This window comes from Megascapheus bottae, chromosome 25 (genome assembly GCF_031878675.1).
Source record: "Megascapheus bottae isolate mThoBot1 chromosome 25, mThoBot2.hap1, whole genome shotgun sequence".
NCBI classification, from domain to species: domain Eukaryota; kingdom Metazoa; phylum Chordata; class Mammalia; order Rodentia; family Geomyidae; genus Megascapheus; species Megascapheus bottae.
This window is the reverse complement of record NC_143533.1, coordinates 12,386,565-12,530,743: the sequence shown is the minus strand read 5'-3', so window position 1 is coordinate 12,530,743 and position 144,179 is coordinate 12,386,565. Positions and strand designations below refer to the sequence as shown.

The following is a 144,179-nucleotide window of genomic DNA, read 5'->3' as shown; positions in this document are numbered from 1 at the left end:
AAAAAAGAGTTTCGTATCATGAACTCCAAGACAACTGGAATTATCTGGAAGACATTATTTCTAGTTGATTTTATATCTGAGGAGACAGGCTAGGAGGATTCCGAAAGGTTCAGACTTTCCCCAGTCTCACTCTGAGGGAGGGTAGAGCTGGGTCTAAACTCTAGCACCCACAATCTTGCCTCCTAAGGCCAAAAAATCTTTAAAAGTCTTACTCCTATCATTTCTTAACATTATTTTTATGCCAGCCTAAATTTCCTCAGCAAAAGAGGCAGAGAAGAGAGTGTTGGTTTTTAAATGAACATAGATTTGTATCTTTGGAGTTGCCCAGCAGAGGCTTCATCATTAGGACTTAATGCTTTCATCCCCCAATTGCTCAAATTCAGTCCTCCCAAACAAAACGAGCTTCTTCATCAGCCATGGTCAAATGGGCTTTGAGTGGATGAAAGCTACAGCTGCTGGTTGTGCAGTTCTCCAAATCACTAAGTTTGGATCATTTCGAATGTCAAACTGGCACTTAACAGGCAACAGCTGAGAATCTGACTTGATTTTATTTTGGAGTAAAATCCTTTCCAAGCTAAGGTATTATTCTATAATTCCTCACATTACCTAGAAGTGTCATCAAATAGAAAATAAAGATATTTTTCACATCCTTAAGTAATTCAAAAAAATTGGGGCTGATCCTTTTAATGTAGAAGGCTCAGGAATAAAGTTGCTCACTTTCAATGGGGGCATTAAGTGCCTAGGACCCCAGGGCCATCAGGGAAGACTGAAGTAGGTAATTTAACAAATGGATCCTAAGAGGTAGAAAGAGTTAATGTATCTAACACATTCACCAAAGTCTTTCAAAACTTTAAAATAAAGCCATAGAGACTTATGTGGACATGAATTAAGCTAATCAAAAGTAATTATTAAACATATCTTATTCTTTATACAACACACACACACACACATACATACATACACATACACATGCACATACACACACACAAACACACACCAGCAGCAGCAGCAGCAGCAGCAGCAGCAAAGCTGCTACATTCCAGTGAAGGAGTGGAAGCTCCAAAGAATGTCACCTGACACCCTTATATTCAAAGCAATTGAAAACCAGCTCATTTGTTTAATATTTCAGATCCATTTATTAAAAGTGTTTCTGTGAGGGGCCAAAAAAGAAACTGAAGGAATGAAGTATGGCTTTCTTAAAGAGGGCTGCCTGGTACTAGTAGAACAAAAAGCCCTATTGCTTATTCATTTAATTTTTAGGGAGAGATTTTGGGGGTTTGAACTCAGGACTTCACACTTGCTAGGCAGGTGTTGTGTTGTGTGAGCCACACCTCTAGCCTTCCAGATAAGGTCTTGCCTTCATCGCTGGACCATGAGCCTTCTATGTGTGCGTTTTCCTATTTATGGCAGGAATGTACCACCACAACCAGCCTTTTCTGAGGTCTCAGGAACTTTTTTTTTTTTTTTGCCAGTCCTGGGCTTGGGCTCAGGGCCTGAGCACTGTCCTTGGACTTTCTCAAGGCTAGAGCTCTACCACTTGAGCCTCAGCACCAATTCTGGCTTTTTTCTATGTATGTGGTACCGAGGAATCGAACCCGGGTCTTCATGCATGCTAGGCAAGCACTTTAACCACTAGGCCAAACTCCCGGCCACTCAGGAACTTTTTTTTGGGGCTGGCATGGCCTCAATCTTAGTCTCCCAGGTAGGTGGAGTATTAGTACACGTAATGTTACCTAGCTATTGTCTTGAGGGTCTTGAGAACTTTTGCCCAAGCTAGCCTTGAGCTACAATCTTCCTCATCTGCATCACCAGGGTATAGCTAAGATGTCTTTCCTAGAACAGACTTTGTAGTTTGGGACTAGCAATGTACTCCATGTAATATTGTTACACCCCAAAGAGAAGGCCAAGTGAAGCGAAACACATCCAGAAACTCAAAGAGTGCTTGGGTTGGATTGGCCCTAAGTGAAATGGACTTTCAAAGCATGTCACTCAGCAAAAAGCTAGATTTGGGGTGAGTTGGTTGATTGAATATAAAATAACATTATTTTCAACAGTCCAAAAGATCTCAAAAGGTTACTTAAACTTTCTGTGTGCCCTTTGTTGTACCATTTGAATATCTACTACATGAGGTCAGAGTTCATGTGGACTCTAATCTGTGACTCATTTCATTTGTCCTTTTGGTCCCAGAACCTGATGCAGTATCTGTCACATAGCAGATGGCTTACTAACTGATGTTATCTTATCATCATTAGCATCATCACCAGCACTTTCCTTTATTAGCTTATTAGTTCAGAGGTGACATTTTTCAGAGATTTGTCTTATAAAGGTTCGTGGAACCTGTAAGTCCTGCTTTTGGTGGCCATCAGTTAGCAAAAGTGATGGTTGGCAGAGATAGGACAAAGACAGGACAGAATGGCTATAATGACCCAGACCTTCCTCTTCTCATTTCTAATAAACACATCATCAGTCTCCTTATCTTGAAGAAATCTAGAGCTAAATTTTAAAACAAAGCTATTTCTATGGTTGCAACAAAAAGAGGAATGTGGGCAGATCCCAAAGAAATTTTTGAAAGCTAGAAAATAAACTGTATGGCTGTGAGTGTGGCCTAGTGGTATGTAAAATGCACAAAGCCCTGGGTTCACTTCTTCAGTACTATATATACAGAAGAAGCTAGAAATGGTGCTATGGCTCAAGTGGTAGAGCACTAGCTCAAGGATAGTGCCTAGGCACTGAGTTCAAGCCCCAGGATTGAAAAAAAAAAGAAACTGCATGTTTAATAAGACATTGTTTAGCTGTGATAATAAGTCTCCATAGTTGTTAAAATTTTTACACATTTATGTCATTTAAAAAGACACCCGAGTTCAGTAGCTCAGGCTGGTAATTCTGAGTTATTTGGGAGATAGAAATTAGAAGATCCAGATTTGAAGCCAGCCTAGGCATAAAAGCTTTTGAGACTTCATCTCACCCAGTGGTTGGGTATGGAGTACAAATAGGAGGACTACTTGGTGTATTATATATACATTCATTTGTTTATTTGAAATAGAGAAAGGAAGGGAGGGGAACAAGATGATTGGGAGGGGGTAGGGGAAGAGAAACAGGGACAGAGACATGAGAAAGGGTATCAATGTATAAGAAGTAATGCACATACTACCTGGCGAATGTAACTGTAGCCCCTCTATACATTATCCTGACAGTAAAATAAAAATAGGAGGGGGACCAGGAGTTTGGCCTAGTGGTAGAGGGCTTGCCTAGCATGTACAAAGAACTGGGTTTGATTTCTCGGTACCACATACATAGAAAAAAAAAGCTGGAAGTGGTGCTCAGGCTCAAGTGGTAGAGATCTAGCTTTGAGAAAGTCCAAAGGCAGTGCTCAGGCCCTGAGCTCAAGCCCAGGACTGGCAAAAAAAAAAAAAAAGGAGATGGAGATATAGTAAAGTGGTAGAGTGCCTGTCAAGAAAGCACAACGCTCTGAATTCAATCCCCAGCACCACTAAGGAAAGCAAAAAAGGAAACAGATCTGGCCAACAGTGAACTAAAAGCTTATGCTACCAACAGCTTCTGTATTCTACACAAATCAGAACCCACAACCTCCATGGCTGTTCCTTCACTTCTAGGAGCTATGCCTAGAAGAATAAAATAGAACTTGTTTGACACAAATGACCATGACATTGTAGAAACTCAAGCCCTGATAACTGAGGACTGATTTAAGTCAATTATAATATTTAGGGTAAAATATATTGTGAAAGCTACTAGGAGTCAAGGAGAGAGAAGAGGTGATATAGCTGTTGTTATGTAAAAGGCTTCTGGGTAGAAGAATTGATTTTGGTTATACAACTCCAAAAAGTAGAACAAGAACCAATAGAAATGATTATGGAAGCAGTTACTCTATATTTTGTCATTTCTCTGTTTCACACATGATGCTAGGTATATAATACTCATTGCCCCCAATTGCTACAACAACCCTCCTGTTAGTGAGTGATAGTCATCAAGAAATATATCTCTTGTACACAGAAGAATTTATTACAATTAGAGTCACTCAGAGATAACATGGGGAAAATATTCTGGTTCAGAAATAGTATCATGTGCTCTAGAAGGACTTACTAAAATTATCAGCATCAAGGAAAGCTTTAAAAAAAATAAATTGGTACTCTTAAATATAGTACTGTGGGGTGGACACTGGCGACTCGCTCCTCTAATCCCAGCTGAGAACTGAGATCTGAGAATTGTAATTCAAAGCCAGCCCAAGCGGGAAAGTCCATGGAGCTCTTTATCTCCAATTAACCACCAAAAGGTGGAGATGGAGCTGTGGCTCAAGGAGTAGAATGCTAACTTTGAGCACAAAAGCTCAGGGATAGCACTCAAGTCCTGAATCCAAGCACCCAGATTTGCCCACATAAAAAATAATATTGACAACATTTTTTATAGATAGGACAAGATGTGTGCTTGTGGTCAAGTCTTTGAAAACTGTTTTCAGTGCTCATCTTTATTCATCTTTCTGCTGTTTATTAGTGTTTTCCTTAGACTAGAGTATTGAATATATTCTTTAATAAGTATTCCAACAGAAAGGGGGAAAGAAGAGGAGGAGATAAAAAAAGAGGGAAGGACAAGATGCAGATGGAAAGGGAAGAGGAACTAGAACATGGCAATGAAGAAGGGAAAAAAAGAGAAGGAAGATGCATTCCCAGGCAGATGCAAAGGGTGTTGGGCTGGTGAAATGGTTCTGGCTGAAGAGGAGCAGTGTGGACGCCAGTACCACATTCGCAGGTGGACCAAGCGAATGCAGATCATCACCAGACATTGCGTCCTACATTTTGATAAGCAACATTAAGGAGGCAGGGAGTTAATATAAAAAACGAACATCTCCTTAGAACAGTTTTTCCCCCACAAACACTATACCTGACGTCAGCTATTACCTCTACACTGGGGAATGTGCCATCCTTGCCTTTGGTGTTTTCCTGGAACCGCAAAGACAGGACTCCCCTTTGCTAAGTTGATTGTTTGCTGTTGAGCAGCAGTTAAAGATGCATGAAAATCCAACACCAGCAAGAGTCCTCTCCCCAAGCATTTCCCCCCCAAATTCCCTTGCAAAAGGCAGGTTTTCCCCTCCACTTAAACAATAACGATTTGTTTTACTTTGATAGGCCCTCTTGAATAATGATTTTGTCATTAAACATCTGGCTTCTTCTTAGCAGATCAGGCTCCGATGAGGAAAGTGGGTTTATAATTCTAATTTGAAACACAGCACATTAATATGCTGATTCTCATAATGTTTGCCTTAACCTGTTTGGAGAAATTATGACTACAAATATCTTGTACACAACACCTCTAACTACCAGCTTGTACAAACAACATAAGAGCCGGAGCCACGTCATCTAGAAGATTGGAACCACTTCAGAGGCTATCATGATTAGCGCTTTGGCTGGAAGCCATATTTCGCACATACATTCAGCATCTGTCTCTAAGATGCTTTCCTGGGCTAACAGACCCACCTCTGCTGTTACTAATAAGCGCATTCAAGAGGACCAGATGGTCTGCAGTGTAGGGCCCTGCCTTTTCCTGAGCTAGGCACACTGGAGGGAGTCAGCCTGAGCCAGCTCCAAGTCCTATTTCCTCAGGCTCCAGGTTCCAGCAATGTTGTGTACAAACAGGCACCACTAGAAAAGAATGTAAATGAGGGTGCTATTCATTATTTAAGACTGGCACCTTGCCATCCCCTCTTCCTCTGAGCCATGCCTGCCTGCGGGAGCAGGGAGCGCATCTGATGGGAGCCGGGCCATCCTGGAGGAATCAGGCCATAGAGAAACAGTTTCGCACGTTCTGCTGGGGGATCCTGCAAGTCTCAGCATTCCTGGCCTGCAGAAGAGCTGAGTTTTCACTTCCTGCCTAACAACACGCTAGAGTTCTTTGGCCTCATGTTTCTACTGAAGTTCTTTATTCATGACCCAACCTAGAGAAGCAGATTTGTGGCTGTACTTCCATTCAGAGCTGAAACCCTTTGCCCTGTGGCTAGGTCAAGTTGGAGAGAAAAGAGAGGTGAGGGGTGAGGAGATGACTGGTCTGTCCTAGCAGAGAGACTGACAAGCTAGTTCTAAGCTAAACTGTCCAGGAGAGAGAGAGAAAGAGAGAGGGAGAGGGAGAGAGGAGGGGAAGAATAGGAAGAGGAGAGAGATACTTCTTGTTTTTTGTTGAACTCCCATAAATTTTATGCTACAATACTTAAAACTATTTCACAGATTTGTATCATCTTACCTCTGTGGAATAGAAATTGGATAATGCAGCATTTAGAATGAATCAAGTTTACCTTAGCACAGACAGCGAACATCTGATATGCTTGATGGTTAACACAAGGACACAAAGTTCTGTTTGCTCATTATCAAACTCGAATTCCTTCTCAAAGCCATCTTAGAATCTTTTCCTTTCCCAATGCACTGCCACTGTTGAAAAATGTGTGGCTGGGGAGTTTGAGCTCAGGGTCTCCATGCTTACTAGGTCAGTACCATTCCACTGAGCTATGCCTCCAACCCTGCTTTTCACTGGTTATTTTTAGAATAGGGTCTTTTCTTCCTTCCCAGTGTGTAGCTATGCCACAATCAGCCTACTTTTAGGCTCCCCATCAGTACTGGAATCCAGGCATGCACCACCATATCCAGCTTCCCTCTGTGCAAATGGAGTTTCTTAGAGTTTTCTGCCCAGGCTGGCAGTGATCCTCCCATTCTCAGCCTCAAGTAGCTAGGATTATCCATCAATGCCTGGCTTGCAAAACACTTTTCACAGAGTAATAGACATAGGCACACTCGTGTGCTCTCTTTTCTGAATATAGAAAACTTTTCTTAATTCCCTAATGGTATAAAATGTGCTAGCTACCATTATTCTGGACTCTCATGGGAAGTTATTGAACTCCAATGAGGGGAGAAAGGAAGACCTTCCTGGCTTCTGAACTCAAACTGTAAAGGGCAGAGGTAGAGATAGCTTCAGAGTGTCCTTGATCCAGTATTGCAGAAGTCATTTCCACAACCCCATACATCATTTTTGCATTTATATTTTATATTGTTTCACCAGAAAACTAACCTCAGACATTGAAAATAAGGCTACTGGAAGTCTAGGCTGTTACCCTACTAACCACATGGACAAGAGGAGGAAAGAAAACAATTGCTCTTTCTCTACCTATTTCAAGGGGAATATAAAAGATTCCTATTATAAATCGTTTGACCAGAGGCACAGTACTTGATAATTCATTGAGACTTGGTTATGTGCTCACCTACCTCTGTGTCCCAGGAAAAGGAATCATGAAGTATCCACCTGAATTGGCCGAAGTCAAGGTAAAGCTGTTCTACGGAAAGATAAAGGCAGATGAAAAGTACTGGTCAGACTAAAGATGTATCTTCTGTATATCTTGGAGGATAGGAATCTATGCAAGCTCATTATTTTTTATTATTTCATATAATTGTAACAACAATCAAATTTACTTCCATCTTAAAAAAATGCAGATTTAGGCTGGGAATGTGGCTAGTGGTAGAGTGCTTGCCTAGCATGCATGAGACCCTGGGTTCAATTCCTGGTACCACATAAAAAAGATTTTTTAAAAAGAAAAATGCAGACTAGAAGTTTTTCAGAAAGTGATTTTTCCCTCTGAAACGTTTCCAGAGTTGAAGAAGTTCCGCTTAATCACATACTGTGTTCAATCCATCCTTTACTGTAATTATTGGGTTTAATCTTATTAGCATCAATTAGTTGTACGAAGAGGTTTTTATTGTAATATTTCCATACATGCATAGAGTGGAGCTTGATTAGATTTACTCCTTCTGTTACTCTTCCTCATTGTGCAGAGTTTTCAAGGGCAAGTAATGATACAATGGCTTTTTTGTTGTGGAAGACAGTTGCTTTCCCACAGGATGGTAGTTTCCCCTACCATGCAATAAAGTAGTTTTAGCTATTTATTTCAGTTCATGGTGTCCAAGGTTTGGTACTGATGGTCCCAGCCATTATGAGTGCTGAGAAAGGCATAATGATATTAGGATAAATGCAAAAATGAAGTGTGGGGTTGTGGAAATGGCTTTTGCAACACTGGATCAAGAAGACTCTGAGGCTATCTCTACCTCTGCCCTTTACAGTTTGAATTCAGAAGCCAACAAGGTCTTCCTTCCTCTCCTCATTGGAGTTGCACATGACCCAACAATCTAACTTTCTTTTACCTTGTCCTACTTTCTAGAAGTTCTACTCCCTTGGGGCTATCAGCAGATGAGCCTTCAGCACATGAGCCTTTGGAAAAAATATTTAAGGCCCAGGCTGTAACATTATTCATTATTTACATTAAAATTATGTGAATGCTATTCACTGCTCAGCCATGTGGCATAATTTTTCTTTCTCATGTTTTATTTTCTCTAGAAGTAATACTTACTGGGAGCATTTGTTTCGCTACTGTTCCTCCTCTTCCTTCTCTTCCTCCTCTTCTTGCTCCTCCTCCTCTTCCTCCTCCTTGGTAATACATCTAAACACCACCAGTTTTCTGGTTTTGAATTATCTTTTTCTGAACTTTCTGACCTGCTGTAGTCTTCTGCTTGCTCTCTTAGCTTGTTACATGGGTTGGTCTGGGAATTGTCCTTTACCATTATCCTGACATTGTCTTTATGTTATTTCCCTTTTTCTTAGATTTCATATTGTTATCATCATCTGCTTTTAGTTGCCTTATAACAAGCTGCTGGATAGGTAAAATGTTAGAGGCAGTACAGATCTGAAAAGTCCATTTATTCAACCGTTAGCTTAATTAATATTTTGGTTGGATCTATAATTCTAGGTTGGAGAACAATATCCATAATGATTGATTTCATAGTGATATATAATATATAATATCTGCATGTATTTTTTTTTGGCCAGTCCTGGGCTTCAGCTCAGGGCCTGAGCACTGTCCTTGGACTTTCTGAAAGTCAGAGCTCTACCACTTGAGCCACAGCACCACTTCTGGCTTTTTTCTATGTATGTGGGACTGAGGAATCGAACCTGGGTCTTTGTGCATGCTAGGCAAGCACTCTACCGCTAGGCCAAACTCCCGGCCCCTGCATGTATTATTATATTCCAGCTTTTTGATAGTTTATTGGAAATAAGAGTCTCACAGACTTTTCTGCACATCTGTGACTACTTTTGAAAGAAAATGGTTCTCAATCTTTATTGAGAACCAAACTAGTTCTTCACTAGTTTGTTAAATAAAGCTTGGGTGAAAAGAGAATTCCCTGAGATACTGGTCTGTGTTTCAAGGAACACAAATTTATGCTTTGTCCAAATTGACTACCTACATTTGAAGCAGACTGTGTAACATTATGCTACACAGAAAGCCCACTCATGCCTTTCTCTTTGTAGCAGTGTCCGTTTCTGACAGTGTAGAGCCATCCTAGTAGAATTACTCACTCTGTTATAGAGCTGTATACCCCACACAATGACCACATTCTAAGACATGTTAGCCCCCCCGCCCAAGTCCAGCCCCCGTTTTACTATAGTTTAGAGTGAAATTCATTCGAGATTAGATGATTGTCAGAATGTAGGTAAAACTGTCTTGCTCTTACAGTTCTTTATAGTGGTATGAGACATTACAGAAATAAGTTGTCAGAAATAGTTTCAGTAAATCAACTGTGATATATTCACAGAGTGGGTTTTATGCAGCCTTGAAAAAAAGTGAGCCATCTCAATGGAACAAATCTCATTATGATACTAGAATAAGAGAGAAGCCAGCAGGGGGTGGCGGTTCATGCCTATGACTCCAGCTATTTGGCAAATAGAGATCAGGAAGATTGTAGTTCGAAGCCAGCCCAGGAACCATGTATGCAAGACCTTATCTCAATCAGTAGCTGGTTGTAATGATGGGCATCTGTCATCCCAGCAGAGGGGATGTAGTTTGGGGCAGCCTGGGAATGAAGGTGAGGCCTTACCTCAAAATAACCAAAGCATCTGAACATTGGTTGCTCTTACTTGTAATTCTAACTACTCAGAAGGCTGAGGTCTGGAAGATCAAGGCTTGAAGCCAGCCCAGGCATTAAAGTTGGAAAGATTCTATCTCTAATTAATCAGCCAAAAAAAAAAAAAAAAGCTGCAGAGAAAGAGAAGGAAAGCCTTTAGGTACCAGACTCTCATGAACACAGGGTAGATTTGAGGAACCATTTGACCTCAAAACTAAAGAACACACAGGCATTGAAATAGACCGAGACTCAATTACGTTATTATTGGGATCAATCCTAAGCCTCAGAGCTCAAACATAGAAGCCAATAGAAATTAATGAACTTACCCATTATGCTTTCTTTAGTGATGGGGAATAGAAATAATGTACAACAACAATTTAGAATATTGGATTGAAATTCCTAGTTATCTGTTAGCGCTATAGCTACACCTCTCTGAAAGGTATATTTTAGTGTATTAAAATATTAATTTCCTGGGGCTGGGAGTTTGGCCTAGTGGTAGAGTGCTACCCTAGCATGCACGAAGACCCGGGTTCAATTCCTCGGTACCACATACATAGAAAAAAGCCGGAAATGGTGCTGAGGCTCAAGTGGTAGAGCTCTAGCCTTGAGAAAGTCCAAGGACAGTGCTCAGACCTTGAGCTCAGGCCCAGGACTGGCAAAAATTATGTGAAAATAAAATAAAATATTCTTTTGGGAGGGGGTGAGGGGAGGGAACAAAGCATGGTAACAAAAACATGAGGAGTATCAATGTGTGAGAAATAATGCACCTACTACCTGATGAGTATAACTGTAACCCCTCTATACATTATCCCAACAATAAAATATATTAAATTCTTGGGTGAACACAGTGTTTTATGCCTGTAATCCCAGCTCCATGGGAGGAAGAGATGGAAGGATCACAGTTTGAGGCCAGCCTGGGCAATAATTGCAGTCCTCACACCTACTACCTGGAAATGACTTGAGTGATTGCTAGAAATGCAAATCTTTTCAAAATACGAATTGTCAGCCAGAAGCAGTGGCTCAAACCTGGCAAGTCTAGCTATTTAGAAGGCTGAGAATCAAAGGATGGCAGTTCAAAAGCCAGCCTGCTCAGAAAAGCACTATCTCTAATAACTAGCACAATTCTGTAATGGAAGCATGGTGCAAGTGGTAGAATGTCATCCATGAGCAAGAAAGCTAAACAAGAATATGAGATCCTAAGTTCAAAAGAAGAAAAAAAAATGCAAACTCAGCCCACACAGACTTGCATCAGAAATGCTATGTATTTTAACAAGCATTGTAAGAGATCCTGATGCACCAAAATCCTGGATTCACTGGCCTAGATGACCACATTTAATTACATGGAAAGCTGTTGAATTTCTTTTCTTTCCTATCCCCACCATACCTCCACTGAGGAAAATGTATGGCATAGAGGCCGGCAGGGCTGGCCTTCTCTAGACCTTCCTCCATACCACAATCGCAGCAGTTTCCAAAGACCAGGGTCTCTTTGTGAGCCTCTTAGGAAATTCAGTTTAACTCAGCGCACTTTGTTTTTGCCTGTTCATTCAACACCATGTAGCCTCGGAGTCCCCTGTGAGCAAACACCCCTCGTGTACGGTCAGCTATTGGATTCATTTGGACTTAGCCCAGTTGCTTAACATATGCAGCACAAGCCTCGTGATATTCTTGATCTAAACAGCTGACCTCTGAGTTAATACCTTTGGACAAAGGAGGTCTGGAGTTTGGGTGGGCTCCCCGTGGGTCTGACAGCCACAAAGAAAAGCTTATTGAATGCACACACAAGAAAAGAGGGAGAGATAGGAGGCAGTTACTCTGATCTTTATGGCCTTTTGGTTGTTCTGTCAGTTAGTTAAAGCATAAATCCACCCTGGACCTAACAAAATACTATTTTACCTCCTTTTACTCCATATTTTATCTTTTATAGGCAATAAAACATTTTTTTAAAAAAAACCTTCAGAAGGTTATGTTCTCATCAAGTTTTGCACTAAACGGCAGTAAATTAAGCCCAGGTCAGTGAAGCTGCAACAGCTTAAAACTTTCTTGAAAGACAACCTCCCACTTTCAGAGCTCAGCACTGCTAATCAAAGGCTTCTTGATTGAAATTAAAGGCTGATTTTAGAATGGTATTTACATTTTTTTAGATTGGTTAGATGTTCTCTGGTCTTTTCCCTTGTTAGCAAAACTGTCTGGAAGGACCAAGAAATTGAAAAAATAATAATGTAAAAAAATAATAAAAGGCATAAAAATACTTTTAGGAACAAAATGAAAAGTCACCAGATCTTGTAAAGTTGATGTCTTCCAGCCTTCCTTGTAGTAAACAGTCCCCCAAACTTCTGCAATTCTAAATAATTCCAAGATGCATAAACTCAGTATTGATTTTTTATTTATATGTTATTCATCCAGTACTTGTTGAAATATGACATTAAATGAGTAACAAGCGCTTAGAATAACCTGGCACTCGCTTGTGTGTGTGTGTGTGTGTGTGTGTGTGTGTGTGTGTGTGCGCGCGCGCACATTGTGGGACTGTTTATTGGGGATGAAGTAGAAGCCAAAGGAATAAAGAAAGAAGAAAGGTGACTAATTTTGAAATACATTGCATCTATGTATGAAAATGGCATATGAAATCCCAGTGAATGCTGTTGATAGAGGATTGGTGGAGATAGGGAAAGAAAGCAGTAGAAAATGTTGCTTAATCAAAAGGTAGGATATGCACATGTGATATATCATGGTGAAATTAATGTACACTTTAAAAATGACAGGAAAGGGCTGAAAATGTGGCTTATTGGTAGAGTGCTTGCCTAACATGCATGCAGTCCTGGGTTGGACTCCTTGGGACCACATACACAGAAAAAGCCAGAAGTGGTATTGTGGTTCAAATGGTAGAGGGCTACCCTGGAGCAAAACAGTGCCCAGGCCCTGAGTTCAAACCTCAGGACTGGCAAAAAAAAAAAGACAGGATCCATGACATGAAAAAGGGTATCAATGTTTGTGAAGTAATGCACGTTCTGTCTGGTGAATATAATGTAACCCTTCTATTAATTACAATAAAAAAATATATGGAAAAAAATTCCCGATGGGCCGGAAGTTTGGCCTAGTAGTTAAAGTGCTTGCCTATCATGCATGAAGACCCGGGTTCCATTCCTCGGTACCACATACATAGATAAAAGCCAGAAGTGGTGCTGAGGCTCAAGTGGTAGAGCTCTAGCCTTGAGAAAGTCCAAGGACAGTGCTCAGGCCCTGAGCTCAAGCCCAGGACTGGCAAAAAAAAAAAAAAAAAAAAAAAAAAAAAAAAAAAAAATTCCTGAATTTCCTTTGACTTTGTTTTAATGGTTCCCTCACTGGCAAATAATTACCAAAGACCTCTTCTCCTATGGGACATTACTTTAAACTCTTTAATTCATGGCTATAAAACATATTCCCAAATCCTCTTTATTGATATTTGAAAACATAATAATTAAAAATAACCTGTAAAATTATTCCTGGTTGGGTTTGTGTGCTTTTAGAGGTGAAATAAATATATTATGTAATCAATTAAGAAAAAAAAAGACAGGAAAGTAAAACAGGCTCTGGTGGGGGAGGGCAGGTAGCTAAGTCTGGGGATGAATGAGGATGAATGTGGTTGAAGTTGTTCCTTTGTACATATGAGATTAGAACAATGAAACCTATGGAAATTGCTTTAAGAAGCAGGGAGGGGATAAGGGAGAAAAGTGGAGGGGATGAGTCTGATCAGAAATCATGTATGAAAATGTCTTAGTAAAGCATCCTTTTTTTTTTTTTTTTTGGCCAGTCCTGGGGCTTGTACTCGGAGCCTTTGCACTGTCCTTGGGCTTTCTCAAGGCTAGCACTCTATCACTTGAGCACAGCTCCACTTCTGGCTTTTTCTGTGTATGTGGTACCGAGGAATCAAATCCAGGTCTTCGTACATGCTAGGCAAGCACTCTACCACTAGGCCAAACTCCTGCCCTGAAGCATCCTTTTTTTGAACTAGTCTGTGCTAATACAAATACATAGATAATAGTCATTTAACCAATACTTGAGAGGTTACATTAAATGAGTTTGTAAACATAAAGCACTTAGAATAATACTTAGCACATGTCAAAAGCTCCAGTGTATTAGTTCTGTGTATGTGTGTGTGTGTGTGTGTGTGTGTGTGTGTGTGTGCGTGCGTGTGTGCATGTATGCCAGTCCTAGGGCTTGCACTCTGGTCTAGGAGCTGTCTTTGAGCTTTATTTTTCCTCAGATCTTGCACTCTACCACTTGAAACACAGCTCCATTCTGGCTTTTTTTTTTTTGGTTGTTTATTGGAGGTAAGAGTCTCTTGGACTTTGCTACCTAGGCTGGGTTTAAACCATGATCCTCAGATCTCAGGCTCCTGAATAGAGTGGCAGGGATTTCAGGGCTAAATCACTGGCACCTGTCTAGTTCTCATTCTTTTTTGGGGGTGTGTCATGGGGCTTGAACTCTGGGCTTGGGCCCTGGCCTTGAGCTCTTCAGTTCAAGGCTATCTCCCTACCCCTGGAGCTACAATGCCACTTCTGGTTATTCTAGCAGTTAATTGGAGATAAGTCTCATGAGCTTTGTAGTAGCCAGGATGGCTTTGAACCACAATCATCAGATCTCAGCCTCCTGAGTAGCCAGAATTACAAGTATGAGCCACCATGCCCGGCTTGCTAGTTTCTTTCTAGTTATTGTGGTGATTGTTGCTATTGTTTGTGGTCTGTGTTGCCAAATACCATTAGCTGTCAAGCATTAGGAATATAATCATAATAGAGTGGCTCTCCTGGCTATCATGAAGCTTCTGGTCTACTTGTGGGAACAGATGTCAATCAAATAATCAGGCAACTAACTGGAAACATCTTAGTTGTCTTATCACAGTCCCTTCTCAAATCTCTCCTTCCTTCTCCAGCAGCTTCCTTCCCAGAAGCAACTGAACCACTCACTGAGCTGCACAAGGGCCTTTCTTCCCCATGTGTACCTAGTGTCGAGCAGCTGGTCTCAAGTCCCTTCCCCTTGCCACCAGTAAAGGAAATTGTCTTGTATCCACATACAATTTAGGCATACCCTAAGTTTTCTTGTCACTGGGACAGTTTTCACCCTACAGTCTAACACTCAGATGCACAACAAGGAAAATAATTGTAGGATTAACCAAGGAGCTGACAGTGTAGTGTTGGGTGAACGTCACATATGTCCCTAGGAAGACGTTTCCGCTCCAGTGGACATGTTGCTATGAGGTGGATGGTGGTCACTAACTTCCTTTTCTCTTCCTGAAAAGAATCCCTTCAAAAAAAATGCTAGGGCTAATTCAAAAAGGAACAAGAAGGGGACTAAGTAAGAAAACTGACTGACAAGGATGCCCCTGTAAATCCCTAGTCAGCTGGGGACTGGGAGGCCCAGAGTTTGATTTTACTTGTTTCTGTCCCCATTTCATTCTTCTGCAACACCCCAATGTGGGCAGAAGCACACCTAGCCTGCAAAGACATTGAACAGGAGATAGATCACAATGCTCTCCACTTCAGTGAAGTTAGTAAATAAAATCTTGAGTGGGTATTGTTTGAATTCTCTGTTTTTGAAAGACTGGCTTATGGTGATGTATTTTTCACCCATCCATCCTACACCAAACAACAGAGATGGGTATTTATTTAGAAAGCTCTTCCTCCTATTATCATTTGTTAACTTCTTTTAAATAAGTTGTAGTGTGTGTGTGTGTGTGTGTGTGTGTGTGTGTGTGTGTGTCCCCGTCCGTCTAGGAGGTGGGGACATTACTGGGGCTTGAATTCATGGCCTCCCACTCTTGTTTCTGCTCAAGTCTGGTGCTCTACCCCTTGAGCCACAACTCTACTTTTTGCTTTTTTGCTGGCTAATTGGGCATAAGAGTCTCTGGAATTTGTCTGCCTCATGTGGCTTCAAACCTCAAGCCTCAGATCTCAGCTTTCTGACCAGGGGGGATTACAGACAGCTACTAGCATCATCTGGCTTTATGTTTTCATTTTGAAGTGAACTCTAATAAGTGTTTTTATTTTCTACTGGTGACAAGTTAATCTTCCTCAAATTTCCCCCCATAAACTTGAAAGTCTTTGATTTTTCAAATTGGATTGGAACTAGGCATTGCTGTTTCTCTCTAAACAAGGACATCCACTCACCTGTCAGGACCTCATAAACATTTTTTTTAAAGGTAACATCTTCCACTTTCAGTGATTATTCTGAATTCCAGGAGCCCCTGTCAGTTCTGCCAGCTCCTGAGCCCCTTTTTAGCTGTTAGCAATTCCTACGTTCCAGTGCCAAGGTGGAGAGCTACTGTCCAAATATCTCTCACATTATTAGATCTTGTTCGTTCTTAAAACTACATCATCCATGACTTGAGCTACATCATGCTGATTAGCCAAGAAGACAGCAGGTTCCTTAGAAAAATAAATTACATAAGCACACAGGAGAAAAAGAAAACAATATGCAATGACTAAAACCTTCCTAACATTATAACCTGCTAAGAAAAGTCCAATATATTTCCTCTTTGTCATCTTCAGACTTTTATTGTCTACTTTTCATTCTCCCTGCATCAAATACTTTTTTCTTCTTACAAATATTTTAAGATGTGACTTTTTAGTCAGGGGCAGCTTTATTTTCTTTGTAGTGCTTGACTTTTGGATTTCTGGGTAAGAAAAGGTAGAGTAAGCAGAGCGGAGGAAGTCTTCAGAGTAGCTTGCTGCTATCCATCAGCTAGGATAATATCAAGATGAATACATTGTCAGGAATCTGTGCCGAGCTTCTCGTTTATCCCCCCTCCCATGCTAAAAGAGGCTCCGCTGGGGATTACATTATTATTCAGGCTTCCTGGCCTTTCTCCAAATGCAGATTACAAGTACAATTCAAAGGGAAACTTATAAAAGGTGATAGGAAATAGACCTTCCACAGAACAGGTTTAAAAAAAATTAACCTTTTCAGATGTTAATTCCATCTTAGAAACCCATAAATAGACCTGCTTTCAGGAACGCAAAACTAATCCTATAGTAATAACACAAAGCTCCGTGTTTCATTCCATACGGCCATTCGTATTGCTTTTAAAACACACAAACGCACGCACACACACACGAAATCTCTTCGACTCCTTAAGCTTTGTAATTCATTACTGTACAGCAATTCAAGAAATGTCATTAATTTAGGTAGCTTTTTTTGAATTGTTTCATTCGGCATTCCTCTAAGGCACACAAATATTTGGGATTTTTACCTTAGGTCAGAGTGTAAGGAAGAAAAACAACTCCTTTTCAGAATGGATTAATGAATTGAATGTGCTTTTTCACAGTAACCTGTGCACATTATGAAAATGGACAGAACAAAACCCAAAACCCAAAACGGGTTTTACACAAATGGTAGAGTGGTTAATTGTTCTTGTCTCTTTTTTTTTTTTTTAAGAAAAAAAATTTACACCCCTATTTCAATATTCCAACCAAATGCAAGATAGGAGAGCTTTGATTTGGGAGGGAAAAAAAATCCTTTGAACATTGATCGACATGTGATTTGTGCAATTATTTTACCTGGATTTAACTCTCTGTACTCTACCCTCAACTGTTTCCATTCAGCTGGGTTTACAATTACCACTAAACAAGCGTAACTTCAAAGGCTGCTCAATGGGTATTTTCCGTTCTTCATTAGAACTCGTAAATGTATAACCTGCACATAAACAAGTCACTCTACCTAATTAAATGGAATCTCTTCCTCTCTATTAAAAATTTAGAAGTACTGCCTGGGTATAAACCTGTCATGTGAGAAGGTGGAAGGGAAGACCTCTTAATATCCGTGAACAACCAGCTGAGTCTTCTTTAAGCAAAGCCATGTTAATAATAGCACAGATGCACATAAATTATTCTAATTATTTTATTATCAATAAAAATTGTTTAAATGTAAAGGGTGTTTGTTGTTGACAGTTATGTCCACTAGCATGATCTGACTGCAAGGAAATACAATCTGGGTGTTTTCATTTCCTTTGTAGACTGTCTTAAAGCTTATGGCACCCTTTCTTTTCTCAGTTATCTGTATTCTGGAAGAGATTGACATAGATTTTCTCCAATGGTTTTGTCTCTAATGGAGAACAGTTTTTTTCATATATTTTTATTGTAATTAATAGAAGGGTTACATTATATTTGCCAGGTAGAAGGTACGTTAATTCACATACATTGATACCCTTTCTCATGTCTTGGTCAGGCCCTGAGCTTAAGCCCAGGACTGGCAAAAATAAAACAAAACAAAACAAAAAACCTGTTTGTTTGTTTTTTTAATTCATCAATTCTTATTTCTAGACTTCAAGATTCTTAGGAAGAAAATCTATAAATATTCTAAATTATTCTTCATGTGCCTTGAGTTTGTGTTGCTTTGTTCTGTTGCTATATTAAGAAAGGGTTTTACAGCCCTCGTTTCTTTACCCTTCTTTTAGGAAGAGGAATTATAAGGTACTTGTACTTTCATCCAATCAAAACTAGTTTAACTTTTGTTCAAGATTCATCTACCCTGTTTCTAATCTTCTAAAAGAAATTTCACATCATCTGAAACAATATTTGTGACATTAAACTTGATACCATAAAACCAGCCAAGAGCTGAGGCATGTAAATGTTTGTGGAGGAAGATGTAGATTTTTGAGCTGAGAGGTGTTTTGTTGGAGCGCCCTCTTGTGGTCCACACAATTTCTGTTTCATTTTTAAAGGGTACAGATTTGACGAAGCCACACCTGTGGTGGAGTTTTGATAAGACAAGTTGCAATTCAAGTTTGAAGTTTCTGGTATCCTGCCTGTTTGATTTTGGATCTCCATTCTTCTCCAGAACATCTCAAGATGCATTTAGTCAAGCAAACATAAATGTATGAGAGTTCTTAAAAAGTAAGCAGTCTCCTAAAATTCACATACAAAAACTACAGTCTCTCCCATGGGAGGGATGGTTTCTAGCGTCAGTATTGACAATGTGATATTGAAGTAGTAACTGCAGGAAGGCTTGACAGTGTCACCTACAGCCGCCTAAGAATTAACACTGTGTGACAATTCATTCACCTATCTGTAAAGAGAACACACACCCCTCCTGGAGAACTTATATTGCCCAAGTCTTTGAGAAAAAGTGTCTTTTCTCTGAGACCTTTCCACAGATATGTGGGAATTTACAACAAGGAGGAGTTCATTATGTTGTAGTGTTTCCATAGTTAGGAGGAGGAGGAGAAGGAGGAGGAGGAGGAGGAGGAGGAGGAGGAGGAGGAGGAGGAGGAGGAAGAAGAAGAGGAAATATCCTAAGCAGAGTCTTTCAGAGCCCTGTTTATGCTGAAGAGAGTTCTGCCTGGAATATCTACTATAAAAAATGGGCAGGGGATAGATTGGGGTAAAGAATGATTGATAAAGAAGGACCTTGAAGTTTAGGTCTTGTGGATGATTCAGGAGGCTGAGATTCAGAGAGTCACAGTTCAAAGCCCGAGCCAGGAGAAAAGTTTACAAGTCTTCAGTTCAAGTAGTAGGGCACCTGCTGAGCAAGCAAGCCAGACAGGTTCAAGATCCTAAGTTCAATCCCAGGTAAAAATACACAAGTTGTGTGTTCAATGCTCCTAAGATTTTTCACTCCCAAATCAAAGTTCTTCCATCAAATTGAAGCTGGATAATAGAAAAATTGCTAAAGATGTGATTTTTTTTCTTTCTTAAAAATTACTACAGGGGCCGGGAGTTTGGCCTAGTGGTACAGTGCTTGCCTAGCATGCACCAAGACACAGGTTTGATTCCTCGGTACCACATACATAGAAAAAAGGCAAAAGTGGTGCTGTGGCTCAAGCAGTAGAGCACTAGCCTTGAGAAAAAAAAAGCCAATGACAATGCTCAGGCCCTGAGTCTAAGCCCAGGATTGGCAAAAAACAAACAAACAAACAAACAAACAAACTACAGTCTGTACTATTTGTAGATACTACTCTAAGCTATTCAGGAGGTGCTGATAGGAGGATCATGTGTGGTCTAAGACTTTCCAGACAAGAGCATGGGACCCTACTGAAAGGATAAAAGGACTAAAGAGACCAGCTGAGAAGCCCCACCAGCCTGTAGCTCACCGTCTGGTTCAGTTGTCCCCATTGCTGCTATCAAACCTTCTGTCCTGCTGCTGATTAGTTTCTCTTGGTTCTTTCTAAGGATAAATGGTATAGTTAAAGCTAAGACTAGAAGCATTCAAAAAACAGCAGTAACCTCAATACAAAACTGAATATAAAGCATCCTCACTGGAAATTTCTCTGTGTTTCATCCCTATATCTCAGGAAGCATAGTTCTGTCAGCCTGAATTTTATACACATGAAATTATATCATGCAAAGGAATGAGTTATGTGCAATTTTCTGTAATGACTGCTGGCTTTAGTACCCTTAATGGCTTTATGGTTATTAGAAATAAGTTGTAGTCATGAATGAAAATAAAACCCCACAGATTTATTCACTGTAGGCTTTTTGTTTTAAAAAATCTTAAAGAAAGGCCCTTGATGCCTGGAAATCTTCAGCTGATACATTATCTAAAACTATGTACAATACATCTCCATTACAGTGTGGGGCTGGTAGACTTTCCAGAGATGATGAGACTGTAGACATTGTCAAGATCCCCACAAGATGGCGCTCTGGTTTATTTTTAATACATCTTTACCTTTAAAAATGAATAAAGCCTTAGAATAAATAGGATTGTGAAAGATGTGGGTGATTTCACATACCATCATGTTTAATGTTCTAAAGGCTCACAGTTGACAGGAAAATGTGCTGCATCTTCCTGAGCATGAGGTGTGTGACAAAAGAGGGCTTCCAGCCTGGCTCCTCCAAACTTCTGTCGAAGGGAGTTGGTAGAGCTCTTCGAGAATACTAATTCTTGAGAGAAAAGTGAGCATGTAGGTGATGGTGTGTGTGTGTGTGTGTGTGTGTGTGTGTATGTATGTATGTATGTGTGCACGTGCGTGTGTGCGCATGCATGTGCACTATTAAAACATAAGTCTAGAAGGCAAACAGAAATTCTGAATTACTTGCAATTTTTTGAATTTTATAGTTGATTTTTGTTTTATTTTGTTTCTTGTTCAAAACAGGATGTAGCTATGTTACCTGGGCTGGTCTCAAACTCCTGCACTCAGGCAATCCTTCTGTCCAACTCCTGAATAGAATAGTTAGGATGACAGGCATGTGTCACCCCCTTTGACTTACAATTAATTTTTTTTTGAAATTTACTTAAAAGTGTAATAGTTTCAGGTTACAATGGATTAAAACTAGGAAAATTATAATTTTCCCTTACCTACTAAAAAGTAATAGCTACCCCATTAATATATTATGTTCCACTAACATAATGTGTTCTTTCTGGTTAGTTTCTTGTTATTAAGCTGGTGGTTCAACTCTAGATCTGGAAAGGAGGGGAAGTATTTTTGAAGATGGTGGGAATGATCCTGAATGCAATCACGTACTCCACTCACACTCCATAATATATTTTCATCTTTCAAACAATGCATACATGTACAGTTGTGGTCCCATCCTATATGATTACATTACCTAGTGACATCACAGCTGTCCTAGTTTGTGCCGGCATGTTCTGAGATGTTTGCGAGACAAGAAAATCTCCTAATAATACCTTCCTTTCTCAGGACATGTCCCCATCATCAAGTGATGTGTTTCTGTATTTGGCTCATTTCTTCACTTTGGTGAAGAAGATAGTATAGAGTTAAACTCCATCTCCTCACCAACTCCTCTCATTCCAGGAAGTGGAGGTCGAAGCTATCCAGGATAGAAGAGGAGGCTGAGCTTGTAACCTCGCCTCTAGGAAAAGTACATGGAGATCAGCAGTCAGACCAAGGAGTGAGCCACTCCTGCAGAGGAGGAAATGGACAAGAATATTTGTCCATTCTTGACCATATCCTAGTTTTGCCCAGAGCTTGCCTGGCTTTCAGACTAGAAGTCAGCTATTTAAACTGGGAAAGTTGGGTTTGGATTTCTACAAAGCCTCAGTAAAATAGCTTCTGGTTCTTTCCCCACCCCCCTCATACTCCACTAGAAAGATCCAGGCTAAGCAGCTGACTAGAACCCCAACACTGAGAACAGCACACTGCAGAAGAGGATGTGTGAGTGTGGAGAACATGTTTCTTTGGTCCCAGAAACCTGCTGACACAGGAAATGCTTCTGTGTCTCTGCAGAAATGCTGCCTTTAGTGGACAAAATTCAGCCACAATCAAGCTAATTGAATGCACAAATGTAATATTTTCCCAGGGCACCTCCAATTTAACGCTTGACGAAATTATGTCTTTCGCATATATTTACAAAAGCTTTTCTTCATCCAGAAATGTCTGTTAAAATTGCTTATAGATGCTGAGATAGCAAATCACTCTCCTAATGTAATGAGATAAGTCATCTCTATAAACTTTACTTGCTCCAATGTACTTGCATAAAAAAAAAATCAGGCTACAGGCTCTTTTCAATAAATAGAATGAACAACTAGAACTTGATGGCTGTAGCACGTTCTGCCTCATTGCTAAGGGATGTTGAAAATTGCTCCCTCTCTCTCTCTCTTCTCTTTTGCAGTGCAGTTTTCATTTGGTAGTTGATGGAAAAAGGAGGTCAAATAAATGGATGTGGATAAGAAGCCAAAGTCATTTGTCAAAACATAGGAAGATTGGAGCCATTTAAAGACTAAAAATTGATTTAAAAGATTTCTATCTTCAAATCATTTTTCTTGCTCAGTGTAGTTAGTTTGTGAGCCTGGGTTTTTCCCCCTTGCTTTATCTATCTTTTCTAATAACTCACACCCTGGAAACGTTATGTTCTGGGGAAGATTTACACATATAGTCATGTGCCCAACGGACCAGTAAAATCGACTGAAGAATCCAAAGGCCATAGAAAATTAGGGACTCAAAGAAAAAAAAAGGCACTTTCAGGGCTCATCTGTCTGTTTCCAGTCCTTGTCTTCTTTCTCCTTCTCCTCCTCTTCTTCCTTCTTCTTCTTTGTCCTTCTTTGTCCCTGTCGCTCTTTTTTTCTCTTGCTTCTTCCTTCTTTGCAGATACTAAGGTCTGAACTTGGGACCTGTGCTTTTGCTTGGCTTTTTCTCTCAAGGCTGGCATTCTGCCACTTGAGCCACAGCTCCACTTCCGGCTTTCTGCTATGTAATGAGACAAAAGAGTTCCTTGGATTTGTCTGACTAGGCTGGCTTCAAACCTAGATCCTCAGATCTCAGCTTCCTGAACAGCTTAGATGAACCACCAGCCCCAGAGTGGAATAGCATATGTGGCGTTATAATTCAGTAAGTTTCCATGGCTACACTGCCCATTTCTGACCTTTTATCCCTCAAAGAACAACATCATCTCACAAACTAAAAGCCTGCCCAACACCTTTTCTCTTCTCTTTGCAAAGTAAAATGGTATGGGAAAGTATTCCAATCTCCAGATGGTGGGCTTTGCACAGCTTGACAGAGGACACACTGGAATCCAGAAGAAAAATGACAGCAAACTCCAAGTGCCTTTGCTGTTTATTTTGGAAAGCATTAGACAACCATGGCTCCATAGAACATTGTGAGCGGCTACTTCACTTGTCCAGAGATCCCCTGTGCCTTTTGGACTTTTCCTCACACTTGCTGTGGGTTTGGGATAGTCAGACTAGATAAGAAGTTTGGCCCACCGAGCTGGAACCATTCCATGCTCCCATGCAGTTTTGCTTTCTCTTCTCCCTAAAGTTCCCTTTGCAGCCTGAAACCAGTCTTAGAGCAGAGAGGAAAGAAAGCCTAAATATGTCCTGATTTGAAACATTGCTCTTGGGGGCCATGGCCCAGCACTGTCAATTCTCAGTTCAGCATGATAATTTGGGGTTAAACAGAAAGGTCCAGCTTCTTGTGCAGCTCTGTGAACTCTGCTGCAAGCACAAGGCAGAGCGTATTTTGGGATTTAGGTCATCAGTTGTAATATGCACAGGAGGTCATATTTGATAAAGAAAAAAAAACATCCTGTTTGCATAACTTGGTTTTGAGCAACTATCTCTGAGGCATTTCATGGGTCACAAATGACCCAAGAGCTATGCTCCTTCCCAACTTCCCTCCAAAGTTGGCCAAGGGGTCACAGTAGCAAACCAGTCAGCTCACAGAAGTAGTTGGTAGGGTCAACACTGTTGCTGCTGTTGTTTTAACAGAATTTGAATGGCTAAAACAGAGCAAGTGGCCTCCACCTTCTCTGGACTCACCACTTCTGTTTAGCCAGACACTTGCATCCAGCCAGTGTCTGAAGATACTGAGGTTATTCTGTCACGGGGGAGGCTTTCACAATGATGTAGCATCCTCTTATGTGGAGGAAATGTAGCAAAGGTCTTCAGGCATATTACTCACTTCCCCTGTCTCTGGCATTTGAGTATAACTAGGACCTTCACGTTTCTGAGCTGAAGTGGTAAGGTAAATGTACATGGATCTTCAGTACACACAGTCTAGTTTGTACAGAGATGTACCAGAAACCACATAGCTCTAGGGAGGGACACCAGTTGGCTGAGCAGAGGAGCAGGAAGCTCACATAATTTTCACTGTATATAGTCATTATGTTATGGATGAAAATCTTTAAACCTTCTAACATTATTTGCTTTCAGTTACTTAGAAACCATTAAATTTGGAGGCCACATAGCTGGACAATGAATCATACTAGCTGTGATGCTGGGAACACCTTTGCTGCCTGGGTGACAGTAACAGTTGCCTAGGTTACTTTTCAGGGACTGGAAGACAACTTTTTTTTACATTGTTGTAATTAATAGAAGGGTTACATTATATTTGCCAGGTAGAAGATGCATTACTTCACAAACATTGATACCCTTTCTCATGTTTTGGTCCCCATTTCCCTCCACCATACCCCTGCCCCTCATCTTGTTTTCCCCCTTCCCTATCCTATTTCAAACGGCCAAATAAACATATGTACAGTATATCAGATAACAAGGTAAAATACTGTAACAATATGAGACAACCAAGGGACAGCGAAAGAGATGAGAGATAACATAGTACATTCAGGACAACAATCACACATTATATGGCTTTTGTTTCTATATCCTGAAGGTCCTTTCATTTAGCATCTGGAAGACGACTTTTGCTGAAAATAGTGAGTACTTACACTTAGATCTGCAGATGTCCAGTAGGGTTACTGGAATAAGATAGAAAGGCTTGGCATCTATCTGTGTATGTTATCTCTGTTCCTACCAGCTGCTGTGACAAGAAATAACAAACCATAAAAGGAGCAAAGAGAAGAAGCATTCAGGTTCCTGGGAAAGACATAATGAGCCTTCTTCATTAGCTTCTTTCTCCTTCATCATTCCTGTCCTATAGCTGTAACTCTTGAACCTCCTGGAATCATGGAGCTGATATGAGAGTAGAATGTACCACTCCTCCCTTCTTAGGCCACTGAATAAAACTTCTTTATCTCTTAAACCACTGGCTTTAAAAAACAAACATTTAATTAATAGAAGGGTTACATGATATTTGCCAGATAGAAGGTGCATTAATTCACATATATTGATACCCTTTCACATGTCTTGGTCCCCATTACCCTCCCCTCCACCCCCCCTCGCCCCCCATCTTGGTTTTCCCCCCTTCCCTGTCCAATTTCAAATAACCAACTACAAATAAATCCAATATATCAGATAACAAAGTGAGATACTGTAACAATATGAGATAACCAAGGGACAGCAAAAGAGATGAGAGATAACATAGTACATTAAGGACAACAATCATTCGTTATATGGCTTTTGTTTCTATATCCTGGGGGTCCTTTCATTTAGAGTCATTCTATATGGCCTTATGTATCAAGGTTTTGCTCTATTGCAGATCTCTGCTAGTAGAGCCCAAGGTTTCTACTGATTATGACAAATGAGGGATACCATTGAGCCTAAGTTCCTTTGTGTCTGGCTTACTTCACTTAATATGATTTTTTCTAAGACTTTCCATTTCCTAACAAATGGGGCGATGTCGTTTTTTCTGACAGCAGCATAGAATTCCATTGTGTACAAATACCACAACTTGTTGATCCACTCATCAACTGAGGGACATCTAGGTTGGTTCCATATCTTTGCTATGGTGAATAGTGCTGCAATGAACATTGTTGTGCTAGTGGATTTAGTATGCCCTTGTTTCTGGATGGTTGGGTAAATGCCAAGTAGTGGAATTGCTGGGTCATAGGGGAGCTCTATGTTTAGCCTTTTGAGGCACTGCCATACTGCTTTCCATAGTGGTTGAGTTTGCACTCCCACCAACAGTGTAGTAGTGATCCCTCCTGGCCACATCCCCTCCAGCATCTGTTGTTATTCGTTTTCCTGATCCTGGCCATTCTAACTGGAGTGAGGTGGAATCTTAAGAGTTGTTTTGATTTGCATTTCTTTTATGACCAGAGATGTTGAGCATTTCTTCATGTGTCTGTAGGCCATTTTTGTTTCTTCTTCAGAGAAGACACTCTTTAAGTCTTTGGCCCATTTTTTAAGGGGATGGTTGTTACTTTGGGGATTAGTTTTGGAGTGATTAAATTTTTTGAGCTGTTGATATATTTTAGATATGAGGCCTTTGTCCGTTGTTTGGTTGGTGAAGATCTTCTCCCACTCTGTGGGCCTCCTAATTAATTTACTAGCTATATCCTTTGCCATACAAAAGCTCTGCAGTTTAATGCAGTCCCACTTATCCAGCCTTTCTCTTATTTGCTGTGATTGTTGGTCTTTATTAAGAAAGTTTCGACCTGTGCCAAGGAGGCCTATTCCTTCCTGTAAAGTTTTCAGTGTGTCAGTTTTTACCTCCAGGTCTTTGATCCATTTGGAGTTAATTCTAGTGCAGGGTGACAAAGAAGGATCCAACTTTAGTTTTCTGCAGGTGCTTAACCAGTTCTGCCAGCACAACTTGTTGAAGAGGCTGTCTTTCTTCCAGTCTATTTTTTTGGCTCCCTTGTCAAAGATTAGGTGGCCATAGGTCTGTTTAAACCACTGGCTTTATCTGAGATTTCCCTCCTATTGGTCCTCACATCCCCTGGCCATGGGATGCTACTCAACAGAACATTCTATTACTGTGGAAATGTTCCTCCCCTATGCTGTCCGAGGCACTAGCTACTAACCACATATGGATTCTGGGTATTTGAAATATGGGTGGTATGACTGGAGAACTGAATGTGTGTGTATGTGTTTGTGCACTGCTAGGGATAGAACCTAGGACCTCATGCATGCCAGGCAAGTGTTCTACCACCAAGCTGCACATCTTGGCCAAGAGTTGAATCTTGAGTTCAAGTTTAGCATAATTTAAATCTATTTACATTTAGTCACATCTGATAGTGGCTACTATGTAGTTTGTTCTTCTAAGGACTATCTCAGTGCTAGTTTGAATAACACAATCCACAGCACATTTATTTATTTATTAATTTATTTAGCCAATCCTGAGGCTTGAACTCTGGGCCTGGGTGCTATCCCCAAGCTTCTTTTTGCTCAAGTCTAGCACTCTGTACCTCTATAGTACCACTTCTGGCTTTTTCTGTAGATATGAGTTTTACAGCTTTTCCTGTCCAGACTGGTTTCAAATCATGATCTTCTGATCTCAGTCTTCTCAATAGCTAGGGTTACAGGCATGAGCTGCCACATGAGCTAGCACAAGTAATTTTTAAACCATGGAATGCCAAGAGCAAGACCACCAGAATTCTTGTTTCTAAAGTAAAAACTTAGTTTATTCATGACATAATACACAGGAGGCAAAGTGTTTCACATCATAGGCTTCACTTCCAACTCTGGAATGTTCATTTCTTTGGCTTAAAGGAGAGATGAAGGGAATGCCAGGCATTGCTTAATGCTGCTAAAATAGTGGGGGAGGGGCAATGCTAATGTAGACTTCACAGGGAGGGGCTCTGGGGTTGGTTAGTTGCAAGCTGTTTCTCTAAAATGTTAGGTGAGTGCACTGGCAGCTCAGGGTCAGGATGCTCTAGCCACGTAGTGATTCAGTCATCTCCACCACACAGGTACAGAAGTGCCTTCTGGTAGTCACCTTTGGTATCTTGCTGTAAATAGGCATGGAGAAAAGAGAAACATAGAATCAGGAAACAGACCAAACTCCATGTGAAGCAGTCTCCACCCACTGCAGAGACTCTACAAGGCCTTGTCACCCCCAGCAGTAGAAGCCCATGTTCACAGTGCGGCCCCTGCAGACCTTCTGGAAGTGTGGTAGGAGAAGATGCCAGGTAGTTGGTGCATTACTTCTCACACATTGATACCCTCCCTTTCTCATGTTTTTGTCCGTATTTTCCTTCCCCCATTTCCTCCCAATCACCTTGTTTCACCTCCCCCCTTCCCTTTCCTATTCAGAGAGACTTTCAAGATACCTTCTCCCCTTCTGCAGGGCAGTCCCACACATTGCTTCCCCCCTTCCCCCCTCGCCCTTTCACAGAGGACTGAGTATGGGCCCTATTCACTTTACTCTTTCATGGATTCTTAAACTGGTGAGGTGAGGAATTGGTGACTCAGAGTCAAACTGGTCTCTCAATCTGGCTATACCAGAGCTACCTCTGAATTTATCCTTGATGAGCAAGGTATAACTGTGCTTATGCTTTGAGCAGCATCTCTTCCCAGAGAGAAGAAAAAGAAGGAGGAGAAGGAGGAGGAAGGGAGAAAGGAAAGAAAAAAGAAAAGGAGGAAAGTAGGGAGAGAGAGAAGCAAAAGGAAAGGAGGAAAAGAGAGAAAAGAAGGAAAAAGCCTGGCTGAATTATACACAGTAGTATAATTGCCAATATAGTCAGTTTTTATATGCCAGTGTTCTATCACTCCCAAGTGACCAGAGGCTGACTGAAGAGATGGGATTTATGGGTAACTACACAGTACTAGGCCTTTCTGAGGATTTTTCAAGAAATAAGTATACTAGATTATAAAATTTAATTCGTCTTCAAAGTCCAGGATATCACTACATCATGCAGGATCATCATCCTGAATACCAACCACCATCACAGACCAACACTTGTGGGAAATACAAAATACTGGCCCTATCTCCAAATCTAGGATAGCTAGTCAACAGTGATTTCAGTAGTGCTTACATTTACACTCTTTTTATGTAGTGACCAGCATCTCTTCCCAGACAGGTACAAAAGGTAGTGGTTTTCTTCACCATTCTATTTCTGTGAGCAGCCAACCTGCCCAGGAATCTAGGCCCTCTGCCCAGCCAGGCAGAGCCAACCTAGCATCCCAGGCCTTACCTGGATGTAGTAGTACAGAGATTTGCCGTACTTCCTCTTGAATTCAGACCTAATTTTCAACATGTCCACTTCACTACGGGAGACCATGATTCTAATCAGAACCTTATCTCGAGTCCCCTTGCCCTGAAAGGCAAGTTAAGTTAAGTTACTCAACAACAGCATTTTTTTTGTCAGTCCTAGGGCTTGAACTCAGGACCTGGGCACTGTCCTTTTGCTCAAGGCTAGCAGTCTGCTACCTGAGCCACAGTGCCACTTCCAACTTTTTCTGTGTATAAACACCAATTTTAAAAAAAAAGCATATAATACATTTCCTAGAGCATAACTGATTCTTGGAGCTGCCTTCTCGAAAGGTTAAAACCAAGTTGGGGGTGGCATTGTATGCCTATAATCTCAGCACTGAGACCCTGTCTCCAAATATTTTTTACAAAAAGATTGAAAAATAGCAATGAAATTATTCATTGGGAAAAATGAATATTTTGTAGTTTAACACACGTCCAAAGTTAATTAGCACATGTACCTGCTCTGTACATCCAATAAATATATACTGAGCACCTATTACTATAAGACTTGGCTCAAGAAATATATGTTAATCTGCAAAAGGTGGCTGCCTCCCAAGTGCTTAGAGAAGATACATTTTGTTTCATGGCTGTGTGCCAATGCGAATAGTACAGAAAAGCTAGGACCCAAGTCTACTTTGAGAGCCAAGGGGAGACAGCAGAGTCACTGTAGACAAGGGAAGAGCTCAGGTGAGGTGCCATGGTCCTGGAAGCCAGAGCATAATAGGTATGTTGGCCATGTGGTAGATGGGAATGGGTTTGTGGGAAGAGATGGTTCACACAGAGTTGAGTGTGGAGCAGGTTTGAAGGGAACAGAAGGAACATGAGGGCCACTGCACAGTGGATGTTCACGTCTCTGTCCTTCCTCACTCATCTCCACTCTGGGAGAAACAGGAAGAAATTCCCCAGCAGGTACCAGACACCACCATCACCCAGCACTCAGTCTTCTGGTGGCACTAAATGTTCTACCTGTTCCCAAACATGCATTTGAGAAGATGAATTTGTGAATGAATACAGCTACAGATGACTAGTGAGCTCACTGGGATCTGCTTCTTTCTCCATCCATGAGTCAAACAGACTCAGTGTGGAGCCCACTGTAGAAACCCAGGCCTCTCAGCTGACTGTTCCTACCTTCATGGAGTCGTACAGCCGATCAGCAAAATACAGAGGCTTGTTCTGAATGCACTGGACTGTGGAGAAAGAGAGATTGTCAAGGATACAGGTATCCATCACACCTGAACCAGGGGTAGATGCTGCTCTGGCCCTGATTCCACAGAATGTGAAGGACTAAGGGCAATCAGGTATCTCCACTGTGGCTTTCAAACAGGGGATTCTGCGGACTGTAGAAATCTATGTGCATCTCCCAAGTCTCCCTAGCATAGCCCCATTATTGTTTTACTCCTTCCTAGAAACCTACCAACCTAAGCCTTTCTTCAGTTTGCCTGTCCTTAATCTATAATTATCCTTATAAAACTATTTAAATGAAGAGTAGAAGCCATTCCCTATCCCAAACCCCATGGGGAGTAAGAGGCTAGCCATTCATTTCTTCTGCTTCTGTCCTATCCCTTGACAATGGTACCCACTAGGAATGAGGAGGAAACATTTGCTTACCGAGATTCAGGAAAGCATTTTCCAGGTCTCCTTTGACTTCTTTCTTGATGCTTTCCAACATGTCATATGGGCTGTAGCTCTTGTATCTCTCAAACACTAAGGCAAAGAAACCAATAAGTCTTGGATCAAAACATTCATCAAAGCTGCACTGATTACTCACATAATTATGTACCATTATTTATTTTTTTAAAATACCAAGATGATCTTAACTAGCTCCTTAGGAAGCTAGAGGTTGCCATGATGGACCAGAACTACCATGGTACCAAGTGTCCTGGAGGAGTAAGGTGATTCACTTATCCCAAATGGCACTATCCAGGCCAAAGTTCTCCTCTAAATGGGACTTACTACATCTGGAAGCCATGAGAAATAATGTGAAGCACCTAGCCAAGTCCTTACCTCAACATACATGGCAAGATCAAACGAAATTAGAAATGAAAGCAAGCTAACACAGCAGATACAAAATTGTGTGTATGGGCGCACTGGTCCAACGGCTTGAATTCTGGGCCTGGGCACTCTCACTAAGCTTCTTTTGCTCAAGGCTAAATGCTCTACCACTTCAAACCACAGTGCCAATTCCAGCCTTTTCTGAGTAGTCTATTGGATAAGAGTCTCACAGACTTTCCTGCCCTGGCTGGCTCTAACTGCAATCCTCAGATCTCAGCTAGGCATGAGCCACCAGTGCCTAGATCATAGAAGTATTTAAGAGAAGGCTCCAGAATAAGAATGGTGGGCAAATGGATAGGGTGAAAGAACCTAGAGGCATGTCTAATGGAGAGTGAGCCTCAGAACAGACATCCAGCCAGCCTGCCCAAGAACCCTTAGGTACTAAGCCCTCCTCAGCTCAGCACCCACCTTTCTGCAAGTGGCACACGCTTCTTTCAGTCATGATGCTGATCCACTTGGGAACATCAGTTCCTTTCCTCTTCACTCCAGCATCATAAAGATCCTGCAAATGGAGGAAAAGTTAGGCACACAGTCCAGAGCAAGGGCAGAAATGTCAAGCTACTCCCCATCCCAAAGGTTATAGGTTCAAAAAGCCAAATAGCGAAAGATAACACTGCAGACATGGCCAAAATAGTTCATTTGGGAGAAGATTTTCATCACTAACATCTTCCCTATGCAATTACTAAGACTTTCATTGATCATGAGGTTGAAGCTACAGGAGAGCTTCTATAAGAAACTGGACCAAAAGGTTTTATCCATACAAAGAAGGATAAGCAAATGTTCTGTGATATGTTTACTCTCCTTTCTTGGCATATTTAATAGCAGATAAGTTATTAAAGATAGTGTTAGGTCAGGCACCCTACTCAAGCTTCCTAGAAACTCAGGGAATGATGAAGCAGGAAAAGCAACTAGTCCAACCTCCTTTTTTTTCTGGAAAACTTAGGGATTGTAAGTAATGCAAGGAATGGCAAGAAGGTGCACCGAAAGAACAGATATTCATTCAGAGGGCTTCGTCATCTGAGAGTTGTTAAACTCAATGCCTATTACTATATTTAAATCCTTCTATATCTCTTACTAAAAGTATCATGCAGAATGATTGGAATTATATTTTATCTTCTTATTTTTATTCATTTTTTATGTTGGTACTGAGGAACTTGGGGCCTCAACACTGTGGCATAGTTCTCACAAGGCTAATAATGCTCTTACCATTTGGGCCACACCTCCACTTCTGGATTTTTACTGGTTATCTAAGATAAGAGTTTATTGGATTTGTCTGTCTAGGCTGGCTTTGTACCTTGATCCTCAGATCTCAGCCTTCTGTGTAGCTGTGATTATAGGCGTGAAACTCTCTAGCACCTGGCTGAATTTTAAAACTAATACATTTGAATTCTTTCTTTTCTGCAGCTTCATGACAGGCTTTGAGGTAACTATTGAGCCTCGGGATAAGATGCATCGTTCATAGCTGTCTCAATCAGCTTTACAAATAGTTCTCACTGATTATGATAAACTTCTATTCAGCAATCACAATGAGCAAGAAAGCCTTCTTCCCTGGCTGTACCTACACTACCTTTTCCAGTTTCCTCACTTGTTCTTTCCATTTCCACATTCCTCCCAACAGGAACTTCCTTTCTTTTCATTTTGTTTTATTATCTTTAAGTAGTTGGGAACTGGTACTTTCATACAAGCAAAGTCTGAATGAGTGTGCATGAGTCAGGAGCTAATCTGATCACTATTCCAAGAACACTGTAAGGGATAGATTCTAATAAATGATCACTCTCAGAAAGGGAAAAAGGAAGCTTGTATTCAAAATCTGTTGTGGGTTTAAAGTATGACTGCAAGTTCCTTTGATTGTCTTCTCTTCCAAAGACAAAGCCTAATTTTATCTTTTTCCACTGACCCTAGGCTAGATAATAAATATTTGTTGGTTTGTGCTGCTAAGTTTGGGGGCAATTTGTTACACAGAAATAGGTGGTTCTACAAACTATTCAGAGATTTACCAGAGAACAGAAAGTAAAGCTCAAAACCTTGCCACTTACCCGAGCATCCTGGTCAATCAGTTCATAATCAATGACAGAGCCATCCTCTGCTCTTCTGCCCTATAGCAAGAAAAACAAAGATTTAAGAACATCAGTCTTTTGCTTCATGTATTTTAAAACTGAAAATGTTTCCTCCTCAAGTCAAGTAAGATACTCTTTAATTTCCTGAATCAAACACTCACTAATCCATTTACTTCATTCTGAGACAAGAGCAGGAAGCGGGGAAGTTGTCACAGCGGTGAAGTGGGGGAGGGCTGTACCCCCCTTTGGTGTCCCTTACTACCTAAGCACCTGACAGAAGCCCCTCCTCATCATTTCCTTCAGCTCAGAGTGTTTACAGTCTAAGTAGAGAACGTGTTAATGGTCAAAGGATCTCCAGAGAGACCAAGAAGATGTCATATGTATAAAAAGGAAGTCCTTTTACAGAGCAGAGGGCTGGGGGGTTAACAGTGGGGCTGCGGGGAGGGTGCAGGGACAGGACTGTCTGCACAAGTCAGATCACGCTCCCATGTGAGTGAGGTGATGTGCAGTCAGAGCACAGTTGAGAAGGAGGGAATCCCAGCAAAGAGCTGGAGGCAGGGAGGCCAAAGGGTGAAGGCAGCTGGGGGCCTGGAGTTGACGCAGCTGAGATGGCTGTTGATCAGGGGAACAAAATAGTGGACATGGATTAGAAAAAGATCTGTGGTTGGTGATAGCTAGAGGGTAGTAAGTAAAGGGAGGAGAGCTGGGGCATAGCTGAGTGAGGGAGATGTGCTGCCAGGAGGGAACACGTTCCATCAGTCGTTTGCCATCAGGTTGGTTCTGGAGAAATTCTCCTCTCTCCCCTGATAGGCAGGCTTTCAGTGGCACACAGGCCAGAATTCCAGCTTCCCGGGGAATGCTTGTCATCTAAGTTTCTGTGCCAACATTAGCAATCAGCTCCACAAAGACTTCCACCCCAAAGGACTGCCTGTCCCTGGGTAAATGCTGTCATTACGCAGAGAAGTGAAAGAAACAGGAGCATCCTGTACAGCCACAGATAGCGGCAAAGTGACCTTCCCTAAGTCATGAGGTGATGCTGGGCACCAAAATCCAGGCCAGAACTTGAGAACTGCCTGTTCCCCTCTCTGGTCCCTACAGTCCAGTTGTCCATGCGGTTTTGCAGGATAAGAAATCCTATTATACAAAAAAAAAAAAAATGACAACTCTGCAGTTGACAGTGCAAATGCACTGTCAGAAATGCAACCGAATTTCTAGTCTGGTGCAGAGGATTTTAATTTGTTTCCAGGTATAAAATGAAGAATGTGACTTGCTTTGGAGAAGAAGCAAGTGCAAAGAAATAAAAGGGAGAGACCAACCTTAGCAAGGGCGACCATCAGCTTGCGGAAGTCTCCAGATGTATCGGAAATAATGTCCTTCTCCAGGTCAGTCTTGTACACTTGAGAAACAATACATCCAATGTGATGTTTCTTGGGAACCACCACCCCAAACAGCCCTTGTCCGCTAAGGCTCAAAGGGCCTTAGCGGAAGTGTGCCAGACACTCTCCTTTGCCCCAAACTGAAGGTTAGTATAATTTTTAACTCATAAAATCAGAACAGGATTTATTATCAATGACAATGGACAGATGGCTCCAAATCAACTCATAGGTCCTCAAGGTCACCTTGATCAATAAAGTATATTGTTTCCCAAACTTCTTCACTAGGAGTGCTCATTTGAAACAACCATCAAACAATTGGGAGGTGAAACCAGTCATGGGAATACAGCCTATAATTCCAGCACTCAGGAGGCTGAGTGAAGTAGGAGGATCACAAGTTTAGGCAACATAGTAAGATATATCCCCCAGCCAGGCATCTGTCCATAGCACTGACCCAGACAGGAGCCACTCACAGTCATAGGCTCTGGGCTACTCACTTTCCTTGTAGACTCTGTTAATTTCCTGAAGTTCTTGGTTGGTTCTGGAGCAGATGATTTCAATGAGGGAGTCCTCATCAGTTCCCAGCCCCTGAGAACCAGGAAGCACAGACATAAGCCACCTTTCTCAACATTGGCCTTCTTTTCTGAAGTCCACTAGGTGAACTGCAAATGTGGAAAGGAGGCTGTTGACCTTCTTTCTTCCCATTCCTTCTGAGCAATCTGTACTGTGGTTTTCAGCATAAAATAAGTGCCTTTCTATTTCTGTGTGTGTGTGCAAGTGTGCACGTACTTGTGTGCACTCTGGTGCTGGTGCTTGCACTCAGGAACTTCACCTTTTTACTCAAGGCTGGCACTCTACCACTTGAGCCATACCTCCATTTCTAGCTCTTTGCCAGTTAATTAGAGATAAGAGTCTCGTGGACTTTTTTGGGGGAGGGGCCTGGGTTAGCTTCAAATCACAATCCTCAGAACTCAGCCTTCCTGATGAGTTAGGATTACAGGCATGAGCCACTAGTATCCAACTCCTGTTGCTTTAATAGAGCACAAAATAGTATTTAAGTGGTATGATTAAGTTGAGCAATAGAATGTAGTCACCTTTTGAGGGTTTATTAAGTATATTTCCCTCTGATTTTATTTCTTCATTAAATAATTTGTCTTAGAAATCTGATAAAGATAGAAATGTTATAGTGCCACAGCTAGCATCAGTAGACTAGAAAGTCTTATGACCAAAGCCAAGCATAGTCAAGATAAAAATTTTAGTTTCTTTTCTTTGAAATGTAAAATTGGGTTAATATTAAAATTTTCATTCTCGTACCTCTATTTTTGCTTCATTATTATGCAGTCTTCGGGCATTTTAGGAAAGCAAAAGGAAACAGTGAAGTACTCAATAAACCTAGACACCACCACCTTATTAAGGAATAAGAATTTGATGAGTGATGTATTCAAATTTAATATGTACACTTTGGAGCATGCTGGATAGCTTGAAAGGACTCAATGAAACATATATTTCAAAGCTAGCTTCATGATCAAAGTTGAGATTTTTAATAATCGGGACTTTCTAATACATGAGAAAGCCCAATATGGAAATATCGCTTTGAACTAAGCAGAATTACAACTGTTTAAAATGTAAATCAATTATAAGGTGTTAATATAATAAGAAACTTACTTATCCACATGAAAAGTGTGTCAGACATTAATTAAACTTATTAGAGTTTATATGTCCCTGAAAAAGTAGCTTGTAGAATCCTAGCTAAGCCTCTGCATAATGGTTAATTTTGCATTTTATCCTTAATCTAATCTGAGCCACTGGCTCTTCTTCCAGAGTTTTTATCATGATGTATAGAAGTCCCAGCAAAGCCCTGAGTTCTCCTGTAAGCAAAAGATTCACACAGCACATAGATGTTACAAAATGACTGTTGAACATCTTTGAATACATTAGGGAGGGCTAGGTTTTCAATCTCAGGGATGATAGAAATGCAGTTGAAAAGTAGCTCATGCACTGGAAGAAATGCTACATTCTGACATCTTAGCAATACAAAAAGGACATAGTAATAAAAAGTCTACTGCCTTCTATTCCCCATGTTGCAGTTTTAATCGTTACAGTGGGTTTATCTCTGCGGGTTTATCTCTGCACTCCAAGGTGACCTTGGCACTAGTCCATGCTTTCTGTAGATTACCCAGTATTCCATGGACAGCTTCTCCTGTGCCATATGATAGATGCTGCCACTAGAATTGCTGAAAGTCAAAACACCCATTTTTAAACACATAGTTCAGTTAATGTTATGCCAAACTTCATGGATTTTAGAAGAGTACTTGATTGTGAGAGCTAATGGAAGAGCTGGCACAAGGTAAAAGATGTAATAGAACATCTTTCACTAGGTCCAGTTACACAGATTACAGCCTTGACTGACAGCTCAAACTGGTCTGTCTCAGCTCAGTAATACGTAGTAATAGATAGTGGAAAAACCACCTGGATCATGACTAGATGGACTCTTGATGAAAGTAAGATCAACTGATCAGATGAGTTAATGGTCTGAAGAAACCAAGGAGGGACTGACTCATGCAGGGCTCCAGAGGGTCAAAAATGTGGTATATAGGAATGCTACCTCCATCAAGCAGCTCATGAACAGTTGTTGACATACATGGCCTGCTTAGGAAACTCAGAGCCAATCCCATGAATGGACCTGAGTACAACTTCAACTAAGGTGAAGAATCCAGAGCCCCAGCCTTGTCCTGGGTGTGTGATGTAGTGTTCTCTTGAGTAAAACTGTGGTAATAGCTCTGGGGACAGGAGGATACAGTTAAATCTGTTCATAATTCAAAAAATTAAGTAGCATGACAGAAAACCATATTGACCTGGAATATCTATATTAAAAAAAAGGTTTTACCCTGTTCTGTCAGGAGAGGGCAGCATCAGACTAATCAAAATGTGGCAAACACTCTGGGAAGAGGGGCTGTATATTTTGTGTTAGTAAGCATTTATATATCCATAACACTTAAATCATATTTGGTATTTTCAAGAGGGGACTCCCCCAAACAAGAGGGGGTTCCAACCTAGAGTTCTTATTAATCCAACCCGAAATTGATTATTAAAGTTGACTTTTCACAGGAAATGCATATTAGATATATGTGTGCAGTCAAGGCTTTGAACAAAAAACAGACACTATTCACAATCTGATGTCCCTTCTTACTGCTCTATGCTGTTCTAATTTGGGCCCAAACAACAGGACATGGCAGGAAGCTGGCTGGAGAAAGAAACACTCATGAACATGAGCAGAATTTGCAAGCTTCTCTTAACAAAAGCTATGAGTGTTTCCTTCTTCATGTCACAACATATCCTACAGAGGAAATGCAATCAGGGAAGTAGTTTTCCCAAACGACATTGCAATCGCCCAGGTGCCAAGTAGTCGCAGCTGGTGAGTGACTTTTCACTATCACGAAATTTCTCTGCAATCTTAAAAGAAAGAGGCAATTGAAATATTTTTGGTAAAAAATCCCTAAACTTACAGCTTCAGGGTATTTGAAAAGGAAAAAAATCCCAAATGAGAATTCAACAAAAACGGTAAATCACCTAAATTACACTAAAATAAGCTGAAATTGTGAAATATTAACAGCACGTTAATGACATGTCATCCATGCTTACCTTCATGGAAGCTTTTAGCTCGGAAGCATCATACTGAGCAGGCGTCTTCAACAAGCCCAGAATCACTGTCTCCAGGTGGCCAGATAAAGCAGACTTCAGTGCGGATGGAAGTTCCTTCAGGAAGATAGGCAATCAGACATACAGAAAATGGGGTTAGTGACCAACATTCGCTCTAAAAACCAGTGAGTTAAATTCAAGGTGAAGCAGGTTGTAAGCTTCTCAGCCCTCGGGGGTCATCGGTCACTCTCCCCAGCACACATTTCACAAGCCCCAGATCACCACATCACATCAAATTTGCCTTCTCCCCTAGTCATTAAAAGAAATTGAAGCATCCTGGAATTCTTCAGGAAAGCCTGAGTGGGAAGACCCTCTGGTGATACACACGGGGCAGTGGAAGACCTGTGGAAGACAGGGTGCTTTCCAGAGTTGTGTTAGCCCAGAGTTTCAGTGCCTGCAGAGATCTCTCAAGAGGTCTTTGTGTGGCTGCTCTAGGACTATGGCCTTGGAGTTTCCAGGGAACCAGGGCAGACCCCAACATGGCTGGAAGTGGGCTTCATAAGGTTTCCCTATTCAAGATGCATCATGTAATATTAAAGAGATATTTACTCATATTTCCTAAACTGGCATGGGGTTAATGGAGATGATGGGGGAAGTAAAGGTCTCTTTTTGACTTTTCTATAATTTACTTTTTTTGTCGAACATGGGGATTGAACTCACAGCTTGGGTACTGTCCCCAAACTCTTCTGCTCAAGATCAGTGTTTTACCACTTTAAGCCACAGAGCCACTTCAGATTTTCTGGTAGTTTATTGGAGATAAGCATCTCCCAGGCCGGGAGTTTGGCCTAGTGGTAGAGTGCTTGCTGAGCATGCACAAAGACCGGGGTCCGATTCCTCAGTACCACATACATAGAAAAAAGCCAGAAGCAGTGCTGTGGCTCAAATGGTAGAGTTCTAGCCTTGAGAAAGGCCAAGGACAATGCTCAGGCCCTGAGTTTAAGCCCTAGGACTGGCAAAAAAAAAAAAAAAAAGGCTCCCAGACTTTATGCCTGGGCTGGCTTTGAACTGCAATCTTCAGATATCAGCCTCCTGAGTAGCTAGGGTTACAGGTGTGAGCCACTGGTGACCACCTTGTAAGTTACTTCACCATGAACACAAGTTTTTAGGTTTGAAGCAACACCCATGTAGATAAATAACCCTAATTCGATGTTACTTTCAACTTGGGATCCAACTTCCTACCATTCACGTGCCTTGAATTCACATAGCTGAACTCTTCCTTCTGCAATGATTTTCTTTTCAGTGCTTTCCTTTTCACTCCTTTCTTTCCCCCCTGTTTTCTAACAGCCCCTGTGTATCTACAATGTTAAACTCTCAAGGAACCTGCAGACTCATAAGAGATAGTTTGCAACCTGCTTCAGGGATAATCTCTGATCCTTTATAGGTGTCATGAAGGTTAGAACTGGCATGGCTCTGAGAAATCATCAGGACAAACCCTTTCCCTCCCTACTTTTCCTGCTTCCCTTAGTTCTGAGAACACATGGCCCTTGACAGAATGTTTTTTCAAAGCAAGATTTTCCAATTTGGAACTCTGAGGTTAGATGATTCCAGACTTAGTCCACCCCTTGACATTCCCATTCTAGGCTCAAACCCCAAATGGCATCTAGACACCTACTGACTTCTACTTTTACTCTCAATTCTGTCTGTGTTCCACTTCCTGTTTCTCAGAATATCCAGCACAGGAGTTAGCGTTTAGCAACAATCCCAGATATAGCTGACAAATCCAACATAACCATTCCCTACAGAGGGCAGTCTCATACCGGCTAACTGCCAGAACATGGAAGGAACATAAAATCTGAAAGCTCTCAGCCTGCTCTCCTTCTCCTGTGTTGGATGCACTGAGGTCAAGTTCACTACTGGGGCAGCCTGGTCCTCATCCCTATGGTGCTAGGCAAGCAACCCATCTCAAATGATAAGCCTCTGTGTCCAGGATTCCCTTCAAACACTGCATCTAGAAGCTTACAAACCTTTCTGTAAAAGACGACTCTCCCTGATCAAGGCTGGCAGTCATCAAGAATCAGTGAAGAGTGAGTTGTCTCGAACACCCAGCAAAGATTGTGTTGTTGCTGACCCCACCATGACTCTGGCTCTATCATCCTTTCCACAGGATCTGTGAGCACTTTGCTCTCCACTTATCTAATGTGAAATTAAGATCTGGGCCTTTGTGTTTGTAAGTACACACAGTTCTAAGACCACACTCGGTGACAACTGAGTGAGCAAGTATTTCCTTACCAAACCAGTTGGAATGTCTGCTCCTACTTGGCTGTACTAACTCCAGGGAAGCAAGAGAAATAAAACATTCCCCTCTGTGCTTCACCATGGCAGATTAATGGAAATCTAGTGGAAGGAGAATTTTAATGCACCTGGGATGAAAGAGCTGCTTTCCTACTTCTGTCCTTGCCAGCTGATAGGAAGGGTGGAGGTGGAACCAATAACAAGGCTTGACCTGCAGCTCCCCCACTGGCCATGTCAACCCCAAGAACAGAGGGGCTCCAGCGTCCTGTCAGCTCACCTCTGCTGTAACTCTCAATGAAAGCCTAAGCCAAACAGGAGCCATAGGAAGCCGCTCCTACGCTCCTCTCATGGCGCCAAGAACAAATCAAAACCTTTTAATAGCAGGAAGTTAAAAATAAAGCAGCCCATCCTTCAAAATAAAATGTCCTCACACAGTGACAAAATAAAAATGAACAAATATGGGTTTCTCTTTAACCACTAGTGGACAGGCGAAGGAAAAAAAAGAACATCAAGACTTTAAATAGTAGAAGTATGGTGGGTCAAAAATAGCCCACCATACTAAGAGACTAAAGACACTATACAACCAGCTAAGCCCATTCACTGCACAACGGTCAGAATTCAAGGATTTGTTTGTTTTAGCATAAGAGGGACATGGTAGGTTCAATTTTCAGAGGAGGTTACAGTGCTAAGATTAAATTAGAAACTGCTTTCTATTCTCTGTTCCAGGGCTTGAACTCAGGGTCTCACCCTCACACTTGTTTGCTCATGGCTGATACTGTATCATTTGAGCTAACCAGCTTTTTAGTGGTTAATTGCTGAGTTTCCTAGACTGTTTTTCAGCCTGTACTGGCTTTGAACCATGATCCTCCAGATCTCAGCCTCCTGAGTAGCTAGAGTTATAAGTATGAGCCACTGGTACCACTATAAACTTATCAAGTGTTAACAAAAGTCGTAGCAATGGAGTAAATTGCTACATGTCAAGAATGAGCATAAGGGCCAGGAGTTTGACCTAGTGGTAGAGTGCTTGCCAGCATGCACAAAGACTCAGGTTCGATTCCTCAGTACCACATACAAAGAAAAGCTGGAAGTGGTGCTGTGGTTCAAGTGGTAGAGTGCTAGCCTCAAGGAAAGCTGAAGAACAGTGCCCAAGCACTGAATTCAAGCCCCCGGACTGGCACAAAAAAAAAAAATTAGCATAAAATGCCTAGCATAAATAAGAACTCAGTAAGTGGGGCCAATTATTGCTATTGTTTCTCTCTCTGGTATTCCTTTCTATTTCCAGAACCTCTCCTTCCTTATGTGCCAGATTGGAACAACAGGGTATTAGAATAAAGACTGCTGTCTTTGTTTATGAACCTCCACGTATGTGGAAGTAGTAACTGATACCAGGAAGTTAGAGGAAGTTGCATACCCAAGGCTTTTAGAAGGCTTTTGCTGGTGAGAACAGAAACAACAACTCACCCAAAGAAAAAGACAGAGGTTTCGGAAAGTTAAGTCCCACAAGGCATGCCCTCCATGCCAGAAATTACCCGTACCTTTTTGGTCCTTCTATGGTAGGCAAAGGCAATGTCCTGCCTCTGTTCATTACTGCGATTTGTCAAAATGTTCACGATGGTGACCTCATCCACACCTGTGGGGATTTAAGTTACAAGTAGTTAACTGTATATTCTAGAACTTTGGGTTTTTATAGAAGGTTTTAGACAGAGTTGTTTGTTTGTTTGTTTGTTTGGGGTTTTTTTTTTGCCAGTCCTGGGCTTGAGCTCAGGGCCTGAGGAATGTTCTTGGATTTTTCTCAAGGCTAGACCTCTACCATTTGAGCCTCAGCACCACTTCTGGCTTTTTCTAAGTATGTGGTACCAAGGAATCGAACCTGGGTCTTCGTGCATGTTAGGCAAGCACTCTACCACTAGGCCAAACTCCCGGCCCTAGACAGAGTTTTGAATGCGGAAATTTATACATGCTGTCTTCCAAAGTAAATTGCCAGAGCATCAAGATTAGTTCTTGTTTCATTTTGTTGGCTAAACTTGGGTTTGAACTCAAAACCTCACATTTTCTGGCCATTCTACCATCCCCTTTCTGTGTGTGTGTGGCGGGGGAGGGAGTTGGTTATTCTCAAGATCATGTCTTGCTTTGGCTATCTTAGACTGTAAGCCTCCTATTTGAGCCTCTCCCTTAGCTGGAGTGACAACCTAGCCATTGATCTAGACAAGAGTCTTGAGAACCTTTTCTACCTGGCCCAGCCTCTATTTCTTTTATCAAAACGTTCTATTCAACATGTACATACACCCTCTTTTTCTTATTTCCCCTCCTCTGAGATCCTTAAACGTCAAACCTAGGTGGACCTTTTTCAGTATTTGTATTTAAAAGACTATTTTGTTCATCAATTGGCTTCTGGAATCAACAGCAGGAGATGTGTTTGCTAAGCTTTGGCAGTCAGATGGAACAACAAAGACTTAGGGGATTTTAAATGAAAGTCTCCAAATTGCACCTTAACTGGGGATTTAATAGACAGTAACTGCAAACTGATTTAATAGAGACAATTATTTATATTTATTGCAGTATTATAGCTATATAAGCAGCTAGGTATAATTTCTATAATTATACAAACTGTCATGACAAATGAGTAGTTTTAATATGGCAGTTGTATTTTAATAGCATAATTGATTAACACAATCATGCTTATTGAAGACTAAATTGCTTTGGAAGGAAAATAAATGTTCCACTGCTTTTAATCTTCAATAGGCAATTTTAATAATCAATTTTATAACTTTATTAAAAAAGAATAAGTGTTTTAATCTAAATTAAATCTAAATTGGGAGGTTTGAAGTGCCACCAAAATATTTTAGTACCTATTTTAATTGGAACATGTGTATTTACAAAGATAAGCAATGCTTTCTGGTATCAGGAAGTTTCCAATTTTATATCAGAAATCCTCCTAACCTGCCACTTAAGCTAAGGAAAAATGATTTGGGGGGGGGTTCAAAATATGAAAGTTCTCTCCCCCTCCCACTGATTAAGAACTTTGCTTCATAAGAGGGAAAAAATCTTTATCATAACTGAATAGGTAATTTTGAGGTAAGAGAGTAGAGTCTCCATCCTTACAAAGTCACTCACAAACTTCAGGCAGCTTGGTTTAAGGAAAATCAATCATGTTTAAAAAACAAAACAAAACAAAAACACAGAAAGGCCAGAACTCTTGTGATTGAAGCCAATCAAGAAATAGACTGAAAGAGGAGGGATCTTGACTGCTCCCAAGTGTGTTAGATTCAAAAGGCACACAAAGTTTCTGGGTATAAAAATGAGTAACATCTTTAAAACTTGTATACATGTTTCAAAGTGAATTTATACCAACACACATTGGTTATCATGACTGAAGTTTCTAGGACTTCAACTTTGATTTTTTTTTTTTTAGGGTTGTCATTGTAAACCCAGAGCCCCAGCTGCTGTACAGGGAAATCTATATCAAAGATGTTTATTTCAGGCTTGTATATAATATCAAAAACTAAAAGCTGGGCACTGGCCGTTCACATCTGTAATCCTAGCTATTTAGGAGGCTGAGACCTGGAAGGTCACAATTTTAAGCCATGCCAGGAAGAAAGATTCCATCACTAATTAACCAACAAGAACCAGGGCTGGAGGTGTGGGTCAATCCAGAGGGTGAGTCTAGTACCAGCAAGCAACAGCTAAGCTCTGTTAGAAAAGCTAAAACGACTGATTTCATGAATGGAAACTAACCTTGTATTTAACTTTCTTGCTGTATCTCCAGAGGCTGAATTCTTACAACATAGTACAATTTTCTCCTCTCACCTTAATCCTATTTCCTAAACTAACCGATGGACCACTGACTTCATCACACACCAAGAATCTAGGGGAAAAAATGCTCAGAAACAAATGCATAACATGTGTACACATAATAATGTGATTCTTGGTTTGAAATCACAGGGAACACTTGAACACACACACACACGCACACACACACACACACACACACACACACACACACACACACAGTGCCATTGCTGGGCACCGGTGGGTCACACCTGTTATCCTAACTACTCAGGAGGCTGATATCTGAAGATTGAGGTTTGAAGCCAGCCTAGGCAGGAAAGTCCCTAAGAATCTCATCTCCAATTAACTTTTTCCCCTTTTCCCCCCCTTCACCCCCCACCAAAATAAACTGGACGTAGAGCTGTGGCTCAAGTGGTAAAATACTAGCCTTGAATGCATGAGCGCTCAGGGATAATGCCAGGCAACTGAATTTAAGCCCTAGAACTGGCACAAAGAAGAAGAAAAAAAAAGTCTCCTGGGCCCTTGGTGAGCTCAGCAGATTAAGACTCTCTGGGAACAGCATTTCAACAGACCCCTGACAATTCCTAACATGAGAATCATGACAGAGGTGGATAACCACCTCTTAAGTTGCTGGGATGCTGGTGTCTCATGCTTGTAAGCATAGCTACTCAGGAGGCTGAGATCTGAGGATCACAATTTGAAGCCATCCCTGGCAGGAAATTCTGTGAGACTCTCAACTTCAGTCAATCACCAAAAGGCCAGAAATGGAGCTGTGGCTCAAGTGGTTGAGCATTCACCTTGAGTACAAAAGCTAAGGGACAGCACCCAGGCTCAGATTTCAAGCCCTAAGACCAGCATGAGGAAGAGAAAGAGAGGAAGAAGAGGAGGAGGAGGAGGAAAAGGAAAAGAAACTTGTTCATCGCACCTAGAAAAGTGGAAGGGGTCAATGGTTGCTTTCCCTTGCTGCCTGGATTCAGGTGAAGGAGGTGCCGGAAGGGAACTCTCAGCTACCTGGGCCAGCATAGTCATCATGGACCAGACTCAGCCAGCACCAGGACACCGGAAAAGCTTTACATTGAACTCCTTTCAGTCACTGGGGTTGTGGAGTCTGTCTCTCTCTGGCCCTGACTTCCTGACTTCTCACCTGCTAGTACTTTGAGAAGGATTTTGCAAGGCAGAAAGGTCTTAGGCATAAAAGAAGACTGGAGGGAGATAAAAAAGCTTCCTGAAAAAGCAACTTCAGATAACTGCCTGTTCCTTCCCGTTCCTCTTGTGGGCTCACCCAAGGAAGCAGTGATGTTTATAGGGACCCAAAGAAGGTAAAGAAGACTGTGGTAAATTCTGGGATCGAGGCACACCTTTGAAATCTTCTAAAATGACTACAAACAGCTGGCACCAGTGGCTCATGCCTGTTATCCTAGCTATTCAGGAGGCTGACATCTGAGGATCGTGGTGGTTCCAAGCCAAGAGCCTGTAAGACTCTTATCTCCAGATAACCAGCAAAAAGCCAGAAGTGGAGTATGGCTCAAGTGGCAGAACACCAGCTTTGAGTGAAAAGGTCAAGGGAAAGCACCTTGGCTCTGAGTTCAAGCCCCACTGCTCGTGTGTGTTACAAATTAAGGTTTCCCAAGGTTGGCAAGGAGCCAAGGCACACACACATGCATTTGGCTCCTGATGGTAATAGCAAACGCAAGTTTGTAAACATTTACTCTTTGAATACACTCAGTCATCTAATTCAATAGATCACAGCAACATCAGCAACACTTCAGTTCTGATGACAGATTGGTGACAGTCCTAAGTGCCAGTCAGCCTGAAGCTACACCTTTGCTGAATGACCTGGGAAAGTGTCACTGATAGCAGATGACAAACAGCAGATTTGGGGTCCTGGGTTCCTTAAATCATCTACCGTATTTTTCAAGCATGAAGACTTAAGTCTAAAGTGATGGCCCAGTGCAAATCCACAAAGTCCTCCTTTCTGTGAGAGGAACCCCAAGTCAGCCCACAGCCGGGCATTCCATGGAAAATGTGTGTCTATTGTGGATGGCAAGGAACCAACAGGATGCTGACTCATACTGCACAGACACCCTGACTGCACGAAGATAATGGGTTTGCTTTGTGTTTTGAAGAGAGCTCAGGAGCCCTTAGGACCAAGAGGTTAACAGGCTGGAAAAAAAGGGAAATTTGCCAGCTCTAGACTTACCTAGATCATGGGAAAACAAAAAACAAAAAAACAAAAAAACAAACCTGGGCTCAGATGACTGGATATACTGATAGTATAGATGAAAGAAATAATTTTTGAAAATTAAGAGGTATGCCACAGAAAGAGGACAGAGCCACTGATATATGGGTACATACACATTTTATTTGTTATGATAGCAGCCTTATAATTAGCATCTACTATGAGCCAGGACTTTCATTCTGTCATGTGACTTTCACCCCATCCTCATAAGATGTGTGGAATCGTGATCCTCTTGTTCCTGTTGTATTGAAGAGGAAAACAATACAAGCCAGGGCATCTGTGGCTCATGCCTCTAATCCTAGATATGCAGGAGGCTGAGATCCAAGGCTCAATGTTCAAAGGTAGCCTGGACAGATCAGTGAGGGTCTCATCTCCAATGAACCATCAAAAAGCTGGAAGTAGAGCTGTGGCTTCAGTGATTGAGTGGCAGATTTGAACAGAAAAGCCAAATGAGAGTGTGCATATGAGAGCCCAAATTCAAGCCCCTGTACCCTATGTTTGGGGGGAGGCAGAGAAGAGGGAGAGAGAATATAAATTACCCCCCTATTTTCTGTGCACTCTCAGCTGAATGAATTTGCCTCCAGGTGTGCAGATGAAACCAAAAATAAACATCCTGGCTCACTTTCCAGTGGCCTAGGGTATTAATCTTTTGGCCATGTTGGAAATCTTCAGTGGTTTCTATTTTTAAAAATATAAAAGAAAGGAAGAAATGCACAAACTTGCTGCATTGAAGCTTCTATACTTGTGCTTCTGTAAAGGGGGAGACTCACCCACTTTTGCACCCCTTCCGGGGAGCACAAATAACTGCTAAGAATCAAAACTGGCAGTAATAATAGAGCCACACATCGCCTGCCTCTTCCAGAGAGAGACCAAAGCTGTTCCGACTTATTGGCACTCACACTAACTCTAGGGTTGTGCTGTTGCTAATTACAATCTATTTTACATAGTCTAGATTCATCCTTTTCTAATTTAGCTGACTTTCCTTTCTAGTTATTTGGCCCCATATGGTACACCAGTCACAGCTGTGTTGTGCACTCCCCACTATATATTTAACCCAAGGCCAATCTAGACCAAGAGACTCCTACGGAGTCTCAGAAAACTCTGGTTAATTAAGCAATATCACTACTTAACATAAGTAGTCGAGTAGTCAGCCTCAAGCTAGCCACAGCACACATACATGCACACACATGCATGCACATACACACACACACACACGCCAAGCATTTGGTTTAGATAACCAAAGACATATTGATATATCTTCTAAGCAGATGCAGAGCTGAGCATGAGCAGTGATTAAACTCACTAAGAGCTCAGGTGAAAGCTTGCTGCAGACTCTTCTTTTTTGATAACATCTAGATTTTGGAATGATCCTTTGGGGCCTTAGGTCCCACTCCTCTGTATACTTTGGTGTCTGTTTTTGCTTTTTGTTTGTTTGTTTCAGTCTTGGGGCTTGGGCCTGGATGCTGTCCCTGAGCTTATTTGCTCAAGGCTAGTGCTCTCTCACTTTCAGCCACAGCTCTGCTTCAGGAATCTCACAGACTTTCCTGCCTAGGGCTGGCTTTGACCCCTGATTCTCAGATCTCAATCTCTTGAATAGCTAGGCTTGTAGGCATGAGCCACCAGTGCCCAGCTTCTGTGTGCTTTTGACTATTACTTGAATTCGAGCCCCATGGACTAGGGCACTATAAACAGTTAATGAAATCAAGCCCTTGGTCAGACAGAGGTAATGGGGACAGGATCTATAAACACAACAAATGGGGACTGGCTTTGCTGCCTTCTCAGCAAGCCCCAGAAAAGCCTGGGAGACTGGGACTGAGTGACAATGGTTAGAGGGCCTGAGGGGTAAGACATGCTACACTTCTGTAGACACAAAGGTAGAGGCACCTGGAGGGGGTGTGGGGGGAGAGAAGAGTGAGTGGATGGAGACAGTGATGAAGCGAGAAAGAGAATCTGCAGTTCACTCAGCAGGTGCCACCTCTCCCCACCTCCACTACCCACCTCTAGGAGAGGGCAGATAGTCATCTTTTGGTCCTTGGCTGCAGTTCCTATGACCTTTGTTGTTTATTCTTTGTGTCTTTGGAAGTCAAGGAAACACCAGCTCCAGATAAAGTATGAGGTAGGAGCCCATCAAGGTGTGGCGGGAGCTTCTTAACTACCCTCAAGCTTACAACTAGCTCTCTATCATTAGTCTTGGTTATCTTTAGGAGAAAAATGAAGAGAAATGAGAAAGGAACAGAAGGGTTGTTACTGTACTTAAAGAATAACCTCATTTTTGTTTTTAATTAACTTTACTGCCTTTTACTGTGAAAATAAAACTTATTTCCATAGGCTATAAACAGAAATGCAGGATAGACTGAAAGCAGAAGAAAAGGCTGAATTACCTATAACTGCATAAATCACTTAATTCCTTTTATTTTTGCCTTTTTTGATTAAAAAAATTGTTGCTGTCAGCAGACAGTAGAGTATACACGATTTTATATCCGTTTTTCTGCAGAACTGACAAGTTTAAGGATGTTTAAATGAGTGCATGGAATTGACTCTGATAATGGTTACACAGCTCTCTAAATACACTAAAAATATTCCAGTAGTGCTTTTAAATGGGTGAGTTGTATGACATATGAGTTCAATCTCAATAAAGTTGTCAAAAATGCTTCATAAACTTAATTTTCCACTTCTATATGACATCCTTCAGTCTAGTTTTTTACTTGATCATTTGCATAATCATTCCCTAGCCAAAAGACATATCTGTGATAGCCAAAGAAAAGATATTCACATTTAACAATACACTGAACAGTCATGGATGCTATCTCCTCTCTTCTCAACACTGCTTTCCTAAGATTTAAGGGTCTTAAGAAATTTGTGCTTGACAGCAGTGGGATTCACGCTTATAACCACCTAATTCCGTGACAGGCTGAGATCAGGATTACAGCCCAGGAATACACATGAGACCCCTTCACAACCCCTGGGTATGGTATGAGACTCCATTAAGCACCTGTCCTTCCAGCTACTTTGGCAAGCTTTAAATAGGTGGATCACAGTTCAGGAACCTACCTTAAAAATAATCGTCCACAAAAGGGCTGGAAGCATGCCTCAGCAGTAGAGCCATCAAACGCAAAACAACACAACAACAACAAAAAATACCCAGACAATATAGAAGTTATCCTAAAGGACAATAGGCTTAATTCAAGAAAATGGTTTATCTCTAGAATTGCTAGCCAACAAAAAGAAATAAACGCGAGTCATAAGTGGATAGCATTGAACATTAAGTCTTGGGAGGAGGGGAAGGGACACAGATTCTAACCACAAATGTGAGGCCTATCAGATGACAACGGGACAATAGTTATCATTCCTGAACACAGTAAAAGGAGGAAACAATCCAGTCCTAACAGCTGGCTGCTTTTATGTATAGTGTCAGTATCTAAGAAACTGTGTCGAGGCTGAACAAAGCTGTGTTTGAATCCCAGTATAAAACAAGGCCACAGACATGGAAACTCCAATCCAGAATCTTTTATAAACTGGGAATGAGAGAACTTTGTAGCAGAGATTAATCAATCTGAAGCTAGCCTGAGCTGGAGGTTCCAGAAGTGCTCGATCTGCCTATGGTCGAGAGCATTCACTTCATAGGTACAGTTGGGAAGGGCAGCTGCTTTTGACCAAACTGGAATGCAGCTTTAGTCCAACAGATGGTCCTACTAGGAAACGGGAGCCTTTTGCTAATTCAGAAAGGGCCTGGAGGTATTTCTATTAGTCTGGTTTCAGTTGTGTCCAGAGCTCATTTGCGCAATCTTTGCATTCCAGTATACTAAAAGCTTTCTCACACAGTAATAAAAGCACCCTTTGTCCCAGGCTTGTAAAAGGCTCCATCTTTGTCAGATGAGTTAACTGCTAGACTTTTCAACAGTTGTGTGTTGAAAAGCCACAAGAATTCAGGCACACCCAGTTGAGAAAGGATAAGTTAGGAGAGCATGTCATGTAAGCCTATGTATGTGTGAGGGTGTGTGTACTTGAATGTGCATGTTCAGGCACATGTATGTGTCTTTTTTGGTGGTGGTGGTGTTCGTTGAGGGGCTTGAACTCAGGGCACTGTCCCTGAGCCTCTTTGTGCTCAAGGTAGGTGCTCTACCACTTGAGCCACAGCGCCACTTTTGGTTTTTGAGTGGTTAATTGGATGTAAAAGTTTCACAGGGGCATTTTCCACCCCAGCTACCTTGGAACCATGATCCTCAGATCTCAGCCTCCTGAATAGCTAGGATTATAGACTCCAGGTGTGAGCCATGGCACCAGGCTGTGTGTGTCTCGTTTAAGGTGATATGTTTGGAATATATTTGCTAAATGCCTTAATAACAATGCCTATGAGGCAGCAACTTTGCTAGCCAGCTGCATAGATAGGATGGGAGATTTGACTACATCCAGGGTCTGCTCCCAGTCAGCTGGCAAGTGAGGAGCAGAAGGAGGAATTTGAACTTGGGTTCCTCTATGTCCTGCTGACTAGAACTGACCATGCTGAGATAATAAGTCATGCAGATTCTGAATGAATGGTCTGATTAATGACTTTGGATAAGAATGGGGGGAGGTAAGAAGATTTGATGGGCACCTGGAGCTCATGTCTATAATCCTAGCTACTCAGAAATCTGAAGATCATGGTTTGAAGCCAGCCTAGGCAAAAAAAAAAAAAAAAGTCTATGAGACTCTTATCCGCAACTCATCTGCAAAAAGCCAGAAGTGAATGATTGGTTCAAGCAGTAAAGTGCCAGCCTTAAGTGAAAAAGCTACTGGGCAGTGCCCAGACCCTGAGTTCAAGCCCCAGCATCAGCATGCACACACACACACACACACACACACACACACACACACACACACACACACACACACACGTTTGCACATGCACAGGACCATTAATTTTGATCCTCAGCACCACTTCCAGCTTTTTTTTAGGTATATGGTACTGAGGAATTGAATCCGGGTCTTTGTGCACGCTAGGCAAGCACTCTACCACTAGGCCAAACTCCTGGCCCTGGAACTCTAAAGATCTAATTAGGATACATTACTACTCTCAGTTGTCTCAGTCCTTATGGGGTGGCAAACAGGGTTGCCATGGGGTAGCATGTAAGGCCGCTTGCAGGCAGATAGGGCAAGCCCATAAATGTTAGCAATATTGGTCATGAATGAATGTCTCTGCTGTCTTTCCTGACACTGAGTCACTGGCCAGGAATGTGCATGCAGAAAGTGGCACATGTGTCACATGGGTTCTAGGTTCACAGATTTTTCTCCAGGGCATTAGTGCCTCATTCCTATTATTCCTAAATATTCAAGAGAATAAGACCAGGAGAACTGAAGTTCAAAGCCAGTCTGGGCAGAAATGTCTGAGAGACTTCATCTCCATGTAATCAGCAAAAAACTAGGCTGGAGGCATGGCTCAAGGGGTAGAACATCAACTGAGCAAGCAGGCAAGCTGAGCAAAAAGCATGTGGCATTGAGTTCAAACCCCAGAACCAGAAAACATTGGTAATTATAATGCTTCTCAAGGATTCAGGGGATGGGGCAATCCCCTAAAGCTCTTTCCTGAACATAAGCCAAAATGTCTGAACACCCACTTTTGTAGCTCCAGAAAACAATTTGATGACTCCTGGCTAGTTGTTGTACCATTTGAGCCAATTAACACCTTTATTTGCTTTGTTTTGAAAGGGAGGCTATTACCTGTCCTGTGCCCTACCACTCACCCTCTTGGTCATGTAGTCCTTACTTGATCCGCAGGCCCAGGGATAAGCACCCCTTCTTGAGTGAAAAAGAAGTCTAGATTGTCCATATCACCCCAAACAAAGAGCAAAGCTACAGAAATCTTTCCAGCATGTTCCAACATGTCCATCTCATGCCATATATGTGGCAAAGGGTGCGGAACAAGAAAGGCCCTTAGGGTCCAGGACTAACTCCTTTGATTGTGAAAGACAGACTGGCATATAAAGCGAAGAGCCCAGAGGCTGGTGGCTCCCACCTGTAATCCTAAGCTGCTCAGGAGGTTGAGATCTGAAGAATGCAGTTCAATGCTAGCAGGGACAGGAAAGTCCATGAAACTTTTATCTCCACTTATACAACCCTCCCTTTCCCCCAAAGAAAAGCTGAAAGAGGTGCTGTGGTTCAAGTGGTAAAGTGCTAACCTTGAGCAAGCAGCAGTATTGGCACAGAAAAAAAAAAAATGTTTCGCATGGGTCGGGAGGTTGGCCTAGTGGTAGAGTGCTTGCCTAGCATGCACGAAGACCTGGGTTCGATTCCTTGGTACCACATGCATAGAAAAAAAGCTGGAAGTGGTGCTGAGGCTCAAGTGGTAGAGTTCTAACCTTGAGAAAATCCAAGGACAGTGCTCAGGCCTTGAGCTCAAGCCCAGGACTAGCAAAAAAAAAAAAAAAAAGGTTTCGCATCACTTACCTTTGGTCTTGATGGCTGTTTCGATGTTCAAGGCATCTCGCTCAGCATCGAAGTTGGTGTAGGCCTTGACTGAGCCATAGGCACTTGAGGGTGTGGAGTGCTGAGATTAAAACACAAACAAACTCAAAAATGACATTTTAAATCCCCTTCCTAAATGAACATTTCCCAAGACAGAGTTTTTATTACCATTCATTTGAACTGTGCAGGTCATTCTTATTATTTTATTACATATCATCACATACCGGGTTTTTAAATATGAAAGTCTATTCTTTTAAGTCAACAATGGAAGCTTGTACCTGGACTCCCAGCCACTTGAGAGTTAGAAGAATAGTTCAAAGTTAGCCCAGGCAAAAGTGAACAACACTGATCCCAGTGAGTAAGGTGTGAGTAGTGGTTCACAGCTCTCATCTCAGCTATGTGGAGGCAGAAGTAGGAAGATCCAGTTTAGGGCCATCCAGAAAAAATGCAAGATTATATCTGAAAAGGATATGAAACTCAAAAGGGATGGAGGGAGTGGTTCAAGTGGTAAAGTGCTTACCTAGCAAGCAAAAGCCCCTACGTTCAAATCTCAGTAAGATTTCCCCCCTCAAAAAATATGGAATAAGGGGCCTGGGAATGTGGCTTAGTGGTAGAGTGCTTGCCTAGCGTGCAAGAGGCCCTGGGTTAGAGAAAAAAAATTAAGTACGAGTTCATTTTTTCCCTAGAATATGCTATTTGTGTTTCTACTCTTTGTCTTCCAGTCTTCATTTAATTCAGGATATTGTTGAAAAACAGGATTAAAAAGAAACAGGTCTAGCAACAAACTGAAACAAACTAAAATATGGGGATGCCTGTGAGACAAGTGTGCTTTCCCAAAGTTTGGATATGGGTGTGAATGTCCGCCAGGCCTGTCACCCAGATCTCAGTTCTTCATAAAGAGTGAATTCACAGTGCTCAGAACTTGTTTCAGTCAACTGTGGAAGGAGAATCTTGGCAGCGCTGCTACACAAGCTCTGGCACAGGGCTTTTCTGGCAAGCCAGCCCACATCCTCTTTCCTCTTGCTAGGCTCCTGCTGTTTTCTTTTCTTCTGCCTCTGCCTCACTCCTCACTATCCCCTTTGCCTGCAGTCCTGCCTGGTATGCTATCTTCATTAACCCCTTCCTTTTCTGGTGCTTTACTTTAAAAAAAAAAAAAGTTTAGATAACTAAAAAGTAGTTGTATGAAGGGTTTTAGTCCAACATGTCAGTATATGAGTACAGTGCATCTTGATCAATATCAACCCTCGCATCTCTCCCAGTCCCCACCCATGCCAAGTTACCTGGTTGTGTTTTTTACATCTGGACATGAATATTGTAACTCTTTTCTCATCCTTCCTCTCTCTATTCATCTGCTCTTTCTCCCTCCCTTTGACACTCCCCTCTTAACAGTATGTTTCACCTCTCTGGCATTCATTTTGCTAAACTGTAAGTTGTTAGAGAAGGAATTATACCATAGCAATCTCCCCATGAGTATACCATTCTTTAGTATGTGTGTGTGAATGTGCAGGTGCATATAAACATGTGTTCTCATATGTTTATCATTTAGAGCGCTGTCTCCTGGAGCTTGACTTACTTCACTAAAGCACCGGATCCGATGGTCTAGTATCTCTACTCACCTTCACCCCATCCCAGACTGAGGTAAGGCAACGACTTCCTTCTCTATCACTCCTCCTTTCCAGGAGAACTTCCCCCCTCTTTATCCAGTCCCAGAGCCAGGAGCAGACAAGAGATGGACGTTTTGGTTTGCGTTGGTTAGTGGCTACAGAGCCACCTGCCACCACTCTACCCCTATATGGCTCTCCATCCACAGGGCCCCATCCCTTCCCCAGCACCGACAGCATCCCTCTTCCTTAACAGGGGGGTTAAAAGCAAGTAAAATGCACCCCCCCCCACATGTCCCCTAGAATGAGCTTGAGCTCTGAGATCAGGACTGGGTATGTGTCTCAAACAGTAGTGAAGAGGACCATCTTGGCCAAATGGTAAATCTTACTAATATTTATAAGTCTGAAACACAAATGAGTTGCTAAAGTACGCTCTTCTCATTTTACTGCTTAAACTTCTCAGTAAGGTGTGGGTGTGCGTGTGTTCGTGCCCAGGGCATGTCAGTACTAGAGCTTAAACTCACTTGGCTTTTTCTGCTCAAGGCTGCTGCTCTACCACTTGAGCCACACCTCCATTTCCAGTTTTTAGCAATTGGTGGTAGATAAAAGACTCACAAAATGTTCTGCCCAGGCTGGCTTTGAAAGTCGACCCTCAGATGTTAAGTCTCCCCAGTAGCTAGGATTACAGGCATGAACACCATGGAAAGGGTTCCCCAGTAACTTGATGAAGTCAGGAGGCAGACAGTCAAGGGAATGCAAAGGCAAAGTGTGTTTCGAAGTTGCTGGCGCTGCTGTGATAACATGTGTTTGAAGCTATTCCAGTGATGAATAGCAGTACTGTCCGTGACTCATTTGCAAAGGCAGGCAGGCTGAGGAGCCACTCTACCCAGGACGTCACCGCTGGGTGATATGTGGTCTTACTCTGCATCAGCAGTGATTGGGGAGAAGTTTGGTATGCTATATAGTATCTCCAGAAACAAAATTAAATGGATAAATGAGCCTATTGCCTATAAAATCTACTTGCATGAAAATGAACTTATTGTGGCAGAAGTGATCTTCTCTTACAGTATCAGAGAATATGTAGCATTTTCTATTTCATCCTCATCCCTCCACTCAGGGAAATGTCGCAGATTGGAGTAGGGTAACTGAAGGTACCTACCTGAAGAGCTTTCATGTGCAACTTGATTCCAAAAACAATTTAATGATCAACCCATTAGAGAAACACATTGTGCAACAACTGGGCTTGTCAAAGCCTTAACTTGGAGTTTATATTCTTGCCAGCAGCAGGTGGCCCAAGTGCCAAGAAGTGCAAACATTTGAATAACCAACAAACCACAGGTATAATCTTATCTATCTGGGTTGGCACACACTCATTCATTTAATATAGAGGTGGTGCTGGGCGCTGGAGACTCCCACCTCTACTTCTAACTACTCAAGAGACAGATCTGAGGATCCTGGCTCAAAGCCTGCCTAGGCAAGAAAGTCTAAATCTTATCTCCAATTAACCACCAGAAAACCAGAAGTGGTGCTGTGGCTCAAAGTGGTAGAGCACTGGCCTTGAGCAGAAGAGCTCATGGACAGTGTTAAGGCCCTGAGTTCAAGCTGGATGACTGACCAAAAAAAAAAAAAAAAGGATTTTCCAAGTGCCATAAATCATAAATAATAATGAAAATCTTGGTTCATGTGACACACATTGTTGTCATCCTCCCCTAGAATGCTTCTTTGAAAGACAAATTCAATTCTGAGCAGCCTGATGGCCAAAGCAAAAAATGAAATATGATGTAATCTGTTATGTACATTATTATATGATTTCATTCTTTTTTTTTTTTTTTTGCCAGTCCTGGGCTTGAGCTCAGGGCCTGAGCACTGTCCTTGGACTTTCTCAAGGCTACAGCTCTACCACTTGAGCCTCAGCACCACTTCTGGCTTTTTTCTATGTATATGGTACCGAGGAATCGAACCCGGGTCTTCATGCATGCTAGGCAAGCACTTTAACCGCTAGGCCAAACTCCCGGCCCCTCATTCTTTTTTTTTTAATTCTCCTTCAGTAGTTTAAAGGTTGAACTCAGAGCTTTGCATTTGCTAGGCAATTGCTTTATCACTTTTTGGTTTAGTTATTGTTCAGGCTCTTGCATTTTTGGCAGTCCTTCTACCTATACTCACAGACCATAGGCAGTCCCCATCACACCCAGCTTTATTGATTGGTTGGTTGGTTTTTGCCAGTCCTGGGGCTTGAACTCAGGGGTTGGGCATGATCCTTGAGCTTTCTCAAGGCTAGAGCTTGACTCACAGCACCACTTCTGGCTTTTTGAGTATGTGGTACCAAGGAATTGAACCCAGGGCTTCATACATGCTAGGCAAGCACTCTATCACTAGCCCATACTCCGGACCCCAGCTTTATTTATTTTTTTTATAACTTTTTGTCCAGGTTGGTCTTGAACCTATATCCTCCTACTCTGTATCCCCAAAACAATTGGAATTACATGTGTGTGCCACCACACCTAGCTTTTATTGATTTTTTCTTTAAAGAAACTTCTGTCATTTTTTGAAGAGATGCTTTCCCAAGAGCTACATGTAAAAAAGTAGTAAAAGTATAAAGTCTTTGTGAATAATAGCTTCCTAGATACTGTCAGAATTCTAAAAACATACAAAATCATTCTTTGATATGACTTAAGCTTATGCTAAATAGGAATACAATTTGGGGCTTGACACTAAAAATTCACCTAGCACTATCACAATGATTACCATTGACACGGTAAGCATGGCAGAATAAAACCCCAGCCTTCTAGTCTTGCTAACTCTGGCCATTTTTAACGCAGTGCTGACATTTTTTGATGCAGGATATTCCTTTCAAATTGAGCTTCTAGGAATTGCTAACCTCATGAAAAACTAGGGAAAAGCCAGTGACAATGGAATTGTGTCTCTTTTCCTTCAATATACAGGGAAAGAGGGCAGGATGCATCTGCCGATATTGAATTTACAAAGATCACACAGAGGAAGAAATTATATACTTACATCACCCTCCAAGCTGAGCTTGCAGAGAATTTCATGAACAGTAGACATTTTGAAGGAAGCTAGAGAAAAAAAAAAAAGACAAGAAGTGTTTATAGAGAAGCTTTCCCTTCCCCTAAAGCACAGTAATTCATTATACTAACTAATGTATATTTCTTGGGCCATTTCATCCCAGAATATTAGAGCCATTTTTTTTTCAAATAGATACATAGTCCCATCTTAAGGAGAATTAAAGCTTAGGGTGTGCCTCGGGCTTAAGATGGATTGCTACACTATCCAGCCTTTCTCCTGCTCTGGTTAATCAGAACTGGGGAAGGCACATCCTCCCCCTTCCCCGCACGCACACTCCATTCCTGGCTAATAGAGCTGCTCCCTATGAAACTGGAAAAAGGCTAAAAATCTCTCAGCTGAAATCCCTAGCATTTCCATGTTTGTTGGATCATAAATGCACTCCTCCCTTTCTTACTACAGCTGAAATTATTTCCTTAGTCCAGTGATGCTTGTAAGATAGTAGAGTGCTTAGGAGAAAGGCCATAGGTGATTGTCTGACATTAACCCAGTCCATAGAGGATTGAATTCTCTGTATTTGAGAATCAAGATGGCCAAGCTGAAGTCATCATCTTCTAGCTAATGTGCTTGCTTAGTCAGTCAGCTTCACCCACAGTCTGAGGAATGGCCTGTCCAGGTTGGAGATCACAAAGTTCTTGGAACTGATCCAACCCTCTCCATAAGGAGTGCTCACCAGTCAGCTCCTGTTCCTTCAAAGGGCTTGCTTGGTCCACATATTTTCATAGAATTGGCTCAGAGACAGTATTTGATGTGGACATTTGCCAATTTAACCACAAGGTCAACCTGCGATCCCATTATTGTTAGGATTACAGATACGTGATCCATGGGAATGGAGTCTTAGTGGACTTTTCTGCCCAGTGTGGCTTTGCTATCTCCATTCCCCTAAAATCAGCCTCCCAAATAAGATTATAGACATGAGCCACCGTGCCTGGCTCAAAAGCAATTTTTGATAGCACTTCATTCATTTAGCAGGATGTATTGAGTGCCCTCTGGACTTCAAGTATTCAGATGGCAAGTACTTAAGTATGGTTCACATCAGAAAGGAATGTGTTCTGTCTCTTCTCCCTCACAGAGTGCAAGTACTTTGTACTCTCCAGGTGCTGGACAATTTCCCAAAAACAAGGAGTTGCTTTTTGTAATGAGTAACAATTGTAATTATTTGCGGTCATTCTGCCTAAGAAACAAAGGTATCACAATAACCACAAAGTCACAGTGACCATAGAGCAGTATCCAGGAAACCTCATCAGCACACCACCCACATGTCCGATGTATATGAATATGTCTTATTTCCGCAGGTTTGCTGGCAAATGTTTTGTTTAGAAATAAAATCTGGAGGGCTGGAGGCATGGTTCACACAGTGAAGAGCCTGCCTAGTAGGCACAAAGCCCTGAGTTCAATCTTCAATACCACCACTAAAATAAAATCCTCTTTCATTTTATCTATCTCCCTGGCAAGACAAAGACACTGTGAGTAGGCGTGATTGGCTAGTCACTTGTCTGTTTAAACCTTACTTTAGTACCTTGAAGGAATGCAAGTATTAGGAATGTGGCTACTCTTGAAGCAGACAACAATCTTAGGCAGTGCTACTGTAACTTCCAAACTCTCGTAACAGTCAAGTCATCAATCTCCCATTCCGTGATAGGATTAATATACACACTCTGGGCCTACAGAGATCCAAAAGTTACAAAAAATACAAATACTAGCTCAGGGTCACAGGGAATGAGCAGCAGGGGAAGGGCCCTGAATCCCCAGACCTTTGCTCTCCCGACCTCACTCCAATGGCTCATCATTTCAGAGATTGAGACACATAGTTCAAAGTGATGGAGTGAGATAAGCTCAAGGCCTAATCATGAGGCACTAATGACTACATACATGGATGTGAATCAGACCAGAAGTTCCAGCCAGAGAAACTTGAGAGGCCTGGAGAAATTGGAAGGGGTGGAAATACCACAAGGAGGCAAGAGAACATGAGTACAGATCTGAAAGGTAGCCATGTCCCAGGTGGGGTCTGGTGGGGAAACCTAAAGTCGAAGTGTCTGAATTGTACCAAGTAAAGGTCTTAGCCAGAGTGATGGGGACCCAGTACTCAGATTGACCTGTTAATCCAACAGTTGTTTGTTGCCTAAATTTTCCTACTGAAAACAATTCCCACATTTATTTGCCTATTTATTTATTTGTATCAGTGCTAGGACTTGAACTTGGTTCCTCATGCACTTGTTTTTTCACTCAAGGCTGTCACTCTTACCACTTGATCCATAGCTCCACTTCTGGCTCTTTGACTGGTTAACTGGAGATAAGACTACCAGCCTGGCTTCAAAGCTTGTACCTCAGATCTTAGCCTCCAGAGCAGCTAGAATAACAGGTGGGAGCCACCAGTGGCTGGCAGTTGCCTGCCTTTAGTGTGCTCCTGTTCTGAATGAGATTCAAATATAAATCTACATGCCTGATGAGGTGAATGTGCTCGTGTTTATTCCTCATCATGGAGGAATAGAGGCCTAAAAAGTAGAGCTACCCTCCTCTCCTGGCAGCTTTCTCCTTACAACATGAAAACATAGGATAGTCAGCCTCTTTCTTCCCAGCACCTTAGCCTCATCCAACTGGTTTCAACTTGCACACCAGAAATCAGGTAATTCAATCTGTGTCTGACTACATCTACATACCAGAGCCTTCCATTCCCAGGGAGGGGTGGGTACTGGGTACCTGGCTCTTGATCAGGGAAACTGTTCATGTTTGGGAAAATAAACTAGATAGTCCCAGGGAAACTTACTGAAAGCCAGCCACACCCACTTCAAGCTGGTCTGAAATAATTCTCCACACTGGTGGAAAGACTCTCTTTCAGCTCCACCCTAACAAAGGGAACATACAGTTTGCTCTGGCCTAGGCAGGACTGATAAATGAGATTATTTTAATTGCCGACAAGAAAGCTCTCAGAGTTATAAAGCCAGACAGTAATGAAATCCATGCACTTGTTGAAAAACAAGTCATTTATGTTTAAATATAAGGATGGTTTTATAGATAACCTGTAAGCATGTTTGACCTTTTAAACAAAATAAAATTAGATTTGGGGAAATGGCACTTCAATTCAGGGCCTCAAGTTTACTAGACAGGCATGCTACTACTTGAGCTATGCCCCCATCCCTTTTTGGTTTAGTTATTTTTCAGACAGGATCTCACAATGTCCCTAGGTTGGCCTGAAACATGATCCTCCTATTTGTGTTACCCTTGTAGCTGGGATGGCAGGGTATACAACTACACCTCTTGAAAAGGCTTTTTGTCAAGTCCCCCCAACTCTCTCCCAAGTCACTAGAATTAGAGGTGCAAGCCACTACACTTGGAAAAGAAGAACAACCTAGATTTTATTACTTCACTGGAAAACTATAGTTACCAAAAAAAAAAAATGTGGTACAAATGAGGTACTCAACTTCTCCAAGAGAAGGAAGGCAAAACAACAATCCTAAGTCTTTAAAAAAAATCAATACTTCAAGGGTTAGGAGTGTAGCTCAGATGATAGAGTGCTAGCCAATGAGCAAAAGTTTCAGACACCAAGTTCAAGTCCTGGCCACAGGGCAGGGGCAAGGGGTGGGGGTGGGGCGCGGGGACCAAGCCAGGTGCTGGTGACTCCTGTGAATCCAGCTACTCAGGAAGCTGAGATCCGAGGATCATAGTTTGAAGTCAGCCGAGGCAGGAAAGCCCATGAGACTTTTATCTCCAGTAAACTATTCAGAAAAAGCTGGAAGTAGTGCTGTGGCTCAGGTGGTAGTGTGCTAGCCTTGAACAAAAGGAGCTTAGGGACAGTGCCCAGGCTCAGAGTTCAAGCCCCAGGACTAGGGATGGACTGGGGGTGAGAGCGGGGGAGAAAGCAAGTCCTGGTCTCAGGAAAAAAATAAAAACAAAACACTACGCTGAAAAGTAAACACTCAAATAGTTAAACACATGCTTCACTGAACTGTAGAACTAGCTCCAGAAAGACCTAATAGTAATTTAGACACACAAATCAACAGAAAGTAGTTGCAATGGGACTAACGTGCAGACCATCCAAATCTCCCCACGGCGTTTTGGAGGCACACCCACTTGCAGTTGAGGGGAATGTTTTTGGGTTGCCACAAAACAGATCCCTAGCAACCAGGATGAATCAGTTAGAAACTGGATGACACAGAAGAGGATTTCATGCAAAAAACTGGTGTGTGGGTGGGAGGTGGAATGTGAGGGATTAGGTTTCCCCGCCGAAGCCCGTACTGTACTGTCCTAGTTAATATAATCCAGTGGACCACACGGAAATTTTAAACAAACAAGTAAAGCATGAATGAGGGAGTTCCCACTGTACTCCACACATCACCTAAATCATCTTTATTTAACAAAACCTTCTTGCAAGCACATACTTTTCTCCTTGGTTTTATCGCTCTGATTAATAATGCCTGAGTCACATTCCCCAGAACTCCTGGAATTCTGCCCAGGAGCCTTGATCAGAGCAGTGGGGAAGGCCCCTGGCAGCACTTGCTCTAACTTGTCCCTTTGCTGCCTGTGCTAAATCAGTATTTGTGTGTTTCCTCACTCTCAGCCTCCCTCTGCGGGTCTCCCCATATGGGGTTGGAGTGGGTGGAAGGGAAGAGTGAAGTCACTGGGCACAAAGCACTGCCAGTGTTGGGAAATATAACTCTGCCCACTGATGGTTCACTTTCAGTGCCTTGTGACCCACATGCTGGACTTAGTCTAAATTCAGCATTCAAGAGCTGGAGTTACCTGGGTAGGTAACTAAGCACCTTCTATGTGCACATGCATGTACATAAATTGCATAATTTATATACATAACTGTACATAAATGTACATGCATGTGTCTTGTACAGCATTCAGATTGGATAATTAACACTTCTCTACCAGTGCTGTGCTGTCACCTCTCCAAGTCCCCACCTGCAATGAGGCTCTGTCTTGATTTGTTAATGAAGAAGGGAAAGACCTGGTTACAAAAAGACACAACCGTTTTCTGGTTGTCTCTCTCCCTCCTTGTCCTGTACTCCTCTGAGTCTGGGAAATCTCATGGTAGAATGTGTAAAGGCTCTTGTCCGCAGTCTCCACCCACAGGTCTTGTGGCTTACGCATGCCCGTCTCCTGACCCAGTACTTGGCACAAAGTAGACTGAGTAGTTGCCTTATAAAACACTAACTGGGTCTTCCTATTTCTTTTTTTTTTTTTATCTCTTTTTTTTTCTCTCAGTTATGGGGCTTGAACTCTGGGCCTGGGCACTGTTCCTGAGCTCTTCAGCTCAAGTTTAGTTTTCTACCACTTGAGCCATAGTGCCACTTCTGGTTTCTAGTGGTTAACTGGAGATGAGTCTCATGGACTTTTTGTGACTGGGCTGGCTTTGAACCTCGATCCTCAGATCTCAGCCTTCTGAGTAGTTAGGATTCCAGGCGTGAGCCACCAGCGCCTGGCTTTTTGTCTCTTTTGTTGGCTTTTTTTTTTCCCCAACATAGTTTGCACCTTCAGTTTTCTTTCCCCTGCATTGAATATTTCAAATGCAAGTACAAATCCACATATTTGGAGGCTTCCATTCCTCAGCCCTGTATGTCTTACCAAAGCCTGGCAGATCACTGTCCTTCACAACTTGCCTGGCCCCCCCCTACCCGCAACCCCACACTGCCAGGGCTGCCAGGGTCTCAGCCCATAGAATGTCATGGGAAAGTAGCCATCATGGAATGAGGAGGGAGGCTGGCTACAAGAAGGTACAATGTCCAAGTGGATCTCTGATTTCCTCTGAATTCTGAGTGTGTAGTCTGGGTGTGATAAGGAGACAGGATGAGGAAAAAGGGTTCTATGCCATAGCCACTCCTTGGCGTCAGAGCGTTGTACAATTTTGCTTGTGATGAGAACTCAGACCACTTGGGTGCTGTGGGAGCTTTGAGTGTGTGCCCTGACAAGGCTGAGCTCAGATGGCCTAACAGTTCCAAAGCATTCCCTTAAAAGGGCCACTTGGTGGTCACCTTAGTGGACCCATCTAGTCACAAGTATGCAATCTCCTGACCCTCACTGATGACCTGTCATCTTAGCAAAGTGGAGGAAGACTGTGTCTGGCAGCTGAGAAAGGAAAAATCTACCCAGTAGTGAATGGGTGGAAAGAATGTGTTGTTTTTTTCTTTTTTTAAAGAACTGGAACTTCCTCAAGTGTGACCCACAACTAGAAAAGGGCGTGGCAGCAGGGAAAATGAAGGAAGGTGACTCTCATGTGAAAAAGATTCTATTTTTTTAAGTTAATTTTCACAATCAAATCTGGAAGGCAGATTATCTCCATAACTATACACAAAACATCTCTTAGCTAAAGACCGGGGTGGGGTGGAAGGAGGGGGAGAGGGGGGGAATGAGCCCTGATGTATCCCCAGTGTTTGTAACTGTGATTGAATATCGTGGGTGCTTAATTGGTATTTCATAGGGCAAATGTTTAAATAGCCCAGAGGACCTGGGACTCTTCTCTTGACACACCCACCCTGCTTCTAATTTAAAAAATAGAAGTCCACAGTAGGCCCTGCATCTATCTGCATTAGCACATTGAAGACAGGGTCCCCACCTTGCCTAAGTGCTCAGATTCTGGGCCAAAAGCTGCCTGAAAAACCCTCAGCCCTCCAAATCAATAGCAATTTAGAAGAGTATCTACCTTGCCGGGAAAACTACTTAAATTAGCAATTAGCCAGGAAACCCATGGCCTTGACTGCCAACCTAATGTCAGTCAATAAGATACTTTAATAGCTCAGAGACACAGGATGTTAAATAGTGAGACTCCTGTCCAAGCCTGAGGGCAGTCAAAATCAGTGAGTCAGCAAGCAATCCTTGGACATTCCCCTGTGCGAGAGCCACACCTTCCACTGCAGACGGATGGAGGGTTTGAAGCAGCCCTTGAACTGGGAGATAATAGGGAGGGAGGAGACTGTTAAGCAGGGATGTTGGACCTTGTTAGGTGTGGTAGAAGGTGCCTCTCCAGCTCACCTTCCCTGAGTCTTATTGCTCTGTGATTCCATAGCTTCAAATTCTATAAATAACAGGGTAGTAATATGTCTGTTGTCTTTTATCCCTTCTCCTTTTTTTCTCCTTTTTTTTCCTGCTACTATTAGGACTTGAACTCCAGGCCTTATGCTCTTACTTGGCATTTCCACTCAAGGCTGGCCCTCAACCACTTGAGACATCTTACTTCTGGCGTTTTGGTGTTTAATTAGATTCTCTAGGATTTGTCAGCTCAGGCTGTCTGTGAACCCTGATCCTCAGATCTCAGCCTCCAGAGTACCTAGGATTACAGGCATGGGCCACGGGTACCAGGTTAAATGGTGCTTCTTTTTCCCACTTGCATGGCACTTTTCAGGTTTGTGTATTTCTTTTCTTTTCTTTTTTTTTTTTTTGCCAGTCCTGGGCTTGAGCTTAGGGCCTAAGCACTGTCCTTGGGCTTTCTCAAGGCTAGAGTCTACCTCAGCACCACTTCCAGTTTTTTTTTCTATGTATGTGGTACCGAGGAATCCAACCCGGGTCTTCCTGCATGCTAGGAAAGCACTCTACCACTAGGCCAAACTCCCGGCCCCGCGTATTTATTTTCGACTGGATATTTTTCTGAAATGTTCTAGGAAGAATCCTACTTGAGTGGAGGTAAGAATGGATATCCTGAAGCCATTTGCAGTGGTCAAGAAAGTTAGAGAACGCCAGCCCTCCACACTAGCCTTCACAAGGTCCTTCTCTCACAAGGGCCACACCCTTGGCACTCCCCTCGGGCCCCTGTCTCAGTTTCCCACCAGCTGGAGTTACAGACCGGCCAACCTTCCTTATGGACGCACATGGAACGAAATTCAGTTTCTATCCTACAGGCTCATCTGGGCCACCAAGAACCACCTGGGGTGGCCAGTGTTATTGGGGGAGGCAGATTGAGGTGGGGGGCGGTGAATACTCAACAGTCTAAGTGCTCATGCGCCCCTCTTCCTCCCTTCCTGCTGGTGGATCAAATTCCACCTGGCAACACGTACACTTGGGGGGGGTCGCATGGGGGTTACCCCCCTCCCCGGACGTTGGATTACGGGGTGGGGATAAAAGTGCCCACGGTCTTTGCAGGAGTTGGGCTCCGTGGCGGCCACACCCTGTTCCCCTCTCACCATTCGCCTTGGCCCAGCACGTCTGGAATGCGGAGGGGTGGGATGGGGGGCAGGGGCTCCCTCCGCAGACACCCCCCGCCCCGACGCCGTACAGCCTGCCTACTTCCAGGGTATGCACGACCCCTTTGCCTCCTTGGCCCTGGCACCCCAGGCCTGGCCACACAGGGTCCTCCCACTCTCAAGTCCTGCCTGGGACATCTGCTTCCTGCGCCCCCTGCCTCCGCAGCACACCTACTTTGGGGTGTCCCTCCGGTCCCCTCCGGGTCCCAGTCACCCGATCCCCTCTTGGCGTGACCCGTTTTCTCCTTCCCGGCCTCCCTGAGGCCATAGCGGGCCGGCAGGCCGCACCCCGCTTACCTGGGCCGGGCGCCGAGAGCAGGAAGTGTCTCCAGTTGCCGAGCACAGTTGGCTGGCCTGGGTGGGGCTTTTATACTCCCACATCCTCTTTGTGCGGGCCAGGCCCGCCTCGCCCCGCCCCGCCCCACTCTGGCTCCTACCCCAGTCCGGGTGAGTCACCCTCTCTCGGGCTGGGCCGGCAGGGCAGCCGCGCCCTGGACCGTAGCTCGCGCCCCTTACCCTCGCCCTGCCCCGGTGCAAGCCCCACCCAGCCACCAGGCCTCCCATCAAGGGCTCTCTGCGCTCTTCTTCCTTTTACTTCTGGGGTGCCACGTTGAGTTCTCAGACACAGACTCTGGCACTTCGGAGTCCCTGCTCTTGTCTTTAGGCATCAGCACAATGGAGGATGGCATTGATCCAAGAATTTGGAGTCCCTGGAGCGGGGGCCGTGGCATCAGCTACAAACCTAGTACCTCAACCTTTGCTCCCCAGCTAGAGGAGCATAAGGGAGGGCCTGGCCACTGGCACAGACCTGTCCTACCGAAAGTCCACCCTGCCTCAAACACACTGCCCTCAGGGAGGTGAGGGTGAGGGTGGCAGGGGAGAAGGGAGAGGCCAGCAGCTAGGATTGCATCCCACTATCTCCACCCAAAGTCAGCTGGATTCCCCTTCTTTCTCTGGGTCCCCTAGACTCCGCAGCCTTATGGCAGGGAGCCCCGGACAGGGAGTCCTGGGCAGGGCGAGTCCTTGGCCTAGAGCCCAGAGTTCCAACAGAGACTATTCTCCCTTCCTTCTTCCATAACTGCTAGAGGTTTTCTTTCTAGCCATTAAGGCAACTCCCTCTCTGGATTTTGTTGGTTCTTGGGGCTTTCTGTTGTTGCTATACCCCCTCTAACCAGTCAAACTAGTGACGTGGCCAAATGTTTTTGCAATTGTGTAACTGCAAAAATCCTATAGTCAAACCTCAAACTAGCAGAAATGCTTTGTTAAGAATATTGAAGATCTTTCCTTACTCCTTTCCTACAGTTACTTCATGTGTGATGTTTCTGTGTTGCTATCCTGTCCTTTTTTTTTTTTTTTGCGCCTGTAGATGATTTGAACTTCAGGCTTCTTGCCTGCTTGACTGGCTGTCTACCCCTTGAGCTATGCCTCCGCCTCCGGCTATATTCTGCTTGTTTTTGGAGCTGGAATCTCTCAGATGTTTCTGCCCTGGTTGGTTTTGAATTATCTCAGCCTTCTGGGTAGCACTGGGGGTGAGTGGGTATGTGCTGTATGTGCATGTTTGTGTGTGTGTGTGTGTGTGTGTGTGTGTGTGTGTGTGTGTGTGTGTGTAATAGATTTGAGGCACTATCCCTTAGGTTTGTTGCCCAAGACTGGTGTTCTACCACTTGAGCCACAGCTCTACTTTAGCTTTTTGGTAGTTCGTTGGAAATAAGAGGTTCATCCACAAGAAGTATGATTCTCCCAGATTCCAGCAGAACTGATAAAAGAAAGGGTGAGGAAGAAAATGGACCAGGAAGAGAAGAAAATCTGCCTTTTCCTTCTCTTGGTGTGGGTGGAAGTGGTCTGGCCTCGTAGGCAGAAATGAGGTTCGAAATGAGGGGTGGTACCCTCTGTAGTACAAGGCTTGTGGCTTATTGTTTGGAGACTACGGTTGGTTGGTTTTTTGTTTTGTTTTGGTGCCAGTCCTGGGGCTTGAACTCAGGCCTATTTCTGTGCTTTTATTTCTCTCAAGGTTAGTGCTGTACCACTTGAGCCACAGCTCCACTTGCAGCTTTTTCCAGTGATCCATTAGAGATGAGAGCCTCACAGGTTTTTTTGTTTTTCTTTTCCTGCTCAGGCTAGCTTCGAACTGCCATCCACAAATCTCAGCCTCCCTGAGTAGCTGGGATTACAGACGTGAACTGCCAAGTCTAGCACAATGTTAACTTTCTTTCCACCCCTCACCCCTTCCATGTCAGGGAGGTGTATTCTCTTCTGCTAGCTTGGCTCAGCGAGGCCCAGGAAAAACAAGTGGCCAGGAACTGCCCGAGTGGGTGAGATTGTCACCCAGGATTGTACCATAGCCCCATTCCATCCACTGGCCTCCCCAGCTCTCTTGATAGCTGGAGTAAGAATGGACTCTGAGCACGAGGGGAAAACGTGCCAATGCTAATGGTGAAATGTTTTTGCTCTTCATGACGAGTGGATTTTTTTTAAATTTTTTTTTGTTGTTGTTGTTATTTGCGCTTCTGTTTTGAACCAAGTCCTAGAGCCAGCTGGAAATAATCATCTAGGGGCTAGAGTGATCTTGCAGCCATAAAAAGATGACCTGTTAGATGATGAGAAATGTAAAATAGTCCATTTTTCCCCACCCCCTCTTGTTTTGTTTTCTGGATATTCTATTTTACTGCATGTTTTCTTCATTTTTAATCAATAAAGAATCAATTGTCTTCAAAAAAAAAAAGAAGTATGATTCTCAGGTCTCAGTTCATAAGGGGTTAGGGTTATAGGCAGGATCGTGGGTGTCCAGTTATTGCTCATTCATTTCAGCATCTATTTTTGCTTTCCACTTGCAGGCCATGTCACTCCTGGGAATCAGAGAATGATAGGCAGGCCAGCAGGCACTGGGGCAGTGCTCACTGTGGCATTCATACATAGGCACATGGCTGCAGAGTGTTCCGCAGCTGGGATCCCAATGCCCACTGTAGAAGTTTCCTGCCACTCCACCATCACTGGGAATTATACATAGACCTCCAGAGAAGGGCAAAAAGAAAAACGCAGCATAATTTCTGACTTACACGCAAAGCTCTTTAACCACTGACAGCCTGAAAGACAGAATCCATGTGCATCTTTCTGCTCTAAGTGAACATTCTGGAATGTACGAGGATTTTTCCGAGAAAGATGGTATGGACTGGCAGTAGTCAGCCTTCTTTTTCTGCTTCACAGGGCAGGTCCCAGAGTCCCTGGCTCTCACTTCCTATAGCAAGTCCTGTCCTTGAGTTTTGAATCCTTCTGTAGAGCTTCTCACATAGAAAACGGGAGAAAATTGGCCCATCATGGTCTACCACTTATTTACTCATGACTCTGTAACTTAGGCAGAACTTCCTGGGAATGCTGTGACCTTGCTTCACATGGTGTTGGATGACTGTACTTCAGATTGTGTGAAACACTGAAAACGTGTCAAACACCAAAAGGATTTTTTTTTTGGCCAGTCCTGGGGCTTGAACTCAGGGCCTGAGCACTGTTCTTGGGCTTTTTCTCAAGGCTAGAGCTGGACCACTTAAGCCACAGCAACACTTCCAGCTTTTTCTATGTAATTGGTACCAAAGAATTCAACCTGAGACTTCCTACATGCTAGGCAAGCACTCCCGGCCCCCAAAGGAATTTTTTTGGCTTCTCTTGAGTATCCAGTAAATCCATGCCTAGCTAGATCTGTGCAATGGCTAGGCTTTGTTTTATGCTTAAGAACTCTGCAGTGAGATTATAAAAAAAGAAGAGGGCCGGGAGTTTGGCCTAGTGGTTAAAGTGCTTGCCTAGCATGCATGAGACCCGGGTTCGATTCCTCGGTACCACATACATAGAAAAAAGCCAGAAGTGGTGCTGAGGCTCAAGTGGTAGAGCTCTAGCCTTGAGAAAGTCCAAGGACAGTGCTCAGGCCCTGAGCTCAAGCCCAGGACTGGCAAAAATAAATAAATAAATAAAAATAAAAAAAAAATAAAAAAAGAAGAGGTTAGAAGTCATGGTTTGTTATCTCTAAGGAATGTATGTGACCCCTTTTATTAGTTTAGAACAAAAGAATTTCAGGATCTTCATCCAAAGAATCTCTTCCCCTGGTGGGAGAGGAGATGAGGTTTTTATCTCCTGTGTATTTTGACCTTTGAGTGCCAGACTTTGGTTCACATTTTGCTATCTCACTCTATCTCTAATCATAAACAGTTAGAAATAGGTAAGGACTGGGACTGGGAGTTTGGCCTAGTGGTAGAGTGTTTGCCTAGCATGCACGAAGAGCTGAGTTCATTTCCTCGGTACCACATATATAGAAAAAAGCCAGAATTGGTGCTGAGGCTCAAGTGGTAGAGCTCTAGCCTTGAGAAAGTCCAAGGACAGTGCTCAGGCCTTGAGCTCAAGCCTAGGACTGGCAAAAAAAAAAAAAGAAATAGGTAAGAACTTACAGAGTAAAAGAATGGTGGAGGTTAGACACTGCTAGCCCATGCCTGTAATCCTCGCTACTCATGGGGATGAGATCTTAGGCTCATGGTTTTAATCCAGCATGGGCAGGAAAGTCCATGACACTTTAATTAACTAGCAAAAGGCTGTAAATGGACTGTGGCTCAAGTGGTAGAATGGTGGCTGTGAGTGACAAAACTAAGGGATTGTGCCAAAGTCCTGAGTTCAAACCTTGGTATTGGAATAAAATAAAATGAACAGTATTCCTTTGCAAGGGATCTTTGTAAGCAGTCCACCAAAACCCTTAAGTGGTAAAACAGAGGTCAAAACATCTTTTTTTGCCTTTCTACTTGCCTTTTTTTTTTTTTCCAGTTCTGAGGATTGAACTCAGGGCCTAGGCACGGTCCTTGAGCTTACTCAACGTTAGAACTCAGCACCACTTATATATCACATTTCTCTCTTACGACAATGAATTCTATACAGTTCTGCCCAAGTGCTCTAGTTGTATAGTTTTTTTTTTTATTGTTGTTGTTATTGTTGTGTGCTGGTACCAAAACTTGAACTCAGAGCTGAGCTTCAAGCTCTCACTTGGCTGGTTTTTGTTTTTGTGTTTTTGTTCTACCGCTATAGCACAGCTCCACTGCTTGCTGGAGATAAGAGTATCATGGACTTAAATGCCCCAGCTGGCTTCAAACCACAATCCTCTTATCTCAGCTTCTTGAGTAGTTAGGATTACAGGCATGAGCCACTAGCACCAATCTGTGTTGTCTAATTTGGATGTTCATAGACCATAAGCCCGTATTTCTTTGAATCTGATTACTGTATGACAGAATCTCTTATATTTAAAGATGTGAGCAAAAGAGGAAAAAGAGTAATCTAGAAAATTCAACATACAAATAACAGGACTTTTAGAAAGAAAATAAAAAAATAGCAAAAACAGAGGGCATAATATCTACAAAGAAACAACTGAAAGAAATTTGCTACAACTAACAGCAGTGAGTTATTAGATTGAAAAGGCCACAGTGAATAAAAAACAAACCAACCCAAGACACACTTGCAGGAAATTTTAGAACACCGCATGAGAACAGAAAGAAGTCTCTAAAACTCCAGAGAGATAAAGCAGGTCATACATGAAGGCTCAGAAATAAGAACGGTATTTTACTCAATACCCAGATCTTAAGTTTCTAAATAGGATTTTTGGGAACACATTGGCTTCCAGGATGGCACAGAAGATACAAGGTGAGCTTTTTTTTTTTTTTTTGCCAGTCCTGGGCTTGAGCTCAGGGCCTGAGCACTGTCCTTGGACTTTCTCAAGGCTAGAGCTCTACCACTTGAGCCTCAGCACCACTTATGGCTTTTTTCTATGTATGTGGTACTGAGGAATCGAACCCGGGTCTTCATGCATGCTAGGCAAGCACTTTAACCATTAGGCCAAACTCCCGGCCCGCAAGGTGAGCTTTGTATTACACCACACGTCAAAACATGCCAGTTTTAAGACACACTTGTAAACAAAAACTGAGGCGAATTTAAGTTTCAAGTTCAATATTAATAGGAATCAATCATATCATATGGAATAACTTAAAATGGACAGTTTTGTTAATCTACAGAAAGCTGAAGAGGAAAACTCTTATTCATAGGTAAATTACAGAATTATCTGAAACACTATATAGCCAAGCAAAAACCTTTGGAAACTTCCATTTTCTCACCCTCAAGGCTTACTGTAAAAATTAGAAAATCCATAAAGGATGCCTGGTGTGTTGCAAATGCCAAAAGTCCTATTTTTTCTTTCCCTTGCATCTTTTCAGCCCTCAGCCCTGCTGAACTCAGCAGCCCTCAATAAATACTTGTTGAATTCAGTTGTCATAACCCAAGCCTCACAGAGGACTTTCAGAGACACAGAGGACAAACCACAATTTCTACTTTGGTTTGAGATATTTTCAGAGAAACATGTGTGGTGACTTCAGTGTCTTTCTCAGTGGTAATAGACCCTGAGGTCTCCATTCAAAGCGATAATCATCCTAAGTCAGAGTTCTAACCACATGATTCTTCTCTTGAAACTACCCACCAGGGCCTTGACCTGCCTGGGCAGCCTGATTTCCCACAGCTTCTTCCTCTTCACTCTTCTCTGCACCATGCCACTGCTCAAATAGGACATCAGTGATACCCTGTCATTCTCTTCTTTACCTACAAAATTCCTTCTGTCATCCCAAATGGTGAGCCTTGCCTCGTGGACAAATACTATTATAATTTTTCTGAAGGTAAAGCCTTTCTCAAGCCCTTCGGACAGTTTTGGTGTTGATCATGTACTTCTGGCAGTTTTCTGTATATCTCCTCTCACAGTGGTCACAGCTCCCATGGTCATTCTTGGGTTTTTTGACCTCTGCAGCTAGGCAGCAACTCTCTAGAATAGGCATTGGGTTGTTTCCTCTTTGTGCTAATATTGACTTGCCTTGTGCCGGTTATTATTGTATTAATCTCCCTAGGTCACACTTCTAGCTCACCTGGACAAAAGTTAAAAAGACTAATTGTATCTTATGTGGTTGAAATGAACAGAATGGGAATTCTCATGTGTTACTGGTAGTGGAATGAGTTGGTAGGATCTCCTAGTCTTGGTCAATGACGTCATTTCTAGAAAGTTCTCCTAAAGAGAAACATACTTGGCAATAGGTATACACATGAGGACATCAGTGGTTCAAACCCATCAAGGAGGCTAAATTAAATTATCTGTGGAGGATCTCTATCTGTAGTGAAGAGCATGAAATAGTCAATATGTTCTGACATAGGCCAATTTCAAAAAATACAGTATTTGTAATCTGAGCTACTTGGAAGGCAGAGATTGGTAGGATCAAAGTTAGAGGCCAGCTCAGGCAAAAAAGTTAGTGAGAATCCATTTCAGCCAACAGACTGGGTGTAGGGTTGTTGTACATAATAATTCCAGCTTATGCAGGAGGCATAAATTGGAGGACCATAGTGTAGTGAAATCCTAACCAAAAAGGACAAGAGATGATATAAAAAATAATAATAATTATTATCCAGGCAACCGGGACTCCTGGGATTCAGTCCCCTTGTATACTGAGTCATGACTATTTACTGGTCTAAAACGGTTGCCTTAATTCATATTTCTGGATTGCAGAACCAGCAAACTTTTAGTCCCTAGATTATTCAACTGCATAGTCATGATTAAGACATAACATTTTTACTGGTTGCCAGTAGCTCACATCTGTAATTCTAACTACTATTCAGGAGGCTGAGATCTGAGGATCACAGTTTGAAACTAGTCCAGGCAGAAAGTCTGAGAGACTCTTATGTCCACTTAACCAGCAAAAAGTTGAAGTAGAAGCACAATGGTAGAGTACTAGCCTTGAGGAAAAAGCTAAGTGGAAGAGCAAGGCCCTGAGTTAAAGCCCCAGTAGTGGCCAAACGAAAGTCATTTTTATTAAAAAATAAAATTTTCTTATGATTAATCCATACAGGTTCTGGGTAAACACTATAATAGAATCAGAGTCAGATCAGTATAGAGATACAGTTATGCCCATGTTTATCAATAGATTAGATACCTGATGGTTTGAACTGTGCATCTGTCATAACATACATAGGTAACTAGATATTGTACAAATGTCTTCCCACTCTCTCAGGTTTGGTGGGAAGAATGGAGCCCAGTGTTATAACCCACGAGCCCAGAGTTGATGAAGGACATCATGGGGGGCCATGGGAGGCCAAAGTAGAGCTACACTAGATACCAAGAGACCACCCAAGGACATGGTAATTTGTAAAATGTCTGAACGACATGACAAAGTCTAAACAGGAATTTAAAAAAAACCCAAAATACCATGTCAGAAAATTATTTTTGCCATTTTCCAAACAATAATCCTAAGGAGGAAGAGAAAGAGGAGTGGAAGAGAGAAGAAAGAGAAGCAAGAGGAGGAGGGGAGCAAAAGAAAACAAGGAAAAGGAGGAGGAAAGCAGAAGGAGGAGCAGGTAGAGGGGGGAAAAGAAAGCGAAAGTGGTAGAGGGGAGCAGAGATTGCACAAAAGGAAATAAATGAGCTGGGCTCCCTACCCAGGGACAACCGTAATTTCTAGTCATCTCGCTATTTAGGAACTGCTCAAACACTACACATTTTGACCCAGATCCCCCTGCCAGTTCCTTGCTAGAACAGTCACTGGTAGATTCATAATCCAGCATCATTCCTCAGGCAGTAGGTTTGAAGTATAACTCTTCATCACACTCGCGCATCCAGTTTTCCCCAAGGCCCTTGGTAAGAATGATTGCTTTCTTTTTTTTTTTTTGCCAGTCCTGGGCTTGAGCTCAGGGCCTGAGCACTGTCCTTGGGTTTCCTCAAGGCTAGAGCTCTACCACTTGAGTCTCAGCACCACTTCCAGCTTTTTTCTATGTATGTGGTACCGAGGAATCGAACCCGGGTCTTCATGCATGCTAGGCAAGCACTTTAACCACTAGGCCAAACTCCCGGTCCCAAGAATGATTGCTTTCTAAGTGGGTGGGCCTCAGGATTGTACAAGCAAAGGCAGCGGATCGGGGAGCTGCTCTCCTTCTTGGCTCTAGCCATACTTTTTCCTTTTTCTTCTTTTTAAAATGAGAAGTTAACGTTTCCCCAAATCCCTTAATTTGGAGATGAAAACCAGATGACTTCATTTGTCTTTCCTTCCTCTGGTCTCTATGATTCATCCTTATGGCAACTGGGGTGGGGTAAAAGAAAACAACTCAAGAACTCAGGTAAATAACTGCCCGGAAGGAAAGAATCAGGAAAACTGTTAGGTTGTAAAGGAATGAGGAAAGAGGCTAGGGTGTAGAGCCCTTGCCTAGCAAATAGGAGGCTCTGGGCTCAACTCCTAGCACTGCCAAAGAAACAAAGGAAGAGAGAGAATGAGAAATACCTAACCCATAGCATTCCTAACCCAGAGGTATTTGCTAGACCTATCCAGTATCTGATGCCCCTTTTTCCTCTTATTAATTATATAAACCTCCCTGTTTCTCGTGTGTGTGTGTGTGTGTGTGCGCGTGTGTGCGCGCGCACACACACACACACACACACACATGCATGCCAGTACTAGGGCTTGAACTCAGGGCCTGAGTGCTGTTCCTGACTTCTTTTGCCACAAGGCCAGTGCTCTACCATTTGGGTCACACAACTCTACTTCTAGCTTCATGGTGATTAATTGGAGACGAGTTTCAAAAATTTTGATCCTCAGTCTGATTTTGAAACTCAGTCCTCACATCTTAGCCTCCCGAGTAGGCAAATGTTTTAGTGATTTCTTTTTTCTATGAAATCTTAGGAAAATTTCAAGCCTAATTGGTTTTGATCATCTGCATTCTTGGAAAAGCCACTGGTGCAGCTTGACACCGGTGGCTCATGCCTGTAATCCTAGCTACCCAGGAAGCTGAGATCCATACGACTGTTATTCAAAGCCAGCCCAAGCAGAAAAGTCTGCAAGATTTCATCTCCAAAATAAGCAGCAAAAACCAGGATGGAGTACGTGGGTCAAGTGGTAGAGAACTAGCAGGGGGCCAACAACCAAGTGAAGTAAACTCAAAACTTTTGAAGGGAAGGCTGCCGGGATCTACTTGGCAATACCAGTCCTCAAGACCCAACTATCCAATTCAACAAGCATGGAGGGTTCACTAGACGTTAGGCACTGGGGCAGAGTTGTACAGTAGACACACACCAAGATAAAATGTGGCACTTCGTCCTTAAGGTCCCCTGGCATTTACTGATTGTAAGTTGACAAATGGAAGTGAAATTAGACTGCTAGGAGAGCACTAGCACGACTGTTCTTTCTGGAGAGAGATAGGTGTGGTTTGCCATCAGAAAGGAAGTAAGCCATTCCCTCCTTTCTTGGTGACCCAGGCCTTCAGTTACTCAGCATTTTTGACGTCATTGTGCAATCCTAAAAGAGGAAATTTAACACACACCATTGTGTACTTTGCTGGCAGGAAGTGGCAATGCAGAGGTGTGACTGTTTATTTTTAAATAGACCATCCAGTGTAAAAACTGGATCAGTCCCTAGAGATAGGATTACCACCACTGTTGTGGAAACATCTTTGGAACTCATGTACTTCTTTTTCTCAGGAGTGAAGCAAGTCCTGCTCATTAAAAGGAGTGCTTGTGCACATATATACACGTGTGCGGGTAGTTGGGCTTGAATTCAGAGCCTCAAGTTCTCACTTGACTTCTTCAAGGCTGGTGCTCTAACCACTAACCCTCTAACCACAGTTCCATAGTTCCACTTTCCAGCCTTTTGGTGGTTAATTGGAAATTTCACAGACTATCTTGCCTGGGCTGGCTTTGAACTGTGATCCTCAGATCTCATCCTTTTGAGTAACTAGGATTACAGGTATGAGCTACCAGGTAAAGGTCTTTTTGAGGAGAAGCTAAGATAATTCAGAGTCATGGTGGTAAACATTAAGTACTTAAGACAGAATCCTGACTTACTAAGGCTTAAGGTACAAGAAATCATGACCAGACAGACATTCATGTGATAACATTACTCCATTAAGTCAGCATGATTTATTTTCTAGTTTGAGGAAATTTGATCATTTCATATGAGGTCAGTAGTAGAAACTGATTCAAAACAATGCTGACTATAATCATGTAATAATATCTAATCAATAATTATTCAAGAGAGTGAGTTAAAATGGCATCTTCAGGAATGAAATATCTATGCATAATAAACATACATTTCAACAAAAGAGTCTCTGGGTTTAGAAGCATGGCTCAGTTGGTAGAGTACTAACCAATAAGCAAAAGCATTAGATACTAAGTTTGAGTCCTGAGGAACCTGAGGAAAAGGTTCTTGTGATTGGACTTGACCCTCCGGCCTTTCTGGGAGGTGACTGGAGTTTCAATTTAGGCATCTGGGCTCAGCTGTTCCATTCCATTCATTTTTCTTTCGTATCTCCAGAGTCTCTGTTTTGAAAGGCTAGGAGAAAAAACAGCTAGGTTAAAAAGTAGGTAAAAGTCAAGTATTATTGGGCCGGGAGTTTGGCCTAGTGGTAGAATGCTTGCCTAGCACACATGAAGGCATTCAATTCCTCGGTACCGCATACATAGAAAAAAGCCAGAAGTGGTACTGAGGCTCAAGTGGTAGAGCTCTAGCCTTGAGAAAGTCCAAGGACAGTGCTCAGGCCCTGCGTTCAAGCCCCACGACTGTCCCCCTCCCCAAAAAAGTCAAGCATTATTTTAGGATGACTTCAAAAGGAGTGATCTCCACTCATTGGAAAATGCCATCATACTTGGCTATTCTGTTGCTCATGGAAATACTGGGTTTTGAGACCCTATTTTTGAATTGCATGTTTATTACCCATAAATAGTTCATCTTAGAAGGTAACTAGTCTTTTTTTTTTTTTTACCAGATCAGTATCCACTTCATCATGTAATGAGAATTTTATTCTCCAAAGAAAACATTTTTGAAAGAAAATCCTATCCTATAGTTCAGTCTGGAGGCCAGAGGAGGAAGAGGCATCTGATTCACATATGTCTGCAGGGCCCAGCACGATATTAGATTTCCTAGAGATTTACCATTTGTGCCTCTCACCTTCACTGACTTTGTTACATTCTCACAAATATGGTACGTGTTTGGTACCACAGACATGGGGCAGACCAGCTTGCCTGGTAAGACTCATTGATCCCTTAGATTTAAATAATACTTGACTTGTCTGCCTTCAAGCCTTTCCTCATTTCTCTCCTGCCCCTCTCATCTCCCATTCCAACCATACTTCCCAGGAGTGATGGTTGACCACATTGTGCACCTACAAGGTCCACCTTCATCGAACATGCTTGGGATTAATTCCACTGCCTGGCAAAGTAGACCATCTTTATCAAGACCTCCTTCTTCCAGCCAGCTCCCACTCTGGGCTGTCCACTTCTAAGATTCAGCCTCTCACACATCACTTTCTCTGGGAAGTGACAGTCTTAACATTCTGGAAGTGAATTAGCTGCAACATTCAGGCTCCTGGGAGGTGGAAGGTTTGGCTGACAGCAAACTCAGTCCTGCTCTGTATGCAAAATGACATTTTCAGCCCGAGGCACTTACTAAGTTACCCAGTCCCTGCTCCTTAAGAGTAAAAGTTTTCCAGCACCAGAGTGGAGCATTAAAAAGAGCCAGCCTGAATTAGGGACTGACCTACCACTTTATTAGCCTTCTGCTGTGCATGCAGAGACATTCAAAGCCCCATGTACTGTGATTTCACAGTTTCCCTCATCCCCATTCAGAACTCAAAAGAGAGTAAGTAACCCCTTGTGTAATTCTCCAGTACTGCAGAAGGGAACTGGACAGAAAGTTCCAGCTGCACACTGGGTCTCCTGGGAACTATAATTCATATCACTTTTGGTGGGGCATAGGGAAGGCATTATACTTGCAAAGTGTGTTCAATTATTTATTTTTCCATACTAGTAAAAATGTTGTTTGCATATTGCTGTGGCCCAAACTCACTTGTTAAAAATAAAATACCAACTCCATGAGCTACAAATGGTATTAAAACACACACACACACACACACACACACAGTAGTTCCTAGGTGGACAGATAAACTTTTTCATTTGATAAAACATATAGCTTTTTATTAGATCCAAACAGTACAAGAGCGAGGACTCAAGAGCGAGTACCCAATGCTATAGACATGGTATTGGAAATATAAACACAACTACATAGACATAAACATTTATGACTCTATAGGCATAATGTTTTCTTACATAGATTAATATGTATCTATGACATACAAACCCTCAGCCCAATTTTAATTATGTTCTAAAATCTAAGTGCCAGTGATTATATATAGAGATTCCCTTCTTGAACACTTGTTAAATATGTCACTTGAAATATGATGTAAAAATCAATGTTAATAAATTTTTTAATAAAAAAAGAAATAAAAATCCCAATGCCCCCCCACAAACCAATATAGCTCTTAATGATCTGATCATTTATTCTGGATTCATTCGGTTTTCTACAGCCTAGTGCTTGCTCCACTAGGGCCTAGTTTTTTCAAGGCCTAATGCTGCTTCTACCTGCCTACTCATCTTGGTTCTCTACCACTTGAGCATGTCTCCATGATGGCTTTTGCTGTGTTGGAGAGAGTCTCATGGACTTTTCTGCTATAGTGGGCTTCCAAACCTCAGTCCTTCAGTGCTCAGTCTGCTGAGTAGCTAGGATACCAGGCATGAGCTGTTCGCAGCTGGCTTAGAGTCTTTATTACTGAAGATGCGTTCTGATCAGGAATATAACTTCAGCACCTCCTAAATCCTAATAGTCCCCCCAAGCACCATTTATTTTTTTCACTGACTCTTTAAATATATACATATTGCGCTGGGAGTTTGGCCTAGTGGTACAGTGCTTGCCTAGCATGTACCACATACATAGAAAAAAAAAACTGGAAGTGGTGCTGAGGCTCAAGTGGTAGAGCTGTAGCCTTGAGAAAGTCCAAGGACAGTGCTCAGGCCCTGAGTTCAAGCCCAGGACTGGCAAAAAAAAAAAAAAATATATATATATATATATATACACACACACACATATTTATGGTATGCCATACATTCCCATATATGTACAACGTCCCAATCAGGACAAATGTATCTGTATTTTTCAGAATTCATTATTTCTTTATGGTTAAAACATTCACAATCCCTTTTTCCAGCTTTAAAAAGAAATACACTAGGTCCAGGAACCTGGCCTAGTGGTAGAGTGCTCACTTGTGCATGCACGAAGTCCTGGGTTTGATTCCTCAGTACCACTTACACAGCAAACAACTGGAAGCCATGCTGTGGCTCAAGTGGTAGCGTGCTAGCCTTGAAAAGGCCCAAGGACAGTGCCCAGGCCCTAAGTTTTTGCCCAGACTGCAAAATCTATATATCTATACTATATTGTGTGTGACCCTACATCAGTAGAAGCCAGAACTCAGTTCTTCTGACTTGCTGTGTAACCTATTACTTCCAGCAGTTCTCCTCTTCATTGAACACTCAAGGAGCAAATGTCATTAGTCTCATGAAGGATGAGGCATTAGTGTAACTCCCTTGGGCACCATTTTCTCTTCACGTATTCAGATTTCCATCTAACAACTTAACCCCAGATCTTTATAATTTAGTTTTAACAGTTGAAGTTTGAGGGAGGAGTTGCTGACAGGTGAGGACAGTATTACTGGAAAGACCAGTTTTACGCAAGTGGCCACCTTCTGTGTCCTTGGTATCGGAGAACATTCCAGGCAAATGGTGTGGCTTGAAGAGTCAAATAAGGGAGAGGTGTATTCTTTGCAGCACACCAGCCATTGGAGGGAAGTTTTTATATTTGTTTGTTGCTGTTGTTGGTGTTGCCTGAGAAAGAACTTGCCTAGATAGCAGGTCTAGGCCAGAAGTGGTAGAGATAAGAGTTTCATGGACTTTCCTGCCTCTTGAGTAGCTAAGATTAAAGGTGTGAGCTACCAGTACTTTGAAGCCCTTGTTTTTGACAGGGTCTTGAGCTAATTTTGCCTAGGCTAATCTTGAACTGCCTTTCAAGCAGCTAGGATACTAGTACCTGTGTACCATACTACCATACCCAGACAGAAAACTTTTCATCTGAAATAATCTTAAATTTGTATAAACAGTAGTACATATATATCCTATAAAACTTTCATCAAGCCTCCCTAAGGACTAAACATTTCTCTGCTGAAATCTTCCAACTTGAAAATAAACTGCAAACATGTTCCATTACTAATTTCTTCTTTGGAGCTTACTTCTTAAAAATGGGGCATGTTCTGGTATAACTACATCAGAATCAGGGAATCAGGACTGTTGTCATTATTAACAAATCTATAAACTCCATTTAAGCTCTGCCAACTGTTCCAATAGTGTCTTTTGTTGGACAAGGACCAAGTCATTCTGGTTTTTTTTTGTTGGTTATGGACCTTGAATTCAGGGCCTGGGCTCTGTCCCTGTATTTTGTTTTATTTATTTTGTTTTTGCTTGACTAGTGCTCTACCACATTGAGCCACAGCTCCACTTCTAGTTTTCTGGTTGCTAATTGGAGATAAGACTTTCCTGCCCATCTGGTTTTCAACCACAATTCTCAGAACTCAGCCTTCTGAGTAGCTAGGATTACAGGTCTGAGCCACCAGCACCCAGCACTGAATTGGTCTATAATCAGAAACAATTCTATAGGTCTTTTTTATCCCCCAGAAAAATCAATGAAGCTTCCCATTTTCTATACAGTTTGGGTTTCTCTGGGACACAGGATTTATTGTCTTGATATACCAAAGCAGCAGTGTCATGCTATTCTTGTATGCTGCAGGACACACACTGTTGGGTTTGTCTCATCACAGGTGATTCTGAATTTTATCTTTGGTTAAGGTAGTTTTTGGCGTGGGCTGGGAGTTTGGCCTAGTGGTAGAGTGCTTGCCTAGCATGCACAAAGACCCGGGTTTGATTCCTCAGTACCACATACATAGAAAAAGCCAGAAGTGGTACCGAGGCTCAAGTGGTAGAGCTCTAGCCTTGAGAAAGTTCAAGGATAGTATTCAGGCACTGAGCTCAAGCCCAGGACTGGCAAAAAAAAAAAAAAAAAAACCAAACCAAACACACACACACAAACCTATCTTTGGATAGTTTCTGGCAGGCTTCTTCAGTCCTAATAGCTATATTATTATCACTAAATAATAATTAGTTTTTTTGTGGGGGGAAGTCTTTAGACATATTATAGATATTTATGTAATTTTTTTTTGTTAATCCCAGGCCTTGAACTCATGGCCTGAGCACTGTCCTTGGGCATTTCTTCAAGGCTAGCACTATACCACTTGAACCAGAGTACCACTTCCAGCTTTTCTATATATGTGGTACTGAGGAATCAAACCTGGGTCTTCTTGCATTCTAAGCAAGAACTCTGCCACTAGGTTAAACTCCCGGCCCCCTCTGTAATTTTTTTCACTCACTAAATTAGAGACTCTGCTGATTGTTCAACGCTTATTTAATCTAATGGTTGTATAGGAGTGGTTTTTCCAACTTCATTCCCTTTACTGGTACTATAGAATAGAATGTTCCCATCTTCCCTGCTTGTTTATTCATTCGTTTACATTCAGTATATACTCATGGTTCCTATTGTACTCAAAGGTTAGTAGTGTGAACACAATGCTGTTTTCTTAGACCTGAGACTCCTGTCAGTTCGTTTCTGTCCTCATCATTCTTTGTGCACTTTGTAGTGCAACATGTTTCGAGACCCAACCATTTCTTCCAGGAGTCCTTATTTACTTTCATGAAGAATGGGATTTAGAAACCAAGATATGGTTACTTTGTGTTCTCATGGCTATGGGACTGTCACTGCTTCTGGATCCTCTGAGTATGTATCTGACACGGTGGCAGTCACAGCTCCCATACCATGTAGACAAGAATCATGAGTTTACTCTGGTACTTCCAATTCCAACCCCACACCACACCCTTATTCTTGTCTTTTCCTTTCCCATTGTTCTCAATGTATTTATATGCCTGCTTTATCTACTAGACAGCCCTCGGATCATTGGCCCCAATGAAAGTGGAAGGAATGTCTCTGTTCTGGTCTGCTATCACAATACCACAGCCTGGGTGACTGATAAAAAGGATAGCTAGAAAGTTACTGTGGTTCCAAAGCTAACAAGTCCAATATCAAGGTGCTGGCATCAAGTGTGGGCCTTTTTATTGTGTTCCCAAATAGTGGCATTTGAAAGTACAAGTGCTGCCTGGGGCTGGTGGCTCACATCTATAATACACAGGAGGCTGAGATCTGAGGATCTTGGTTTAAAGCCAGCCCAGGCAGGAAAGTCCCTAAGACTCCAGTTAACTACCAGAAGACCGGAAGTGGAGTTGTGACTCAAGTGGTAGAGCACTAGCCTTGAGCAAAAAGAGCTCAGGGATAGATCCAAAACCCTAAGATCAAGGCCTGGGACTGAAAAAAGGTGGTGGTGGGGGCGGGGGTGGGGGGGAAGATCCCATCTCAAGCCTGCTGTGTAGCTAGGATTACAAGTGTAAGCCACAGATACTCAGCAAAACCCCCCACAGTCCTAATGCCAGTCAAGTGTTTTCATCACTGAGTTCATTCCTACCCTTGACTTGATCCTATCCTTGAGATCATCAGTGTCATTTGCTTATAAATTCTCCATGCTGAAAATCAAGAGCTTAAGATGTTATTAAATATTAGCTTACAAAAGAGGCTTTATTAACATAAGTGAAAAAACTAAAGTATGTATTACTTAGGTTATTCAAATGTATGGCTTACAGTCAATCATTTGCAAACACATCTTAATATAAAAAACAATGTTAAAAAAAAAAAAAAAAAGAGCCAGTTTAGGGGCCGGGAGTTTGGCCTAGTGGTAGAGTGCTTGCCTAGCATGCACAAAGACCCAGGTTTGATTCACCGGTACCACATGCATAGAAAAAAGCCAGAAGTGGTGCTAAGGCTCAAGTGGCAGAGCTCTAACCTTGAGAAAGTCCAAGGACAGTGCTGGTCCTGAGCTTAAGCCCAGGACTGGTAACCCCCCCCCAAAAAAAACAAACAAAAAAGAACCAGTTTAGCAGGTATGAGGATTGGGGGCCAGACTTGGGCAAACAAATCCAGGAGACTCTATCTCCAATTAAGCAGCAAACTGTCAGATGGAAGGTGTGGCTCAAATGGTAGAGCAAGCAAGTCAAGTGAGTTAGGAGCCCTGAGTTCAGATTCCAGTATTGTATAAATACTAAACAAATATATATGAGCCAGACATTATAATGCAGGTAGGAGTTGGACACAGGAGGATTGCAAGCTGAAAGTTAACCTGGACTATTACAAAGACTGAAAAAATAAAAATAATAAAGCAAATTCATTGAGGTATTCAGAAGCCTGAAGTAATCTTTGTCCAGGTTATTTTTTTTCTTTCTTTCTTTTTTTTTTGTGTGTGAATTTCCAAGGGAATTCTGGCCACTTCCTGGCTTACTGTCAAAATGATTCACAACTAAAAACATTTTTGGGATATGTGAACATGCAACTATTTTTAAATTGAGTGTTTCAAAAAGGGAAAGCAAGATAAGATAGCAAACTCCACAAAATAATCTGCACTAATAATTGCGTGCAAAATAACTTAACCAACCCAAAACTCATTTCAAAATACAAAATCTGGTAATTGAGGAAGCAAAATTTGAACTGTTGCTTAAAATATTTAGAAAATTTTTAGACTGAACTTATTTTGTTGTTGTTGGTTTTAGGGCTTGAACTTAAGGTCTGGGCACTGTCCCTGAGCTTTTTTGCTCAAGGATCACACTCTACCACTTTGAGCTACCACTTCAGTTCCAGTTTACTGGTACTAATTGGTGATACTAATTGGCTGGCTTTGAACTGTGAACCTTAGATCTCAGCCTTCTGAGTAGCTAGGATTACAGACGTGAGCCACCAGCTCCTAGTCTTTGGCTGAACTTCTTATATTAACATAGAACATAAACAGTTTCCAAAGCAACAAAAATATTGCCTTGGATCACAAAACTTACATTTCACCAATAATATACACATTCTGACACTCAGAATACATTAAAGAGCAGTTATGTACATTAAGGAGCAGTGTTACAAAAATGAGATCTTCCCCTTCTTTAGGGGGAAGGAATGAAGCTTGAACTCAGGGTCTCACATTTGCCAGGTAGGTGTCCTACTGCTCTACCCCCCAGCTCATGGTCTGTTCCTTTTTAAATCCAAATCAACTAGAGTAATGTGCTGTTTTCTGAATATTTAATCAGAACAGAGGGAAAACATAGCTCATGCTTTACAGTACGATGACCCAGTCAATGGCTCTCACTAGTGAATTTCAGCACTCAGCAAAGTAGATGCAGTCTTCACTAAACCTCTAATACCACAAAAATGGTTTTGTTGTCTGTGTGTGTATTTCCAGTCATAGGGCTTGAACGCTGGTCTTGGGCACTGTTCCTGAGTCCCTCTACCCTGTTTTTCCCCTTCAAGGTTAGCATTCTACCACTTGAACCACAAAACCACTTTTGGCTTTTTCTGGTATTAATTGGTGACTAGAGTCTCACAAACTTTCCTGCCCAGGCTGGCTTCAATCGTTGATCCTCAAATCTCAGTCTCCTTAGTAGCTAGGATTGTGTGAGCCACCAGTAGTACCCAGTGGGCGATTTCATTTTTACCTTGAGTTCTGCAATGACTTTAAAGATATTGTCCTGTGGCTGTGAGTTTGGCCAGCGGTAGAGTGCTTGGCTACCATGCATGAAGCCCTGGGTTTGATTGATACCATATACACAGAAAAAGCCAAAAGTTGTACTGTGGCTCAAGTGGTAGAGCACTAGCTTTGAGAAAGCTAAGGACAATGCCCAGACCCTGAGTTCAAGTCCCATGCCCGGCAAAGAAAAAAAGGGGGGGGATGTTTGAGCTATACAGTGAGGACTGCCTCCCATCTGTAATGATAGCTACTCAGGAAGTCAAGATCTGAGGATCACATTTTTGAAGCCCAGGCAGGAAAGTCCATGACTTATCTCCAGCTAACCACCAAAAACCTGGAAATGGGGCTGTGGCTCAAGTGGAAGAACACTATCCTTGAGCACAAAAGCTCAGGCACCAGCACCCAGATCCCTAAATTGAATGTGGATGAGGGTTATAATCCTCATTATTTCTGACAATGGCAGTAGATTGCAATTTCCTATTTCCAAAATTTAGAAGATACACTATAAAAGTATTTTTTTTAGTTTCCAGCCACAATACTATTAACCATATCTAGATTCCTCTCCAGTATCAAGTGAAGAGCTTAGTTCTCCAATTCAGTTGACACAATCCTAACAGCCCACGACCCCCAAGGCACTTTCTAAGGATTCTGAGACTGTTGGAGGAAAATGATCTTCAGGCCTACTGATCTTCAGGGCACACTTTTCCTCAAACTTTTCAAATTAGACACCGCTGTAACTGGATTTCCTGAAATTTCATTTTCCGTGGCATAGCCCTTAGGTTAGTTTTCTTTTATTTTGAGCCACTCCTTCATTTCCAACTTGCTGAGCAGGCAAACAACTGATTTTGGTTTCCATAGGAACAGGATTCCTGTGGCTGTGTGCAGGCATTCTTGGTCCACCAGCCTAGACAAGCAAGCAAAGAAAGAGCAGAACAGCTGAAAACATTTACAACATATCTGCATGTCAACTCTGTATTAGTGACACATGCACTGCTCACATTGGAAACTACCTTCTGTAAGATTAAAAATCTTACCCTAGTCAGTAGGCTGTTTGAAAAGTTTTAATCTGACAGTTTTAAAAGTATTAAACTTGCAAACAATAATTGGTGAAGAAACAGGGTTTCTGTAATAAATTGGGAATAGGTTGAAATGTTTATTGGGAAATGAAGAGATCAAATGCCTTCTGAGTAATGTGCTTGCAGTAATTATGCTGAAGGGCAAGAGGATGGAGGGATGAGAAACAAGCCAGTGAGAAGTAGGTAAGGAGGGAGAAGAAATTATATGCAGAAAATGAGGACAGAAAATAAGGTAAGGAAAAAAATAGAGATGAAAAGAGTAAGAAAAAAAAAAGAGCCCAAGAAAAAGAATGAAAGAAATCAAAGTCAGGTAGAAAAGTTTGCCAAACTGAAAGAGAAGTGCAAGAAATGTATTTTTGTATACTATATTTAAAAAACACCTACATAATAAAATTAACATTTATGGCTGGGATTTTGGCCTAGTGGTAGAGTGCCTGCCTGGCATGTGTTTGATTCCTCGGTACCACATACGTAGAAAAAGCTGAAAGTGGTGCTGTGGTTTAAGTGGTAGAGCTGTAGCCTTGAGAAAGCCCAAAGACAGTGCGCAGGCCCTCAGTTCAAGGCCCATGACTGGCAAAAAACAAAAAAAAGAACATTAATATTAGAAGACCTCCTAGGAGTGCTGACATCCCACAGCTATGGAGCTAATACCTCTTTCACTGCTCATTGAGATCCATCAAAATCTAGTTCTCAAAATCAAACTTGTTCTGCCAAATTTAAGGCTCTGAATTTTCCAAACTGTAGGAACATGCTTTTATCACACATCCACCAAAGTACCTCCCATTTAGATCAATAACAGCTTTAATTGCCTGCTCAACTCCTTCAAATTCTAAAGACTATTCATATGGCTTCATCAAGGACACCAAGAATTTCAGTATCACACATTTTCCAGATTTTGCCTTATGTTTTGTATTCTTCCGTGGTTTCAAGTTCCCAGTCTTTGTCTACTTCTGCACTACTCACAGCCCTAAGCAGGATGCCAGTAACAGGACACTTAAGTAATATATTAATAAGATACTAAGTTTTTAGTAAAGATTTGGCTCTGACTTCATGGGTGTTTGCTGAGGCTCTCCCTTTCTCTGTGGCGTTGTCACAGCAGTTGACTTCTCCTGCCTGTCTTCTCCAGTGACAAAGGGCGCTCAGCCCGGCTGGAGCTTCCACAGCCCTGGCCTTCCCAGAAGCTGTACTTGTGCACCATCTTTGGTTCTCCTGTGTCACCTACATTAGCAAGAAAGGAGCCGCAGGGCCCTGTTGGACTGTCATGGCCCTCCTGTATTGGAGAGGAGAATGACAGCTTCGGAAGACTGTGAGGGCAGTTCTGAATCTTGGTCTGGGAGGATGGGGAACCTAGCACAGCCAGAGCCCAGCTAGCACTCCTCTGCCCCCAACTCCCACTTTTTTTTTTTTTGGCTAGTCATGGGGCTTGAACTCAGGGCCTGAGCACTGTCCTTGGGTTTTCCTCAAGGCTAGCACTCTGCCTCTTGAGTCACAGCACCACTTCCAGCTTTTTTTTTCTATGTATGTGGTACCAAGGAGTTGAACCTGGGTCTTCATGCATGCGAAGCAAACACTCTTACCACTAGGCCAAACTCCCGGCCCCAACTCCCACTTTTTAACTCTCAAAGTCGAGGAAGACAGGTCTGTTTCTGATACCCTTGTGAGTCATAGTCTGTCTAGAGATGAGACCTGTTAATGCTGTCACCTCTTGGACTACTCAGCGGGTAGTGGAGCAGGCCAGTTTTCATAGATAATGACCAAAGCTGGGTGGCCCGAAGCCATTTCCACAGAACTGGTCCACACCTATCTGGATCTCTATCCTGGCCACTTGCACTCTGTTTCTTCACATCCTGCCTTCAGAACTCATGTCTGGGGTTGAAAGGTGATGGGTGACACTGTCACACTCATATCCTAGGCCAACAGAAGCAGCACTGACAGTGCTCCACAGCTATACTTCTTGTTTTAGGGTGGTTAGTTGGTGATAATCTCATGGATTTTTCTGCCTGGGCTAGCCTCAAACCTGATCCTCAAATCTTGGCATCCTGATTAGCCATGGTTACAGGTGTGAGCCACCAGTGTTCAGATCTTCTATCATATTTTTAAGGAAAGCATTCTGAAAGCTACCACTGTAAGGCTGTGTGTGTGTGCGTGCGTGCATCTCCATATGCATATGTGAATAAATGTTTATTACAGAACACAAAGGAGGGGAGAGGAAGGGATAAAGCAGCAGAGGCGCTCTACAAACTCTGCTTTGGGCTATAGGAGACAGATGGGGAGTCTATTGGGCTGTCTCAGGGTTGCTATTTAGAGACGATAGCAAGGTGAGTTCTGAATGAAGTACCTCTGAAAACATAAGCTGGCAAGTGCTCAGAGCTTCAGAGGTATACATATAAATGACTTATTAGGATGCACAGTCATGTGGCCAAACTCTAAATACACAGGATTTTTCCTTTTCCAAATAAATTACTCTCGTCAGACATTTTGAACCACGTCATTAAAAAAGATCAAAGCATTGCCAGGTGTGGTGGCTCATGCCTGTAATCCTAGCTACTCAGGAGGCTGAGACCTGAGGATCAAGGTTCAAAAGCCAGCCTGTGCACAAAAGGACCTGAAACTTTTTTTTTTTTTTGCCAGTCCTGGGCTTGGGCTCAGGACCTGAGCACTGTCCCTGGATTTTCTCAAGGCTAGGGCTCTACCACTTGAGCCACAGCAAGACTTCTGGCTTTTTGCTATGTATGTGGTACCAAGGAATCGAACCCAGGTCTTCGTGCATGCTAGGCAAGCACTCTACCACAAGGCCAACTCCCAGCCCCAAGGACCTGAAACTCTTATCTCTAATTAACCTCTAGAAAGTGAGAAGTAGGGCTTGGGTGGTAGTTTTGACCTGAAGAGCTCAGGGACAGCGCCTAGGCCTAGAATTCAAATCCCATGACACCCCCCCCCCACTCAAAAAAAGAGAAAGCACTGAAGTATTTCCAAAGCAAGAAACATTCAATATTACTTTATGGTCCATCTATATCAATAAGGAAAATACAGTTTTCTTTTTAAAAAACACATTGTATAACAACATATTTTTTTCCTTCCACTGAAGAGTTGCTTGGTGCCAAGGTATTAAACCCTCCATTTTTACTAAGAAGGAATAAGCTACCTCCACACAGAATTCTATATGTCTACAAGACTACAATCAAGTGTTTCTAAATTAAGACAAAAATCATTGCTTTAGAATATATTCAAAAACAGTTCTTCAGTTGTTATATTTATGTTACTTAAAATATTCCTTAGGTTTTAAAAGCTACTACTTACATGTAAGCTAGCTAGGTAATGAACCTTGTATATAAAATAACATAATGTTAATTAATTTTCTCCAGTCTTCTACTCTCAATTAGTTAACCACATTTTATGACTCTTTAGGTCCAAGTTAACTAGGAATATACAAGGAGCTCAGCAGGGCTGCCTCACTAGCCTGCAAAGGCCTCAGTAATAAAACCTCCCATATATAACAAATAAGAGAATCTTCTCAAACAGTAACATTAAGGTAGAGAACTAGAAAACACAATCCTAGACACTGTCAACTGCAAAAAAAAAAAAAAAGCCTTTATTATCTGCAGTCAAAGCTATTTATGAAAAAAGAAGTAAGGACATATAGCTCAAGCAGACTAAGGCCTGTTTGGCAAGTAGAAAGCTCTGAGTTCAAACTTCAGCACTGAAAAAGAAAGAAAAAAGAAAGAAAAAAGAAAAGATTTGAGGGCATTTATAAACTAGCTCACTGTCATATAGAAAAGGACAAAGAACAGAACCTCCAAATGATTCAGAGGAACAACAGTGACTGGAATAACCACATAGGCGAGATTAGAGAACTTGCAGAGGCAATGTGACTCAAAGATGTGGTCTGCACGGAATACACTGCATTCTTGTGATCATTGTCCACCACAAAATGAAACTCAAATCAGAACTCATTATATGACATGGAGAATGGGTGGCATGGTAGAGAAATGTTATTTAATTGGTATTTCTGGGAACGGCTTCAAGAACTATATAAGACAATAAATGTTGAATTACCTAATTCCTAGCAAAATACAACCTAGCTATAATAGTTTTCACTGTGTTATTGTTTTTGTTTTGTACCAGTAATGGGGCTTGAACTGAGTCTGGGTATTGTCCCTTAGCTATTTCACTCAAGGCTGGTGTTTTAAGCCACAGCTCCACTTCCAACTTTTTGGTGGCTAATTGGACTCCATGGACTTTTCTGCCTGGCTGGCTTTGACTGTGATCCTCAGATCTCAGCCTCTTCAGTAGCTAGAATTACAGGAATGAGCCAGCAGCACTTGGCTTTTGAGGTTTTTTGTTTTTGTTTTTTGCCAGTTTTGGGCTTGGGTTCTGGGCCTGAGGACTGTCCTTGGGTTTTCTCAAGGCAAGAGCTCTACTACTTGAGCCACAGTACCACTTCTGGCTTTTTTTGTATGTATGTGGGACCGAGGAATCAAACCCAGGTCTTTGTGCTTGCTGGGCATGCACTCTACCACTAGGCCAAACTCCCAGCCCTGGCTTTTGAGTTTTTAATACGTGACTTCAATCACTAATTACTAACATTTGCTATTTAGCTTTTCTATATTGGCTAATCAATTTTTAATTATATCAGAATTTTATTACACAGTCTGCAAATTGCCTAAAATATTTAGTAAAAGAGAATACATAAATAAAAACCACATTTGCTTTAAATAGGAACATATGAATTTAACTGTCCATGCACTCTCAAGACAGGCTACTAGAGTTTCTTTTTTCTATTGATTCATAAACTTTATAAAAATAGAAACTTTCACCAGGTGCTGGTGACTCATGTCTAGATTCTAGCTACTCAGGAGTCTGAGATCTGAGGATCTGGGTTGATGGACTTAAACCTATAAATTCTTAGTTAACAGCTAATCGCCTTATTCAACTGGCTTTGATCTACTTCTCCCGCCGCCAAGAAAAAAAAAAAAGGCAGGAGAAACCAGCCATGTGACTCTTTCTCTCCAGTTAACCACCGGAAAAGCTCATGGTAGAGCTCTGGCTCAAGTTGCTAAGAGTGCCAACCATGAACAAAAAAAAAGTTCTTCAAGAACAGCATGCAGGCCTTTAAGTTCAAGCCCTAGGACTGGTGCATGTGTACACACACGTACACACACACTATAAACTTTCACGGACAGAAAAACTGAACCTTGGTTGAGCATTTGACTTTATCTACCCTTCTTATGGATGCAGGTTTTAGGTGGGTGCTATACTGCATGTGGCAAATATGGGCACCCGCTGAACCCATATTAAACAACATAAAGACATCTTGAAAATGCAATCTTACCTTCTGCTGAGGCTTAGGTGGGAATGTGCAAGGTATTCGTCCATGGTGGATGTGGTATGGTAACAGGAGACTGGGATCTAAGGGGACCCAGGGCACAGAGAGGCTGGAAGGTACGCTAGGAAGGTCACAGTGTGATCTGTGCAAATTATAGGCTGTTCTGCTCACTTTCCCATCAGAGGTCTTGTAGATCAGGAGTGAAGAATCTTCTGCTGCATGAGACAACAGGTAGCAGCCCTCCTGCAAGCTAAGTTCACACAGTGAATCTCAGTTCACTGGCTTACTGTGTATTTCAACAGCATTTCCTTAATCATGATCTAGTAATAAAACAAACCAATTACAGGCATAGCACACCACCTTGGAATATGCTTTTATGATTTATAATACTTAATATAAATGATTCAAACTATTTTTGTGTCTAAAAGGCAACTAATTTTTGTTTTGCTTTGTTTGGTTTTAGGAGACAAAAGTCTCAATTATAAAGCCCAGACTGACCTCAAACTTAGCAAGTGTGCCCCAGGCTAGCCTTGAATTTAATATCCTCTGGCTGGTTCATCTGCAGTGCTGGGATTACAGGCATGTACTACTATGCGCACATTTAATTTTGATTCCAAAATTTTATCTAATCCTTTTCATTTACTGTGATACCAACTTTTCAATTTTCAGGAAACAGGAAAACAAAGAAAATGTGCAATTCTCTAATTAAATTCAACACTGTTCTTACTCTGTGCGTAATATCACGTGAGTAGGGGTAAAAAAGTGAATGTGGCCAGGAGCATAGCCTAGTGGTATAGAGTGCTTGCCTAGCACTCAGGAAGCCCTGGGTTTGATTCCTTGGTACCACATACTCAGAAAAAGCAGAAAGCAATGCTGAGGTTCAAGTGGCAGGACACGAGGTTCGAGTAAAAAAAAGTGTCCAAGGACAATGCCCGGGCCCTGAGTTCAAGCCCCATGACTGGCAAAAACAAAACAAAACAACAACAACAACAAAAAACAAGGAGGTGGGAGGGGGAGCGATGTGTTCACTTCTCTAAAGTGGTCACAACAGCCAACAGGACAATCAAATTACAACGAAGAAGCCTGAAAATGGTAACCATGGTAGCTAACAAGTAATGAATGTTCACCTTCCACAGCAAACCTCTGAAGCATAACATCAACTTGGAACTATTAATTGGGGATAAATAAACTGGAAATGTGTAGCAACCTGCACAAAGTTCTGAGTCTAGCAAGGCTAAGCTATAGACCTGGCAGTCAATTATCAGTTATGTCAACATCCAATCTGCATTTCTTTCTTGCCTAGTAAGCTTTAAGGGATTCAATGTATCACCATAAAGAGCTAGAGGGATATGATTAATATATGGTGCTTTCTTGGGATTACTCGCTCCTCTGGATCAAAGGCGCAAAGAGAACAGTTCTTTCCTACATTATTAAAAATAAAGATTAATCATCCTTTAGCTATCCAGATCTCCCTATAAGCTGGGAAAAGCTACATTTTCATTAACATTCTAATGCCCATTAATAGGTGTTGATAAAGGATGTCTGGAGAATTATTCTTATCCTCTCGGGAGGTTTTCTTTTATTCCCTCAAAGTAACATTCTTATGAAGAAATGAATAATTATTAGGAATACAAAGCATATCTATAACATGGATATTTTTATCAATGAAAACCCTGTATCTTCGGAGGATGCAAACTTCAAAGTCAGCCTGGGCCACTGTGACTTTCTGGGTAGCCTGAGCTGCATAGGGTCTCAAAAATGAAGAAATCTGCATTGTCTTAAGTCATTTAGCTTGTTACACTAGCAAGAAAATAGCAATGTGACAACTTTATAGGAAAATATATAGGCAACCTCTTAACAATTGAATACTGTCCTAAGATTTTTCTTTTTTTGGTTGTTGGGCTTGAACCTGGGGTCTGGGGTCTGTTCCTAAGTGCTTCAGCTCAGGGCTAACACTCTACCACCTTGAGCCACAGTGCCACATCCAGTTTTTTGGTGGTTAACTGGAGAGAAGAGTCTCATGGAATTTCGTTCCCTAGCTGGCTTCAAGCAGCAATCTTCAGATCTCAGCTTCCTGAGTAGCTAGGATTATAAGCATAGGCCACTAAAACTAGCATCTGGCTCTGTCCTAATATTTTTCAACTGACAAAATTATTCTTGCAATTCTGGCTTTCTACCTATGTAGCCCTAGCAGCTTAAAAGCTTCTAAGAATTTTCATCTAAGAATACCCCAGCACATCAATGCAAAATATCCAAACACACTTACCTACTTAATTTCTTTAGAACGTGTTGAAGGATGTTAAATAAGCTTGAAATCCTGTTAGATAGAAAAAATTAATGCAAAACCAAAATATAAAAATAATCTTAAAATGATAGCGTCTCAGAAGAAAAATGGTTCTCTAAAAAAAATGGAGACAGCAGACAAAATAAGGTAAAACAGAGACTGCCAAACTAATGTTCTTGATTTCCATTCAGAACTATAAAATATTGGGTTATATTAGAGCAGTTGTAAAGATATCCCTTTTCAAATTTTAAGTGTTAGTGGTACGAGGACTTGAAATCAGGGTCTCATACTGTCAGCTTTTACGGTTCAAGGCTGGTGTTTTACTATTTGAGCCATACCAACATTTCTAGGAGGTAAGAGTCTCTCAGATTTGTTTTAGTGGGCTAGCTTCAAATGGGTCTCTCAGATCTTAAGTCTTCTGAGCAGTGAGAATCACAAGAATGGGCTGTCAGCACCTGGCAGTATTTCTCTCTTTGAAAAATGATTTTCATTGGGAGAAATGAGGCAAGAAGTGAGTGGGATATGGAGAAGTTACTGTTCAAGATTCATTCGTCAAGATTCATTCTTAAAGGGGGATGTATTTGAGTATAAGCAGAGAATTAGCCTAGGTCAACCCTTAAAACTGAAACTATACAGCTAATGTAAGTTAAGACAATTTCTAAGAAGTGAGTTAAACAGATTAACTCTCTTAACTCTAGCTTATAGCCATGTGCTTTGGGGTTCCCATTTCCTTATAAATAAATGGCAAGGACAAAACTAACTACCAGCCTTCCATGGGATACAGTGAGATACAAATGAGACAACCTTCTTAAATGATTTTCCCTTGTATTTTGACAACTTGAGAGTTCTGAGTATCAGTGAGGCATGGTGGCAAACATGTATAATCTCAACACTTGAGACACAGAGGCAGGAGGATCATTAGGTCAACCTGAGCACCACACCCCCCCCCCCACACACACACTGAGGAAAAACAAGTTCTGAGTACAACAGATTGACTAACTCTCTAGGTTCTAACATACTATAATAGTGGGGGGGGGTAGTGAATGTTTAGAGGATAAGAGGTCTAACTAGTGTATACAGTCCTGAGAGCTGAGAGGACATGACTGTCCCTTTTCTCCCCACCCCTCCCTTTTTTCAGAGAGGGCTGAACTGTGTGTTTCTATACTCCTCCTGGCTCTACCCTCCTTACTCTGTTTGAAGGAGATGGACTCCAATAGTTGTATTCATAATTAATTTGGAAATGGAGACGGTATAAAAAGATCACAGGCTGAATCAGGGGAACCCATAAAATATAAAATGATCAAGTCTTGAAAATAAGTTATTTTAACATAACCACTATTTAGAGCTAAAGGTGAATTGGTAATTATGCTAATGAGTTTTTCCAAATCCCACAAAATAAGCTTTCTTACTTGAGTGCTGAAAGTTTTTCTTTCAATTCTTCTGAGGTTATTTCTTCTAGCAGGAAAAGCTTTGAAGTAAATGCATCAATGTGTCCTAAAATGAAATAGAAAAATTGGAAAACTCTAAGCAATTGTATTTAAAAAACAAAAAAAATCCAACAAGTTACTGAATTTTTTTATAAAAATTTAATAACTGACAGACTTTACATTCTAAAAGAGATCTGTTTTTATTAAATCTAGATGTAACTATATTTTTAAATGGTAAAATCCATATTATACAAGAAATACATTTCCATTCTAAAATATTTGCTGAATGTAGAAAGTTTCACATATGTCCAAACATCCAAAATAATCTCTAAGCCTTCAATTTAGGAATTATAACTGTTCAACGTTGGTGTTCCTAATTCCTATTAAAGTTGCATTTGTATGGAGTGTTCAAAAGAAGTTAAATACTAAGACAAACTAAAATCTAAACCTAGGAACTAAGCATGCTCAAATATGTTCCTTATACACATGTGGCTCAAGATAAAATTAGATAAGCATTATTACTGTTAACATGAGCATACTGTAAGATTTCCCAAGTGTAATAAAGTCTGCTCAGTATTACCTAAGAAGGTAAGCATGATATGAATGTAGAATTCCAAACAACAGAAATAACACATTCTCAAAATGACACTTGTTTCTAAAAGTCATTTATTTACTTTTTCTAAGAAAATAGGTTGAGACAGAATACTGGGGTATTGTAATATTATAATATACTAAGGAAGTATATTACATGACAGATATTCCGAGTCAGAAATTATATAGTCAAATTGGTTGCCAGAGATTCACACCTGTAATCCTAGCTACTCTCAAGAGGCTTAGATCTGAAGCTCCTGATTTGAAGCCAGCCTGGACAGAACAGCCTGTGGGACTCTTATCTCACCAGCAGCACAAAAAAAAAATGGGGAAAAAGAGACATTACACAGTCAAGCCAAAAAGAGAATTATGCTACTGTACCATGGTTAAAAACATCAGTTAACACAAAAGGAAAATAATACCAGCTTGAATCTATTTTTAAACTCCTATTATTTTGTTGTCAAAACAAATTACCTAAAAGGTTGATGTAAATCACTGGGACAACAAAAAAATTGCATGTAATTTAATACCTCACACTTAATTTCATTTGCTCTATACTCAAAAGAACTTAATGAGAAACATTTTTACCAGATGTCTTCCTTCTAAGACAACAAACCCATTTGTTCCCACCTACTTGTTATTTCTAATGCCAAAATTTAGTTTCAGCTCTGCATTTCTAATACTCATTATATACAGACATTTCCAATAAAGACACATTTTCATGATTTAATAACCATAAAAGAGGACATTCAGTGCAGTAACATATATTTAGATGTTTACTAAATAAGCCTTTGAGGATACTAACAAACAGCTCTTACCTTTTTAGAGAAACTCAATGACAAAAGTATGCATTAAAGTATCAATCAAATTAGGTGTATCAAAAATGACTCCGGAAGAATTTACTGTCTATAACACTCTCTACAGGAGAGAGTGGAGCCACTCTCTATGACAGAACTTTCTAACCTGCAGTCTTCAAGTGAGGTCTATGTATGGCAGAGGCACTTGACTGCTTGATATAGCATAAAGAAAGCCTTCATATACATTTATTCATTTATACATATAAGCACATATACATACATAGCAGTTATTACTTTGTATATACTGCAGGTCCATAAAAATGAGCATACATGTGGACTCTGCATACAATTATAATAAGAGGAAAATGATTGCACTTCTTAATATTTTGTCAAAATATTATAAATGCTCTATCAATTATAAATACAGATGGAAAATGAAAATGATTTCCTGTTCTTCAAAGCAATTCAACTCAATGATCAATATCAAGTCATTTCTCTCTCTCTCTTTTTTGGTACAGGTCCTGGGACTTGAACTGTGATAGCCTCAATGCTGCCCCTTAGCTTTTCTGCTCAAGGCTGGCACACTACTAATTGAGCCACAACCACTTCCAGCTTTTTGGTGGTTAGATGAAGATAAGAATCTCAAGGGCTTTACTGCACTGATGATCTGAGGATCAAGATTCAAAGCCAGCCCGCACAAAAGGACCAATACTCTTATCTCCAGTTAATCTCTAGAAAATGGGAAGTGGGGCGTGGCTCAAGGGTAGGGTGGTAGCCTTGAGCTGAAGAGCTCAAGACACAGTGCCCAGGCCTAGTTCAAGCCCCATGACCCACACACACAAAAAGTAATATATCCACTACCTGATGAGTGTAAATGTTAATCCCTCTCTCTATACACCACCCCGACAACAGAATACAATTTAAAAAAGTTCAGCATGGAAATATTTTCAATTCAATTCCAACATATATAAATATAAGAAAATTAAAAAGAGCAAAAAGTTTGTATAACATACCAACATAGAAGGAGCAGTTGGAATGCAATAAACTTTCAGTCCATAAGCGACAAAGTTCACTTTCAGTTAGAGCTTCAACTCCGTAACAACCTTGATATTCTAGTTTTGGCAGAACATATACTGGAAATTGCTGTAATGCAAGACACACTTTATCAAGCACCATTTATTTACTTTAATTACAAGTACATTGGCCTACATAAATCTTGGCCGATTTCAAAATACTTTTAGGTGATCACATTTCATCTTTATATATGGGAAAGGGTTCAGGCAGAAAAGATGGATATAAGTAGTTGGATGGAGAAAAGAATCCATGGTAGACTCAGGAAAAGGTGGGTTGAGAAGGAAGACGTTTGAACACCACTCTCAGCCCTGGTACAGGTCAGCATGGTAGGTTCATTCCTGTCAGGAGAAGTGGCTAAGGGCAGAATCCTTGCAACACACCCTGTTTTCCAAAGCTTCAATGGTAGATGCTGGAAAGCAATAACTGTATATACTAATAATTCTCAAAAGCATAGAAAAGGACTTTTTGTTGTAGTACTTTTAGGCCCTTGTCACACTGTCCATGGGTAAATATTCTGAGTAGCTTGTTTTCACCCCACGAATGGAAGAGAACTTCCATTACCATCTGTAGATATCATTATCTTCATTAATATAAAAGGCTTGATTCTAGGTAACAGGCACTGCACAAATTATCCATGCCTAGTTTACTGGTCAGGACACTAAACATTACTTAGTTTAAGGAGGATATGTAAAAATAATGCACATTTGCAAAATATAGCAATGACATTGACTTGCTTATGTCTGTCAAACTTTTTTTTTTTTTTTTTGTCGGGCTGGGAGTTTGGCCTAGTGGTTAAAGTGCTTGCCTAGCATGCACAAAGACCCGGGTTCGATTCCTTGGTACCATATACATACAAAAAAGCCGGAAGTGGTGCTGAGGCTCAAGTGGTAGAGCCCTATCCTTGAGAAAGTCCAAGGACAGTGCTCAGGCCCTGAGCTCAAGCCCAGGACTGGCAAAAAAAAAAAAAAAAAAAAAAAAATTTTTGTGGCTGTGACTGGACCTACAGTTTTATGCACGCTATGCACTGTACCACTGAGCCCAGCCCAACCCCCAAATTCTATTCTTAACAGGACTTGACTTTGAACAGGAAGACCCCTAAAGTGTCTCCTCAAAACAACAAAACAAAAAAACACATTATGCTTAGGAATATTATTAAAATCAACTAATTGTATACTGATTACTTGACAATGGTAATTCACATGTGATTTTGTCTCCTATCACTTCAGAATAGCAGAAGCTAGAGACAGAGAACTAAAGATTAAGAGTTAAGAAATTTGCATAAGGACATACTGATTTTCATCAGAGTTGGAAAAGAATAATTTATTTAAAAAATTCTCTTTTGGAGCCAGGAGTTTAGCCTAGTAGTAGAGTGCTTCCATCGCATGTACTAAGACCCCGGTTCGATTCCTTGGTACCACATACATAGAAAAAGTCGTGCTGTGCCTTCTATCTGGCAAATATAATGTAACCCTTCTATTAATTACAATAAAAAATATATATTAAAAAAAAAAAGCCAGAAGTGGTGCTGAGACTCAAGTGGTAGAGCTCTAGCCTTGAGAAAGTCCAAGGACAGTTCCCAGGCCCTGAGCTCAAGCTCCAGAACTGGCAAAAAAAAAAAAAAAAACCTTTCTGGATGGGTTGGGATAGTTGTGATGGAAGGACTTTCTTTGATAATACTAAAACTAAGTCCTAAATCTGATTTTAATTTCTATATGTCTTCTACTGCCATCTCTAGGAAGCCATGAGAAAAGCCTGAATACTTTCTCTTTCCTTAGCACTTGAAGTTTTTTTCTCACATAAAAATTAAATTTACAGTTTGTTTCCCCCCCTTGCTAAGGGTTCCCATTCTCCCTCAGTAAATGCTCTTTGGTTCTTTCTGCCAACCTTTCCCATACTCTTAAACCTTTACCTACATTCTGAAATAAGAATGTCATAGCTAGCAGCTTATTAATCCCACCATGCACCGCACCTTCTATCCTTCCTATAAATAATATTTAGCACCATCAAGAACCTTTATTCTGGTCCTAGAATATTAATGTAAGTTTTAAATGAAACTGGTCAAAACTTTTAAAAACGGGTCTGTGGTTAACAGTGACAGGATAACTACAGACAAGAGCTAATCATCCACAGTTATCTGGATTTCCTAAATACATATAGAACTAGTAAATCTCAGCCTGATACATAATCTAAATGAGCCTCTTCATTTCATTCCATCATGTGGAAGTGCCTTCTGTTTTAAGGTCTCAGAAACATAGCTCTCATTCATCGAGCAGAGATTTGATGAGAAAACAATGATCCCGAGAGCTAAAGTCTTTACTTCAGTAATACAGAATTGAAGAATCAAGGGGCAACAAAGGAAAGATGCAAGTTTTTGAACCTCAGAAGCTAAAGAAATTTTTAAGTATCTTAAAGCTTTATGTAAAAAGCTAGTGTTTTAGATAGGGAACATGAATAAGGTTGTATTTCTACATAAACAGCGGCATTAAAAAACATTTTTAGGGCCATGAGTGTAGCTTAGTGGTAGAGTGTTTGCCTAGCAGGCACGAAGCCCTGGGTTTGATTCCTCAGTACCACATACTCAGAAAAAGGCAGGAAGTGGTGCTGTGGATCAAGTGGCTGGGCACTAGCCTTGAGCAAAAAGTGTCCAGGGACAGTGCACAGGCCTTGAGTTCAAGCCCCAGGACTGGCAGGAAAAAAAAAAAAAAACACTACAAAAACACACACAAAAAACACATTTCTAAGCTTAATAAAATTGTCAGACTATAGTTATCAACTCCACTCCCTTTAAGTTCTATCCATCCCTTACCAGTACTCCTGAGGAACAACTCAAATTTTTCAGGACCTATTTGTTTGGTATAAAACATTTCAGAGCCAGGCACGGGTGGCTCATGGCAGTCAGTGAGATGTGAGGATCACAGTTCAAAGCCAGCTTGGGCACTAAAGTCCATGAAACTCCTATCTCCAATTAACCACTGGAAAGAGGTGCTGTAGCTCAAGTGGTGGAGTGCTAGCCTTGAGCTGAAGAGCTCAGGGATAGCACCCAGGCCCAGAGTTCAAGCCCCCTGATGGACAAAAACAAACAAAACAAAACTTTCAGAAATAGGTATGCTTTCTATCACAGACCTTAAACCATCACAATGACAGATACAACACAGGAAGCATTCACTGGAAAATTACTGTTGTTAGTAAAATCAGAGGACTTTTATTTAGATATGCCCTGGGCTCAACTGTTTATAGACATATTTTGGTGAAGAATGGATGACCTCTTATAATATTATATCTTGACATTTACTGACTTGACTTTAGTCAAGTGAATGTCCTTACCAAGATGTTTTGGAGAAGAATTAAATCAGTATCCCAAATTTCCTTAGGATATTCTTTAGATACTGACCACTGACAATACCAAATGATGTAGGTAAAGTGATATGGAATCACAGGGTTGAAAATGAAAGACTAGTCTCCAAATAAACTAGAGAGAAAGCAAATCCATAAAACAGTGAAAATGTGGGTTCTCACACCTACAATGCTAGCTTTTCAGGAGGCTGAGATCTGAGGATCATGGTTTAAAGTCAGACTGGGCACAAAGTCCGTGAGACTCCTATCTCCAGTTAACCACCAGAAAACCAATAGTGGCACCGTAGCCCAAGTGGTAGAGAGACAGCCTTGAGCTGAATTGCTCAGGAACAGTGCCCAAGCCCAGAGCTCAAGTCCCACGATCCACAAAAATAAAATGCAATCTATACAATCAACACTACATATATTTAAAATGTTTACAATTATGGTTTCTAAGTTAACCCCAGTTAAATACAGATGAGGTAGGAAAATTAGCAGACAACTGCAATCTTTCAATTCAGTGGACATAAACATTTATTTAGGAGACTGTTCTTTGTACTCTGGTTCTTGTATAAATAGCACCCCGTAGGGGCTGCAGACATAGCTCAGTGGTAGACTGCTTGCTTAGAACAAGTGTGGCCTTGTGATCCTTCCCCAACAGCAAGGGAAAAGAAAAACAAAAGTGGGCTGGGAGTTTGGCCTAGTGGTTAAAGTGCTTGCCTAGCATGCATGAAGACCTGGGTTCAATTCCTCAGTACCACATACATAGAAAAAAGCCGGAAGTGGTACTGAGGCTCAAGTGGTAGAGCTCTAGCCTTGAGAAAGTCCAAGGACAGTGCTCAGGCCCTGAGCTCAAGCCCCAGGACTGGCAAAAAAAAAAAAAAAAAGAAAAACAAAAGTGTATCTCATCCAACACGATTTCGTTTCTAAATAACAAGTTGGAACCAGTGATGGAAATTAAATTTAAGAATGTAATAATTTAGGAAATTCACTTCATTGGTTTTTTTTTTTCTTTTTTTTGGGGGGGGGGCAGTTGTGGGGCTTGAACTCTGGGCCTGGGCTCTGTCCCTGAGCTCCTCAGCTCAAGGATAGCACTCTACCACGTTGAGCCACAAAGCTTCTTTGGGTTTTCTGATTAACTGGAGGAAAGAGGCTCACAGACTTTCATGCCCTGGCTGGCTTTGAACCTCAATCAATCCTCAGATCTCAGCCTCTTGAGTAGCTAGGCTTACAGGTATGAGCCAAGCGCCCAGCTATACTTAGTATGTTCTTTAACAAAGCATACAAACATTATTGTGCAAAAGTTCCATCAGATAACCACATTCAAATGGACAAACTATATACTCCATAAGTGGAGTGTTTATAGTAGCCAGGTTTTACGGAAGCCCTTACACTGCTGTTAGTAGTAGGGTGTAGCATTTCCTTTTCCCTTTTCTCAGTTTTAATGATTGATTGCCAGTCCTGATGCTTGAACTCAGGGCCTAGGAACTGTCCCTGAGCTTCCTTGTATTCAAAGTCAGCACTCTACCACTTGAGCCATAGCACCACTTCTGATGTTTTCTGAGTAGTTTATTGGACAAAGAGTATCATGGATTTTTCTGTCCTGGCTGGCTCATAACTGGGATCCACAGATCGCAGCTTCCTGAGTAGCTAGGATTGTAGACATGAGCCACTGACTCCCAGGTTTTTTTTTTTTTTTTTAACATGACAGAGCAATCAGGACGTGTTCTCCCAAGATCCATGCTGCACCATCACAGAGAATCTCTGCCCCAAACCTTTTCATTCTATATTGGTTAAGGATAAATCCTATTGGGTGGTAGTTTAGATAGCAGCAATACAACAAAATGAAACAAAACAAAACAAAGGTATGCTATAAGAAGTGCATACAACAGGAAAATATTCTTTGGAGGGGAAAATAAGGAAGAGACACTTCAGTGCTTATACAATTACAATACTTGGAAGCTTCTTTATTTGCCATAATTTGGCAAAAATGCACAAAAAAAGCCAAATAAAAAATTACTCAAATTGTAATAATTTAAAAAAACACAACAAATGAGGAAAATGTTTATATCAACACCCCTCCCCCCCAAAAAACCCAAAACCAATACGGTTAAAAAAGAAAGAGATTTACAGTAGTCCTCCAACTACCATGGTAACCCTCCTTCAACACTTGTACTTATATCACCACCCAAGAAAACTCCTCAAAGAGACAGAAAAAAGGTTCAAAGTCAAAACAGAAATTTGAATTTATGGAGAAACAGTAATATATCTGTGTTAGTTACATCTATCACAGCATAGTTTTCCATGAAGTTTATACAGTCTATGAAAGGTTATTACTACATATATGTATAACTGCTATTCTCTTACTAAAATTGATCTCAGTATTATCTTTTTGTGTGTGTGTTGGTTGTGGGGTTGAACTCAGGGCCTGGTCACTGTCCCCAAGCTCTTCAGCTAGTGCTCTACCACTGAGCCACAGTGCCACTCGCAGTATTTTAATTAAAAACATTTAATTTAGAATGCCCTAAGAGTGATCAACATATTAAAATTATACCTCACAGCTATGACATATTAAATATTTATTGATTAAATACTTATTGTTCCACACAACTCCCCAGGTAACAACTTACTCTTCTGATTTTCTTCTTTTTTTTAGAACGTGGTCTTGTCTCTATCTTCTGGATACTGCAACGTACAAGTAACAACAGGTCTTGCAGGCTAAATAACTTATAAACAAAATTGCCTTCTTTTGGAGGTAAGTATTCTGATGTATCTTCAACATAGTCCTGAAGTTCATATGGCAACCCTTTAAAAACATTTCTCATTATTATTTTAAAATACAGTAATCTTCTATCATAACCCAGGATAAAACAATCAACTATTTTCTAAAGTCTTTTTTTTTTCTTTTTTGAGACAGGATCTTGCCATGTGGCTCAGGGTGGTTTTGAACTTGTAATCTTTCTACTTTTGTTTCTTGGGTGTTTTGATTACAGGGATGCACTGCCATACTCACTTTAAACAAGGTTTAAATTTTTATTTACCTTCAGTAACTTTAGGCAAAATATAAATTAGAGAATATGTCATGTGAGAAGAAAAACAGTTTAAAAAGCAATGTTATTAAAAAGTGATGCTATTAAGCCGGGCATGGTGGCTCACTCTTATAATCCTAGCTACTCAGGAGGCTGAGATCTGAGGATCACGATTCAAAGCCCAAGCACTGAAGAACAAAAAACGTGAGACTCTTATCTCTAATTAATCTCTAGAAAGGAAGTGGAGCTGTGGCTCTAGCCTTGAGCTGAAATGCTCAGGGACCATGACCAGGCCCAGGGGTAGGGTGGTAGTCTTGAGTTGAAGAGCTCAGGGACAGTGCCCAAACCCAGAGTTCAAGCTCCATGACTGACCAAGAAAAAAAAAATTAAAAAGATATTATTTCTAACCTAGGCAAAGCTAAGGATATTACATTTACTTCACAAAATTAAGAAGTACAAAACTATAGTCTAAGCTGAGTGTGGTGTAATCCTAGCTACTCAGGAGGCTTAGATCTGAGGATCCAGGTTCAAAGCCAGCCCAGGCACTAAAGTCAGTGAGACTCTTAACTCTAATTAACCTCCAGAAAACCGGAAGTGGTACTATGGCTCAAGGGGTAGCGTGTAGTCTTTAGCTCAATAGGTCAGGGACCTATGGTCAAGTCCCAGGACAGAGAAAAAACAAATGAACTATAGTAGAACATAGAGCATAAATAAATTTGGGACCGATCAATGTTTATAATTACTTTTTATGGACTTCCCTTCATCAGCTTAACATACACCTTATCTATAGTTTACTGGCTACTGACAGTACACATTGAATAAACACAGGTTACAAAACCTATAATCTCAGCTACCTACAGAGAGGGGCACTGTAGAACCTGAAACACTGCTCAATAGAATGAAAAAATGAAATATCAATGAGTAGGTAAAGATAATCAAACAGGTTCTAAGATACAGAATATGAAAGAATAACAAAGAATTAGAGCCAAGGAAGAACAAATAAAGCAGCTTAAGTTGTTTGTAAATATTTACTTACGTCCTTTTGGTTTCTGGAATGCAGAAGGCCATCCAGACTTTGGCCAACCAGAGGCATCTGAAGGAACAGAGGCCTGCTCAGACACAAGTGATTGTTTTAAATCATCTGCATTCATGAGGTTCACCTCTGGTGCTTTTTTGGAAATTGGTCTCAAGAGTTCGTCTTGCATTTTTAAAATTTCTCCCACTGGATCAAATTTTTTATATACTCTCTTGATAGGTTTTTTTAAAACACAGGAGTCTTCAGAATTGGAAGTTGTGTGGTTTCCTACAGAAGCCTGTCCTGGGGAAGAATTTGGATTTACTGGTCCAGAACTTAAAGTGGAACCTGAAGCAGCTGTCTTTCCATCACCTTTACACTCTGTATCTATAACTAGGCAGTCCTCATCTGTATCGCTACTGCAAGGAACTACTTTCTCAGCACTAGCTGCTTCCACTGTAGTAGCCTTGTCTTTTGAATTGTCTGTGTTGTCTAGAACATTTAGTCTTTTATCATTGGCACACAGTGTATCTGTGGCCATACCATTTTCAGATGAGTTTTCAGTTTCTCTAGAACTTTCTAACTGTAAGGTATCAGATGTTTCCATGCCCTTATCTGGCATCAAAGCCTTGTCAGAACAGGGCACCTGTTTATCACATGCTGTGAGACTTGGATTGTCTTTACATTTGCCCTCTTCAGGGCCACTTTCCATACCAGTTACCAGTTGTTTCTCCTTCTTCAATTGTTCCATTAGAATCTGAGCCAAGCTCCTAGAACTAGTAGCAATGTCTGGTGTAGCTGGAGCCACAGGCACAGGTGCTACTTTGGCAACCACAGGAGTATCTGTCATGATGGATTCCGTGGAAGTACTGGCTGGAATTGGTGACTTGGGTGGTTTGGTGATGGTTACTCCAAATGTTTCAAGTTCTGTGACATCTTCATCAAAATTCAAATCCAAACTTTCATGAGACTCAATTTTTCGGCATTCAACTTCACTGGATGTCTTTGAAGAAAATATATTGGCAAATCATTATTAAAAATTTCAGGCCATATCTCACCTCTTAATCTCTTAATGCTCCTATTTCTCTTTTTTGTTTTTTTGCTAGTCTTAGGGCTTGAACTCAGGGCCTGTGCATTGTCCTTGGGCTTTCTCAGGGTTAGTGCTCTAGCCACAGCATCACTCCTGGCTTTTTCTATGTATGTGGCTATCAAGGAATTGAACCTGGGTCTTTGTGCATGTTAGGCAAGCACTCTTACCATTAGGCCAAACTCCCAGCCCCTTAATGTTCCTATTTCTCTTTTTTAACAGACAAAAATGTCTAATGGCTCTGAAAAGTTGCTGCTTAAAATGACAGTAAACTATGAGCCACTATTTAAGCTCATTTTCCCTTTGGTATGTCCAGGAACACAAAACAAATTTACCAAATTGTACCAGCCTAGGAAAGAGTACACTCTGAACTACCACACTCTGAGAGGAATTTCCACTTGTCACAAAATAGATAGGACCATCAAGAAGAAGAAATATAGGGACATCAAGGGACAAACAAGGCAGTGATGACTACTTCCATCTACTCTATACATCCTGGGAGACACTTGCACTTGGCTGATATGGAGCAGAGTCTCTTAGCTGCTGTGAGGAAATGTCAGTTGGTGACATTCTTTCCACATGTACTCAGGGAAAACAACTGAGTAATATGAGTGGACAGAATGGACAGGGTTTATTGTATTCTAGGACATGAAGTCATTGAGGTTGGAGTTTCTCATATACAGTTTTGATAATGGAAAAACTACTCACTGCTTTAAGTTATTCAGACACACACACACACACACACACGCGCACACACGCGCGCGTATGTATTCCCTTCCCCAGCTGAGAGAAAAGTACTAAGAGAAAGTTCCTTCCTCAATCTGGCAAAACCCTGTAGCTAATACCATGGAAATCCAGTTATGGGCTATGTATAGCACTAACTTGTCAGTTTAGGATTTGGGAGAAAGTATCAGAAATCAGAAAGATCAACCTCAAATTTCCCAGGGTTAATTAAGTAGGATGACATTTCAGATTTGTTCTAAAAATTAGATGAAAAAATAACTAGAAGAATATATTTACTTCTATTTCTTGTCATAGTACCTGGCACTCGGAAGTAGTTTCTCATTAGATGATAACTCTAACTAAAAATGAGTAGCAAATTTAGTACAAAAGCAAAGTTAAACTACACGCTGCTTACACGAAGGCATTGTTCATACAAGGTTACAGGCAAAACACTAGGGGTCAAGAGTGGGGCTTCTCGGTACAGCCAGCTTGAGGCTATACCTTGGTACTGCTGAAGAATTCAATAAATAAAAATAACTGGACATAATATCAAGAAACAAAAAGAGGAATCACCATGAACTGAACACAAAAGTGCTAGATAGCAACAGGAGAAGGCAATGTTGAAAAATGATGGAATCAAGACGAACAGATAACAGTCACGAACTGTGATACACCAAATACTAAGAGCAAAGGAGACACTCAAAAGTAAAAGGACTGTGTGCAGATGGACACATATACTTGGCCAATGATGCAGTCTCTAAGTAAATGAATGATATTAATGATAGTATGAATGGTATTAATCAAATGACTGAATGACCAAAAACACACATACATAATATACACAGACTACAAAGATATACCTTTTCCCTCAAGAATCCAGGGAGGTATTTCCAAAAATGGACTACAGTTAATAGACAAACAGAATTTCAACAGAGTGCAAGGTAGTATCTGCTAAGGTCTTACTCTGTTTAGAAAGAAATAAGATTAGAAATCACTAAGAAAAATTGAAACAGCAAACCCAAGTACTTGGCGATCCAAAAAGCATTCTGAACTATCAGACAAAAGAAATCAAACCGATCATTCCAAAACACCAAGCAAAAAAAGGAGAATGTTAGACATTAAGTATCTTCAGGTGAGGCCTGGTGTGACTGTACCTTCTATACATTATTTCACTTACTTTTGCTAGGAGATCCTAGCAGTTGAGATAGCTTACTTCAAAACGCATGTGTCCCAACTGATTGGCTTTTGGTTCCACATTGACTCCTGATTTGGAACCCTATGGGGTCCCCCTTAATCTCATGATCTGCCAAAAGCACAGCTTATTGCACAGTTGTCTCTTCAGAATTGGTAAATACCATCCAGGACGAAAATGATCATAAGTGGCAGGCTTACCTCCTAGATTCCTGTCTTCCCCAAGATCTCAACCCTCTACCTTGCCTTATCAGCAATATGATGCTTATAAGAAATGTGAATATTTTCTTCCAGAAATACTTTTCTTAATTGCCAGCCGTAATGGAAAGGTCTATATTGCCATTAGTAATGCAAGTTACTTCTACTTCCTATCCCTCTGAACCTAATGTATGTGCCTTTGTAGCATTTGTTACTTCCTGACATTCACCTACTACTGAAAGAAGTCTTGAACCCATTTATAAAAGTCAGATGTGAAAGAAGAAAATGTAAGAAGAATTGAAAGGGCCTTATGCCATACACATTGTAAAACTATTGAGGAAAATGGCAAAGGCAAACAGAGAAAAACATATAAACAGATATAAAAATTAGCGATCAATATCCTTAAAATTCACTTAAGGAAGTGTAAGGAAAACACTAGCGTATTTATTCCCCCCTCCCCATACCCACTGCCCATCTTGGGGCTTGTACTCAGAATCTGGGCACTGTCCCTGAACTTCTTTGTGTCCAAGGCTACCGCTCTACCACTTGAGCCACTGTGGGACTTCTAGCTTTTTCTGAGTAGTTTATTGGAGATAAGAGTTTCATAGACTTTTCTGCCCAGACTAGCTTCAAACCATGATTTTCAGACCTCAGCCTCTAAAGTAGCTAGGATTACAGGCACGAGCCTCTGGCATCTAGTTTTATTCTTTAAATTTCATTCCTTCACGTTTTGGTTTACGTGTCTTATTCTCAGATAGGCCTTCTTGGTCACAATTATAAAACAGCCCCATCTCCATCCATCTCTCAGTTTCCTTGGCTTATTCTCTTTTTTTTCTCTACAACTTTATCACTTTTGGGGGACTGGGTTGGAGGAAGGCTATTGGTTTGCTTTTTGTTTTGGTGCTGCTTATTAAATGTCTGTCCTGTGGCTAGGAGTTTGGCCTAGTGGTAGAGTGCTTGCCTGTCATGCACAAAGACTCAGGTTTGATTCCTCTGTACCTCATACATAGAAAAGGGGAGAAGTGGTGCTGTGGCTCAAGTGGTATAGCTCTAGCCTTGAGAAAGCCCAAGGACAGTGCTCAGGTCCTGAGTTCAAGCCCTGGAACTTGGAAAAAAAATAATAAAAGGAATAAATGTCTGTCTTCCACTACTACTAAAGCAAGCTCTGAGACAAAACACTTTATTCTTATCCATGGCTGTATCCTCAGTGTATAGAAAGGAATCTCTACTCAATAAAAATTTGTGGAACGAATGATTTGTCTATAAGAGGAATAATTTACTTTAATAACCATATTGAAGATATTTTAAAATACATAAAGCAGATAATTATACAGTACCAAGTATTATTCTAATACTTTACACATAATAACTCATTTAAACCAAACAACCACATGAGTTAGTTGGTATGATACCCATCTTACAGATGAGCAAACTAAACAGAGAGGTTATATAATCAGCCAATGTTGATTATGTATACTGAACAATATGAACAATCTGGCCAAATATTCTCTATACCAATGAAACTCATTGGTTCCTTTTCATACTTAAGAAACCTAGAATGAGACCAAATTAAATCCACATAGTAATCACCACCAAGATCACGACATCACAGAGCTATTAACACATATGCTATAAACAACTGCTTGCAAACTTTAAGGGTTACAACTGTGCAGTTAATGCTCATGATAAACAAGTCAAGTAGGTATTTTCCAACTTTTTGTTTATGGAAATAAAAAAGAAACAAAGAAACAAACTAAGGTTTGAGGAGTTCAAAGTTCATTTCAAGGTTGAATGTAAAGACAGTGAAGTCTTCTGCACTTGGGGAGTTTATTTGTAAAAGTACAATCACATTCACTCAAACTTCAGGACTGAGCATTCTCTATTCTACAGACGGACATCTACTGTTACTTGGTCCCACAGTAGTACGTAGACAGAGTGCAGATTTGTACATGCAGGCAGAAACATTTTTTTCTTAAACAAATACTTAACCACATTTGTTTTTAAGCTTTCAAAAGTCCACACATAACCTTTAAGAAAACAGATCTGTTATCTAATTGGTCTCATTTTGCGACCTTTGTAAGTCAGTGAACTCTTTAAAATTCTAGGATTTGACTTTGAGATTTGGAATTCATTGGAATAAGTCTTGGACCATAACCAAGTATTTTATAACCGTGCAACACACACTTCACAGAAGACACATGTAGTCTCACTGAAGTGAGGATTTGCTGTTGTGTGTTTTGTTTTTTGCAATTAATAACCATTCACCTTTTTGTGCTAACAATGTACCTTGGTACATTTATATGCACTGGGTAGTGATCACTAAGGATATAAAGTTTATCCATCATTTCAATCATTTGTCATGTCCTTGTTCTGAGAACATTTCAATTCCTCCCTTCTCACTGTGCAGAATTAATTGTAGCTACAGTCTCTTTTCTGTATAACAGGTCAGCAGAACTTATATCTCCTAACTGACCCGACTTTTTACCTCTTAACACAATCTTTCCTAACCTCCACTGCTCAGCCTCTGGTAACCATAATTCTACTCTCATCAGCTTAACGGTTTTAGATTTCACACAAGTGAAACCATGAAGCTTTTGTATGTGCCCGTCTTAGATCACTTAATATTTTGATCTGCAGGTATGTCCGTGGTGCTGCAAATGACAGGATTTTCTTCTTTTTCAAGGTTCAATGGAATTCCAGTGTATTGATATCCATTAGTGGATTCCATATCTTGACTACTCTTCAAGCAATATAGAAGTTTGGGTATCTCTTTTGTTTCTTTTATCCATTTTAAATATGTATATCAAAGAGAGATTGCTAGATCCAGTGGTAGTCCTATTTTTGATTTTTTGAGGGATCTACACTGTTTTCCCCAGGACTGTACTGACTTACATTTCCATCTACACTGTATAAGAATTCCCCTTTCCCTGTACCCTCACCAGCATTTTTTTTTTTAATCTTTTTGATTATATCCATTCTAACCAAAGGGAAAGGTCAGGTCATTGTGATTTTGGTTGCATTTCCTGACAATTAATGATGATGAATATTTTTCATATACTTGTCAGCTATATGAACATTGTTTTGAGAAACATCTATTCAGATCACTTCCCAAAATTAGATCCATTTTTAAGTGCAACATCAAAACTATCATATTAGCAGTGGGCTACATAATGTTTTGATACATGCAAACTGTATACTAAAGACAGAATTCCTAACTAAATTCAGAGGCTTGCAAGAAAACCTTATGTCTCAAAAGGATCAACAAGTCCATTGTCCTGAGGGAGGGGAATAGCAGTACATACGTCCATCTCTGGCACAGACTCTTCAGGTTTGTCCATGAACACTGCGGAGACTGGAACCAATGTATTTTTGGACATCATAGATTTTAATGGAACTTCATGGAAGATTTGATTTCTCTCTCTCATTGTCATTTGCTTTGAGGGAAGTGGTGAATTAATATAAATGACTTTAACTGGTTTGGAACCTTAAAATAGAAACAGAAGTCAAGGTGTAATTAGTATTTAGTAGGTTTTTCTTGCTTTTACATTTACCATAGTGGGGATTGAAGTCAAGGCCTCCCACTCTTCCACTTCAATTACAGCCCTCATCTTTTGCTCATATTTTGTTTTCTGAGATAGGAACTTGCTGACTTTGCCCAGACTAGACTCAAAAATTCATAATCTTCCTGCTTCTCCCTCCTGAATACTTAGCATTATATAGACTCACCATTCCTACCTTCAGGTACTTTTATTAAAAAAAAAAAACAAAAAACAAAGGATCAATAAACGAAGAGACAATGGATAAGGACTGTTGCACATGTCTCTTGCCATTCTTGCATTAAGATGATTTTCAAATCTTTTAGAAAGTTAATTGAGAAAACCCAAGTAGCAAGTGCTCCCTTCTAACAATGTATAAAAAGGATTTTCTAGTTTCCAACAATTCTTTGTAATGAAATTTTTACCAGAGAATATATTACATTTAAATCTAATTCATTCTTCTGGTTCACTTACGGTAATTTGTGGTGTTGTAGTTATCAAAATTAAATGTAAAAGCCACATAAGATAAATATAAGCCACAACAATGGAGATATCTTTTGAGTACAGGAGCTAAAGTGCAAATATTAATTGTGTTGTCGACAGAGAGACTAGCCAGTCGATCACAGGTATAGACCTACATTAATTCTGATTTTCTTTAACAGATAAGGAAATAAGTCCTGGAAACTCACACATTGAAATTATCTAATGAAGTACTGTATTTCTTTGGCCCAGTGAAAGACAGCCTCTCATAATTTCATGTGGCCTGGCCACACTAAATCACAATTACTTTTTCTCTCTCCCCCACATGCTACAGACCCAAAACATTATTTAGGAGTCAATTTTACTATAGCTTTCTGTTTGTAAAAACTCTTGAACAGGGACCGGGAGTTTGGCCTAGTGGTTAAAGTGCTTGCCTAGCATGCATGAAGACCCGGGTTCGATTCCTCGGTACCACATACATAGAAAAAAAAGCCGAAGTGGTGCTGAGGCTCAAGTGGTAGAGCTCTAGCCTTGAGAAAGTCCAAGGACAATGCTCAGGCCCTGAGCTCAATCCCAGGACTGGCAAAAAAGAAAAAAAAACAAAAAACCTCTTGAACTTAAATATCAACTTTACATACTCCTTAAATCAAGCTTTCATTTCTGTGTCTAACAAAGGACCATCTCTGTTTGGATAGCTAAAATGGACTGTATTAACACCAGAAAGCATTACTTTACATTGTACACCGGAACTCCACAAACCTGCAACAGGCACTAGTTGAACACACACTGGAATTTCCCACTGTTCCTTGTAGCTTGGTCCATGATTGTTTAGTAATGTAAATAGTGATTGACTAGTGAGAGCTATCTGAGGATGGTACCTTGAAACAAGCTTCTCAGCATTTGGATCTTTACTGATATCCTGAAAAACAAATTGTTACTTGGTTACACTCATTTATTTCAATGTCTTTGATGAAATAAATGAAATGTCCCACTGGACACTTGGGAACCTTCATGCTAGGTCTGTGGAGGCAGAGATACCCAAGGCATCTCTGAGGAATTAACTAATTAATTCTGGAAAAATTAAGTACTTACAGAGTGCATGGCTTCTGCGATCTGTTTTGGTATCTCAGTGGAAGACAAGTCATCTTTTGAGAGATATAACTTTGCGGGCATTGAGGGAAATACCGTTTTCACAAATTTTACATTGCCCTAAATAAACAACAAAGAGAATGTAGTGTTATAAAAATCCTAATTTCTTTTCCCCCTAAAAACAGTAACTTTCATTGTAGGAATTTTTAACTAAGACTCATCATTCTACTAGATTCAGATGTCAAATTTAGAACCTCTCGTTAAGCCAAGATGTTCTTTCATGTTTTTGACTCACAACTACTACCAACGTATTTTTGTTGTGATCTTTCCTTGTTGATTTTTTTTTTGTGTGTGTGTTGTTGTTTTTTTTTTTTTTTTTGCCAGTCCTGGGGCTTGAACTCAGGGCCTGAGCACTGTCCTTGGACTTTCTCAAGGCTACAGCTCTACCCCTTTGAGTCATGACACCACTTCCAGCTTTTTTTCTGTATATGTGGTACCAAAGAATTGAACCTAGGGCTTCGTGCATGCTAGGTGAGCACTCTATCACTAGGCTAAACTCATGGCCCTAAAGAAACACTTTTTTTTTTTTTTTGCCAGTCCTGGGGCTTGAACTCAAGGCCTGACCCTTTCTCTTGGGCTTCCTCAAGGATAGTACTCTACCACGTGAGCCACCACACCATTTCCAGTTTTTTCTTTGTATGTGGTACTGAGGAATCGAATTGGACCCGGGAATTTGTGCATGCTAGGCAAGCACTCTACCACTAGGCCATGCTCCTGGCCCTTTTGTTATGATCTTTTTCTAAGTCCAAGAGAAAGCTTTCATGGAATTTTCCATGCAAGTCCATTTTCTCTTTTTATGAAGCATCAATCAAAAGGAGACAGTGGAAATTAAAGTATTCTCTATATGTAATTCTAATATGTCTATGACCAAATTTCTTTAAAAAAAAAAAAAAAAGCAAGCTTATTGGGCATTGGTGCTCACACCTGTAATCCTGGCTACTTAGGAAGCTGAGATAAAACTGGAAGTGGACCTATGGCTTAAGTGGTAGAAAGCTAGGGCTAGCCTTGAGCAAAAAAGCTAAGGGACAGCACCCAAGTGTTAAGTTCAAGCCCCAGTACTGGCATAAAATAAATAAAATAAAAACAGTTTTCTACTGAAACTCTGGAGCATTAAGGGAAATTGGTAAATGAGATGCTATTTTTTTTTAAACATCAAATTTTTGCTTCCATAAAATAAACAGATTTGTATTATAATTCAAAAAGTGATCTCATTATCCTTCAGAATTTAACAATATGAATATGAAACACAGATGATGTTTTAGCCCCAACAGCCCTATGTTTGCAATATGACCTTACCAACACAAGAAGAGTTTTTTCTAATTTCAATCCCATCTCGGTTCTGAATGGGAAGAATCCCATTAAGCTGGTGACTTCATGGAGAGAAAAAAATTCTGGGTACTTCTTTACTTGCTCAATACAAGCTCTTAAAATATGCTAGGAAACAAAGTAGGCAAAAACTCGTTAGTATTATATTCCTGTAGTAATGCCACAAAATCTTTTAGTTACATGTGACTATACATTAACTCACTAAAAAAGTTAGTTCCGTTCCATTGGTCAGGCTTAACGATTCACACGTATTATATGTTGCTTATCTGATTTCATCTGCTAGTTTTCATAACAAATTTTTAACCTATTTTCCTAAAATACTAACATTTAATCATACTAAAATTAGCAGTCTTATTAAAGTTTAAAGTTACAGAAGACATGTCATATTTTCCTCTCTATTTAAGAAACTGTCCAAGAAATAAAGCCCTATGAAAATTTCAACACAATCTTCGGCACTGAAAGCAATTACATGAATGATTAGAAATAAATATGTTTAATATTCTACAAAGGTTTCCAACTACAGTCAAGGTAGTAGTGTTTTTATAGGCCATATTGTAATCTACAATCTAAAATGATGAGAAATTTTATAACTAATTCAAATGATGAAGCACTTTTTGTTCTCTTCAGTTTTCCAAGTATTAATGACTAATCAGAATTATATTTCAATTGTGGTAACACGTAAACAACTCAGAGAAGCCTAGTAATTAAAGCATACATTATCTTCTAAGACACACATTTTTTCCCTCCTGTCAATGTTATTTGAACCTTTGAAAATGTATTTTGGATTGCAAAAGCTTGGCAATCAGTATATCTTTATAATAAAATATATCGCCTCTCATTTCAGATATTTGTAAAATATATTACAGATGAGTAACTCTGGGACTATTTCTGCTGTAGGTTCCTATCTCCTCCCCTTTTTCCATTCCTTACTTCTCAATATCTTTTACATTTTTCCTCCTCCATTACATTTCCCAATATTATTCAAGATATTATGCTAATGGAGACTTGTGCATATAAAAATATCTGCATAATAATTTTGCTCCTCATTTATGTTAGTGGGCTGGACTCGCATGGTCCAGCCAGGCTAGCAAACGTGAAACCCTAAACTCAAAAGCCCAATTCTAACCAGGCTCTGGTAGCTAGCACCTGTAATCCTACCTACTAAGGAGGCTAAAGATTGAAGCCAGCCTAGGCAGGAAACCAATCAATTATCAAAAAAGTAGTGGAGGAGGAGGAGGAGGAAGAGGAGGAAGAGGAGGAGGAGGAGGAGGAGGAGGAGGAGGAGGAGGAGGAGGAAGAGGAGGAGGAGGAGGAGGAGGAAGAGGAGGAGGAGGAGGAGGAGGAGGAGGTGGTGGTGGTGGTGGAGGTGGTGGTGGTGGAGGTGGTGGTGGCGGCTTAAAGCAAAAGAAGGCAGCACCTAAGTACAGAGTTAAATCCTCAGGACTGGCATATACACACATACAGAAAACCCAATACCACCAAAGAACATATGATACTAATTGACTCCACCTGTAATGTTTCCCTCCTATGGCAGTCATTACTAGGATATGAGCATGAAAAGGGAAGCAATAACTAAGGGATAAGGATTATTCTACTCACATACTTATTGTTACATGACTCTTGGAAATACCCAGTTGGACATTACAGTGTTGTTTAACTGAATTCCACTCAGTTCAGTATGAAAAGAGAATCTGGAGCTGGGTGTGGTGGCTTACACCTGCAATCCTAGCTATTCAAGGCTGAGATCTGAGGATGTGGAAGTGGAGCTGTGGCTCAAGGGATAGGGTGGTAGCCTTGAGCTGAAGAGCTCAGGGACAGTGGTAAGGCCCAGAGTTCAAGCCCTATGACTGACCCCCCCCCCCCCAAAAAAAAGGCTTTACACCTATTCTCTGATAATACATTACAATGTCTCTCACTTTACCTGTTGTTTCACTTTTGTTTCAGATACTTTATCTCAACCAACAACTGAAAATACTCGGAATATTCCAGAAATAAGCCATCTGTAAGTTCTACTAAGCCGTGCCTTTTCTTTACCTAGCATGGTAAAATCTCATGATATCCACTTCATCTGGCTCAGGATAGAAATGACTCCTTTGTCTAGCACATCCACATTGTGGATGCTACCCCCAGGCAGTCTCTTACTATCCATGTCACTTGCCAGAGGGACCACTGTGGTATTGCACAGTTTACAAAAGCCAACAGTAGTCAAGTGCCTACCTCGTTCACCTCAATTTACTTCATCACGCAGGCTCTGTATCACTTCACATCATCACAAAGGATGGAGTGCCGGAGTAAAGGACACTGTATTCACGTAAGTCTTATGACAATGTGTTATTGTGCTATTTTATTAATATACTCTTTACTTACCTAATTTATAAATTTTATCATAGGAATGTACATAGATGGAAAGGCAGTTTTATAAACATTATCAAAATAAGCATACTCCAGTGCACAATTTTGAGATGCTATTATTTCTATGTTTTTAACCACTAAAAATCAAGGGACTACATGTATCTCATCTAAACTGGTCATACTGATAGTTTCTTGTGCTTGTGGCAGGACGGTGACAGTTAAGAATGCTGCTGCCTGTCACACGACAGGGACATAAATGATTTTTTTTTTTACCTCTGTGAAAAGACGGGCATCATCAGAAAGCATATTATAATCCTGGGCACACTTCTTTGCAGAGTTCTGCAAAAACTTTAGGAATTCAACCACTTCTTCATTCACATGCTTCTTCATGTCCTGATTTGTAAAACAGTACACATTGCTTAGAGTAAGTTCCATCAAATAAACTCACATCTGTAATCCTAGCTACTGAGGAGGCTGAGATCAGAGAATCATGGTTCAAAGCCAGCCTGGGTACCAAAAACCATGTGACTCTTATCTCCAATTAATCACTAGAAAATGGGAAGTGAGGCTGTGGCTCATGGGGTAGGGCGGTAGCCTTGACTGAAGAGCTCAGGGACAATGCCCAGGCCCAGAGTTCAAGCCCCATGACCCACACACACACAAAAATCATTTGTCAATCACTGTTGTAATGATTTGGACTTATAGAAAAATTAAAGAAATATACCAAAGCTAAGCCCCAAAAGAAGTTAGTAAGAATTGCAATATAATGTTAAATATCTTATTAAATATCCTAGGTATTGGAGGTCAGTAGCAGAGAGTAAGCTTTGTAGAGTACAATCTTAGCATGTATGAAGCACTTGGCTTAATCCATAATATACGTGTGCGTGCATACACAAACCCCCTCCTCCCACAAAAACCAATGAACATTTAAAACAATTCCAAAAAACAATACAAAACCAAATAAACAATATTGAGTTCAAGCCCAGGACTGGCAGAAGAAAAAAAAAAAAAAGAAAAGAACAATCATGGGTATATACAAATATTTAGATGTTTAGCATAGCATCATTTACAAATAACTCAGAATTTTAAAACAATTTATAGTGATGAATAATTTAAAATTGTGAGGGGTGCAGGAAGTTCAAGTCTTTAAGTAGGAAAGCCAACCCAGCTAAAAAAAAGGCCTTTAGATTCTCCAGTTGACCAGCAAAAAGCTGGAAATGGAGGTGTGGCTCAAGTGATAGAGTGCCAACCTTGAGTGAAAGAGATAAGTGAGGGCCAGGAACTTGGCCTAGTGGTTCAAGTGCTTGCCTAGCATGCACGAAGACCCGGGTTTGATTCCTTGGTACCACATATATAGAAAAAGCTGGAAGTGGTGCTGAGGCTCAAGTGGTAGAGTTCTAGCCTTGAGAAAGTCCAAGGACAGTGCTCAGGCCCTGAGCTCAAGCCCAGGAATGGCAAAAAAAAAAAAAAGAGATAAGTGACAGCCAAGGCTCTGAGTTCAAGCCCCAGCACCAATACCAGCAGCAAAACAAAAACCTTAAAATTGTTATACTATGCTAATATAAGTACATAACTATTATAAGCTATGTACAGTGAGCTGGACAGAAAAGCTCAGAAGTGGAAGAAATGTCTGAATGATACATAACAGAACCAACCAAAGCATTAAAAGTACTAATTCTCTATCAAACTCCCTACTTTTTTATTTGTGTAAATATGACTATACCTAAAACAATAAAATTTAAGGAAAAAATTTAAGAAAAATACTTCCCGTTTTTTTTAGTAGGTTTAACTATACCTGATTAGAATACATACCAAATACTCCAAGTATTCACTTTTGTTTATTCCAATGGCTTTGGAATTTGCTGGAATCTTTGCATATTTAACTAACGAATCCACATAAGTCCTCTGCTCTCTCTGTGAGAAGCGAGAGAAACGAGGATAAGGAACTCTTGGTTTTGGAAGAACCACCATTCCAACTTTCTCCTTTGTTTGAGGTGCTGAACTAACTGTCGGCTCATTTTCCACAGAATTTGCTGAGGCATTCAGATTTTCTCCTATACGTCTGGAAAAAAAAATCAATAATTTACAGAGCTTTTCCCATGAAGATTACTCTCACGGAACTTCCTAGTTCTCAATCAAAAGGGAGAATGCAGTTGATTAACAGAGTAAAATAAACTCTAGATTGTTACCCAGCTCTGCCACCTGGGTTTGATGACAGTCATGCAGTGCTGACTAAGTCTTTTGGAGGAAGGGGTCACGGTGTGAACTCACTTCAACTACCTGACTGACTAGAAGAGGGGAAACTTCCACTGGCTATTCAGTTGGAATGGTTATTTTCCTTTCCTTAAGCGTAGGAAGCCATTCCTGCCCTTATGTATGCATTTGCGTATTATTACGACACTAACTATTCTCATTAGCAAACATTATAAGCACAAGTGGGTTTCACTGTGATAACTATAGATGCACAGGGTATACTTTGAACAAGTTCACCCTCTCCCGATCTTTTAAACACTGTTTGGTGGATTTCACTGTGCCATCTCCATACAAATATATACATTACACCCTTGGATCCTCTTTACCCATAGTACCCTCTCCCTCCCTCCTTATCACCACCCTGATCAGTCAGTCCCTCTTTTAGACTTTAAGTCCCACCACTACCATTACCATTATCACCATCCTCATTAGTACTGACTAAGCCCAGCCCTTCAATCTTAATTGATGCTTCTCATTATATCAGTATTTCTAGTGGAGCAGTATATGTATGTACATATTTATCAGGTGTAAATTATTTCCCTTTCATTTTACTTTGTGTGTGTGTGTGTGTGTGTGTATGTTTGAGTGAATACAGGGCCTCAGGACCAGGCTTGGCTTCTCCATTTAAGGCTGATACACATCTTTAATTAACTCCATAAAAGAGGTAAGTGGATAAAAGTCTCACAGACTCTTCTGCCCAGAATGGTTTCAAACCATGATTCTCAGAGCCACTACCATCTGGCTGCTAATAATAGTGATTTCTTTTACATCAACTCTCTAATACTCTTTAATAAATATGGTAAAAATTCTAAAATTTACAAAGTTACTTTGCAAGATTTAGGCCTCCACAATAAAGTAAAATATTAAAGACAACTTTCTAAGGGCTTAACTATGAATGAAAAAAAAAAGCTGATCAGTTAATGGGAAAATAATTTTGGAAATTAAACTACAGATGCTCAGGTTGATTATGAAAATATAGGAGAAATAAGACATACAGCTATGAAAGTTTCTGCAATAACTGTATAAAAATAAGCACATTTTAGGTTAACACAATGAATATTAACTGCTGATCTTGGGAGAAATGTATTCCAGCAAATTGATTTCTCACTTGGAAATGTCTGGAGAGCTATTCAACCTAACAGTATTGTGTCCGTAGCGCTTAACAATTCTGCCTCCCAGCTGTCTCTCTGAATATGAGAACATGCCTGTCCTCCTGGCACACACTGGCAAATTTAATTAAGCTGCTGCAGCAACAAGATGCTGACTCAGATATGCCACCGTAGGAATGTCAAGAAATCTAGCGGCTTAAATTGGCTACATTCAGCAAAGACTGGAATCAAGACCATTTCCAAGTGCAGTGCTGTCAAAATCTTCATCAGGTGCAAAGCAAAAGCATCTGACAGGGTTTCTCCATCCGTGGTTACAACATTGTATTTTATTCTAGCTGATAGCTTGAAGTTCCTTCCCTTCATTTTGTCAATGTTTTACTTAAAGTTTTGTATGGGGGAAAAGCAGAATCTCTTACTATTCCGTTGCCTATATTAATACCTACTAGACTGCTAAGCCTCTTTAAATGGTAAGTTTGGCCTCTCTCTCAGATCTCCCTGTTCCACTTACTTTAGAAATTAAACTGGTTAAAAGGGCTTTTGTTTTTATTTTCACCAGGTTCTGATGGCTCATACCGATAATCCTAGCGACTCAGAAGGCTGAGATCTGAGGATCAAGGTTCAAAGGGCAGTCAAGTCTGAGACTTTATTTCTTATTAATAACTAAAAAGCAGGAAGTAGAGGTATGGCTCAAGTGATAGCCGAGTGCTAGACCTGAGAAAAGCTGAGGGATATGCTCAAGCCCTGAGTTCAAGCCTTAGTATTAGCACAAAAGAAAAACCCAATTCCATCTCTGGAACTAGAACCTTTAAATAAAAGCAAAGGAATCCTTATAGTGGCTATTTCTACGCAAGTGGCTCAAAGGATATTTGAGTTTACTCATTAAAAAAGTTTTTCAATATTGTCTTACAAATAAGACATGGTTAATTTTAAAATTATTTTCAAATATTTACAATAGTATTTTTTTACTTAGCTTAATTTTAATGTTTCCCAAGTATTATTTTGACTGAGTGTCAAAGTTGTGAACACTGGCCAGGTCTGTTTATTTAACCACACTTGATGTTAATAAAGACTTGATCTTAATGAAAAAAAAAAAAAACAAAGTTTTTCAATTTTTGAATAGTTTACAAAAAAATTAGCAGCATATTAATTTTCACTTTGTTCATGTATAAAAACCCATAGGGGTCAGGAGCTTGGCCTAGTGGTAGAGTGCTTGCCTAGCATGCATGAAGACCCGGATTCAATTCCTTGGTACCACATACATAGAAAAGCCAGAAGTGGTGCTATGGCTCAAGAGGTAGAATGCTAGCCTTGAGGAAAGCCCAAGGACAACACTCAGGCCTTGAGTTCAAGGCTCAGGAATGACTAAAAAAAACAAACCTCCCCCCCCCCCACAGTTCCACTGGTCTTTTTGTTTTATAAACATGTATAAACATGCATGGAATGCAATCGAAGAGAGCTGAAATTGAAGACCTTTTTGTGGAGAGATGAGATGATATAAAAACTTACATTGTTGCAAGCAGCATAATGAAAAGCATCATTTTTTTTTTGCCAGTTCTGGGACTTAAACTCAGAGCCTGAGCACTGTCCTTGGGCTTTCTCTACCACTTGAGCTACAGTACCACTTACAGCTTTTTCTATGTATATGGCACCAAGGAATCGAATTCAGGTCTTTGTGCATGCTAGGAAAGCACTCTTACCAAACTCCTGGCCCCAAGGCATCAATATTTTTAAAATATCTAAGAAAACACAAAAGTAAAAAAGAAAACAGACTAGCTGAATTCATTTAAAATACATCCATAATGAAGTAATTCACAACCATTAAGACTTTACGTAAAATATTGATCTACATATGTGTGGATGTATTGTAATTTATGTATTTATGTTCTATCTCTTCACATGTATATATGGAAAGAAATGGAAAATATGAATATAAATTAATTATATAATTATATAATTAATATTAATGAGAAAGGAAAATAGTTTATAGCATTCTGCAGTATTTTTAATTTTGACTCTACTTCATGTGAATTTGTGTATATGTATAGATAAGTGTTCATGAGTGGAGAAAGGTAAAGACATAAGTTAACAGTAGTTTTACTTTTCACGTAACTATAGTATGCTTATTAATGGACACAGATACTAAATTTCAACATATTAAAATCACCAATTAAACAAAGATATTACCTGTTAGATAAAGTAAACAGTTCCTTTAAACTTGGAGCCATGGAATAATCTTTATAATTTTCTTGAGAGAAAAAAGTCTTCAGGCCATTTTTGGGAGAAACATCCCTATGAAACAGTAATAACCTTGTATTCGATAATGCAGTCTCATGTCAGACACAGAAGACTATAGAACCACAGTGTATGCTATATGCCCTCTACCCACTTTCCCAGACAATCATCTCTTAATAGGTTTGGTTCCACATGCCAGATCTGAGTGCTAGATGTTGCACTGCCTGGGAGCTTTAAGCTCAGGATGATTATGAAATCTCCCTGCACTCCCCCTCCAACATTCAACTTTGTTTTAATTGGATAGTAAACAACTAAATAAGCATAAAGGGCCTTGAGAGTTAGATTCATCTCTGACTGGGAGGTATGACATGAACATGTTTGCATACTAAAGAAAACCCTTCCCAATTGATTTGTTGCTTAAACTACTGGAACCTGGCCTAAAGACTGAATAGCCTACATAGGTTTAAATGGGCTTCCCTAGGTTCAGCTGAAAAAAAAAAAAAAAAGTGTGATTTTATCAATATTGCCTCTGAAGTAGGATACAGGTTTTTGTGTTTTGTTTTGTTTTGTGGGTCATGAGGCTTGAACTCAGCCTGGGTGGTGTCCCAGAGCTCTTCAGCTCAAGGCTAAGCCTAGGGCAGGGGTTCTGTCCTTGAGCTCTTCAGCTTAAGGCTACCACCCTACCCTAGAGCCAAGCCCCACTTCCCATTTTCTAGTGGTTAATTGGAGATAAGAGTCTTAGGTTCTTTTGTGCCTGGGCTGGTTTTGAACCTTGATCCTGAGATCTTAGCCTCCTGTGTAGCTAGGATTACAGGCGTGAGCCACAGCACAGCTGGATACAGTTGTTTTTTGTTTTGTTTTGTTTTTTGGTCATGGGGCTTGAACTGGACCTGTGTGCTATCCCTGAGCTCTTTGTTCAGGGCTGAAGAGCTCTACTACATTGAGCCACAGTACCACTTCCAGTTTTCTGGTGGTTATATGGAGAAAAGTGTCTCACAGATTTTCAAGCCGAGATCCTCAGATCTCAGCCTCATGAGTAGCTAGGATTACAGGTGTGAGCCACTGCACCCAGCCCGGATACAGTCTTAACATAATTGAGACTGAGTGAAGGAATTAAAAAATGGAAAATGTTAAGAACCATTCATATTGGGAGTCAGTGATGGGTAAAGTTCAGTGGAAAAGGAGAGTTCCAAGGGCTTTGATAGTGTGCAAAGGTTCAAGACCATGTTTGGCTTCACAATAAAATGTAAAAGTATCTTTGTAGCACTCATAAGAAACAAATACGCATGCTAAAAAGCTACGACAGCCTGTATCCTAGCTACTCAAGAGGCTGAGATCTGAGGATCTCGGCTCCAAGCTAACCTGGGCACAGTCTGAGAGACACTTATCTCCAAAAACCAGTGGTGAATCAAGGGGTAGGGTGGTAGCCTTGTGCTAAAGAGCTCAGGGACAGCACCCAGGCCGAGTTCAAGCCCCATGACCTCCCACAACCAAAAAAACAAAACAAAACAAAAACAATATCAGCAGACACAGAAACCAAACAACATTTGTGTCTTTTGCATCCTTGACTATTATTTGAGGAGTGCTAGTCAGTTATCTATAACTCAACAATTCAGTCTGTTAAAATAAACAAATCCTGTTTTATCTGCTGTTTCTTCCAGACCTCTCCAGACCAGAAACCCTCCTTTCTCAAGTCAGTTACCAGCAGTGGATTATGAAGAGACAGACTCACCAGTTCAGTCGAGGTTCACCCACGCTCATGCTGGAGCTCATCATCGAGTTCTAGCACACAGTTCTGCTGCGGGGCAGTGAAGGCTCAGGATGGAAGGCAGGACCCCTCCACAGTCTACATTTAACTGATAAGAAAAACAAAAACCAAAAGAGATTAAGAGCAAAACCAAAGGACTGGCTTTGTCAGTGCTGTTAAACTCAGGTAAGTAAAAAATCCTTTTCTGGGTGCCAGTGGCCATGCCTGTAAATCCTATTCAGGAGTCTAAGATCTGAAGATATTGGTTCAAAGCCAGCCTGGGCAGGAAAGTCCCAGTGAGATTCTTTTGTCCAATTAACTACTCAAAAAAACACTGTAGCTCTGGAAGAGGGCTAGACTTGAGCAAAAGACCTCAGGGACACAGAATTCAAACAAACCTCCTTGGCCACCTAAAATAAAGGCAAAGGGCCATTACCGGGGTTTTTGGGAACAGGAACAAGTCATTTCCCATAAAACTTAGGAAAGACGCAAGGAGTTTTATTCTTAGGACAGAGTAAGAGCTAGGCATTGGTGGCTCACACCTGCAATCCTAGCTACTCAGGAGGCTGAGATCTTTTAAGGATCACAATTCAAAGACAGCCCAGACTAGAAAGTATGTGAAACTCTTATCTCCAATTAACTAGCAAAAAGCCAGAAGTGGAGGTATGGCTCAAGTAGTAATAGCCAGCTTTGAGTGAAAAATCTAAGGAGCAGCACCCGGCCCCAGTACAGACAGCCATGCACACACACAGAACCAAAGAGTGGTGCTCTTGTGGTTAACATACCACATCACCATAAGATGAGGCAGTGCAGGTCTTGGCTCTCCTCCACAATCCTACCGCTAAAAACAAACCGCTTTCATTGCCCTCACCCTGCCTTCTCTGAGTGATAGGCTCTTAAGGGATCCAGTGACCTTAGCTTCTCGACATCCAAGGAGCTTCTTTTCCACGGCAACCAGTGTCACACAGCCTGGCCCTGGATTTCCACAACAGCCTTTAGTGTGCCCAGACACTCAGCTCCCAGCCAGTGACGCGACCACGTCTGGCAGCGCTTAGAGGCCTCGTCAGGCCCGGAACGTCTGGCTGTGACTCGGGTTCGAGGCTTCCGTCACCCGATGCGCTGAGCACGAGGCGCGTGGAAAAATCAGGGGCTTGGGAGAGGGGACGCCTATTTAATGCACCTCTCACATCGGGGCCTAGTGGGGCCGAGGGGAAGGGGCGGGGAAGGCCAAAGGAGGGGCGGAAGGATACGGCGGGACGCGCGAGGAGCGCGCGGACGGAGCCACGCCACGACCCCGCGCGCAAGGGCCAGGCCCGGCGGCCGCACGTCCTGCCCCGGCCCCCCACGTACGCGGCCGCCCGCCCTCGGGGCAACTCGCCCACAGCTATCGGGGGTTCGGGGCCGCGGATACGCCCACCTCGTGGTCCGCGGCGCCACGGGACCCCGCCACGGCATTCCCGCCACTCACGCTCCGCCCCGCTCAATCACGCGCACCTCCCCGAACCTGGCGGCGGCGACTCGGCCTTGCGCGATGACGCCGGGGACGTACGTGAGGTGGGCGGGGCCTGCTGCCGGCCACGCCCACCGCTGGTAGAGCTGGTTCTAGAAAGGGGTGTGTCCAAAACAGCCTCAGAGCTGAACAGGTTTGATGGTCACCTCCCCATCCTGACTCCTCGTCCGCAAAATAGAGAATATGTACGTAACGTGTGTATAAGTATAAAACATTATAATGTATACACAGATATGTGTATATATATATTTTTTATAAGGTTTTGCAAAGCCTTGCATGGAAGGATGAATCAGCTGTAGTTGGCCTCATAATTTCTTTTGCATTAACTTGATCAGTTTTACAGGTCAGTTCCCGCTGGTGGTCACCCGTGGGTTTCCCCCCACTTCTGTTCTAGCTCATTAAAGAAAGATTCGCTGGACATTTATTTTGATGTTGGATCCACATAGTAGGACCAGGACTAAATGCTGGTTTTTCCTCAAGTTTCTCTGAGACGCTGGACATATATTTTGATGTTGGATCCACATAGTAGGACCAGGACTAAATGCTGGTTTTTCCTCAAGTTTCTCTGAGACTGTGTGATACATGAAGTGGAACTAGTAAATAGGTGATGGGGTTAAGATTTTTTTTTGTTGTTTTTTTGGTCGTTCCTGGGGATTGAACTCTGGGCCTGGGCGTTGTCCCTGAGCTCTTCAGCTCAAGGCTACGGCCCTACCCCTTGGCATGGGAGTTGTCCCTGACAACTCCCAGTTTTCTAGTGGTTAATTTCCAGTTTTCCAGTTTTCTAGTGGTTAACTAGGGATGAGAGTCTTACGTTCTTTAGTGCCCTGGCTGGCTTTGAACCGCGATCCTCAGATATCAGCCTCCTGAGAAGCTAGGGTTACAGATATGAGCCACCTTGCCAGGCTAGAGTTGAGATTTTAAAATATTTCCCAAAGGCCTATAGGCTAGCCTTGGTTTCACAACCAGTGATGCTTTTAAGAGGTGGCAGAACCTTTAAGAGGTGGGGCCACTTGATTGGGAGAATTGATTGGGGGAGTGTCCTAGAAGGGTATATCAGGACCCTGGGCCTGTGGTCTCTTCATTTATGGCGACCTTATGTGGGTAGGCACTGCCAGTGTCTGACTTGTCACAGGCCCAGAAACGGAAGACCCTAGTGACCATGACTGAAACGGTGAGCCTAAACAAATCTCATCTGTTAAGCTGATTAGGTTGGCAATTTTCTCATACTAACAAAAATCTAGTTAACAGAGGTATATGGGACTGATTTTTCGAATTCAGAAAGGGAGGAAAAATGCTAGTGTATGGGATGAAAAGCTACTTGGAATAAAACCTGTTAATGGTTGCAGGAGGAAAGCAGGCTTTGGACTGTTTTAGTGTTCAGAACTTCATCTTCTAAACCCTACAGGCCTTCTAATACACTGGCTTGGTTGGGTTAGCTTCCTTATGAACCACACTTGGCCTAATGAGCAGGCTCTTGCTCAAACTGTGAGAATTTGTTTCTAGCTTCTGGTAGGCACAGACTGGGGGACAGAGGCGCTGCTCTCAAAGATTGGGGATCCAAGGGGCTTCATGATTAAGGGCATTGCCTTCCCCTCCTCTGATGCCATGTCACTAAGTAGACAAAAAAAAACCATGGTTCACTCATGTCCCCTCCCCGGCAAGGTACCCAGCACACCTCTGTGTCTCAGCGCTCAAGGGCCCTGTTAGCGTACAACTTGGAGAGAAACTGGCTTGCTATTCTTTGTCATACTAGGGTTTGAACTCAGGGTTTCCCACTTGCTCTGCTTTTGCTCTACGACTTGAGTTGCACTTCCAGCCTGGTTTGGGGCTGCTTATTTTGGAGATGTTGCCAGGACTTTCCTGCCTAGACTAGCTTCAAAACGAACCAGCCAGGACTTCAGGAGCGAGCCCCCCATATTCAGCTTAGAAAGTTTGCCAAGCTATGTTCAGCTTTCACTGGCTCCCACCAGCGCATCAGCTGAGAGCAATTGTAATGCCTTCCAGCTGCATCCACTCCCACTGATGCCTCGCACACACTGCAGCTGAATAATGGAGAGACTAGCTTCAATTGTTGCCCCCTCCCAAGGCATGCATGGCCAGGGACTTCTGTGAACTTATACTGTTTTTTTGTTTGTTTGTTTTTGCCGGTTCTGGAGGTTGAACTAAGGGCCTGGGCACTGTCCTTGGACACTTTTTGCTCAAGGCTAGCACGCTCTGCCACTTGAGCCACAGAGCCACTTGTGGCTTTTTCTTCGTATGTGGTATGAAGGTATTGAACCCAGGGCTTTTGTGCATGTTAGCCGAGCATTCTTTACCACTAGGCTATGCTCCCAGCCCTCCACTGTTCATTTTTAATTGGTTTGTTTGCACTAATGAGTGCTGATAGTTGAACATTTACTCTATGTGATTATGTTTTTATGCATTACAAATGATAGGTTCTGCTTTTGTTAAATCTTGACTCATTTGCTATTCACCAGCAAGACAGGATCTTCCTCTTTAGGCTGGCCTTGAACTTTCAGTCCTCCTCGCCTCCACTTCCTGAGTGACAAGCCCACAGGTGTGCATCACTATGCTCAGAATGTGATAACATTTTGAGGACCTGCATCGGGTTTCCCATGATGCCACTGATGCTCGCTCGGTTATTGAAAGGGCCTCCCGCAGTAATTACACCTGTGCTGTTGAGAGCACTGATGCACTGAGCCTCTGATTAGAACGTGGTGCAAGTTCCAGTGTTTACTGGAGAGAGATGGGAGCAAGAATCCTAGTACCCTCTGTGCTGTTCCTGTTTATTGCAGCCAGGAGTGTATGATGAGACAATGTGGGAGAGGCGGTGGAACCCCGTAGATAGGGTGGTAGTCAAGTTGTGTTTCTTCCTGCTGCGCATATTCACTTGGTGACAGACATCAGACCTTTTCTGACCATGTATGCATCAGGACAGAGCAACAATTAGGACTTGTCTCCATTCCGTTATTTCAGTCATCGTGCATGCAAGGCATGAGCAGGTCTGGGCAGACCTGGGAACCCACCTGATTGCTCTCAGTTGATGGAGCGAGAGGGAGCTGGTGAGAGCATAAACATGGCTAGGTGTTCAGCAAAGTTGCTCTCTAAGCAACTAGCTGAGACCTGAACGATTGAATATGAGTATTGAGTCTGGGTGAGGAAGTTTTGGAGACTCCATCTCCAAAATAGCCAGCTAAAAGCCAGGTTAGAGGTGTGACTGGAGTGGTAGAGTGCCAGCTGAGCCAAAGCCAAGTCCTGAGATCAAACCCCAGTATTGAAGAAGAAAAGGGCATTTTTCTCCAAGGATTTGAACTCCAGGCCTGAGCATTGTCCCTGAGTGTCTTTCACTTAAGGCCAGTGCTCTGGCACTTGAGTTTCTTCACAGGAAGTCCTGACAGTTGGAGCCCAGTATTGATCTTCTGAGGCAGCATCCACTTGTATGTGAGGGCAGGAGCGGACCACAATGCTTTCATTACTCTGTTACTGACATGGCATCAGAAGAGGGGATAAGCAGAACTTCATGAGCACTGCCTTTAGTCCTGGCTTGTAGGAAATCACAGAATAGCCATACCCTTGACCAGAGGAGGGGACTCTTGGGCAACCTTGTGTCCTGCTGTGTCTACCTCATGCAGCACACACCCTCTAGAAACCAGAGCGGAACGCTCCCGCTGGGTTTGGACAAGGGCTGTTCTACCAGGCCAAGTTTTGTTTGAAGTTACCTACCCAGTGTACAGTGGAGGGCCTATGGGGAAAAGGATGCAGACAAATAGCTCAGGCCTCTAATCCTATTACTCAGGAGGTTGAGATCTGAGGATTTAAGTTTGAACCTAGCCTGAGCTGGTGAAGTTTATGGTTCATCTATAATTAACCACCAAAAAGCTGGAAGAGGAGATGTGGTTCAATTGGTAGAGTGCCAGCCTTGATCAAAAACTAAGGCACAGTGCTCAGGCCCCAAGTTCTACCCTCTGTGTGTGTGTGTATGTATGTATGTGAGGAGGGAGGGAGGGAAGGAAGGAGAGAAATGGACAGGAGGGAGAGAGAAATGGAGGGCAGGAGGAAGGGATGGAGAGAAAAGAAGGAAGGAAGGAGAGGAAGTGAGAAATGGAGGGGAAAGAGGAGCAAAAGTAGGGAGGGAAGGAAGAGATGCAGGAAGTTGTAATTCCCATTGCAATCCAGATCCAGACAATAGATCTCTGCTCAAGGTTCGTGGCAACAGCACTCTCAGGTATTGCTGGGAGATGATGTAAATGTCTTTTACCAAGCCGGGCTCCTGTGCAGCCTTCAGAATATGTATCTGCTTAGATTTTGAAATCTCAGTAGTAAAGCTTGTCAGTACCTCAAATGAGAAGAGTTTGTTGGGATTCTCCTGAAAAGGAGAGCGAGCCCTGGCCTGGCTCCAGGGTGGACATGACAGGGGCCTGAGTAGGTGGTGTTTGCCTAGGCCGTTGTTCCAGGACTGTGGGTCTTACAAGGTTCTTTTTCTCCTGTTGATTTCCAGTGTGTCGCCGCCGCAGTCACCCTTCCTTTTGGGCAGCAATATGCCTGTTGCCTTGCTTCTTGTGCGTGGAGGAGCAGGTGAGTGCTGGAGGGTCTGTTCCACCATCTTGCCGATGCTTACACTGCATGGATAATGAGAAGTGGTTTTTGAAGTGTGAAAGGAAAAAAGCATAGAGTAGTGAAATAGAAGCTAGCATTCCATGTTTGGGGCAGAAGCTGTGGCATTGTTGTTGTGGGGAGTAGAAGGCCATTTGGAGTAGGAAAAGGGGGCAGGCAGGGATGACATTTATGCCCAGATTTTAGAATTCTCTGTATTGTGTGTTTGTGGGGAAGGGGAAGAGAGGGCTTTGTTGAGTTAAAATCTACAAGCCACAATTTGCCCGTTTTTGCCAATAGGATTTTTAGTCGTCGCATGGAGTTTTCCTTTATCAGCATCAACAAGTTTAAGAGCATTTCTACTACCTGGAAGGTTCTTGGTGTCCACTAGCCCTGGATCCTTTCTTTCCTCAGCCCCTGGCAGCCACTAATCTAGGTTCTGTCGCTCTAGGGTGGCAATGCTTGAATATATGCATAGGAATGAAATCACACAACACACTGTCTTTTGCATGTGGGTTTAGGGTTTTCTTTTCATTTGTTTCAGTGTGTTAGTGGTTCATTTTTCATTGCTTGTTGCTTCATGCTAGCTCATTTATGGATAGAGCCATTCTGTTTAACCATTCAACATACAACAATCGCCTAGATGGTTTATACATTCTTCCTATTATAAACGTATTCTTATGAGCATTGACATACAAATGTTGATGTGAAGTTGGTGTGTTCATTTCTCCTGAATAAGCAGTGAAGAATGGAATTGTCACGTGATACGATGATTTTTTTTTTTCTGTTCAGTACATTAAGGAACTGCCTGCCTTCCAGAGGGGTACCATTTGCTTACTATGGTTTGTATGTGTGTGTGTTGGTGTTTGTGTTTGAACTCAGGGCCTCGTGCTCTTGCTTAACGTTTTTGTTCAAGATGGGCACTCTACCATTTAAATTACGCCTCTGGCTTTGTGCTGAAGAGTCTGAGAGATTTGTTTGTCCATCTGGCTTTGGAGTGTGATCCTGAGATCTTGGCCTCCTGTGTAGCTAAGGCTTCAGATGTGAGCCACCAGTTTATGGGACCTATGCATTTTTTTAGCCAGAAGAATTTTTTTGTTTCCATTTCTGCTGAGCTAATGAACAAACCTAGAAGTTGAATGTGAAGCTATGACAAATTTAAGAAACTTATAATGACATATACTTGTTTTGAGTTTGTAAAATATTTCACTAAACTGCAAAAAAAAGTTCTGAAAACTGCAACCACTGGCTAAAGTGAAATTATCATTGTTGTTGCCAGGTGTATACTTCTTGTGAAGCAAATTAAGACAGAGAAATGTGTCAGATCATCTTTTTTCACTTTCCTTTTTAGCTGTACTAAGTCATTTTTTGTTTCATTGCTACTTTTTTCATATCTTTTTTATTGTAATTAATAGAAGGGTTACATTATATTCACCTGGTAGAAGGTGTATTACTTTACATATATTGATACCCTTTCCCGTGCCTTGGTCCCCATTTCCCTCTCCCCACCCCCGTGTACTAAGTCATTTTCTGCCTCTCAGCTAACAAGCTGCTTTGATTGATTTGGAATGAACCAATGGCCTTGTAGTATGTATAGACTGGTAACTACTTCACTCAGTAATTTACTTCATGCATCTGTAATCATAAGTTATTCTCAAAATGGGAATTCAGAAATAGCTCTCGAGCAAAGAAGTGTCTGTGTAGTAACTGATTCACAAACTTGGGGTGGGGATGGGGAAGTGGAGGAGATATTGTTGCTCATAGCAGTTTGTTCAAATCTGGCTTTTCAGGATTAAATGTGCTTTGAAGTGGGGAGAGATTCAATCATTAAAACTGAAGTCCATTGAAATACTCTGGGTCTCAGGATATGGTGTATCAGAACATAATGGCTGAAGTGCTTAAAGTTCTCTATTTTATAACTTATTTTCTAACATTTTGTAGTGTGTTCTATGTTATGGGCTAAACAAGAAAGACCTAGAAATAACTGGTAATATGACTGCTGTTTTTTTTTTTAATAGGGCAAGCCTGAATATCTGAGAGAAGTGAATGATAATAGTGATAATTATGAGTGATTTTTAAATGGTTTCTATTATCTTTAGAATACAGCGTGTTTTGTGATGATTATTTTACGTAGCCATAAAACATGTCATTTTATGAGCCAAGTGCATCTTGGTCAGTATCACCCCTGCTGTCATTCTCCCCATCGCTCCCAGCACCACCCCTCCACTCAAGTTCCCTGGTTCAGTTTACACATCTGTATCTTGAATATTATGGCTATATTTTGCCCCCTTTCCTCTTCCATTTGTCCTAATTCTCCTTGACCTTCCTTGTTTCAACTTCCTGGTACCCTTTGTTAACTTGCAAGTTACTTGTTCAAAGGAGTTGCACCATTGGACTCCCCCTGCATACACCCTGCGTGCATTCGCCAGTTCATGTGCACATACATGCATTCCAGTCTGTTTTGCTCACGGCTAGCACTCGGCTGCTTAAGCACAGCTCCACTTCTGGCTTTTTAGTACTCAATTGGAGATAAGATTGTGGCTTCACAGGGCGCAGTGGCTCACGCCTGTAATCCTAGATTCTCCATCTGAGCATTGAGGTTCAAAGCCAGCCCACCGGGCCCGGCACTAAAAATTGAGAGTCTCTCTTTTTTTAAAAATATATTTTTATTACAATTAATAGAAGGGTTACATTATATTCGCCAGACAGAAGCTCTGTATAAGCTTGTTGTTGTTGTTAGTAGTGGGGCTTGAACTCTGGGCCTGGGTGCTGTCTGTCCCTGAGCTTTTCAGCTGAAGGCTAGTGCTCTACCACTTGTCACAGAGCCATTTCCTGTATATGCTTTTGCATTCAGTGTTTTTCATTTACATCTCACTTCCACATAGGAGAGAAAACATGTACACTTTGTCTCTCTGAGCCAGAGGATGTGGGGAGGGTGGTAGAAATGGTGCCGTGGGGGGGAGTCTGTTAGGAGGTGAAGTTAATACTAAAATTTTATTCTTTGAGCACAGGACAAATGATGGCGGGAGGAAGTTGTCCTCTGCAAAGAGGAAGTCCTCCTAGTTACATTGCTTGAGAAGTCCATCAAATGAGTAAACAGCAAATGGATCCTGAGAGACGACTGCTTTATAGAAATCAATATGTATTCCCCAAGGAGGAAAAGGAAAATCCAGAACCAAATCAAATGCATGCAGGGCAGGTTAACTCTTTCCAACATCAGAAGTAAATAATCTCAGAATGAAGCAGAATTGCTCTCAGTTCACACTTGGTGATGAAAGGAAAGGCTAGTGCTCCTAGCTGGAATGAGACTTCTCCAGTGTAGGAAGTCTAGGCAGGCAGAGGCGCCCTCTCTCCCCCTCCCTCTCTCCCCCACCCTCTCTCTCCCCACCCTCTCTCTCCCTTCCTCCTCCCTCTCCCTACCTCCTTCTCTCCCCTTCCTCCCACCCCTCCCCTCTCCCCCTCCTCCTCCCTTTATCTCTCTCTCTATATATACATATACATGTATATATGCATATGTGTGTGTATGTATATAATCTTGTGTGTGTGTGCTGATCCTGGGGCTTGAACTGTCTCTAGGGCTTAGTAATGTCGCTAGGCTGTTTTGCTCACGGCTAGCACTCGGCCGCTTGAGCCACAGCCCCACTTCTGGCTTTTCGGAACTCAATTGGAGATAAGATTGTGGATTCATCGTGTGCAGTGGCTCACGCCTGTAATCCTAGCTGCTTAGGAGGTTGAGATCTGAGGATCAAGGTTCAAAGCCAGCCCACCCGGCTTGGCATTAAAGACAGTCTCTTTTTTAAAAATATATTTTTATTGTAATTAATAGAAGGGTTATATAATATTTGCCAGATAGAAGGTGCATTACTTCACAAACATTGCTACCCTTTCTCAAGTTTTTGTCCCCATTTCCCTTCCCCCACCCCTCCCCTCACCTTGTTTTCCCCTTTCCCTATCCTATTCAAATAAACATATATACAGTATGTCAGATAACAAGGTAAGATACTGGAACAATATGAGATAACCCAGGGACAACAAAAGAGATGAGAAATAACATAGTACATTAAGAACAACAATCACTCATTATATGGCTTTTGTTTCTATGTCCCGAAGATCCTTTCATTTAGCCTCATCCTACATGGCCTTATGTATCTAGGTTTTGTCCTATTGTAAACCTTTGCTAGGAGAGTCCAAGGTTTATACTAATTATGACAGCTGAGGGAAACCATTGAGCCTATGTTCCTTTGAGTCTGGCTTACTTTAATTAATATGATTTTTTCCAAGTCTATTTCCTTACAAATGGGGCAATGTCATTCTTTCTGATAGCAGCATAGAATTCTATTGTGTATAAATACCACATCTTGTTGATCCACTCATCAACTGAGGGGCATCTGGGTTGGTTCCATATCTTTGCTATGGTAAATAGTGCTGCAATGAACATTGTTGTGCTGGTGGATTTAGTATGTCCTTGTTTCTGTATGACTGGGTAAATGCCAAGTAGTGGAATTGCTGGGTTATAGGGGAGCTCTATGTTTAGTCTTTTGAGGAACCGCCATACTGCTTTCCATAGTGGTTGAACTTGAAGGAGTTATCTCCAATTCATTACTATCAAAGGGGAAGTAGCCTGTAGCTCTAGGAGTAGGGTGGTAGCCTTGAGCTGAAGAGCTCAGGGACAATGCCTAGGCTTAGAGTTCAAACCCCATGACCCACCCTCTCCCCCCCCCCCCAAAAAAAAACTGTGGGCTTTTCTGCCTGGGCTGGCTTGCGCTACACTCCTTCTGTATAGCTAGGATTGTAGATGTAGGCCACTAGTACCCGGCTTCTAGGCTTGCTGTTAAAGTTGTTAAAGTGGAGAGGTTTGGAAGGGGTACCATTGGTGTAATTCTCCTGGGATTCAGAGGGAGTTTGGCACATGGTAGCTGCGCATGTTTATAGGGCGTGGGGTGGCACTGAGAAAGTGCTACAATGTGTAATGATCAAATCAAGCTAATTAGTGTTCTTATCACTTCAAAAGTTGGTCATCTCTGTGTTTTGGGACTATTCATCTTCTGGCTGTTTAGGATATATCATAAATGGTTGTCACCTTGTTTCCCTACTGGGAGATTGAACAGTGGAACTAGTCTTTATATCTAATTGAATTTTGATACCCATTCTTCCCAACTCCTGGTAACAACTCTTCTACTTTCTACTTGTATGAGATCAAATTTTAGCTCCTATTTATCGACGAGAACACACAACCTCTATAATACAATAAAGTACATTTAAAATGCTTCAGTTTTGGCCTGGAGTTTGGCCTATCGATAGAGTGCATGCCTAGCATGCACGAAGACCCAGGTTTGATTCCTCAGTACTACATACACAGAAAAAAAAAGCCAGAGTGGTGCTGAGGCTCAAGTGGTAGAATTCTGGCCTTGAGAAAGTCCAAGGACAGGGCTCAGACCCTGAGCTCAAGCCCAGGACTGGCAAAAAAACCAAAAACAACAACAAAAAAAACCCTTCAGTTTTAATTAGTTGTGCAAAGGGGTTTGAATTCTACATGTCAGTTGACAATACGCCTTGATGCCACCCCTTCTATTATTCCCCTTATCTCTCTCTGCCCGTTGCCACTGTCACACGTGCATAGAGTATTAAGGGCCAAATTCAGCCACCCTTTCTCCATTTGTCTGTCTTCCTTTACCTTGACCTCTGCCCATCTCTGACAAACTGTGCTTCATCTCCCTGGTGTTCATGCGGTTGCACTGTGCGTTAGTTGTTGTTGTAAGCTGTACCACTGGAATCCTCCCTGTTATATACCGTATTTCAATTTGTATGTGTGTATATATGTATAGGGCCCTGTATATGTTTCATAGGTTTATAATTCAGGTGCAACTTACATGTATAAGAGAAAACGTGTGCCCTTTGTCTTTCATTAGAATGTAATGAATGTAATGGTGATTTTTCTTTTTTTTTTTTCCAGTCCTGGGGCTTGACCTCAGGGCTTGGTCATTGTCCTTGGCTTAAGGCTAGTGATCTGCCACTTGAGCCACAGTGCCACTTCTGGCTTTTTTCTGAGTATGTGGTACTGAACCCAGGGCTTCATGCATGCTAGCCTAGCATTCTTTACCATGAGGCTCCGCTCTAGTCCCTGCAATGGTGACTTTTTGTGTGTTTTGTTTCGGGCTAGGTGTTGAGCTTTGTTCAGGGCTGGTGTTCTACTAGAGCCATACTTCCATCTTGGTGGTGATTACCTGGAGATGAATGTTTCTCAGACTTTTCTGCCTTAGCTGGGTTTGAACCTTGATCCTTAGGTCTTAGGCTCCTGAGTAGTGATGATTATAGGTATTATCTACCAGGGCCTTGCTGGAATGCAGTGGTTTGACTAGAGTGGGTGAGGGAATGGTAGGAATGATAGATTGCGGGGCTGGGGGTGCTTTTAGGAGAGAATTGTCAAAACTAACAGAAGGTAAGGTTAACAGGTGAACATTAAAATTTTATCCTCTGAACACAGAATAATTAATAGACAAAACTTCTTCCCTACTAAGTGGAAAGGGAAATTCTAGAATTAAAGAATCATTTCCAGATTCTATCAAGTGAATAAACAACAAATGGATCTTTAGACCTGACTGTATTTTATTGACATCAATTTTTCATATACCAAGGAAAAAAACCCAGAATCCAATTAACTATACAAAATCCTTTTCAGTCCTTTCCGACATCAGAAGCCAATGATGTTTGTATGAATTAGAATTTTTCTCAGTTCACACTTGGTGATTCAAGGAAAGGCTAGCATTCCTAGATAGCAGGAGACACAGCTCACTATTGGGAGTCTAGACTTGTGCTCAGTCTCCCTCTCTCCTTGCCCCTCTCCCTCTCCTTTCCTCTCTCCCTCTCTCTCTCTGTCCCTCCCTCTCCCTCCCTCTCCTTCCCTCTTCTCATTCTCCCTCTCACCCTCTCCATCTCTGTCTCTGCCATGCTTCCAACCAAAGGCTTGATTTTAAATTTAGAGGGTGGAAGGAAGATAAGGCAGCGGGTGTCATCACTCCTGGGATCCAAAAGGGGTCTCTTGATGAACCCTCCCTCTTTGAAAAGCTTAGTTGGCAACTAATAACTGTGCATGTTTCTGGGGTGCAATGTGGCATTGTGATTCAGCTTTACAGTGTGTAATGGTCAGGTTAAGGTCAATAGTGGTTCCATCCCTTCAAACGTCCATCATTCTTGTGTTTGGAGTATCCAAGGTCCTTCTTGTAGCTGTTTAGAATATATCATAAATCACTGTCAATTCCCTACTGTGAGATAGAACAGCAAGGCTTCATTTTCATAGGTAACTGTATTTCCATAGCATTTTGGCCATCACAGCCCTCCGTCAACCCCTGCAGTGATGCCTCTACTTTCTTGCACGAGCCCCTACATATCGTGAGAACATGCCGTGTTGTTCCTCGTGTGTCTGGGCTTGTGTCCCTTCATGCCCTTCCCTTTGCTCTGCGATGGAAGCATTTTCTCTCCTTGTTCCAAAGTTCCCCTACTCTTAAGCTTGGAAGTATTGTTTTTCTTTTTCCCAGAATCTTTCGTAACATTGATAGCCTCTTTTTTGATGGTAGTACTGGGGCTTGAACTGTCTCACACTAGCTAAGCAGGTGCTCTACTGCTTGAGCCATGCCTCTAACCCTTAGGGACTTCTGGACTGTGCCTGACTAGGGCTGGGTCCTACTTTCAGCTTCTTGTTTGAGTGGGAGAAGATGCCACGGTGCTGAGCTGTGTGTGAGCCCAGCAGCTTGCTGTGAGCACCTGGCGCTCTCACAGACGTGTTAGGAGAAGCTGAGGCCTTGACGCGTGTACATTTGAGCCCAGTGGCCAGGAGATGTCTGGGCTAGCATGTGCCACCTGCCTCATGAAAAGGAAGTTGAGCAGTAACAGTAGTAGTAACTGAGACATTTCTGTGCTTAACTTCTACTGGCTTATCTGTGGCTATGACTTTTGTTTCTCAATAACCTGATATATATATATATATATATATATATATATATATATATATATATATGTATGTTGCCAGTCCTAGGCTTGGGCTCAGGGCCTGAGCACTGTCCCTGGATTTTCTCAAGGCTAGGGCTCTACCACTTGAGCCACAGCACCACTTCTGGCTTTTTTCTATGTATGTGGTACCGAGGAATCGAACCCAGGTCTTCATGCATGCTAGGCAAGCACTCTACCACTAGGCCAAACTACCGGCCCCTCCTTTGTTAACTTTAAAAAATTGAGAAAGCCCAAGGACAGTGTCCAGGCCCTTAGTTCAAGCCCAGGACAGTCCAAAAAAAAAAAAAAAAGAGAGAAAATTATGTGTAATACTACTCACTAAGGAAGGGAAAAGGAAAACTCAACACATGTTCCATTAGAAGCTGAAGTTTTATTATAGGATACCAGTACATAAAGCACATCTAAAATTGATGTGTTCAATGCACTTTTAATAAAGGTAATGTATTATTAAAGGTACAGTTTTTCTAAGTACAATATAACAACATTCATATTAGAATGAAAATTGGAGTATTTAAAAGACAACATTAAATCTCTCTTTTTTACAGCTTGTATTTACAAAATGAATCAAAATATTTTTTTGAATTCAGGACTCAATAAAATAAACAGCTTGAAATAAGCAGACTACAGAAAAAAAGTGAATTGAAAACAAAAAAAAAACCCAATGTTAAAAGCTGGATGATCCTCCAAGAAAGATTGTTAGGAAAGTTTTAGTTCAATACTACCTTTTACGATCCCCGTCAATGGTCTGCATTTTAGTGTGGTGGGAAAAAAAAGGAGTCTTTACATACTGTACAGAAAACAGACAGCAGAGAGTTAGAGGTACAGTATTACTGTTTCCAGACTTGTATTTTATTTACAGAAGGCTGAGGTTGTAATTCAGAGTTGTGGGAAATTTGTGTGCTTAACCCTCCAGACCTACACACACACAACTGGAGTCAGCATTTCATGTGGTCTTTTCAGTGTGGTTTTATACTCAGCTGTACAAAAAAAGGTTAGTCATAGGGTTCTGCATATATTTACAAATATGCTTCCCCTTCCAAAAACCCAAGGAAAACCCATTTTGTTTTGGGGGGCACCCTTGTCATGTGTAACAATGATTGAATGCTGACATGTGCAGGTCTTTGTGTGGGTAGGAAGTTTGGGGTGCTAAATGATGCTTTAAAAAAAAGTTTCAATCTTTTTTCCAAGGTAAGACAGTTAAGGAATGACACACTTTCTATTAGAAGACATGTCTTCCTAAATGGTAGCCAATTTTTCTGTAAAGGGTTAACTATTATTATCAGCTTTCATTAACCACACAATTGCATTTATAATTAAGGTAACAGCAACTCTTCCAGAAAAGTGTAGAGGGAAAGTTGAGAGCAGTGCATGGAGCCATTAGTCATGGCTTGAGAATTTATCACCTGCAGTTACAAAAAGTGAAGTAAACAGAAACATTTGCTCTATATTTATAAATTGCTCAAAAATCCTTGCTAAAGATCTTACAAATTCAGTAATAATTACAGAACAATTCTAATCAATATTTAATAAGGCTAACTACATCCTTAGTTAGATATTTGATACACTGTGATGTTTAATGATGCCAATAGATCTCAGGAGAATAGGTGGACAATTGTAATTAAACTCAGGATTAAAATGGCTTTTAAAAGGAAGGTCCTCCACTGAGTTCATGGAACTGGCTGAAGCCATTTGGAAACAGAACACCCCTTGTCAAATCTGGTATATGGCCTGTGGTCTACTAGTGTATGCCTCCATTCTTACAAGTAAGGTATGTTAGAGAAAAAGGTTAAGTGTGCCCTCAAGCATCTACAAATATATATATATATACACATGTATGTATATGTCCACATATGCATACACACATACATATGTATGTATGTATATATATATATATATATGTATGTATTTGCCAGTCCTGGGACTTGGCAACTCAGGGCCTCAGCACTGTCCTTGGGCTTTCTCAAGACTAGAGCTCCACCACTTGAGCTACAGCAGCACTTCTGGCTTTTTCTGTGTATGTGGTACCAAGGAATCAAATCTGGGTCTTTGTGCATGCTAGGCAAACACTCTACCACTAGGCCAAACTCCCGACCCCCCATCTACAAATATTTTATATATGATTATAGTTAAATGTACAATTCTGTCAGGGGCCAACAAACACAAAAAAGTATTATTCCATTAAATAAGAGTGTTAATCTTTGGGTTCTTGAAGACCTTACAAAATCATTACTTTTGTTTCAGGAGACATGACATAAAGCCAAGTAACACACATAAAAATAAAAGTTAATCATTTTTCATATGTCCAGATTTCTGTACAGATTGATCCAATAGATATCAAATATCTGTACTAAGGAAGTGATTATACCCTAATTAAATACACTCTAGAATAATTTATATCATGATATTATGTATTTAAAGAGAAAAGCATGTCCCAAATCCAGCACTCTGATACAGCTGCTAGTTGGGCATAGGTAGATATATATATATCTATATATGTATATATATACAAATATATAGTTATACTCAGTGAAATTAACAAGACCCAAAGGTGGTATTGTCTAGGAATAAAAGGGATATTTTTTGTTGTTGTTCACAAAAGTAACTTAATCTAGCACCACACATCAGAAAAACACAAAAATAGCACACTCTAGGTCTAAACAGCTATGTCTAAAATAGATTATATAGTAAAACCGGTATTATACAGCATATTGTGGATTTGATAAACAGATAAATATTTGCACTGAGTAGGCTGTTTATAATATAACATTTTCTTATCTATACAGAATGAGAGCCCAAAAGTTAACTGTATAGAAATGTGCAGAACATTAAATATTATGACTCAAAAGCAGAGACAAAGGTAAATTTGAAAGAAGAGTTAAGAGAGAAAATGTTTACAGGCCATTATAAGTTCTTAAGTTCATAGTAAATAAGGAATCAATTGCTCAAGTTGAAAAGCAGTAAACAAGAGATTGCATTTACATGCAGATGTCTAAAATTTGTATTTGTTTTTAAGTCTATGCACAAAAGTCATTTGATTTATTGCTTGACATTCAGTTATGGCTAGATTATTTAACCTATTTTTTTGTACTTTGGAAAGAAGAATATTCTTAAAGGTGCCATAAAAATGGACAACATTGAAAACGGTTTGCAAATAAACCACCTAACGTTGCAGTTCTTTATACATATTAAAAAGCCTTGTCTGGGGTTTGTCATATGTGAAAGATATTTAAACTGGGAAAATATGTTGTAGCTTGAAGCCTCCCATTGGCCCAAATATCCAATACAAAAACAGATCTCCACAAAAGGAGCAGGCAGACAATACAGGGACATCTAAAAGAAGCAGCCAGCTAATGTCCTAATGTTCAAATATTTACCACTGTTGTATGTGAGATTTCAAACCACTATGGATAGGAAGAAACTTTTGGATGCAGGAAGATGTATACAGTACATATGAATTATTATTTTTGTGTATGTGAAGTCATATTCACGATATTGCTCAAGAACAACCTGCATTTATATATGCAATCTGGTTAATGATAATTGAGTTCCTAGAAATAGTAATCAGTATTAGAGTGGTTACATAAACACCACTGGATTTAACGTACATAATGGAGACAGAATCACACATGAACTGTGAAACAGAACTGTCATTCTTAGAGAACGTCACAGCGCATGTGGGACAGGTCAAAGGTAACAGCAAACTGTCCGTTAGCTCTGAAGGGATGAAGAAAAAAGGTCTAGCACTGCTCATATGGCAAAACTAAATGTAAACAACAAACACGAATTGCCTAGGCATCCATTAAGATATCCACATTCACTTTCTCCACACAAGACTCCCATGTTGCATTGCATCACTGGAAAAAAATAAGAAGGTGGGTTCTATTTGGATTAGATATTCTGCCATTCATTTTCAAGGAAATAAATGGCTGAACGTATTTATTGCTCTAAGTTCTGAGGGTATGGTTGAACATGGAGGTCTCTTATCTACGGTGTTCTCCTTGGTATAAAACCAGGCTTCTGGATTATTTCTTTAACTTATTCTCAGAGTCTGACATGACTAGTGTCATCTGAACACATAAACAAGTACACAGACACTCCCTCCCCCATCTAAATAAGCACACAGATCCACAAGTGGACACAAATACTGCTGGAACAATCACTAGTCAGTCATCTCCACTCAAAAAAAAAACCAAAGTACAGCAGTAAGAATGCCTGGATCATCAAATTTAAAGAGATTAAACAGTCATGAAGGGATAAAACGAAGACCTATCTTCTAGAGGCTAAGCAATGTATCAAGACTTACTGTTGGAACTGCATTTCTGGGCACACGATATAACCTATCCTCTAAAGTTGCTTTCATAGGTTCTCATCCTAATGTAAGAATACCAACTTCTGGGTGTGCATGTGGGGAGATACATAGAAGACAGGAAATTTTTGTTCTTCTCCTTATTATCAAGAAGATGTTGCTGCACTAGTGGCTCATGCCTGTGATCTGGCTACTCCCCAGAAAGCTGAGATCTGAGAACTGCTACTTGAAAGCAGCCTGGGCAGGAAAATCCATGAGACTTTTTTCTCCAATTAATGAGCAAGAAGCTCAAATGGTAGACTTGAGTGAAAAGCTCAGAGACAGTGCCTAGGCCCTAAGTTCAAGGCCAGAGCCCACACAAAAATAAAAATCCATGTTACCTCATAATCATGGAAAGTTTTCCCTCTGCATTCCCCCATGGCAGTAAGGAAACACATGAATCTGATGAATATGTCAAAATAATTACACTGACTTTCTGGGGCATAATTTATGGGAATGTCCAAAAGCCAGGTTATTTGTCCTTAAGTATTAGCTCCTGTTATTAATTCATCAGCTAGAAACACAGGAATGTGGATGTATTTTACCTGAAGAAATTTTTGGTTTGCTTATAGAGGAAAACACAGTAAAAATAAGTATTTGTTGGTATTAAGAAAAAAATCATAGCTGGACAATGGCGGATCATTTTGTAATCCTAGCTACCTGGGAAGCTGAGATCTGAGGACCACGGTTCAAAGCCAGCCCAGAAAGGAAATCTGTGAGATTCTAATTTCGTTAGTCACCAACAGATCAGACATGGAGCTGTGGCTCAAATAGTAGAGCACTAGCCATGAGCAAAAAAAGCTCTAGTACCCACAGACACACACGGACACACTCCTTCATCTTGAACCATCTGACTATACTGATAGGCAGGACATATAGGTTGTTAAAT

General features: G+C 41.3%; 2 protein-coding genes and 1 long non-coding RNA gene across 10 annotated transcripts; 1 reads left to right on the top strand and 2 right to left on the bottom strand.

The window, feature by feature from the left end:
• Window positions 1-27,585: 27,585 nt before the first annotated feature.
• Anxa2 (annexin A2) lies at window positions 27,586-66,329 on the bottom strand. Of its 2 annotated transcripts, XM_090358277.1 has the most exons (14): window positions 66,226-66,295; window positions 64,923-65,018; window positions 57,683-57,743; window positions 53,049-53,148; window positions 42,133-42,227; window positions 38,309-38,422; window positions 35,164-35,254; window positions 34,610-34,689; window positions 33,273-33,332; window positions 31,645-31,738; window positions 30,793-30,888; window positions 30,313-30,371; window positions 29,126-29,248; window positions 27,586-27,940 (listed from the first exon to the last, which is right to left on the bottom strand). In XM_090358277.1, exons 3-14 carry the CDS (start codon window positions 57,728-57,730, stop codon window positions 27,881-27,883), a joined length of 1,020 nt encoding a protein of 339 aa, XP_090214403.1. In that variant the 5' UTR covers window positions 57,731-57,743; window positions 64,923-65,018; window positions 66,226-66,295; the 3' UTR covers window positions 27,586-27,880. The 2 variants fall into 2 exon arrangements, with proteins under 2 accessions (XP_090214403.1, XP_090214402.1); XM_090358276.1 differs by lacking the exon at window positions 64,923-65,018 and having other exon boundaries at window positions 57,683-57,741; window positions 66,226-66,329.
• Window positions 66,330-77,205: 10,876 nt separating this feature from the next.
• Ice2 (interactor of little elongation complex ELL subunit 2) lies at window positions 77,206-126,345 on the bottom strand. 7 transcript variants are annotated; one of them, XM_090358275.1, is made up of 17 exons: window positions 126,253-126,339; window positions 124,821-124,944; window positions 123,041-123,145; window positions 119,307-119,556; window positions 117,768-117,887; window positions 115,113-115,250; window positions 113,760-113,876; window positions 113,427-113,586; window positions 111,954-112,135; window positions 106,167-106,455; window positions 105,474-105,755; window positions 104,039-104,214; window positions 98,015-98,144; window positions 95,596-95,680; window positions 94,169-94,219; window positions 91,909-92,152; window positions 83,257-86,404 (listed from the first exon to the last, which is right to left on the bottom strand). In XM_090358275.1, the coding sequence occupies exons 2-17, from the start codon at window positions 124,862-124,864 to the stop codon at window positions 86,276-86,278; spliced, it is 2,502 nt and encodes an 833-aa protein (XP_090214401.1). In that variant the 5' UTR covers window positions 124,865-124,944; window positions 126,253-126,339; the 3' UTR covers window positions 83,257-86,275. The 7 variants fall into 7 exon arrangements, with proteins under 7 accessions (XP_090214400.1, XP_090214401.1, XP_090214399.1 ...); XM_090358274.1 differs by lacking the exon at window positions 83,257-86,404 and adding an exon at window positions 77,206-77,291 and having other exon boundaries at window positions 105,474-106,455; XM_090358273.1 differs by having other exon boundaries at window positions 105,474-106,455; window positions 126,330-126,345.
• On the top strand, window positions 120,325-130,915 carry LOC150046397 (uncharacterized). Its single transcript, XR_016539674.1, has 3 exons — window positions 120,325-120,411; window positions 124,750-125,021; window positions 130,844-130,915. It is a non-coding gene; the product is annotated as an uncharacterized LOC150046397 (long non-coding RNA).
• Window positions 130,916-144,179: the final 13,264 nt, after the last annotated feature.

Bases quoted from the DNA above. Each gene is read 5' to 3' on its own strand.
- Anxa2 (XM_090358276.1), bottom strand. From the start codon at position 57,730: ATGTCTACTGTTCATGAAATTCTCTGCAAGCTCAGCTTGGAGGGTGAT. The intron at 33,333-34,609 runs GTTGGTCTCTCC...TTCTTGCTATAG, and splicing joins TGATGGTCGCCCTTGCTAAG to GGCAGAAGAGCAGAGGATGG. The intron at 27,941-29,125 runs GTAAGGCCTGGG...GCCTATTTACAG, and splicing joins CTCTGTACTACTACATCCAG to CAAGATACCAAAGGTGACTA.
- Ice2 (XM_090358273.1), bottom strand. From the start codon at position 124,864: ATGATGAGCTCCAGCATGAGCGTGGGTGAACCTCGACTGAACTG. The intron at 117,888-119,306 runs GTATGTATTCTA...TTTACAAATCAG, and splicing joins GTGAATACTTGGAGTATTTG to GACATGAAGAAGCATGTGAA. The intron at 104,215-105,473 runs GTAAGTAAATAT...ATGTTTTTAAAG, and splicing joins ATTCCAGAAACCAAAAGGAC to GGTTGCCATATGAACTTCAG.